At 27.6% G+C, this 144179-nt stretch overlaps 2 protein-coding genes and 1 long non-coding RNA gene across 4 annotated transcripts in view; 1 reads left to right on the top strand and 2 right to left on the bottom strand.

The window, feature by feature from the left end:
• The window catches only part of LOC136088702 (uncharacterized), a 5818-nt gene extending 3900 nt beyond the window's left edge, over window positions 1–1918 (bottom strand). Inside the window, exon 1 of the long non-coding RNA XR_010642407.1 lies at window positions 1652–1918. This is a non-coding gene — a long non-coding RNA (uncharacterized LOC136088702). The remainder of the gene's footprint in view (window positions 1–1651) is intronic.
• Window positions 1919–18310: 16392 nt separating this feature from the next.
• Window positions 18311–34724, bottom strand: LOC101236778 (nuclear receptor subfamily 2 group F member 1-A). Its single transcript, XM_065813147.1, has 4 exons — window positions 34579–34724; window positions 33668–34050; window positions 22770–23624; window positions 18311–18702 (listed from the first exon to the last, which is right to left on the bottom strand). Exons 1-4 carry the CDS (start codon window positions 34614–34616, stop codon window positions 18449–18451), a joined length of 1530 nt encoding a protein of 509 aa, XP_065669219.1. The 5' UTR covers window positions 34617–34724; the 3' UTR covers window positions 18311–18448.
• Window positions 34725–46495: 11771 nt separating this feature from the next.
• Window positions 46496–131656, top strand: LOC101235874 (S1 RNA-binding domain-containing protein 1). Of its 2 annotated transcripts, XM_065813145.1 has the most exons (18): window positions 46496–46794; window positions 64296–64407; window positions 84322–84460; window positions 84646–84745; window positions 87226–87349; window positions 88407–88530; window positions 91642–91723; window positions 91949–92106; window positions 92476–92563; window positions 92984–93085; window positions 98780–98871; window positions 100049–100131; window positions 113953–114059; window positions 114448–114649; window positions 114775–114902; window positions 115013–115110; window positions 129426–129515; window positions 131358–131656. In XM_065813145.1, the coding sequence occupies exons 1-18, from the start codon at window positions 46544–46546 to the stop codon at window positions 131636–131638; spliced, it is 2361 nt and encodes a 786-aa protein (XP_065669217.1). In that variant the 5' UTR covers window positions 46496–46543; the 3' UTR covers window positions 131639–131656. The 2 variants fall into 2 exon arrangements, with proteins under 2 accessions (XP_065669217.1, XP_065669218.1); XM_065813146.1 differs by lacking the exons at window positions 84322–84460; window positions 84646–84745; window positions 87226–87349.
• The last annotated feature ends 12523 nt before the right edge of the window (window positions 131657–144179 follow it).

Here is a 144179-nt window from a genome sequence, read left to right as displayed (position 1 = left end):
TATTATATTAACAATTCAGATATACCATCATAATACGATAACAAAAACTGACATCATTTTCAATGGGAGTTGGCAAAAAATTGACTGAGTTTAATAAAGGGTGAAGTTGTTTAATAAACCGGGTCATCATCTGACATCATTATGCATAGATGACCCTACGATTTAGGTAAAATAAGTAATCAATTTGCCATATTTCTCTTTAGAAAGTGTAAGAAAAAAGCATTGTTATGCTGAGAACCTACCTATTGAGCAAGCTTTGACCACCTATTTTATAAATTTGAGAGACAGAAGTGGAAGTGCGAATCGCAAAAGAACTAATAACAATGCTCTAAATTGATTTTAACTTTGTAGACTAACATTAATATAGTATTTAGTAATAATAAATGAAGTTTACATGATTTTTATAATTTGTATTTATTTCCACTAATTATTAGTTGTCAGTCTCCATTTTATAAAATGAATTAAAAAACTATTTATTTATAGTACAATAATAATACATAAATACTAGTTTCCTAATGCTATTATCATCACAATGTTAATGGTATTCGTTTTAAAGTGAAATTTTGTATCAATTTTATTGTTTTAATGTTATATTTATACATATATATATATATATATATATATATATATATATATATATATATATATATATATATATATATATATATATATATATATATATATATATATATAGTATATATATATATATATATATATATATATATATATATATATATATATATATATATATATATATATTATATATATATATATAAATATGTATATATATATATATATATATATATATATATATATATATATATATATATATATATATATATATATATATATATATTATTTTTACTTTATTTACAACACCATTTGAGATACAACAAACCCTTACAAAGCTTACAATAATTCAGTTAAAATTCAATCTGAGTTATTGAAACGTAATAAATTTAACATCAATAGAAAAGTAAAGCTGTCATCATTTAAAGTATAAAGGGTGTTGTCAAAATATGTTGATAGTAAAATTAAGTTACTAATAAAATCACGTTCAACAATGATAAACATTCTTACTGTAGTAAAATATAGTACTAACTGATAAATTTGAACAAATAAATATAAAATTAACAAAAACAATGAATAAATAAGAACATTAACTTGAACTTTAACTAAATCTTGAATTTGAATTAATTGGTACTAATTTGTTCAAGCATACCCTTAAAAAATAAGTTTTTATAACAAATTATATGTATAACTTGTTATACATATAGTTAACTATCAGGAGTTATATGTATAACTATATGCATTTTAAAGCATATTATTTTATTTAAACATTACTTAGATCATATTACTTTGAAAACTGAACCCAGAGGCTTTATTCTCAATAACACTGTGGTACTCCAGTGTTATTGAGAATAAAGCCTCTGGGTTCAGTTTTCTGTGGCACTGTGGGACACTGCAGTGTCCCATGCATGCAAGATTGGTTTTTGACAACATTTCAACTTGCATCAGTTAATTGTTTTGCAAATAATTTACTCAAGATCTATATTCAAATAACTATTATATTATCCTAATAATACGCCTATTTGCACAAATCTTAATCTTATTTCTATAAAGAAAGATAAAAATTATTCGTGGTACTTACATACTTGCTTGCCATTCTCTTTATTAATATAAAATATTTTCACACAATATAAACGTAACGCAATGCAATGTTGATTTAAAATTTTTTTTTTTAGTTTCCAGCTTTTAAATTAATTCCCATGCAAATCCCACAGGAAACCCACGTGGGATTTCCCATGTGTGTAAATACCATATGGTTCCCACATGTAACCCATGTGGGATTACCCACATGGGTTTAAGGTGACAAATTTCCATACGAATACCACATGGGAAAATCCGTCCCACATAAATCCCATCAATCCCACACGGAACCCACGCGGAACCCATGTGGGGCGCGGTTTTATTTTTCACTGGGTTCTTTAACTAAAGTTAATTTTTATTATTTTTACAGAGCCTTAATTGTTCCCAGGCAATCGCCTCAATTTAGGGGTTTAGATCTAAAATTTTAAAATTTTTTTTTGATATTTATAAATATAAATGAATTAGTTTACTCTGACAATTTGAAAAATCTCTTTTTTTTATCTTAAGTTAATTTTGACAGTTTTAACAGAGCTTTTTGTACTCTTGGCCCAATTTGCCCCAAAATGGGAAAACAGGTTCTGTGTATTTTTACATATTTTCCTAATATTTCTAAGTAAAAATGAATTTGTTCATTTTGACAGTTTAAAAAAGCTCATCTTTTTAAAATTAATTTTTATTGTTTTTACAGAGCTTTGATTGTTCTTGGCCTAATTGCCCTGAATGGGGGAAACAAGCCCTAAGATTTTTGCATATTTTCTTGATATTTATATATGTAAATGAATTTGATCACTCTGGCAGTTTGGAAAAGCTCTTTGTCTTTATCTAAATTTAGTTTTTACGGTTTTAACAAAGCTTTTATAGCTTTTGATCCCAAACGAGCAGTGTAATCCTTACCTAGGGGCTCCTAATATGAGAATAATAATTTGCAGAATTGAATGCTTTAATTCTTTCGTAAAAAATAAAATAATAAAAATAATTTAGCATAATAACTTCAATGAATCTCCTTCTTATAAATATATTATCAAAACTTGGCGCCATAAATCTTTAAGGAAAACTCAACAAAAGTTGCGATAGCAACAAAAGTTGCGACAGCAACAAAAGTTGCTATCGCGATATTGTCTACACTCTAGATCTTGATCATTAGATTGATGACTTTATAACGCGTGCCTCCATACGTATAAAAACATTTCACTTGAGAAAATAAAATACATTTTTATGCTTATTGAAACGATTTGTTATTTCTTATTATAGATTTTCAACATCTACCAACTAGTTTAAGCCCCGGGAAAACTACTATACCTATACAAAAATATATTTATTGTGTTTTTCTCAAAAATGTTTGCACATTTATTGGTGATGCAATACTCGAAAAATATACTTATGTATATTGAAAAGTAAGTAATTATATAAAAAGCTAGCAGTAAACAATTTTAGATAAATCAGATAATCATTTTTTTATGCTTTAAAATACTCTTTTTAATAGTTTTCTTAAAGCAATTTAAGTTTTCAAAATCAGTAGTATTTCGAATAAGTCATAAAAACTATTAACTTTTATTAGGAACACGATAAATAATTTTAAATTTCTCAAGCTTAAAAAGTTTTGAATTAAATAAATCATTTAAAATTATTACATCTTCTTTAGCTATCGTTACTAATTTTTTTTTTTTTTTGTTTCATTTTTTTGTTTATATTTATTAACCAGCCCTAAATATTTATTTATATTTGGATTATTTTTAAAAAAATGTTACGAAAATTTTTGTGATTTCATGATTATCTCACTTATCTTAATTTTTCTTAACTATTCCGCTGAAAGATTGTTAGCAAAAATTTATTTTATTGGTGAAGTTTTGTATGTGCTTATACTGTTTTATTTATCACCTGTTAGTTATGTAAATTTTTAAAAACGTTTAAAAACACCAACACGTCGGGACTAGGTGATAAGATAAATTTGTCTTCTTTTTGCTCCAGCTAGGATTTTCTATTATTGTAATTTTTTTTGTTGCAATTTTTAACAAACGGCAAAATGAAATAGAATATATATAAAAAAAGCTTACGAAAATTGTTTACGAAAGAGAGATTCTAGTTTGTCTTTATATTAGCATGCTACATTACCGTAATTTAAATAACTCTTAACAAAGCTATTATAGATTTTATTGAGTTAGTGGTTTTTCAATAAATCACGTGACTGGTATATTCCCATACTTATGGACTTTTTTACTACCTCGTTAATGTTTATTTAAATTTAGATTTTCGTCAATGATGCTGTGATGCTGAGCTCTGATCAACATCAATGTTAATGAAATTAAAAAAAAAACAAATTAAGGTTAATGTTGTAAAATCTGTTTATGATATTATCAAACCTCTTTTGTTTCTCATTTTAAATTTTTGTTTTAAAACAGGTATTGTTTGTTTAATTAAAAATTGCACGAACCACACCGGTTTTTAAGACTGGCAATGACTCCATTATTTCTAATTGTAGATCTATATCTATCTTATGTGTTTTTCAAAATAGTTCGAAAGAATAACGTATAACTGGCTATTTAATCATTTATCAGAAAACAATATGTTTACTCATATTGTGATTACGGGCCTTTATAAACTTTGTGGGTCGAAGGTCAAATTATCTTTTATACAAAATAATAATTACTGAATGTTATGAATATGTTAATGGTTTTTATACCATTATTATATTTATGTTGTTGTACAATATCTAAATAGTTGATATTGTCATCAACATAACTTTTGCTAAAATCTTGTATAAATTAGTATGAAAACATAACATAAATACATAATAATATAATCAATGTGATAAACTTGATATAACATAAAACATAATTAAACAAAATAAAAGTAATGATACTTTATGGCCTTATGCCCTTATAGGTACTTAGATAGTTAGGTACAGTTAATATAAATTGAAATATTTAATATTTTGACAACAGCTTAGACATTAACGGTGATGAATTCTTTACTATTTCAAGTATGTCTTCAAATTCAATTTCGTCTAAAATTTCTTTTTCAATTGTCATAAGGAGAAATGCTTCCAAGTGTTCATTTCCAAGAGAAGAACGTAAACGATTTTTAATTATTTTCAATTTACTAAAAACACGCTCGCAATTTACTTGACTCACGGATAGTGTTAATACAAATTCTATGGCAGTAAAAAGATTAGTGTATAAAGGAGAATGCATATAATTGCGAATAAATTAGTTTGTGAACACACAAGAGACAAGAATCACGAATATGTCCATTATCATTTTCTCTCATAGACTTGTCACATCCTAAAAAAAAAATTAATTACCTATTAAGTTTTTAGTTATACTTGTTTATACACCTAGGTTTAAGTTACAACCTACCTAAATTGTTTTTTATTTTACCTGTCCTGATATCAGTGGGAAGTTCATTTAAATTATCATTAATCCCATCATCTTCTTCATGGCTATTGTCATCAATGCTATCATATATTATACGATTGGATTTGTTCAGCGGTTGTTTAACACTACTGTAAATACTTGCAAAATGTTTTAATTCAGCAATTAACAATGGATGGTCTACTGACGCCAAAGTAGACAATTTTTGTAACGCTGACTCTGGAAGATCATCTGACTTCAAATCCTTAAAATGTTTTGGTAAAAGATATTGCATGTCAACAATTAAATTTGTATTATTTATAAATCTCTCTGACAGGCTAGTTTTTAGTTGATCAATAATACACAGGAATACTTCAACCTTAAATTTTTGTTTGGGATTTATTGGTGATTCATCGCTACATATTTCGTCAAACATTCGCTTTGTACGTCTTATTCTGTTTTGCTTAAACTCGGATTCGACAATTATATCTTCAGGTAATTTAACAGTTGTTAACTTGGTATTCATATCCGAACAAAATTTTTCTGATTCTGACATAACATCATCAAAATTAATTTTATCTATTTCTTTAATAGTTGTTTTGACCATTTCCCATGCAACAAGGAGGTCTAAATTTTTAGTTTGTAAATAAGTTGACGTAGAACCAACAGTAATAAATATTTTTAAAAATACATGAGCTGTACATATGGTTTTAAAATTGCATAAATTTTCTATTAAAGACGAAGCCTCGGATGAAGACTTTGGATTAAATTTACTTGATGTGGTAACAAAGTTAAGAGCACTAAGAACAACTGGATATAAACAGTCAGCACCACTGAAAACCCATTTTAATGCTTTTTCTCGTGACCACCATCGGGTTTCACCAATTTTTTGAAGTTTTCTTAATTTATTCTGATCAGTTCCTAGTTGTTCCTGTTGTTCTTTCCAAACATTCATTCTTTTGTAAGAGTCTGAGAAGAATGTTGATAGACGATTCAATAATCCAAATAGTTTAATAGGATCTTTATTATCACAAGTATCACAAATGCATAAATTCAAAATATGTGCATAACACCATATGTAAATACTGTTTTCATTTTCTTTTTTTATGTACGCATGAAGTCCATTGAAATCTCTTCGCATATTAGCAGCACCATCAAAAGACTCACCAACAAGGTTTTTAAAATTAATCGAATGGTCATCAAAACATTTTTTTAATAATTCATACATGCCTTTTCCAGAAGAATTTTTTACTTCTAATACAGCAAAGAGACGTTCCTTCACTTCAGATTTAAAAACATATCGTATACAAACAGCAGCTTGGTCTGTAGACCCTATATCTTGTGTGCTGTCTACCTATGAACAAAATATTTAAAATATGTATTATATACACATATAGAAAAAAAAAATAATTTTCAAATGACATACTTGTATACTAAATTGTTTATCTCCCAATTCACCTTTAATTTTTCTTCTTATATAAGATAACTTTATTAACTGTATTCTTAGAGAGCATTGTTACTAAAGATCCTCTTCCTTTAGAATTATTAGAAATATTTTCTTTGCGCTTTTCACTACTTTCAATTGCAACTGTCAAATAGTCATTTAAAATTGAATCTCGCTTGGCTGTAAACTTTAAGAGTTCTAAAAAGTTTCCTCTATTATAGTTAATATTCTCACAGTTAATATTATATAAAGATTCAGACGAACCTGAATCTCAATAAGGGAGATTTTGTTTCCCCAAAAGCTTAACAATTTCAAAAAATTGCTCTAAAACATGAATACGTTCAAGTGCTTGTTTTTTTTTTTAATTCATCATATTTATATTTACAGAATTTTCAATATTGTAATTATTGGATGCTAAAATATATGCTTCCACAGCTAAACCATGAACTTGACTATTTTCATGTGATTCAATGGTGGCATATATATTTTTATATATATAGTCTACAAGACTACAACACAAATTTATTTAAAAGTATTAGTTTTTTTAAATATCTTTGTGTACATTTTTTTTTTATTTACATTTTATATATTTTAATATGGTATATAAGATACTTTAATACTTTGTACTCACACTAGAAAATGTAGGATTTTTCGTTTCATCAGATTCTATTACTAATTCCAAACTTTTTTCATTGATGTTTAAGTTATTTTAATTATGCACAGTAGATGTACTAGTACATACAGGATCCTGTAATGATAATTCCAATATAAGTTATTTTGAATAAGAAACATAAGTTTTTTCATTCTATAGTCTACAACACAATATTAAAATAAAAGTGTATAGCTAGATTTTTTTTAAAATACCTTTGTGTAAATTTTTTCTTTATTTACATTTAATATATTTTAATGTGGTAGGCAGTCTTGTTAAGAATACTTTTCAAATGTATTTGAGTATAAATACAAATACTTTTTAAAAATATTCAAAATACTTAACAAATATTTTTTTTTAGTTCAATAAATTGCATATTATAAATGTTATTTTTATTAATAATTATTAATATATAATATATAATTAACACGATATGCAAATGTATAGATATTTAAACTTATTTATAAATGTTTCAATGACTAAATATAATTCTTGAATAAGTAGTAAGTGAATGTGTCCCGTATGCCGTGGTAGAGAGGAGCAGATGGGGGTTTCAGTCATTTTTTTATCTGCTTGTGTTTTGGGAAACCTTATTTATAAATTCTCATAAGTCAAAACTATTAACATTAAATAATAATACTTTAGAAACAAAATTTAAATTAGTATGTTACGAAAAATTGGTAATTGGAATTTCGAGTTGAACACTAGAATAAAAGTATTTAGTATTCTCGAATAAAAATACAAAACAAAGTATTTTTTAAATATTTAAAAATACACGGGTTGAAAGAATTTGAAAACTATTTAAAATACAAAAAAAGTATTTAAATACAAGTATTCGAATACTTAACAAGACTGGTGGTAGGTATATAATATACTTTAATACTTACACTTGAAAATATAGGATTATCTGTTTTTATTTCGAATTCCGATGTATCATCATTAAAGTTATCTAAAAATGTTAATGCAATATAAATTAAAATAGGTACTTAAGAATATAAGTTACTTCATGTCTTCATATATATTTATTATTTATATACATATACTATCTATAACATACCCACTCAGAATTGAATTATATAAACTTATAAACTTACCACTTCGTGTATTGATAGTTGAACAAAATTGTAACTTCTTTTGTTTTGGATGACTTCCTGCTGCTTTCAGTTCGGCAATTCGTTTATCTCTAATTTTTTCCGCTCCTCCTTCACGATTAGTTTTAACTTTATTCATTTTTATTTTTTAGAATTGACTATTAGTCCGTAGTCGTATCTTATATTATACTCGTTAGGTTAATGCACCTATTGTACTTTCCGGTAGATGTACGACGAACTGTATAGGTAATACTCAACAACAAATTATCATTAAGTTAATAATTGTTCCGGCAGTTGTAGTCAGTTTCTTCCTGATATACACCACCACGGTACCACCCACTGACCACAACCACACACACACACACACAATATATTGTTCGTATTTATTTATAGATTATTGATACGTAAATACGTTGCTACCCATGGCGTATATTGATATTGTCATATAATGCAGTAGCGGGCCAGTCCGCTACTGCATTACATTACTTTACATAGGAGTTTCCATTAATCTGTCAAAGGTTTTTGATACTAAAAACCACAATATACTAATTAAAAAAACTTGAATATTATGGAGTAAAAAATAATAACTTACTTTGGTTCAAAAAGTTATTTGAACAATAGAAAGCAATTTATACATTATGAGCAAGAACAAACAATTCCATATACTGTAACCCCTGGGCTCTATTTTAGAACCGTTATTATTCCTAGTGTATATAAATGATTTGAGTTTAGCAACAGACTTATTAAATTGTTCTCTTTCTGTAGATGACACCAATCTTTTTTATTCCCACAGAGATATTAAAACACTTTTTGAAATAACTAACGAACAGTTAGGTAAAGTTATTGAGCGTTTTACAAGTAATAAACTGTCTCTAAATGTGGATAAAACCAAATTTATTCTATTCCATAAAATAAATATATTAGAAAATATTCCAATTAAACTGTCAAACTAATAATCAATAACGCTAACGTTAAAAGAAAAACTTTTTGGGTGTAATCTTAGATAAACATTTACGTTGTAGTGAACATATAAAAAGTATTGAGAAAAAAGTCAAAAATATTGCCATGATGTAAAGGGCTAAACCTTTTCTAAACAATATTTCTTTTAAAAGTTTTTACTTTTCTTTCATTCATTGTGATTTGATTTATTGTAATATTGCATGGGCAAATACAAATCAAACAAAATTTAAAAAATTGTACAGCAAACAAAGACACGCGTACAAAATGAAAACAAAGACACGCGTACATAGTTGGACGCATTGTAAACTCTTATTTGTCTAGTTTTTTTCCTCGAACATCAGTTCTTTGGAATTCGCCTCCTTCATCTTCCTTTCCTGATTCATATAATTTGCAATCTATCAAGTTGTCTGTCAATCATTATCTTGCTTTACAATCTTTATCTTTTAAACAAATATCATTTAACCAATATCAAGAAACTGGTAATTATATAAGCAAAGCTAGAACTGGATGACCAAAGATGACTACTCAAAGGGCAAATAACTGCATTCATCGTTATGCAAAAGCACATCCGTTTGCCAGTGCTTCTGTAATTTCATCTTAGATATTCCCAAGTGTTGTGAAAATTAGAAGACATTTGTGCAAACAGTTTAACTTAAATAGTCATGCTTCGACAAAAAAAACCTTGCCTTTCTCAAAAAAATATTAGAGACCGTATTGCCTTCTGTCAAAAATACAAGTATAGGTCAGCGGAAGATTGGGAGGATGTAATATTTAGCAACAAATCACTAACCAAACAACTTGATTGTCATCCTACAAGCGTTAGACGCCCACTTTGCCAACGATAGAAACCCCAGTATTTGCTTTGTTCTGTAAAATATTGCCCTAAAATCATGATATGGGGTGCCATTACAGCAAATCAAAGAGGTGGTTCATGGTTTATGCCTTTTAACACCACAATTAACAGTCATATTTATCTTCAAATACTTAAAAACTTAAAAAAAAACTTAAAATTTTCATGAATACCATAAATACCCACAGTTTTCAGCATGATGAAGCACCTTTTCACATGGCCAACCTTCTAAGCAGTTGTTTACGTGAGAATGGGGTTGAGATCATTGACCCCCGGCCTGGTAACTCACCCAACCTCAATCTTATTCAAAAATGCTGAAATCATCTTAAAAATGTAGTTCAGAAACTAAGACCCTCATCTTCTGATGATTTACAAGAAAAAATTAGGCAGGTACGGACTCAACTTATGACTCCTAAATATTTAAATGCTAAAGGACATCATAGTAAGTATTAACTTCAATTATTCAATTCACAAACATTTACTAATGTTTCAAACATATTATTTTTGTCAATTGTAATGGTTACTAATATATTTTGATAAAATAAATTAATGATTTAATAAAAATTGTGGTTTTTTATAAATGTTCCAAACTTTTGATCGTGACTGTATAACTTAAATATTAATGAAGCAAAACAATATGAACGCCACGCAGGATAAATTTTGCTAGGTCCCAATGATTTAATATTGTGAAAAAGTCCCTTTGATTTCTTGATAAATTAAAATAAATATAAGTCTAAAATAGTAAAATAAAAGTAAATAAAAGTTTTAAAATATACTATTTAGATATGAAGGGTCTCACAATTTAATTATCCTTAGAGCCCTAGTTAGAGAACGGAACAGATCGGCACTGTATATCAGATCGGCATTGTATGCAAATATTTTTAATAATCACATGCAAAGACTGCAAAAATAAAAAATAAAAAAAACGACAGATAACAATGAAAGTTATTAAGTATAATAATTTCTGTCATATGTTAAGAAGTTCTTTAATAATGCAGGGCCGTCAAAAAAAATCTTAAGACCATAAAAAGGCAGATGCCGAAAATCATGCGGAAAAACCTTTTATGGCGAGCCCTTGTTAAATGATCAATCGTAAACCCAGAAATACAGAGGCTAACTAACAATATTTTGGATTTAAATTAAGTGGGATATCGAAAAAGGAAATTTGTAATTTTGATTATTTATTATTTATAAAAATACTAAAGAAATGAAAAAATATGTTAATATAGTAAAAATAGAGAAAACGTATACAAAAATAGTGTAAGATGAAAATAATATTATTTGTACAAACACAAACCAAATAAATCTTTCCCAACCTCTTTTCAGGCCTGGTTGTTTGTATATTATTTTTTAGATACTATGTTAGAACTAAGATTCGGCAAGTTATTTACTATTTACATTACGCATTGTTAACTTAGGCGTAATTTAATTCTAGTTACCATACATAATTACCGGACGACGTTATGAAGCTACTTTCAGTATATTATAAATTACTCTTGAGTTACTTTAAGCTGCTCTGATGTTACCGCAGATACCGGTACCGGTAACTAAAAGTAATTTTTAGTTTAATATGAAAGGAAGGAGGGAGGGGGGGGTGGGGTAGGGGGTAAATATTTTATTTCGGCTTTGAAAAAACTACATTCTATTCAACAGTCATATTTGCTTTTGTTAACAAAATAAAATTAAAAAAGATTTATAATGTTCAACCAAATAAAAAGATATTAGAAATACATGTATAAGTACTATTATTCGACTAAATCGATTAGTAGAAAATCCAAAGTCGATTAGATTGACTATTAGATTTTTCAAAGTCGACTAATTTCGACTTTCAACTTGTCGACTTTTAGTTGAAGTCAATAACAACACCAGTTTAAACACTTTTTAATTTTAAATTTGCATAACGTAAGTTTAAACTTTAGATTTAGAATTTTCATAAAAGTTCGTGCGCTTTTCCTAAATGATATAATTATGGTACTCAAAAGTTATAATAAGCAATTCCCTTAGGCCTCTAAAACACGTATTTGAAACCGTTGTTGCAACGTAAACGGCTAATTACTCTCCAGTTGTTATTTAGATGAGATTTACAACTATTTCAAACAATTATATTTATACTAATCTTTTTGTTACATAATTCTAAAATGTAACTAAAGTTATAGTAATCTCCTTAATCGCTCGGTAACCTAAGTGAAGTAACATGCGTTACAAATTTACTAATAACATAAGTTACTAACTTATTAATATTTGTTGTATGCGTACCAATAAAAAAACTACTTACATTTAGTTTGAATAAACATGTCAAAAACAAAAAAATCCGTTATTAGGAAAGGAATAAGAAAACAAAGCTTCGTTTGGACATATTTCGAAATAGACCAAAAGAATCAAACAAAATGCAGCATATGTTATAAGATTCTACCTTACAACAGTTCGACCAGTTCAATGCAATCCTATTTATCAATTGATCATTGCATTAATTCAAAAATATCTAAAAAATCAACAATTTAACTCAACGATGACGATATATCCGATATTGAGAACGGTAATGAGAATGGTTTTGAAGAGACTGGTCATAAAACAAGTTGTTGGTGAACTTGTTGGTGGTACTGATCAGCCGATTTCGATAGTATGTCATCTAGATTTTGTAAATTTAGTTACTGAGTTAAATAAAAGCTACAAAATGCCATGCATAAATACGGTGAGCCAGAAATTAATTCCATCAATTACGGACAATCTAAAATCAATTTTGAAGGGATATCATTTCATAACAATTACCTGTAATGGTTAGTCATCATTGAGTAAAATCTCGGTGTGACTTAATTTTAATGACAAAAATATGATTCTGGTTGACCGAAATCTGGATCTTAAGTTTATGTCTGAAGTGAAAACAGCTGAATATTTATTTAATACGTTAAACGAAATCTTCAGTGAATGGTTAATCAGTAATAAGATTTTGCACTAGTTACTGACTCAGGTGCAAACATTTTCTCTGTAGTAAATAAATTTGGTGATAATGTTCTTAAGATTCCATATGCTGGTCATCGTTTGAATCTTGTGGTTAACGATCTTCTAAACACGAGAGATATAAAAGTAAAAAAAAGTAAAAAATGGGTCAAAGCGTTACGTGGTAAAAGATTACGGCGGTAATGGAAAATTAATTAATAAAGAAATTACAGAAAGTGGAGCTAAAGAAATTGAAAAAATTAACGAAAGCAAATTGGAAATCGCCGAGGTAATTTCATCCTGCAGGCAAATTGTTGGTTCATTTAAGCATTCGGAGATGTTACAAAAAAAGTTAAGAGAAGTTCAAGAAACACTTCGATATGAAACTAAAAATAAAGTTAGTACAGGATATAGCTATTTGCTGGAATAGCCTATTCAATATTATTGAATATATATTAGTTAATAAAACTGCGTTGGATATGACAAGCATTGAATACCAAAATATAAAAGACTATCTTCCCACTACTAATGAATTTGAGGTGCTGGAGGATTTATGTGGTTTGTTACACCCAATTAAAGAGCTAACAAAACTTTTTAGCGGAAAGAAATATGTTACAGTAACATTTCTGTTTTCAACATTGTATTCTCTACTAAATAAAATACTTGAATCACAACTAATTTTTACAGAACTAGTTAAGACTTTTCAAAAGGAATTATAAAGGTCTCTTAAAGGGCGTTTTAAATACATTTTTGCTAATGATTTTTTCTTAGCAGCTACTTTTCTTGATTTCAAATTTCGTAAATTTGAGTTTATCAAAAATGATATCGATAGATATGAATGCATTACAAAGGCAAAAATGTTTATAAAAACATTTTGTGTAATGCATCTAGAAGAATCCGAAGAAATTGATATAACAATTGAAACAAATTGTTTAAATAACACTTAAAACTCATCAAACAGCTCAACTGATAATACCATACCAAAAACATTTCAGCAATTTTCAACGCCACCGTTTGCAAATACTACTACTTTAGTTAACAACAAAAGACGAAAGCCAATCAACTTAATAGAACTAGTAACAGATAAATCATGTTGTAATTTAATTGAAAACAATGATAAACTTGAAAAAGAATCAGAATGCTTAGTTAGTTCAACCGGTTTAATAGATACTGAGCTACGGAACCGGCTTGCGCCGAGCTTATTGAAGCAGTTAGTTTTATTAAAGAAAACAAATAATAAAAAACATTACTTTATCAAAAAAAAATTTTTAAAAGAGTTCGAATTGAACTGAAATTTGTTTTCACTTATAATTCTTAGTAACTTAAAACAATTGTATTCTTTTTTTGTTTATCTCATGAACTTTTTTACAAACAACGTAATTAATGACAAGTTGTTTTCTTTCCAGTCTTTATTTTCTTTCCAGTCTAGAAAAAACTCCAGTATTCAATTATTGAGCTGCCACAGGGCTGGCGCTAGTAGGTGTCAAGTGGTGGGATGCAATTAAAATTTTTGCTAAGTAAAAAATAAGGTCCTTGTTTTTTGAAATTCGACGACTGACTGGTCTTAAAGGTCTACATTTGCCGACTTCTTTAAAAGGGTAAATTTTCCCGACTAAATGCACAAAAAATGGATTGAGGAGGGAAGGGGTGTGAATAATTTTAAATTCAAGTAATCTTTCCCCGTCACTGAATAGTTTAGAATTTGTAACTAAAGAGACTAATTTCATAGCTTGCAATATATTGCAACAAGATTTTTAAAAAAAGGCAAATATTGCCTTTTTTTTAAAAATCTTGTTGTCCAACGAACTAATTATAAATTTGTTTTTTGTTTTTTTCCCTAATTCGTCGAGAAACTGGTTAAGTTTTTTAGATGTTTTGAATCATGGTGGTTCCTTAAATTATATTCTTTGCACACTAAAACAAATTCATTACATTCTAAACATACTGACACCGAATTAAATTTACCAAAAAAGTATTATTTTGCCATATATACATCTCTATATATATATCTCTCTCTATATATACTATATATATATATACATATATATATACATATATATATATATATATATATATATATATATATATATATATATATATATATATATATATATATATATATATATATATATATATATATATATATATATATATATATATATATATATATATATATATATATATATATATATATATATATATATATATATATATATATATATATATATATAGATATATATATATATATATATATATATATATAAATATATATATATATGTATATATGTATATATATGAAGACCTCAGTGGAAAAACCGGCGTTGTCACATTTAAAAAGTATTGAGAAAGTATTTATTGATCATTAATAAAAGTCTTTATTTAAAGCAAATGAAACTAAGCAATTTAAAAAAATTTATATTATAATTATTTTATTTAAAATTTATTCAAAAACAAAACATTTTGTAATTTTTTATACAAAAATTTTTTTTTCTTTGCTTCAAATAAAGACATTTATTAATGATCAACAAATACTTTCTTAATACTTTTTAAATGTGACAACGCCGGTTTTTCCACTGAGGTCTTCATATATATATATATATATATATATATATATATATATATATATATATATATATATATATATATATATATATATATATATATATATATATATATATATATATATATATATATATATATATATATATATATATATATATATATATATATATATATATACTGACTACAAAACGATATATATATATACACTGACTACACACTGGCTTATACACTGACTACACACTGACTAATAAATATACACTGACTACACACTGACTATATACACTGACTACACACTGACTACACGCTGACTACAAAACGATATATATATATATATATATATATATATATATATATATATATATATATATATATATATATATATATATATATATATATATATATATATAATATAGTGGCTACAATATAGTGACTACAATAAAGTGACTACAAACGATATATATATATATATATATATATATATATATATATATATATATATATATATATATATATATATATATATATATATATATATATATATATATAATAAAAGACCTACCTGCCGAAACACCAAGGTTTATTAGGTTATTTAGGCCCTCGGTTATTTTAATATTATCATGCAAATAAAATATAAGGTATTAAAATTACTTTTTGAAATAAATTTAACTCTCCAAAATTCTTTTATTTTCTTCCTGAAATTAATTAAACTTTCCGAAATCTAATTTTATTTTTGAAATTAATTTAGCTTATCAAATATTGTTTGGTTTTTTTCAAAATTAATTGCACGTTTTAAAGTTATTATTTTTCTTTCGAAATTAATTTTACTTTTCGAAATCCTTATTTTTTTTTCGAAATTAATTTAACTTTTCGAAATTCTGTTTTTTCTTTCGAAATTAATTTCACTTTTCGAAATTCTGTTTTTCCTTTCGAAATTAATTTTAATTTTTCAAAATTCACTTTTTTTTTTTCGAAGTTAATTTCACTTTTCGAAATTCTGTTTTTTCATTCGAAATTAATTTTACATTTCGAAATTCCTTTTTTATTTTCGAAATTAATTTGGCTAATTCGATTATTTTTATAAGTTTTTATAGATTTCAAAAAAAAAAGAAGTATTTCGGTACCGTTTTAATAGAAAATTTTCGAAATTTGCAACTTCGATAATGAACTGTATTATTTTTCAATAAATAAGTAGTAAAGTTTTTCAATAAATTTGTTGTAGGTTTTAGGTAGGTGATCTTTAATTATATATTTATTTTTTTCAATTTTTCTTGTTTACTTAATTATTACTCTTAACATGAATATTGTTAAGACAAAAGAATGTCTTCTTTCTGCCCCACCCATGTTTTTATTTATATACTTTTAAATTCTAAATGTTATTAAACGGCGAAAAAAACGAACAAACAAACAAACAAAAGCAAAACAAAAAAAAACACAAAAAAAAATCGTCCTTAGAAGATTATGAAGCAATATATGAATATAAGGAATCTAAACCTGATGACTACGTCTAATCCCGGACAGTCGGTTTTCATCATTTTTACAAATGAGAAGAAAACTTAAAAATACTGTCTTTATAAACCAAAAAAATATCTTCTCGCTGATGTTGACTGAATAAAAAACGCATACCAGAGCCATGGACGTTCTAAAAGACATAAAAGCGCTAGAATCAGGTAAGATGGTTGAACACGTTGTTAAATGAAAGTCTGATATACCAAAAATAAACTTTGAAGCAAAAGACTACTACTAATTGACTAGTCATCGAGCGAATTAACTCCACTACCAATAGCAAATGATGTGACTACAAACGATCTGAATTGATTGGCTTAAAACCTTGATTTGTTTAAAAGTTACCTCTGTAACAGGCAACAATTTATTATTTCGAACTATAATTAATACTTAAATTTACTTAAAATAAAATGCGGAGTTTTTATTCATCGCCATTAATCAAAGGCCTCTATGAATTTGTAAACGATGGTCTTGAAAACCTAAACACCGGGTTTAAAGTAAACAAATTATCTTTAAATACAGAAAAAAACTAAATACGTCTTGTTTCATTCCGACCAGCAGAAAAATAATATACTATGCTACCATTACTAAATATTGGTAGCATAAGTATCAAAAGAACTGAAATAATTAAATTCCTTCGGATAATTATTAAAAAAAAGATTTCTTGGAAGACCCATCTAAATACAAAAACATTGTCGTACTCGGGACAAGTGCTGCCCGTCTTTGTCAATCTTTTTATTTTTATTTTGGTTTTAAACATTTTTTGTAAATTTTGATACGACCGATTACTGAATAAATAAACTTATATATTATGTGTTAGAGATAACATTTAAAAAAATTATTATGATAGCCTTTGACGAGTATTTATGCAACTGATATAAATACTTCAGGGTTACAGAAAATGCGCTGTAGAACGTCTAAAAGACGTCCTACGGACTTGCGACTTCTATATGACGTCGTAACGACGTCGCAGGGACGTCTGTGCTCGCTGGGTCTCAAAAGCATTCAATCGATACCGCAAAAATTTATTTTACACTTTCGCTTCTTGAATAACTACTTCTTACTTTATCATAAGGTAAAAACTATTATTATTATTGAAACTATTATTTCTTGCTTTATCATAAAGAATTATTGCAAAAATTTCATATTAAATGATATTTTGTTGAGAGAAAAATAATTTCTGTTGCTATTTTTTTTTTTTAAGATCCACAATATATTTGCTATAGTATTCAAAATAAAATTTAAGTTTTATGCGCAGTTTTTTTAAATTTTGTCTACCTATTGCCCACCATTTGCTAAATTTGACGTTAGTGATAAATTTAAAAGTTCTTTCATTAAATAAAAAAAATATCTATACTTACGTAATACATGCTTACTAAAAATCGTTAGCCTTGCATACAAAAGCTAATGTTATTACTTTGTATCTGTTGATATTATAATTGCGGCTGAAAACTAACGTAATTTTTGCGCTAACAATTTTTGAATGACAAACTCAATTGTAGTTTCACGTAATATAGGTACAAAAAAAGTGTCAGTAATTTCGTTTTTTTCAACATTGTTTACGCTTTCTAAAAAGCAAATAATTTGTTCTCGTATATTTTCAACCTTTTCATTGTGCTGGAGATCATTGATTATATATTCTAATTCTTCTTGTATTTGACATCGAGTGTATGATACAGCGTTTCTGTCGTTTAGCCCAGGAGTATCTAAATTGAAAACGAAAAAAATGTTTAAAGTATGTTATGAAATTAAAACTCCACAAACAAAACGACGTTTTTGTATGATAGATGTATGTAAAAAGGAACTAAGAAAACTTAATCCCCAGTAAATCCTTAGAAGGATGCTTTTTAGTCTTTATTTATTTTAGAAACTTACATTTTTTTTTGTATTTCTTTTTTCACAATTTGCAAAGTCTCTAAATTTTGTTTTAGCATGTGCTTTGCTATGACTTTTTTTCTACTTTTTAACACCTTTAATTTCTTTGTTGTTCCAAAAATCATTTTGCTTGTTTGAAGTTTTATTGACAAGTTACACTTAATATTAGCCTCAAACTGCTTTATGGATCTTTATTCATTGTTTAAGTTTTGTGATCATTCTTGCCAAATTTAATGTTGTAATCATTTTCACATTTAAGTATGTCGTTGGCATAATTAAACGAGGCTAGATGTTGCAAAAATAACAAAGGAATAACTTCAGCCTAATCTAATCGGAATAAACATTTTTTTTCTAATGGTGCCATTTGCTTTAAATGACGTCGTGTATTGGCCACAAGTACAAATGACAGCACAAAGTATTTTTTTGACAAACTTTTTGAGGCACTTATACTTATATTTATTTTGTGACAATCAATTTAAGGCTTGCATAACTAAAGTGCAGCTGTGGTAGTTGTTTTAGCATTTACTTTTTTTCATAATCTATTAAAATTGATCTTTTAAATTAGTTCAAAACTTAATGAGGAAATTTTCGGTGACGTTTTTGAGCATCACTCCGATTTGGTATTGCTTGTGCTTCGTGTGTGTATAAGTCACGTTCTTACTTAATTAAATGTACTAAAAAAGTAGAAATATTGTGTTTTTTAGAAAGATCATGAACTGAGAAGCTTAGAATATGTTTGTGGAACATGATTTTTTAGAATATGTTTGTGGAACATGATTTTTTAGCCACTTTTTTTTTAGCCATCGTCTTTTCTACGACTGAAGCTCATGCTCTCCAAAATCTTTAGAAAACCTTATTAAATAGTTTCACGTAAAGCATTTACACACCATCACGTACACACCTGTCAATATTTGCATATGATAATTAGGAAAAAAAAACAAATTTTTTATGACTCATGTAGGGTAGAGTGTGAAGGTTGCTTTTATATATTAGTATATATAAAAAATATATATAACTTCTATTTTATTTATTACATATAAGTAACTTCTATTCAAAATTTCGCTACATCAAAACATTTAATGAAGACAAATTTCATCTGGATGTTAAATCATTCACTTCTCATCTGTAGACCATCAAGACCACCAACGCTGCATACATTGCAATGACTGCACACTACATTATTTCGGATTTTCAAACAAAACATTTTTTAATCACTGAACAACACTTTACTTGCAAATATTTATCGGAAGAAATAGCAAATAGATTGTTAGCTTCAATAAAGAACTAAACTTAAGATCAAATGTCCACACAACAATAACATACAATGGTATTTGTAAAGAGATTTGAGTGATAAAAAAGGCTGAAATGCTTCTCAGAACTTAAAGGATATAAAACAAAAACAATTATAAAACTAGTTTAACGTAGTAATAACAATTATAAAATTAGTTTTCTCTTTTAGTAGTTTAAACTACTAAAACGGAACAGTGAACTGCATCAATTACACAGGTCAACAAAAAAAAAAAAAATTTTTCTGGTGCCGAGCAAACAATTTGTTTTTTGTATAGCATTTCTCATTTTGATTTCAAATATGTAACTCTTTTTTTACCATCAGGTCAAGTTGTAAAGATATTTAGATTCAAATCTTAAGTATTTAGGGTAAAGTCCCTAATATTGTCAAAAAATTTTTTTTTCAAAAGTATGTCAACCTGGGTCTCAAAAGAAGCGTATTTTCATAGAGATTTTAGAAAACATAAATATTTTTCCTTAAAATTTATTGACAAAAATATTATGTAAAAAAATGCTAAAGACTCTTAAAAAAAAGTTAACAGAATGTTATTTACCAAAAATACACAAAATACTTATTTTTATTACAAATGAATAACATTTTTAAAATCTCTATGAAAATACGCTTGTTTTGAGACCCAGGTTGACATACTTTTGAATAACTTTTTTTTCGACAATATTAGGGACTTTACCCTAAATACTTAAGATTTGAACCTAAATATCTTTACAACTTGACCTGATTGTAAAAAAAAGTTGCATATTTGAAATCAAAATGAGAAATGCTATACAAAAAACAAATTGTTTGCTCAGCACCAGAAAAAAAAATTTTTTTTGTTGACCTGTGTTATCAATCATTGCGTCTGCCATCAAATTCGTTGCAGAAAAAATATTTTTTATATAAGTTAGACAACAAAGTACCAGAAAAAGAGGAGATTGAACAGTTAAGAAACCATTGAGTAAGGTGAACAGTTGAGAAACTATTGCGCAAAATGAACAGTTGAGAAACTATTGAGTAGAGAACAGTTGAGAAACTAGTAAGTAAGAGAACAGTTGAGAAACTATTGAGTAAGAGAACAGTTGAGAAACTATTGAGTAGGAGAACAGTTGAGAAACTATTAAGAGAACAGTTAAAAAAATATTATGAAAATTTGAAGAACTGTCCATCCCTGCAAGTGCAGAAAACGAGGTCTCGATAGTCCATGTAATTCCGAAAATCTTTGATCTGGAAGACGAAATGCAGTCAATACTACATAATCCACCCAATCTTATGATTAAAGAATTTGTTGATTAATACTTTTAGAAAATTAATGCCAGTTTCCCAAAAGTGGAGCAAAAGTTTTATAATAGGCATATGTAAACATGTTTGATCCATGCTACAAAGGATCAACATTTTATAGTATTAGGTAAAAATAAAACGTAATCAAGATATTCCTGAAAGAAGCTGTGTTCAATATGTGAAAAGTCAAATCTCGTAACACCTTCTTACCCAGCATATCACAATCCCTCGTTGATGACTCACAAGACACAATGACACAAACACAAGACAATACAGGGACTGGATACGTAAGGTCTTACAAAGTTTGAAGGTTCACACATTTAAAAAAGTGGTAACCCTGAAGGGAGGACCTCTTTGTTAACGGAGATCAAGGTGAAGTTAGAAAACTATTTAACAACAACACCAACTGTGTTTAATGGGGGTATGCGTTGTAACTGAAAAAACCAATCATTAAAGTATTAATAAACTTGCCCGCTTCACCAGGAGAATATTTGCAATTCGAACTGTTTTCTCCAGCTCTGAACAAGTGTTTCCTACAGCTAGAAATATTTTTGGTAATTGGAGAACAAATCTGTCAGCATCCAAAGTTAAAATAATTAAAATTTTCTATGTTTTTTCTGTAAATTTTCTTTGTAATTATTGTAGCACAATAGAAAATAACAATGACCAAATAAAGTTTAAAATTTGAATCGAACTATTTCTGAACTATTTTTATTCTTTCAATGCATTGTTTAATGTTGCATGTTTTGATGTACCTTTAATGATGCATTGAACACGATGCATTTACCATATTTAAGATGTACAAGACGATGTACCGCTCCCTAAAAAAAAAAGGCTTCTGCAATCCTTGTGAAGGCCTCTGGATTTAAGTTTACATTTTAAAGCTTAAAGTTAGAAAAACATATTTGAACAAAAAAAATTTTAATAATGCCAAAATTATTTTAAAATCATAGTACTACAATGAAAATAATTTGTTAAAAGTTTATTTTTATTATCTTATATTAACAGGTTCATGTAAACACACTTGTATTCTAAATGTGGGGTAACATTTTTGACTTTGGAAATAGTTTGACAAGTTTTAGAAAACTATAGTCCAATTTAACCAAGTATAACTAAATTAGACTTTTATAATTTAACTAAGTGAAGACCTAACGCCTACTTTTATCTTGGGTACAAAAAATTTTACACATGCTTTTGACAATTTTGAATATTTGGCATATATAACCTAAATGTATATAAATTGAAATGGTTGGCATTTTTTCTAATTTTTAACATTAATATCTTTAAAACGTTACCAACATAAATATTTAAGACGTTGATGAACAAAATAGTATGTACCTGAATCAAATAAAGTAATTATCTTCATGTTATCATAAATTTTTGTTGATGTCTTTATTGCTGAGTTTCCATTTAAAATTACTTCTTTTAGTTTACAAAATGTTTGCCAACTAAGCATTGGTTTAATACCATCATGGCTGTTGTTGGCTAAAAATAACAACGTTGAAATAGGAAACATTGATGAGCATTGGGCCAATCCAAGAATAAAAAGAGAATACCATTTATCAACTAGCAAATTTAACTGATCGGTTTTATTAAGTTTACGAAACGCTACTAAATGCTGAACCCAGTCAATTGTTACGAAGAGTAATCTGGTTGCCATCTCATACAAATACCCAACATCTGTTGTAGGAATAGAAGGAGGTTCAACATAAAAACTTTTATATTGTCCTGATTTAAAGATTATGGGCGGAAATTCACCTTCATTTTTAGCGTCAAGATTTTTGTAACTGTCTAATAATCGCACATTTTCAACTTTATTTGAAGACTTTTTTGGTGAAAAACGATCTGATCTATCTCCTTTATTTGTGTTTTGGTTAAGTACTTCGATTTCTTCAATACTATTATTTTTTTTTGTTTCGTTGACTTTGTTGTTAGGAGAGTTAATTCTTTTAAAAGAAACTTTAGAATCTTTCTCGATTTCTGCTTGGAAGTAGTTATTTACATCTTTCTCTTCTATACACTGAAAAATTTCATTTTTTGTTGTCTTATTTAGTTGGGTATATGTTAAAGTTTCTTCTTCGCTGTCTTCAGAACTAGTAAGATAGTCCAGACCAACAGTTTTGTTCTTCAATCCCATTCCATCTTTAAAAGATGTGATAACTAAAGCTGCAGGTTTGCGTTCACACTGGACAGCTAAAAAAGTTATAAACTAAATAAACTACTAGTAGCTAATTATAAACTGTGGTTAAAGAAGTTCAGTTATTTAAACCTAGTTTAAGGAGAAACAAAAATACTTTTGTGAATATATATCATATTCTGCTTTATCTTTTACTAATGAAGACAAATCTTGTTATTTTTCACAACAAATCATGTAACAATAAACGTGTTGTATTTATTAAACAAAATAAAAAAATACTACGAATAAACAACTAAGTTCAACATAACGGTCAGTTAAGTTGCAATGGCACTCATAGTAAGGTAAAAATGAAAGAGTTAAAAATATAAGATTTAACTGCTTCTCTACTTTTGTTATATTATTTCATTTATTTAAATTCAATTATTTTATCTAATTTCCACCACCGTGTTTGATGTTAAAGAGAACCAATAAACCAATTTTTATAGTTATGTATTGTTTTAAAGCAAATTTAAATCCAAATATAATATTCGCTTTTATATAATATTGCTTTCGAGTTACTCATAATATTTTCTCAATTAAGTGCGGACACCTTGCAATAGCTTTTGTACGATAGCTTTAATAAAATTTCATGATGCTTTACAAGATGCAATTATGTCCTTCTTACCATTAATACCATTCTTCTCAGGTCAAATGACAGTACAAATCATTATGCATTTTGATCATAAAAAAGTCTCTTTTTAAAACTTTCTTTTTCGTAAACTTCGGAGCTCATGTTTCTGTTTTGAAAACCTTACGAATTGAAGCCGTATTTTTGAAACCTTACGAATTGAAGCCGTATTTACTTCTCTCCGAGTTTCGAACCGAGTTTTGAAACCTTACGAATTGAAGCCGTATTTACTTCTCTCCGTTAAACTAAATAGTCTAGCCAAATTAGGGTCCGACCTGGACAAAATTTGGATAAAGATAAATTTGATATCATTCGAAGCGTAATTTTATCTAATTTAACATATCCAAAATCCACCAAAATCCATTTTGAGCAAAAAAAGTTATGATTATTTTAACTCACCTCACTTTTATTTAAATTTATCAAAAATACAAAAAAAACCCGTCGTGTCAACTGTCAATAAGTTGTAATAACTTATTATAAAGTTGCTTAGTCTTTATGAAATTTTGCGCAGATATAGCCTAATGTGTAAAAATTTAAAAAAATGAAATTCAAAAATGCTTCAGAAATCATGTTCTTAAATGCTGATGTCAGCAGTTTTTTTACAATATTTTTTATTTAGGCTAATACTTATTGTATATTAAAACACCTTTACTTAAAAACTTATTAGATAAATAGTTGAAATTGAGACTGAAATAAAAAAAAACTTGTTTATTAGTATAACTATTTAAAAAAACAAGCATTTTTGAAATAATTTCTTTCATAATAAATATATTTTTAACAACTTCTGAATAATTTTTCATTTAAGGTTTAAATATTAGTCAAAAGTCAAACATTTTTTCAAAAATGTTTCCATCTCCATCTTCACTACTTTCATATTCCTTTTCATTATCATCGATATTGGCGTTATTTTTTGGTGCATTTGTGCATTCCAAACCTTGGCACAGTTCACAGGCTGTCATCCAATTTATTCCATGACGTCGACTTTGGCATTGTTTTCCACATGGTGTTTTAGTATTAGTGCCGCAGCTACATCTTATGATATTCAGAATGTGAATTGGTGCAAGATCCTGAATAAAAAAATATTTAAGTTGAAAAGTTAATTAAAACTATTTTTGGGAGCTGGTTTAAACTCTTTATTGAAAAATGAGTATTATCAAGATGATCCGTTTTGAAAGTAAAATCGGCATTTGTGGTTTATTTTGCTGCTCCAGTATACGTACCTTGTCTGTCTTTATAGGTTCTAAAACATCATTTTTTTTTCTCCATCCCCACTTTGTTTTATCCATATTGACTCCCAACCATTGCTGAAATTGTAAATACACTCGAAACAAATGGTACTTGATCGCGCTTTCGGTTGTTGGTAGTCGGTCTGGCTGAATTCCTTTTTTGGAAGTTGCCACCATTCTCATATATTTTTGTTTCCTAAGTTGTACTAGCGAGACTTGTTTATTTTTTTTAGCTATAGTAATAGTTGAGCTAAATTAAACCATTGCAAAACAATATGGACATAGAGTTATAAAACAAACAATATTATAATTAAATAAAAAAAGTATGATCATTGTCTTGCATACCATACATGTTCAAAGCCACTTGTTCTCCAACATTAGCTTCCTGATCTTTTGTTGCAAAGGGATCTTGGAATACTGTACATAAAGATTGAGCGAACTCACTATTCGATTCAATAAACTTCAGTACAGCTATCTTTCCTTGACCAAAAAGCGCAGAGGTAGTATCACATCTACTCCATGCATGAATAAACAACAAACATTTTTTCACGTGATATGATAAACATGTAACATTCTTTATGCTGATTGTTTCCGTATTTTTTGTCATACTTTTTTTAGTTTTGCGGCGGAAAAAAATCTTAGACATAACTTGATCCCACATATGAACCAACATCGCAAGAATGTCTGTATCATCAGCTATGATAGTCACACATTTTCCATTTCGTACAAGCTCAATTCCTTTTGTAGAAATGGTTCTGTCAGCGTCTCCTTCGCATTCCACTACTATATAATTTACTATAGCTTTATTCCCAATGTTTTGATAAAAGCAGTTTTGTTATTGCTGTTTGACAGAAATTCAGATTGTTTGCAGTTCACTTGGTCTTTTGGTTGGAATACAATGTTGATAAACTTTCTCCCTCTCCTTTGATGTTCTTGATCTTTGATGGATGATTTGTAGCCATCAAAAATAGTTAAAGTATGATTACCATACTTTTTTGAAATATATGTACAATGTTGTTCAATAATTTCTGAATATGTAGCTGGGAGACTCCGAAAAACTCGATGCAGCAAAGCTCCGTCGTCAAGAATATAGGTTGTGTCATTATTCTCTATTAAAATTATTGAATCCTTAATTATCTACATAGCTCTGCTTTGTTTGGTTTCCTCATTAATCCATCTTTGAAGAGAGATCTGGGCTCCGGTGTTAATTCATATTCGAAGCAGTCAGTCAAATCTTCAACCCTCTCAATTTGCATGATTAGTCTTTGGAACAATACATTAGAGACTCGCCAGATTCACAATGTTGCTGATTGTTCTCAAAACGATGTTTAGTCAATGTTGACATGGAATCATGGATTGCTCCGCATTCGTGCAAAGTACTGACCCAAAGATTTCTTGTAGTCTCTGACATACCCCTTCTTCTGGTTAAGCCTCCACTGCTTTTTATTGATCTCATCATGCACTGTTCAATTACTAAATCAGGCCAAAGACCAGCCCAGTATTGATCGGTGCGTCAAATACAATGGTAACCTGATTTACAGTACTGCTCATAAAGCCAAGGATGTTCTGAATTAAGTGAGTGTATGGATTGTAGATATAACCGAGCACTTTTGGCATAGCTTATATGCCCTGTTGCGGCAAATAAATTAACCATAAGCCTGATGGCTTTCAGATGTTCGTGCCAGTTCCCAGTTCTCTCTGCTCTGATGAACATTTTGATAATGCTAATGTGTTCAAGATATTGCAACCATAGTTTTGCTGTTCTGGATGAACGGGAAAACTGTATTTTTAAATTTTTAATAAGATTTAAGAATCTTATAACTACATTGCTATTGTTTATCTTTTCCAAATTCATGTTTTATTGGACCAGATCCTGATACATATTTTCTAGAGAACTATCAGCTTCATCTTTGGGGCTTTGTTTAAAAAGTAGACTCATTAAGGCAGACTCAACTAAGAAGTGAGCTCTTAGTGTTCTAGCTACTGCTTTACCAGTCATTATATGCGTTAGAGAGTTGCTTGCATGAATAAGTTCGAGTAATCTATTCAGCTCTGATCCCTCCATGACCGCACCAATACTTCCTAGGAAGCTCATTAAGATGTGGAATCCTCCTAATCGAATAACTGTATCCAATTGCTTTGACTTTGCAATTTCGTAAGCTTTTAACCATAAAAGCTGATCAAAAGTTACACTTGGAGTAGGTAAATTGATTAATTTTGCTTGGTTTTGTATAAAAACTCGTGTAGAATAAATGCAGTTTAAGTAAATGTTAGGCGCTATGAATATCTCATTTTTTCCGGGATGACATTTACCATTATGATGAAGTTGCATAAATCCACTCCATTGTGCCTGGTTCTCACCAGCCGTTGAAGTGAACGAACTTTGCCAGAAAAGATCAATACCGAGAGACAGTGAAAAAGTCTGTGGTGACTGAAGCTCAACAATGGGCTTGAACAATATGTTTGTCAATGCTGCTGTGTCAGAAACGTCATACCACAAAATCGGAATATTTATTTTATAATTTATTTCTGCTGCCTTTAAACTATATCTTATTCTTTTAATTCGATGAAGATTATCCAAAATTTTAGAGTTCATCATTCCAGCAGCGATGATTCCCATCCCATGAAAAGTGTCTTTACCATCTAATGTGCAGATATTATGATCAACATTGTCTGCAACCCACTGAGTAAATAATCCATTCAGTACTCCTTCAACAATGTTATCGTTGTTAGCCATAACAGAGTGTTTAAAGCGTGTTATTTCTGATAGACTTATGCAAAAGCCTATTTTAAATAGCTCATTTGTTAACCATTTTGATGCTAACGTGTGATCTAGTTCTATTCCTAAATCAAAAAGCAAAGGCGGTACGTAAAACTGTGATCGAATAGCTTTTGTTATAGTTTGACGAATGGAAGATTGTTTTAGTTCGTCAGATGTCATTTGTTTCATGAAGAGGCGAAGTAATGGGCTTAAACTTTTTTCATAAAACTCAATATCGTATTTAGATGGGTGATTCTCTGTGCTGAATTTTAGATTTAAAATTTCTGCCTTTATCAACTTAGCCGCGGTTCTAATAATAACTTCACCTTCGTTTGCATCTTTGTTCTCTGTTGTTCTCAAATTGTTCCGCCATGGTTGAATTTTCTTTGCAACCAGGCTTTTCTGCTTCAATCAAATTTGACCTGTAAATATGTTAGGACTTTCTAGATTAGCAAATGAAACATAAAAATACACATAACGAATATAAAAATTCAAAACTCGGTCAGAATCGGTCAATATGTTACTTTATTATGGAAAAACTACAAATCACTTTATCATTTGCAATTTGTACTTATTATTGCATTTAACAACATTTTTGATATATTGCTATAACATGAGAAGATAAATCAATTCAAATATATTGGAATTAAAACCTATTGGTGGAAACCCTGCTGATTGAAAATAGTTTATTACATTCAAAGTGGTATATAGCATCACTTGCAACCAGATCACAACAGCAATTCAAACGAGATTTTACTTCAACTGTCCATATATCTTTTCTGTCTTCACAAACCTTAAGCATACTTTGTTTCAATTTTATTGTGCGCAACTGTTTTACGGTTTTACGATTACGATATTTAGATTTGGGTAATGCTAGGTTCCCACAAATGAAGCAGCATTGCTTCCAGTTGAATATGTTGGTCTAAGTTATAAATAAATTTGTTTACAAAAAAATACAAATGTTAAGCTAGTGTTTTGCTTTTTTTTAAGAATGTGGGATGTTAAGGACCACACAATTAATTTATAAAAAACAGCTAAAAGAACATAATTGAACAAAGTAACTCCTTCATATATAAATATAGTTAATTGTATGGATCAGTGACACAGACACAAGATTGAGTAAATACGAAAATATCTTACTGAACGCAATTTTTTAATGTTAGGGCTTTCCATTTCATATTTTAAAAGTTTTCTTTTCGGATTTGTAAAATCACGCCTGCATGCCACATGGACAGCAACCGTGTCCCTTTCCTTAAGTTCTTCTTCAAGGTTTTTATCGTTGCGTACTTGAATAATGAATTAAGGTATTAATACCTTTCCTTCCAACATTAATCGTTTGATAAACCGGGTCACTATCTTTGCAAAGCAAACAAGTTTCTTTTAATGTGTTCAACATTATATATTTTATTTTAAGATATATTTAACAATTTATCTAAAATTAAAACATGAAATTTAAAACTAATATTTAAGAACATCGGCATATGGCTCTACAGTTTACCAAGTACATAAAACATATTATTTGAAAAGAAAAATTAGTGCATTTTTAGCATACTATGCTGGTATTTTTACATTTTTATAATTTGTAAACTTTAAACTATATTTTTACAACATATTATATGAATCGCGTCATTTTTCGCTGAATTATCACAACTTATTGACAGCAAGTCGTACGGATTTAGTTTATTTTAGAGAAAAAATCTACAAAGTGAAGTCAGCAATAATATTTATAACTTTTTTTGCCCAAAATGAATTTTTTGTGGATTTTGGATATAATAAAGTAGATAAAATTACGCTTCGAATGATACTAAATTCATTTATATCCAAATTTTGTCCAGGTTTGCCCTTTTTTAGACTTATGATAGACTAGACTATAACGGAGAATTTAAGCAACTGTTAAAAAAAATGTAAACGGACATTTGTTCTCCGTTTATTAGGCGCACTGTTATTTTTTTCAGTTAAATTTCCTCTCTTAGCCAGCTCCGTTTACTAGTTTTTGTGCAGTTTTATTTATTGTATCTAAACATTTATGTTAATAATAATAATAACATAAGTTATAGTTATAATAAAAGTTAACATAATAAAACTCAATTTTTATCGATAAGTAATTAATTAAAAAAAATTATAATAACATCATGAATTAATAAATTATAATAATATTATGAATTTATCATATTATATGCTGACCTTAAACTCAAATTCATTTTTAAAACATTTTGTTAGATTATATATATATATATATATATATATATATATATATATTATATTATATATATATATTTATTTTACGTGTGTCTAGAATAAACCTTCTCCGAAAAATATCAAACCATGCTTAGTTGATAGATAAAGATTAGCAAATAATGAAAAATAATAACATTAAAAAAAACATACGAATCAAAACATTTCAATTTATTTCCAGGAATATTATGACAAGAATTTTATTTCCAGAAACTGAATTTGATTGTGACTTTTAATGAACATTTATTTGAAGCTTCTTGAGACAATGTTTATGGAAGTGAGCTTTGTACTGTATTATGCGAGTGAGCTTTCTACGGCATTATACAAGTGAGCATTCCACTGTAGTATTTAGATCAAAAATTAAAACATTTGAGTAAAATGTTGAAATTAACCCTAATCTTGTGAAGTTATTTTTTTAAGAGTCATGGTTTTGTAAGCCATCTGCATTCTTATTCAATTCCCTACGTTAAACCCTGCAACAAAAAAGGAATTTTTTAACGCTAGCGTTGAAATAAACTCGTATTCAAATTTAGTTGGAAGACAGATTATGCCAAAATCAAACCCTGCTATATCCTGCAGTTAAAACTGCCATCGAATAAATTTTCTATAATATTAAAGGTAATAAAAAATAGTATCCGAGCAAAACGAGCGTAAACATGTAAGTTTACTTTTATGCTTTTTGTTTAGTAATAATATGAAAATTGGTGACATTTACGTTCTTATAAGGCAAAATAAAGTAATTCTTAATGGTATACCATTCTCATTCATCATTATTAACTCTTCTAGTTTTTGTAGATATTAAATTTGAGGATTTTGAGTTCTTAACTTAATGAAAAATTTGAAACAGAACAAAAAAAGAAAGCTAAACAATGCTATTAACTAGTTTATTTACATTATGTTAATAAAAAAAAATTATTTTGTTTAACGTTATATTGCAACGTTATATATATATATATATAACTTTATAACGTTATATATAACTTTTTATATTTACATAACTTTAAATTTACGTTAGTTAATTACATATTTATATATAATTTTAATAAATTTTCGATACGACACTTGTATACCGAGCTGACTAAATGATATTACCAAAATAGAGTTTCAAATCTTGTGGTAAACTGTCATTTCTTTATGTAAGCGCCAATTTTTATTTTTAAAGTTTGTTCTATCAATTTTTTTTCAAAGTTTATTCTACCAGATGAGGGGTAATGACGCTGAGTTGCTATATTACTTTTGAAATTAAGTAAACTCTTCTTCAAGATTATGGTTATTTTTCTTGACATTACGTGTCAAAACCAGGATTATTGCTTTGTTCACTCATGATCCTTTCTCATTTCGACATTGCTCCTCTAACTTTTTTTAAATCAAAAGTACTCATTATGACCTGAAAATTAATTAAAAACGCAGTTAAACAATAATTGTAGTTTTTATTTCCACTTTTATTTCTTTTATTTCCATAATATAAAGAATTTTAAGTTACTAAACCTTCAGTAAACTATATCTTCCGTCAATTCCAACTCTAACAAATGTCTAAACCGTGTAGAGAGCAGATTTCTTTAACAAGTCTGGTGAGGTATTTAATATATAAAAGATCTTTCAAAACTGAGTCATCAAGTTTATCTTCCATTTTTATTTAGAAATGCCATAGTTTTGTATCTGTAAAACTTATCTAAAACATGAGACCGCTTGTTAACCGTAGCAATTGAGTATTTTTAAACACCTAGTTATAAAATCCCATACAGTTTGAGTTGTCTTAAATAGAAACTTCAGAATAATTGCGATTTGACATCTTTTTATCCTTGAAAAGAATTCTTAGAAAAAGATAATTATTTAGTAAAAAAATATTGTTGGTAATTTAGTTAACTGCCATTAAAAAAAAAGGGGAAAGTTCTGAGTTGGAAGTTTTTAAAATCAGAAAAAAACTCAGAAATTTTCTACAATTTCTTTAATGAGAGATAATTAAATTATTAATAATATTTTTTTACCAAATGATATAATCTCTTAAGTTAAAAATTTTGTGGCTGCGATTATCTGATACCATACAATTTGGACATAAGCTTTTATCATTAGTTGGAGCAATCCTATTAATATTTATAAGTAACTCTTTCCACCTTAAACGTTTACTAGTTTGTATTTTTAAAGAAATTTGTTAGAAAAACTTAATTATAATAAATATAAGTATAAATTATAATAACCTCATTTTACATAGAGAGAGTTTTTTTGACCAGTGGAAAATGCATTATTATCAAAACTGAATCCTTCCATGTACAAAGTCTTGAAATAATAAAAATGGTTTATTTTTTTAAACATTATTTTCTGGATTTCATAAAATATCAATTTTTGATGAAGCTAAAAAATTGATATTTTACGAAGGAAGCTCAGGATTTTAACAACATTTCATAAATTTATAAGAAATAGAAAATATATTTAAGATCTTGCTCAGAAGTCTATTACCAATTTTGGAAAGCAATTAAGAGAAAAAGATAAATATGTTTGCATGACTCTTTTAATTAAGTATTACTATGTATTTCTATGTATTCTCTTAGATACAAATTACGAATGTAAAGAAAACTCACAAAGTGAACTTTTATTGTTAAAATCTAATATCTTGTATTATAGATTTCAACGGTAAGTAACACGGAGCAGCTTAACTTTTAACTTGAGAGTTCTTTAAGTTATATATTTATAATATTGAGATTATATTTAATGGATATATTAGATATTTAATGGATAACGTTACGTTTTATCTTTAAAAGCTAAATACAAAAAAACAATTGGAAGTAAGTAATAGTAAAGTTGCAAGTCAAGTACAAAAAAAAAAAATGTTTTTCAATCATTATCTGAGTTTCATCTATTTTTAAACAAACCAAGATAATTAATATAAGTCAATTTAACTAATATAAGTTTATTTATAAGCGTTAAATATATATATATATATATATATATATATATATATATATATATATATATATATATATATATATATATATATATATATATATATATATATATATATATATAAATCTTTTTATTCAATCTGTTAAGCCGGCATTGTTTCCAGTCATGGTTTCCAGACGGTGTTCCCATTACAAGCAAAAATCAATTTGTTATTTTTTTTAATTTTTTTTTTATCATTTTATCGTTTTACCTTTTTAATTTAATACTTAAAGTATAATATCAAGTACACTTTGTTAATAATATAAATACCTTCTTTTCTCATTCCAACTTTTAGACATTTCTTTAAACGACATGCTTTGCATCTTGTTCTTTGATCTTTGTGCACAAGACATTTTCCATAAGCCGGACACACATACTTAACGTTTTTTCGGACACTTCTTCTAAAAAAGTTTTTGCATCCTTCACAAGAGTTTACCTTATAATGTTTCCCTGTTGATCGATCGCTGCAAACTGCGCAATAAATTATTTTGCTATCGCCATCTGCAATGTTAGTATCAGCTAGAGAATTTTTCATTGGATTTTGTAAAGTTGGGTCCATTGTTGGCCGTATGCAATCGAAAGATAGCTGAAAGTTTTTTTCTGATAAAACATTGCTTGAACTTTTATAATCGACGTTTAAGCTTCTTGCAATTCTAAAATCAAAAAGCCCATATTTCTCCTACGTTAACATAATTTTTTATGAAAACGTAAAATAAAAATTTTTTACAATATTTTCTTTTACAAGATATAAATATATAATTGTTAAAAAAACATCAGCAGAAACTAGTAAAAATATTTATATAGGTATATATATATATATATATATATATATATCTATATATATATATATATATATATATATATATATACATGTATGTATGTATATATATACATGTATGTATGTATATATATACACATATATATGTATATATACACACACACACACACTTTCACACTCACACACACGCACACGCATACACACAAATACACATATATTTATATATAAATTATATATATATATATATATAAATATATATATAAATATATATATATATATACATATATATATATATATATATATATATATATATATATATATATATATATATATATATATATATATATATATATATATATATAACGTACAATATATAAGTTATTCAACAAGCCGTAATGCTAACCTAAAGATATTCCCATCATTTGGTTGAACAGACGCCATTATTTTTTATAATTTTGTGATTTAAAATGCGAACGTTTATTCGCATTTTGTGTGATAGTTACAGAACGTGAGTGTGCACTCAACCTTTAATTTATAACTTTTCAAGTGCTTCAGATCAGAGGTGAACATAACAATTACGTTGTATCTAAAGCATTTGCGGTTTGGAAGCTTTCTGTATGATAGCGACATGGTAAATGCTTTTCTTATATCGGAAGGAAGCAGCTAATTTTTATTGAAGATTGAAGATACCTTGAACTTTATTTGCACAACTTGATTTGTTCTAAAATTAGGAAGCAAAAATATATCAAATAAAATTTACTTACTAAAAAGCTAATAAAATTAAACTCTTTTAACAATTCTTTTAAAAAAACCATTTTGAGTTTAATGTAGAATAAATAAGAAACTGTAATAATAATAAAAAAAAATGCATAATAGTAATTACATGTATTTATTTTACATATTATAAATTTGCTAATATTTTATATTTACTTTTGAGTAAATCATTATAAAGTTTGTATCTAAATATACCAAATGGCTATTTTATACATTTGAACCAAGATTTCTTTTTTCTTAAGTTATTTAGATGGTCTGTAATTACGAAAAATTGTTGATTTTCCTGCTAAATTTTTCTGTTTGTTAAAACTTATGAGTTTAATATATCTTGGATAAAAGTGATCACAATTTACTTTAAGCTAGTCGTAAATTCAGTTTCAATTCAATTCAAAAACTAAGGTTGCAAATTATTTATTTATTATCATTATTTTTATCCGATTTTATTTACTTATTTCCACGCTCTCAAAATAAATTTGGTTGAAACGATACAGAGAAGTGTTTTGATTAAATCAGGTTATAATCTTTTAATTAATTTAAAAAAAGATGGTGAACAGCCAAACAATCTATTGCTAAGAACTTATTTAATAGTAGTCAATATTTTCTCTCAAAAAACTTGTTTTTCATTATCTCTAACATTTTTTTATATTGACAATTTAAAGCTCCAATGTTGAGTGAATTTGAATAGTGCTTCGCACAAAGCAGTTAATTTATGCAACAAACAAATATCAATTATGTCACATATTTTTTACTTTATAAGACAATTTAAAACGTTTCAAATACCAAAGTAGTAACTCGGTGTAGTTGAGGCGATTTACACATTATTAAAATTCTTTTATTTGGAATTAACATGGTTTTATCAGCGTACTATGTCCAAACAAGAGCTTAAAATGGTATAATACTTTTTGCTTCAGGTTTTTTTAATATTTAAAGAAACTTTTCTTTTTTTATATAATTTTCAAAGGCTTTTTACTACCCGTAAGAGTGAATCTAAAGAACACCATTTTGGAGTCTTAAGATCAATTCCACTCATCGGAGTTAACATGAGTTTAGTTAAAATCTTTTGAAAAAGTTCCTTAATTTATTATTGATCCTAGTTCTAATCGGTTCTGACGTATATTAACTATATATAGTTGTCAAAACACAAAATCAATTTTCACAAAAATTGATGACTCCCACCAAGAAAGAGTTTATAATTAAGAAAATTGTTAAACTATAATGTTCATTTCACCTGAAAAACTTATTTATTTAAAATCTTATTAAAACGTTTATTATTTTTCATAAAATTTTACCGCCCACCCCAAGCTTATAAAGACCGCAGAGTTTATTGATTTTTACTTATAATGAACAAAAAACTGTATTTCAAAACTAAAAAAAAAACTTTCAGTGTAAATTGACCTTAAAACTTTGAAAATTGAAACTATAATATAAACTATAATATATAATATAAACTATAAAAAATAAAAAATAAATTACCACCCCCCTGTTTATTAAGATTCCCTCCTCCTCCCATCCCGTTTATGTGATCTAAACAAAAATTCCTAACCACCCTTTCGTTATCCTGGTATTAGGCGTCTGAGAGTACATAGGTCGTGAAACCATCCATGACTGGTGTTGCAGCATACCGATTTTTTTATCTTTATTCACAAGTTGCATGTTTGATGGTCGTAAATATCTTTTGAAAATGTTGTGAAAACCTGAAAACAAACAAATTCCTAATTTTAATGTGATAAGTTGATTAACTTTATTTGCTAAGCTTTAACGACTCCCTATGGAGTGTTACAGCCTCAACGCAAATAAAATGCCACGCCTAATCCTTAAAAAGGAAAAAATGTCAAAACTTTTAGCTACAAGCTGATGTCTCTCACATATACCGTACAAGATGACGAAGAGAATTATTATAGATATGATTATGAAACACTGTGTGCAATCTAATATTAAAGTCTTAACATGGATTTGTACATCACATAGGCTGCCTTACAAACCTGATTGAATCCCGTAACATTTTATCGGAAGCAGTATAACACCTGGTAGATATTTTTTACCAACTTTGCCAAGGCATTCAACACAGTGTCACACAACGGCTTTCTCATAAAATTTATGTCTACGGCTTTTGAGGTTAGCTTTTAAACTGGATCACTGGTTGACTAGATAATAGACAACAATGAGTAATAATTGGCGAATAAATGTCCGAGTGGAAAAGGGTAACGAGTGGCTTCCTTTAAAGATTAGTTCTTGCATTACTGCTATTTGTGTTCTTTATCATTGACTTACCAGACGCATCGAGAGTTTTGTATTTTGTAAATTGCTCTACTCAAATGTGTCCAACAACGCGCAATATTGTTAATTAAACATTTTAGTCACATTGTTAATTAAACATTTTAGTCACAATAAAAAACTAAAAATACTTGGTCTAACAACACTGAAAGAACGCAGTGACCTCGTACTGCAATACAAAATTGCTTATCATTTAAAATTAAAATTAGGACTGCAAAAACCGTTTCTTTAAAACTCCCATTCTTTTTGTTGAAAGATAAAGATCCGGTAAAATATAAACCTTGTGAAATAAAAGACATCTTTATGAAAGATATTCCGTATCTTAATAGTTTGAAGTAGCCTTCATTTTTCACTTCCAAAAACTTTGGGCTTACTTAAGCAAATATACTCAAAGGGTCTATGGCCTATTTTCCGATCTATTTGCATTCTATTTCAAACTTTTTAACGCAATGCCAGTACATGTCGCAGGAGGTGAACGACCTTTAAGTAAATTAAAATTAATTTAAAACACGTTGAAAAATGAATTTAATAAAACTCTATTGTAAAATGAAATAAAAATAATAAATTTTACTAGTAAAAAAGCAAAAAGTTAATGTTTTTAGTATTAATTTCAAAGAATTTGTTTATTATTCCTAATCAGTCAATGTGATGCATAAATGTTGTTAATTCAGATGCGATTCTTAAAAATATGGATGTAAATTAATAGAATTAGAAATAACAAAAAATTCTCACTAACTTATATAACTGCGCGTGTTTTTAATTGAAAAATATGCATAGGGGCGCCTAATTGCTGCTATGCCCCTGGCGTCATGAAAGCTCTTGGTGACCCTGGCTGCATGTACATGCAGTTTAGAAAAGAACTCATGCCTGATCCAAGTATGTATGACTAATGTCATGTATGACCAATGTCATAAGTATGTATGACTAATGTCATAAATGTAAGGCTAATGCATGTACATGCAATAGTGCTTTCTGTTGACTTGAAAATTTAAAAGAACTTTAAACTGGCAATGCGCAACCGACTTAGCTAAAAAACAAGTTCTATTTTTGCAGACCTTATTTCTCAATACATATAATAAAATATCTACTTTGTTTATGCGAATAAAATAAAAAAATTGCGTGAAACTTTTTGCCGTTAGAAAAACTCCCATTTAAAAAAAGATCGTTAAAAAAAAGATTAAGAAATTTTAATGGTAAAATAAATCGTTTTATGATAATTGCCCACTTACCGGTTTTTCATAATCGTGATATCGGATATACTTCATCTCATTCCATTGCCACAAGTTATTTGCTTATGACGTAAATTTAACTAATTCTCTTCTGAAGGTATGTTATACTTTATTATTAACTATTTCAATTACTATAATTTCTATTCTAAACACTTTAGTTTTTGCCTAAAATTACGCGCACTGTTTACTGTTATGCTAAATGCTAAATTCGGAAGATTCAAAATTTTACCGGAATGTTGAACGGAAACCAAACCGAACCCCTCACTTGTGCGTCCCAGAAAAGATTTCTCCATGAAAATGTATGCTTTGAATGGGAATTAGTTTAAAAAACTATTTACTTTTAATAACATTTTAATTTTAATAAATTTAATAAAAGTTTTTTTTTAAAGCATTCTTCCTTCTTTGAGAATTAATCTTGTAATAGTTTTTCACAACAGTTGAACATTTTGTATTATAATTGTAACTTCTTAATATTCATTTTAACATGATTATATCTTTACAAAACTTAGCGCCTCTCCCGTAAACATTCATTTTGTAAATATACTATAATCTTTTTTTTCAATTTCAAACCTTAGTATATGAATAGATCTTAGGTATCACATAACTTTTTTTGCATTTATAGACACATAACCTATGCTTACTTTCTTTTGGGCTATGTCTGATACTAACTATAAAAATTATCTGCAACTTTTTGCTTAGCCAACCGGATTCCTTGTGAACGAAACATTTTTGGATACTTTTTTTTCCCATCAGGTTTTCTCTATATTCTAAGTAATATAAAAAAAATCAAGCAATTTGGATGGGGTTTTCTATGTAAGTGACCCCTTATTATTTTATGTAAGAATCAGATTAAATCAGGCAGTCAGTGTAGCTACACTGACTGCCTGATTCAAACATAAAATGTCTTTTGTCAAAATTGATTAAAATCAATCAAACCAAGTAATGCGCATTTAATATTCATCTGCATCTGATTATCAGCTTCAAAGCTAAGAATAAATAAAGAAAAATTTTCCAATTGTTTTAAAATATACCTGTGGAATTTTAAATCCGCCGCGAGACCGTGAGAATCCTAATTTAACCGGGAGACTTACGGCTAAACCTGGAGAGTTGAAGGTTCTGAATTTATTCATAAAAGATTAATAATAAAAAAGAAAGCAAAGATAATAGATAGGTTACACCATTAAAAAAAAGCTTGTAGAAAAAATTCGCTTTTTTGTCTTTTCACTCTTAAAATTTTTGCTTTTAATATCCTGCAATTGTTAACATTGCACAGCAATATGACTAATTGAGATAAATAATGTAAAAAAAACTTAGCCCTATGTTGTTGCAGATGTTTAATAAATTTATAAATGGATTTAAATATTAAAAACGAGATTTGTAACTTGATTTAAGTCAAGTCACAAGTCATTAGCAACTTTAGACTTGACTTAACAAAATAAAATAAATTTAAACTATAGTTAATGATTTTATGATTTAAATCCAAGTCTTAAGTCTACAGCTCTGATAAGAAAAGTAAACCTTACAAACTAAAAGTATAATAAAGTGTGGTCCAACCAAAACGCACAATATTTATCGAAATAAAACAAAAAGTTTTAAGAAAATTTTTTAATATTTTCATAAAAAGGGATCTATGACAACTATGTGTGAAACGAAATATTGCCCAAACGCTTGCCAGGGCTTCAGTGGCGTATCTCTATCCAATGGTTCATATTTTCAATGACTCTGAGACATATTTGAGGTTCAACGCAATTAATGTGCCGAATTATCTCATCAGCTTTTGAATTTTTTTTGGCTTATTGAGATTTTTCTTTTAAATATCCCCAAAAGACAAAGTTTAATGGTGTCAAATCACATGATTGTGGCAGCCAATTAATATCACCATGACGTGAGATAACACGGCTATTGAATTTTTTGTTGGCTGTGTGGCAAGTGGCACCATCCTGTTAGAATCACATATTGTCTAGGTTCATTTCCTCAATTCTTTGTAATGTCGCCATTCACTTCTACCTGTTCAACCAACCACTTGGTGTATTGGTGACTTTTGAAAAGATCAGTAGGCTTTAGCTCTTAATTTAGTTGAACCTTGTAAGTGTGTAAATTCAAAATTTTTTTCAAAATTGTTTAATTGTTATGCACAACAACGAGTCGAAGTTGATGGCTTTTCTACCACATTATCGCAAACAAGATCATTGTTTTCTGCGGCATGCACAAGTGTTTTCTTATTTCCTAGAAAACTGGTTATCTAAAATTTTTGAATAATTCTCCCAATTGTGGACACATTTGGTCGATTATGATAAAAATCACAAAGTGCACGAAATGCATTTTAATTAGAACGCCCATTTTTGAAAAAGGCTAAAACGATCTTAACGCGCTGCTCAATTGTGTACCTCTCCATGGTTGAATTTGTCAAACACTGAAACAAAGAAATTTTAAATTAAGTTGGACAAAAAACTTGCCATTAAGGTGTGACTGACAATAAACATCGTGCGTTATGGTGGACCACCCATTATAAGAAAAAGAAAAAAATATAAACAATGAAGACAACACCCAAAATGAATAAATCATTTCTGTATCATTTACTTTTTGTAAAGAAAGCTATGTGTTATATTTTTTAATGGTTAGTTTTTGATTATAAAATTAAACTTTTCGATGTAGATCAGTGGTGGATTAAGGGGGGTAGAGGAGGGGGAGGGGGGAATGAAAGATTTTTAACTCTGAAAACTAAATTTTTTATTAACTTAAAAAAGCAAAAGTTAAATTTTATAAATTGTCTAATTGAAAACAAAAACACAAAAAAAAACAAAAAAAAACGCTGCATTAAAATTTTTTTTTCCGGTCTTGGACTAATAGAGGAGCGCTAATCACTTCTACGAAAAAAATTACACTGTGCCAATTTTTTTTCAAAACACCGGGATTGAAGTTTTTCCCATTCTAATATTAGGGTACAATGTAAAAATTTTTTTTTTTAAATTTTAACAACTTTTCTAGAGTCACCTCAACGCCCCCAAAGATATGCCGCAAATATGTGTTTTTAACAATAGCGAAATTGGATGCATTTATTACAAATCTGGTTAATAACATAATACAACTTTTAGATATTGACACGATTTATTATCTTATAACTGTTAGGATAATATACAGAATATAATGCTAAATATTATTTACTACAGTGAAATAAATTTAAAATAATGCTGACAAGAAGCGGTAAAGTTTTAGATACAGAGTGCAAGTCAACATCTTTGCCAACCAGTTCAAGTCAGTCTTCAGGTACTTCCAACTTGACTTCACCTCTATCATCCACAAGAAGAACTACTACTTGTGCATTTACGAACATTTAGCTAATTGGAAACCCATCACCATCAATTACTGGTTCCAAGCTGCCTGATTGCCAACAAGTTTTAAAATTTTTTCTTTCCCTACAACACGATGAAGAAAATGTCCAAATCCATTTAACAAATCAAGAAATCGGGCATACAGTTATTGAAAATATGGTCAGTTTTTGGAACATGACATGTATCAAAACAAAAACAAGACAAAATTGTCTGTTGGATGTTATGGCACTTAGGAATGAGTAGCACAGCTTGTCTGAAGAAGAGTGAAGGTGATCCCGATGGGAAACGCGGCAACTTCTTGACCAAGTCGGCCAAGAATTTCCTCAATGGCATCACTTGATGCCATTGAGGAAATAACGAAGTCCAGAACTCTGTCGTCACAAAGGAAAGATGATGATATTGCTTTCTATTTAGATTAAAAAAGAGACAGAAAGGCAACCATGGATGGCCATGATAAAATTTTTGAGATCAAGGCACAATTGCAAGCAGTAAGATACAATCGGAAATTAATACTAAGCGATAAAGAAAAAGAAAGAGTAGAACATGAAGGCAGAATGGATGATCAGGATAATGAAGACATGGAAGTCAACGATGAAAAAAAAATAGTGATAAGGATATTGCAATTGTTTTTACGGAAGTAGATGCAGGTATGAAGTAGGACTTAAATTATGAACCTCCAATCGATAGGCGATCAAAATTCGTTATTCTTCACATACCCAAAAGAATTATGCAATGTGAAGAAATTACATCAGCAGCCGATAGGCTGAGGCTGTCCGATAATCAGACAACTATGTTTCTGGTGTGATTAAAGCAGCTGGTGGAAACTTGGACAATTTTGAAATCTCCAGATCGACGGCAGAATGTTAAATCGACAGAAGATTGCTGAGAATGTTATAGATAGCGCCAGACTTAATCCTCCTCAATTTGGTACCCTTCACTGTGATGTAAAATTGTTAAAAGACATAGTAGGTGATAGACATAGTATCTGGAGGTCCGGAATATAGTGATAGAAAATTACTGGGAGTTCCTGCTCTTTTTGACTCAATAAAAGAAACTCAAGCCAATGCAACATTGGATCTCCACAATGGACCAACAGTGGCATCCACAATGGTGCTGCTAAACTGATCGAAGAAAACATAGGTAGAAAACTTCTTTACCTTGCTTGTCGACACCATATCTTGAAAATTTTTGTCTGAGCAGTTTGGAAAAAATTTTTTGGAATTATTTTTGGACCAAAAAATAAGTTTTTGGCTAATTTTAAAGCTTCTTGGTCAACATTGGATAAAGTTGTTAATTGAAACTTTAGAAATCGAAGGCACCTGGTTGAAAACCATCAAAGAACAGACCATAAAGTATTTGACACATCTATTTGCAAACAAAAATGTTGCAACATTTCCAAGAGACGACTATTCTGAATGTGCCGAAAACACACTCATCATATTTGAGCAAACTCTGCCACGTGGTGTACATTTTCTGAAATCAGGAACCATCCATCAAACGCGGAAGATGACTTGTAACATCTATGCTGGCAAAATGTTCATGTTTTCAAGACAAATACCATATGAAGAGAAGATGAAGATTAAACTTTTTAGAATGAATCAATTTCTTTCACTTTTCCACACACCAGCTTCGACTTTTGTCCAAGCTGGTGCGTGGAAAAGTTAGCTAGCATTGGCGCTGATGCGCCTTTCAATGATCTGCAGCTCATTCATGACATAATGAATTTCAAATAAATAGGCAAGGTAGTTGGTGATGTTATTCTTTCAAAAATGAACAATCACCGATGGTATTTGACTGAAGAGGTAGTTCCATTTGCTTTCTTCAGTAAACATGTTTCATCCTCTGTGAAACTGGAGATGGCTGCAAAACTCTTGGAAATTCCAGTGCCGAAGAGTTTTCGCCTTGGAAAACCAATTTTTCGTAAAGTCATTCGTCAAACAGGTTTGGCAAACCTTTTGGGACCTGAATCCCACACATTGTTCAGTATTCTTGATATCAACACAGACTGGCTTGCTAAACCAATTCATCAGTGGACAGAGCATCCAGGTTATCAAGAAATTGAGAAATTTGTTTATACGGTAAAGGTCGGTAACAATATTGCAGAGAGAGGAGTAAAACTGATTTCAGAATTTGCGACAATATTTACCAGTGATCCACAACAAAGAGCATGGCTGCTGCAGGGTGTTGAAAGTCACAGACAGCAATATCTTGATTCTGACAAAAAAACACTGGGACAATGAAAAAATTCATTGAGAAAACACTTAATTTCCATTTTTTCAAGATTTGTAATATCATTTAGTTCATAGCATAGAACAACACTGAGTTAGACTGACAAATAAGTGTATGAATTGCAAGCTGTGCATTGACTTGTTGATTTCATTTCAAAGTAATGACAGTAAATGACACACATGTTCATTGCCATTTTTTCGTTGCTTTTTAACTGAAAATCGCCATAGTTTTAAAACAAAGAATGGGGCTTGTCTTTGGGGGCGTTAAGACAGCTTTAGAATAGTTGTTAAAATTTTGTAAAAAATATTTTTACATAATACCCTAATAGTAGAATAGGAAAAACTTCAATCCCAGTGTTTTGAAAAATAATTTGCATAGTACAGCACCTACAGCACCTTATAGTAAAAATCTAATGTAATATTTGTAAAATTGATACAAAAACAATTCCGTATGGAAAATATCATTGACTTAAATAATTATACTGTCTTGAAAAATGTAATAACAATTGCAATTCTAAAACTCTTTTGTACTTTTGTAAAAGAATTCTTGTGTGAATGCATATAAAAGCTGTAATGCTAAACTTGCGAAAGAGAATATTCCAGAGAAAAAACGAATAGCTTAACACTTTTCAGGTAATACAGTTATTATTAATATGCTAAGAAAATATGAAAGTGGAGCTTCTAAAAAGAGATTGAAGAAAGAGAGAAAGGAAGTTGTAGCTAAACTTCCAAATATGACAATTTTTTTTTCATCAAACCAAATCAACATGCAATATGAAAACTCAAGAAAATAATAAAAACGATGAAAGAAAAGATGAATGCAATAACACGGAAAATTAGGTGGCCTGCCTCCATCCTTCAAACAAAATTCGCGAAGTTAAAAGTGTTGAATCTACAATGCTTAATAATGAACTTGACTCAGGTACTCCAATTTTCACCATCTTTAATGACACCTCTAACATCTGCTAAACAAACAATTTACTTATTAGGCATTTAATAATACTTTTTTTTATAAATTTTCACTTTTTATGACAATTATTACATACCCTTGTTATTTTTTTATTAAGCTTTATCATGATTTTTTTCCCTAGATACCATTCTACATGAAGACCCTGCTTTATGGCTATTACAATTAAAGAAAAATGAACATATTAAGTATTTAAACAAGGGTATTGTTTTTTTCAAAATATTGACTCTATTTTCGAGTCTTAGAAACGAATGTTCAAATACTAGCATAGATATTATTTCGTAAAATATTTTTAAAAAGCGATGAATAATGGCGAAATGTGTGACTGAAAATGGTTAATGTTTTCTGAATCCACTGGATGTGTATTTTGTTTTTTTGCAAATTGTTTTCAACTGATGACGACAATGTATTTGTCAAAAGTGGTTTCTACAATTGGAAAAAAGCTAAACAAACTATTTTTGACCACGAAAACAGCAAGGAACATATTCAATGTATGATTAAGCGGATAGAAATCATAAAACAAAATACTTATGTCGATGAATATATGGTAAGCCAGATTAAAGATGAGATTAATTATTGGGCTGCGATCTTAAATAGAATAGTAGCAGTTATTCGTTTTTTATCCGGGAGAGGCTTAGTATTTCGAGGCCATAATGAAGCTATAGGATCGTAAAATAAAGGAAATTACTTAGGTGTGTTAGAACTGTTGACTCAATTTGATCCAGTTTCAAAGCAACACATTGACACTTTTGCAAATAAAGGCAAAGGTATCTTATTTGTCCAAAACAGTTTGTGAAGAGCTTATTGATATTATGTCTCAAAAAGTTTTAGTGCACATTATTAGCTAAATAGCAAAATACTGGGGAACTATAGTCGATTCTACGCCCGATATTTCTCACGTGGATCAACTTTCTGTGATATTTCGTTATTATTTAAATGGCCATGTGTATGAGCGATTTTTATGTTTTCTACAAATTAATATAAAGAAATCGCTTAACTCAATTCAATAAAATAAATATAAAATCTTAACTTAAATAATTATCAGCGGTAGCTTTTTCAAGAAAGACTTTATTTTACTTATTTTCGTCCCGAAAAGTCTTAAACCCCCGGGTCCCGAAAAGATTTAATCCGCCACTGATGTAGATATGTCAACATTTAAAAGAATAACTACTTTAATAGAAAATTTTTAATTTTAAAATGTGTTAGAATCAATTATAATAATACAATTTATTTTATTACTATTTTTAAATGTTATTCACCTCTTTAAGGCCGAGAAGGCCACTACAATCGAGAAGACTACTTTATTTACTACCACAGACTGGGTGGGGATCGAACTCAGAACTTCTGAATTTATGAAGCGAGTGCTCGACCGCCGCACCACTACTGCATTAACGCAATCACATTACATTAACCATTAACATTATTAAACTTCTTTTTCTTTTCTTAATAAGTTTCTTAATAATATTAGTAAATTTATTTTTTTTATCAATTTAAAATTTTATTATTTGTATTCATCGTTAATTTTATCGACATATTAGTTTTAAAAATAATTATCGAAGAAGAAATGCCCAATATAAACTCTCTGGTTATTGATGAGTATTTAACAGATGAGCAAACAGTTTCTCTAAATTCGAAAAGTCATAATGTTTCTCCAAAATCATCAGAAGCACATAAAGTCACTCACATAAGCAATGTAATTAACTTATTAGAACAAGACTTGACCGTACCTTATATTGCTAGATATCGAAAACATGAAACTGGATGTATGGAGGCGGAAAACATTAGAAGAGTTCAAGAAATTTATGAGAAATACAAGTGAGTGACTTTTATTAAAAACAATAATAATTGTGACAATTTAATATATATTAACAGTGTCATGCAAGGTACCCTATTGTTAAATCTAATTTTTTATTATAGCTGTGAATTGTTGGTCGTACATATGAAGCCATAAATTTCTCATTAGGAGTTTTGTTTTTTACAACTTTAGCTTTTACAACACATTAAAGACTAATGTCAACATTTTAGGTTGACTATTGTTTGAATTAAATTCACTTTAAATATTTGTTCTTTTAATTCAAATAAACTTTCCTGCTCGATTTTATGTTATTGACATAAGATTTCATGTTATTGACATCAAGATAGTAAAAATAAACAAAGAAGAATGAAAACTTTCATGTCATTATTTTTTTAAAGAGTCAGTACATTTTTATTGTAAATTTAATAAATTTATTAATACGTTTAAGTCCATTAAGTTTTCATTGATTGGTATTTAAACGAGTTGTTACAATTCATCGTCATACCCAATGTTAGTTTAGATCACACAGTGTTAGTTTAGATCACACCATTTATGCAAAAAGTTTTTCTTTGCCTCTCTTATCTCCTCTGTCTTTATTGCACTATTGCGCAGCTCAAAGAAACTTATCAAATTTCATGCCTATAGAAACAAACACCTGATGGTCAGCACTGTCAAAAATGGTGCTCAATAGCCCCTGTAAGAATAAAAGTAATTTCCTTGTGTTTAAAAGTATGATTTATGTAAATTAACTAAATTACTTCAAATGTCTTCTATCCATTTTAACATGCTTTTAATTTTGACTATTGTTATAAAATAATAGTAATAACAATATTAGTGCAGTTATTATAAGTTATTATTAATTAATATTAGAGTCATTCCAGCTCAATTCAAGTTATTCTTGGCACAATGCTATCTTAGATTTTAATGATTTACAAGCTTAAAACTTACAGGTCAGGTCAGCTTTAGGATCATCATGATTGCCCTGCTACTGGTGTTATGTAACCCAGTACTATCTGCTCGATGCCCTGCAGAGCCTTTGTAGAGTTTGTTTTTTTAGGCTAAAGCTAGAAGAAATAAACTCCAAATTAAAATTCCCCTGCCTTATGGCTCTTCATTGAGTAAAGGCTAGAGATGGTGTCTTGATTAAAATACTCATCTTGGACGGATGTTAACTGTCACTAAAATTACCCTGCCTTGAGGCTCTTGGTTGAGTAAAGACTGGAGATGGTATCTCCATAAAAATATTTATCTTACAGAGATGTTAACTGTATTTAGCTGCTGTCTTGTAGAAAGCCTCCTTGTCAAAGACTTAAGGGGTAAGCAGAATAATACTTTTGACCAACTTCAAACCCCTTCTTCACCTTTTAGGCTGGCGTAGATGTAAACCTCTGTTACATTGCTTCCTACGAGGATAATGAATGCTTGATCTTCTTGACTCTACACATAAATTTTTGCTTGTGCCCAGAGTTGTTAGTCTTTGACCTTGACCTTGCCTTAAGGCCAAAAATTAAGGTCTTGACCTCAAAAATTTTGGCCTTGATTGTTTTGGCCTTGACCTTCAAAAAATAATACATAAAATTAAAGAATTAAAAGTTTTCATTCTTTATTTTTATGTATTTTTGTTTTCGGCTTTCATATATATCTACAAGTATGTTTTCTTATTGATTTTGTAGAGTTCTGCACATAACCTTGGTTTATTTTCACATCATGTGGTTTATTGTCACAGCAATTGTTACCTACAGTTTTATTAATAATTGGCCTTAATGTTAGAAAAAGTTCAAGTCTTTGGTCTTAAAAATGTTTGCGTAGGCCTTGGCCTTGAAACTCTTATTCTTGACCTTGACTTAAAACTTTTGGCCTTGTAACTTTTGGCCTTGGCCTTGTAACATGTGGGCTTGGCCTTGCTACTTTTGGCCCTGTTAACAACTCTGCTTGTATCTCTTTAATAGTAGCTAATTAACTCTTCCTGTTATCTCCAAATGAAGTTACAGCTCTAAAACTCAGTTTAATGATTCTGAGGCCGGCTAGTAATAAGGCTTCCTGAACTCTGTGGCAGGTCTCAGAGGCTGATTCTATCAACAGCTGTAAGATATCAGAGTATTAACCATGTTGTACCATGTTGCACATGGATAGTGTCCCTGTTACTTCCAGTTTACTAAATCTTGTATTTATTCTCAAATGTTAGCTCTCAAGATTTTGAAAAATCGTTAATATCATCATTAATAAGTCTAATTTTGCATCTCTCATTCATGGCGCTGATCTTATTACTCTTTCCTGAGGATAAGACATAACAATTTGCAAAGAACTTTTCTTCTAGTTCGACTCTTTAATCTTATAGCCATACTCTTCCATCAAACTGGAAGTAACAGGGACACTATCCATGTGCAACATGATACTGTTAATGCTCTGATATCTGATATCAGGAAGCCTTATTACTAGCGTTATAATGTCGTTCCAGTTAAACAGAATAACCCTATTGTTAGACATTCAAATTACTTCAGCTTCTATTGCTAAAGTCATATCTCATTTAAATTAATCTACGGCTTGTGGTCCAGCCAAAATTCCTGCCATAGACTTACAAAAGTGCTCTCCAGAACTCTAGTCAATTCCCTCTGACTTGCTAACTGCTGTGACTGAAAGATTATATTGTGCAATAGATGAAGGTGTGAGGCAAGGGCTATTGCTCTAGTTCCATCAACCAAAACTCATTCTTGCTTGACTCGTCATTTAGTGAAGTCACATCTTTTTACTGTATCTGTCCCTGCATGCGCTAAAAGCTTTTATTCGTCTAGTTTTTTTCTACATTTCAAACCTTTTAAACACTCTCCCATCTTCATGTTTTCCTGACTTATACAACCTATAACTCTCTAGTCTTCTATAAACCGTTTCTTTGCACTTTAACTTTATTTTTTATTTTCTAGTAACTCTCCAACATAATAGTGGTTGCTTGCAGCCTCGTTGGGAGTGAATTAGAATTAAAAATAATTAAATTAAAAAAAAAAAAAATTATAAAATATTTCACTTCAACTTTTAGTGTCCAACTCCTAACAGTTTTGGAGATATTGATTCTCAGTTCTAACCTCTTTTTTGACTTTTTTTTTTCAGTGCCATCGATTTTTTAAACACATCTTATCACAGTATTAGCTTTAAATTATGTAATATTTATTCAAAATTGTGATGAAATTTTGTTGCTAACTATTTTTTACAGTGAAAACTCAAAAATTCTGACTTGACGCATAACCAAAGCTTCTATATAAAAATTCTATTTCAAAATGATGCAACTCTTTTCTTAAGTTTTCTGATGCCTCATACAAAAAGAAGTATATTTTAAAATGCATAAAAGATATATTTCTGAAATTTTTTCCTATGGTTCTATGTGTATAAACTCTGTAATAATAAAAAACTGGAATGATTTCTTTTTTTAAATCCAATTTATTTGGATTGAAAGTTTTGCCCAGCTGTCTTCAATGTTCCGGTGCTCAATCTCACTGGTTATGTATTTTATTCCTGTGGCAGTTGTTGGAATATTAATCATTAACAATAAGCTAGTTAATGGAACCCAACACACATTATTTCTTGAAGGCCATTAATATGACCTTGAAGGGTAATATGGATGCATGTATCTATTTGAATGTCTTTATTTTTAACATTAATCTTCTTAACTTGTCTGATTCTTGAATTATTGTCATATATTAAACATACAAACATTCTGAGGCTTATATTCACAAACAAGCATGCCTTAATAATCTCATCAGTTTGAAAAGTAAAAACAAATGAACACTCTAGTTGCTCAGAAACAAATTTAGTTTCAATTTTTGTGTTATTTATAGGAGTGAAATTGTGATAGCTGCTTCATTACACTTGGGAATATTGTGTTTGACTCCTTAGATATGTAGTAAAAACTGATTCCTAAGATTTCATTTTGTTAAAAATCAAACATTGCAGAAATCATAAGTATATAGTTAGTTTATGTTCTATAAAGGCAATTGAAATTATTCTTTTTTCACAGTCCTATCAATATCACTACAAGAAAACTAACAATGACTTGTTTCAAAAAAGGACTGTTTACATTTTATTGCATCTTGCTTATGATGACATATACTTTTAAAGTGTTTGAATTTTTATATTGGCTAGCATACCCATCTGAAAAGTAATGAACTGTTTCTATTTACTTAGAAATATTTCTCCTAATATGTTCAATTGTTAACTTCATTACATATTAAATCACATTTGGTTAGATTTACTACTTAGTAATAAATTACTGTTGAATGCAATTAAATCACTTGTACTGAGAATGAACACAATTATTATTCTTAAATTTTTTTCTAATCTAAAATAAACAAAGTAAATAATCAAATCACAATATTCTCTGCATCCATAAAATAAATGAATTCATATTAATTAAATAAGGTTTTTCATGTATCTTCTTCTATTAACCTCAATGTTCAACAACTTACTCTTCATGTATCTTTTCCAGATGTTTGTGATAACAATGGATCAATCAGACAAGTATCATTGATAAGATTTTCTTCTTGTGAAGGTTGATAAAGGGGAGGTTCATTGAAAGTGTTTTTAGGAAAGTTATTGATAAGGCCATATTTCTTATGTGAATTTTTATGTGAAGTTTCAATATGGTTTGGAGCTATATGTCTCAAGTGGTTTCTCTTCTATCTGGATACCTTATACTGAGGGTTACTGTCTATGAGTTGAACATCTAGCAGTGATTTATACTTACACATGTTTTTTCAATAGTACAGGTCCAAGTTTGCTTAATCATGTGGGTAAAGTGTATCCAATAGCTGTTTTACGCAGGTGTTTAAGCCTTCTTTTTGAGGTGTCTCCATTGCTTTAGTATTTGTTAAGGATCTTAGAGAATGGATATCATCTGGCAAAAATTTTTCCCAAACTTTAGTAGGTAACTCAGTGACAAACCCAGAGTTTATTTGGGGACACTGTTTTTTTTTCAGCAATATAAAGGGGGGTTGATGTTCTTGAGAATACCCCCTTCCTTCTCCCCAAGTTAAAACCAATGCTGTTACAATGATTTTTAATCATCATTTTAATCATTTGTGTTTATCTTGTTTAGTTTTATCCAAAGATGAGGAGTTGATTTAAAGGCATTTCTGTGAATATAATATACATAAATAGTACATGAATTTACTGGTGGACGTAACCATATTACTTTTGTTACGATAAGAAAACTGTTTTACTTAAGAATTTAACTACAATATTTTTAAATAAATATTGAAAATTGTTTAAAGTATTTTAAACATTTGTTAACTATATTTTAGTAAATTTAATATTAGTAGTTAATAATCTTTTAAATAATTAGTAATTAAATGTTTAAATACTTTAAACAATTTTTAATCAATATTTACATTACATAATATATATTATGTAATGTACATACTAAATTGCATAATGTTTGTAAAATTAACAAAATAGTTTTGCGTCTTGTATTCAAATAACTATTCAATCAAAAAACATAAACGTATTTACTATTACATTAATTTTAAATTTTTGATTTTAATATTAGCAAATCTGTTCATTTAACTTTTACTAAAGGTTAATAATTTTTAAAGTAATTTTAAGGTGTATTTTTAATTAAAGATATTTAAAGAAGAGATATTTTCGGTAAACGTAATTTATAAAATGATTTATATTTTTGAATAAAAAACATATATTTTAAAGAAATTTGTTTTTTTATTTATTAAATATAATTTTAGTTTAAAAATAACTTAATAAAATCCTAATAAAGATCTTCATATAAATTATTATTATTGTAATTGTTATTTTTATTATTAGTTAAAAAGTATATGGAAAAGAAACAAAACTTTCTGAAAAAGTTTACATTTCAATTTTTTGTTTTCCTCATGTAAACTAAAATAGAAAGCTAAATATCAAAAGTTCATTCATTCAAAAACTAAATTTGCGTGAATACGCAAAAAAATTAAGTTTGCACGATTGTTGTTAAGACTAAAATTTTTTACTTTTGTTCATTTGTTAACAAAAGTAGTTCACTCTTAATTGCCAACAAACAAAAGTTAATTTTACTATGAATGGGTATTTAAAATTGTTCTATCTTTCGAAAAAGCACTTTTTTCAAAAAACTTTATGCACATTCCATTGTTATAAAATTTTGTAACAATTTTTTAAAATTAAGTTTTGTAACAACATTTATTTTTTTAAACCATCAGTTAGTAACCAAAGACAGTTACGTCACATAATTACACAAAAAATAAATTGCTTTTTAATTCATTTTATTGTCCTGAAGAAAAAATGAAGTAGCTAAAATAAATTTTTTTTTTTTTTCTATTTTTAATAAAAAAGCGAAAGAAAAATTAAAAGATAAAATAATTTTGGTCTGGGTTCGTCTCTAAATTAAAAAAAACATGAAAAAAAAGAAATACCTAAAAAAAAAATTTTTATGGCTAAAAAACATATACTATTCCGTATATACTATTATTATAAATAAATTCAGTACAAATATAATAAATTATCATCAAAAAATAATAATTTAAATTTTTAGAAAAGCCTGCGCAAGACTATATGGCAGGTAGCCCTATAGACTGTCAAGTTTATTTTAGACGGGCTATTTGTAGCTCCTGCACTCATTTGCTCCTGCCCAAGCCTGTATATATATATATATATATATATATATATATATATATATATATATATATATATATATATATATATATATATATATATATATATATATATATATATATATTATATAAAGAGTTTGATTATTTGAAAAAATACAACTTTGTGTTGAAACTTAAAGTTTCATGCCCTTCGGCAATCATCAGCCATATTTTATTCTTTAAATAAAGAAAAAACCGTTAAAAAATACAAAATACAGAAATTGACAGAAAAAACATAACAAAGCAATGGAATGAGTTCTGACGTCAAAACAAACAAACAAATATTAATTAGAAAATTGATCAATCACCCGTGTCGAATAGGGCGAGAAGAAATTTGTTTCGATGCCTGCACTTGGATAGCATTTCACTTTTTTTGTTTAGTAGATTTTTATTTTTGGAAAATGGAATTTCATATTTTTCGTTTGTGCATAGTTAGCAGGACTTCGTGGTTGGGTTGTAAGCATTGCATTGCCTAATTATTTTCCATTTAACAACTGGGTTTAAGTTAGCATCTTTTAATTTCCAAAGTTCTTTTGATAACTTGGTGTCATTTTGTACTTTAGAATGTTAAATGATTTTATATGGTTGGCATATCTAATTTTGAATGGTGTTTCACTTATACCGATGTAGGATTTGTTGACAGGAGTGTTGGTAGGATTGTTGGAACTTATATTGGCTTGGTATATAATGTTTTTTGTTAAGCATTGGTTTGATAAAGGGCAGGTATTTTTATTAAGGCAATTGCAGTTGGTTTTAGGTGGAATTTTTTTGTTGTTCATAATTTGTTGATTGTGTGCGTTTAAAAAAGACTTCATGTTCGGCATACAGCTATAGCTTATTTTTATTGTGTTTTTGTTAAAAATTTTGTGGAGTCTGTGATTTATTGGGAAGTGTTTGTTGATCAAGGTTAAAAAGCTTTTTCCTATATTAGTGCTAACATTTTTGCTGAAAGGAGAGTTGAACCATACGATGTTGCGTTTACGGTTTTTGGTATGAGGTAAATTTAAATTAGGGTGATATGAAAGTTTGTGATTAAAACCGGATCTTAATAGCGCGTCATTGTACATAGGAGTAGATCTTTGGAAAATTTCTTCACTTGACAAATTTTTAATAATATATATATATATATATATATATATATATATATATATATATATATATATATATATATATATATATATATATATATGTGTACAGGCTTGGGCAGTTTGGGATCCATTTAGATTAGTATGAGAGTAGCCCAATGATACTTTTCCTAGGTTTGGCATCATAAGGCAGAGGCATCTTTTTTGTTGATTGATGGTGACTGGAATCTAGTTTGAGTTTTCCATTTCTCTGTAAGATAACCAAGAATGCAAATTTTATTTTGTGATTTATCATGATTAAATACACGACAAATGATTTCAGCTGAAAATATATTAAAAACTTTTCCACATGCTCCTCTTGGGGTTTACTACATACTGTCACGTTATCTAAGTAAGCAAAAACATCTAAAAGTCCTTCTTTTTCTATAATTTCGTTTATAGCACGTTGAAAACAAGCAACACCATTTTCATTTCCAAAAGGTATTCTTTAAATTGAAACAACTTGCCATTTGCTTTAAAAGCAGTAGTTTTTCTATCATTTTTGGTAATAGAAATTTGGTAGGCCATGGTAATGGTAGGCCAATTTCAAATCGACAATACTAAATATTTTGTATTGAGCAATTTTGTTTACTAGGTTATCAATCCTTGGTAATGGGTTAACGTCTAGTTAATTATATTATTAGTGTAAAGTATAAATTATTAGTGGGGTCTTTTTACTTCAAAATTATAGGTTAAAGATTTGTTGCTTTTGAAAATCAAGACCCAAGATAACACCCATGCATAACTCGCTTAAAATGTTAAATTTCACTTGTTTGTAATGCTTTTTTTTTATTAAAATATTGATAAAATCTCTCCAAAAATTTTGGTAAATAACAAAGATAAACCATAAATACCAGTTTTTAGTTGTTACTATAAACAGCTTAGCTTTTGTATCAATCAACGGTGAATGAAGCTATCAGTGCTACCATTATCAATGAATCATTAACAAATATAATAATTTATAATAATGATTCATTTATAAATGCATTTATAAATGAATCATTAACAAATATAATAATTGTTGATTTAGTCAAAGCTGAATTGGAGGCTGCAAATTTCTTTAAATTAGTTCTATGCTCAGGGTAGTCTAGGTTGATCAACAAGATTCATCCATGCTGTTGTAAGTTTAAACTACATTGCTTGATAGAAGACCTACATAGCTTGAAAAAAGACCTACATAGCTTGAGAGAAGACCTACATAGCTTGGCAAAGTAGTCAGCTTTTCCACCTTTATAAAAAATCGACTCCCTGGCAGAACATACAATCTTTTCATGTCTTTGATTCCCTCAGTTTTAACAAATGGAAACAGAATTTAAGTATGATTGTTTCAACTTTTTGGTTATTGTAACTACTGTAGAACTTAATGTATTAAATTGGTGACAATTTTCTTAATTTTTCTGTGCGGACTCCAAGGTTCTAGCTTTTGAAAACATTTTATCTAGATTTATTGTATTGATTTTTAGTAGCTGCTGTCTGATGCCTTGTGACTTTGTCCTAGTTATAAATGTATTTTTAGTACTCTCAACATGATATTTAGTTGCAGCAGGTGTCTTTAAAATTACAGTCTTTCGCTAAAACTTTAGGGAGCTTGTAGATCATTCATCAAAACCTTCTCCTGGCTGTTGCTTATGTGTTGCTAAAAGGTGTTGTGCATAGACTTCATTTAATGGTTTGATGTAAACAGATTGTAAAACTTGTATAGCTGATTAATAATATAGGCATTCACTTATTATCTCATTAACAACATGAACCACAAAATTTGTCAGAGTTTTTAGCTTGTTCTTAAGGGAGTTCATCAAGATAATACTCAAATCAAGGTCTTAAGGGAGTTCATCAAGGTCTTAAGGGAGTTCATCAAGATAATACTCAAATGTTCTGAACCAATGTTTCAATAATTTTGTAGCAGAAGGTGAGTTAGGTATTACATCAAAGCAAGAAGGTCTTAGGGCTCTATCCATAGTAAGATTAGAAAATTGAAACACTTTTACTTAGAATGACAACAATTATTCTTATAAGTTTTTTAAATCTAAAATAAACAATGTAATAATCAAATCACAACAGCAATGTTGTTAGAGTTTTGTGTTTTGTTTCAGTGATAGCTTTAAATTTTGTCTTGTACAACAAACCCATAATTTTTTTTTAAAAATCACAGGTTACAATGACCTTAGTACTACATAAGTCATTATTTAATTTTATTAAAGAAGCAGCTTGATGTTTAGCAATGTAATAATGAACAGTTTTTGTAACTTATCTGTCAGAGTATTAATGTAGCTGCTTGTGGTTTCACTTACTAGCTTAGATTGGTCTATTTCCTTCCATTGTTTGTTGCCTATACATAAATCATCTTCTTTACCAATATCATTTTAATTATGCAACTCATTTTCAAGATAATATCTTAAAATAGCATCCTCTGGATATAAAGAGCACTGATCATGCAATTCTTGTTATCTCTACTTCAAACAAGTGTATATATAAGTTCATGATAACTTTTGATAGTTTAACTGTACTAATCATTAACTTAATATTTTGATGGTAGATGCACATGCATACTGTATGTGTATCTGATTCTATAACTGTAATGAACCATTTTGAAAAATATGAGCAAATGTTAGAAAAACAAGTCTTTACATCGGGATAACTATTTTTAAACTTAGCATACAGTGGGTGGCCAAATTTTTAGTGAGACTTTACTTTTTTACTAATTTTTAAGTTTAAACTACTTAAATGAGTAAATTTTATCTTTTAGTTATTTTTTATCATTTTTATCATTAGAGGGATTCATTTAGAATATAAAACAACATAATTACTTCCTCAAAGCTAAATATTTTTTTTATAAAAAGTTTTAAAATAACAAATAAAATAATAATCTTAATATTTTGTAATGCAACCCTTTGCTACAATAATGGCTCTCAGGCATTGATGCATACTTTCTATGCAGACTTTTGCATTGTCCTAGAGGCTGGGGTTGTTATGCCATTTTCTAATAGGGGTTTCTATGAATTGCTGCTTGGTAGTGATGATTTCTTTGGCAATTTCCCTCTTTGTGAACTCTTATAGATTTTCTATGGGGTTCATGTCAGGTGAGTTCCCCGGCAAAGGCAAAATGCGCAAATTTTTTCAGCTAGGAATGCTGTAACACTCTTAGCTTAATGGCAGAATGCCGAATCATGATTGAACAAATACTTTTCATTACCAGGGAACCATTCTTGGACCTGGGGCAGGAGCCTGTTTTACAGTACTTGCTTTTACTGGTCCTGCCTCATGGTTCCTCCACAGTGTAGAGAAACCCTAGGCTTTGATCACATTACACTCACAGGATGTTTAACCTTTTTCAAAAGGCAGTCCTGGTGGAATGTTTTCTCCTGAACAGTGTAGGGCAAAGAGCTTTTATTCACCAAGATTTTAAATGTTGACTCCAAGAAATGTTGGCATCCAAGAAATTGTATCAAAAATGAATAATTGAACTCAATTTTGAACTCCAACCACACTTTTCAAAAATTGAGTAATAAGCTAACTTTTTGACCATATTGCAGACTGAAAGTATTTTTTTATTTCTTTATTTTTTTATTTCAAAAGCAACTCTTGAGTGACTAGTCACAGTATGCATTTTTAAAAATTTATTTATAGAGGACAAAAATGAGTTGAGATTTTCTCATATATAAAACTCATTTATATTAAGTATATTAAAGTTATATCATCATCTTCATAAGTCTGGCAGCAAGTTGGTTCTCCTGGTCCTTAAATGACATTATTTTAATCTTACATGAAGGGCATATCTTTTTTCTACGAATATCATCAATACCAATGTTTCTTCAATTATCCAGCTAGTTGAAGAATAATTTTCTTACATCCTCCTAAAAACGTGAATGATAATTAAAACTTCAAATATCAAGCTTCAGTGAATATTTTACAAATATATCTCTCTACTTATAATTACAAAACTTATAGTTTCAAAACAGTTTTGTGGTTAATTAATAGTAGCTTTTAATGTTATTCTTTTCATAATATTCTTAATAGTACTCTTTTTACATAGTGTGAATTAAATGAATCATAACAAGTTACATAAACTGTGTAGTAACCCCTAAGTAAACATATACATGGTGTTGGCAAACCGTTGCATATTCATCCATTTCATTCCTTGAACGAGTACTTATCAAATTTTTTTCTACATTATTGAGACTAGAAACTTTTTTGACATCTTTAATTTAACATATATTTGTTTATGACAAGTTATTTTTTATTAACCGATTGAACAACTCTTTTTATCATTCATGTTGCAATTTTATTTTTTAGTTCTGCATCAAAAAAAGTATTAAAAAAAGATTTTTTTTTTTTTTTTTTATTCTTTAATAGCAATTTTTGTTAATTTTTAGGTATATTTTTTATAAAACTTTCACTTTTAATGCAAATAAACCAGATATAAGAAAGAAAACTCTTGCAGTTTTATTTTATTATGGAGTTTATTGAATATAGAACCATAAGAAAAACTTCATAATCATATCTTTTATGCATCTCAAGATATACTTTTTTTTTGTACGTGGTGTCAGAACTTCAAGAAAAGGATTGCATCATTTTGAAATTTTCATCACCATTGAACAACTATAACATAAGTTAAAGCTAATTGTGTGATGAAAATGTTTTATCAAATCAATGGCATTAATAAAAAAGTAAAAAAAGAGATTGGGACTGAGTATCAATATCTCCAAATATGTTAGGAGTTTTTTTTTTAATTTAATTTATAATTGTTAGTTATATATTCTTATTTTTTGTTAGTGATATAATATTACTTATTATTCTGTTGTTTTATTATTATAATGCTATAAATATAATTATTAACACTCAACATGGCTGTGTGTAAATTGTACTAAAGGTGTCTTTCCATTGACTAATGTATCTGATGATGAATTTAAACTACTCTTCTAATAAAATTATTATAACTGATGACTTTCCTTTATCAACTAAACTCTTTCCAGCATTGGGATTGAATAAAATATATACTTAATTTAAAAAGTTTATTTCATCACATGCTTCAGTTTCTGATGAGGAAAACTGTTTCTCTTCTAATGTAGATTGCCAATATTATGACATTAATAAATTTTGTTCTCATAACTTTGACATCGTAAACTCTATTTCCTTTTTCCATTCAAATAAATCCTCTTAACAAAAGTACTTTGAAGATCTGAACATATTATTATCATTAATTAGTTTTGAAATTAGCATTATTGGAATTATAGTAAAGTAAAGTTAAAAAAAGGATCTCCTTCAACACATCCAATTATTATTTAAGATTATAGTTTTGAGCACACACCAACCAAATCTTCTTGTGGTGGAACCTTGTTATATTTATCAAAAAAACTGATTTTTAAAAGAAGAGATGATTTGATCATATACACATCAAACTATTTAGAATCCACTTTTGTTAAAATAACTTTTACCAAAAAATCTTATTTTATTGTTAGTTGCATACATAGACACTCTAGCTGTAAACAGCTTCAATAATAAAATGTCTGTCCTTCCCAAAATAATATTTACTAAAATAAATCCGTCTTTCTACATGGTTATTTAAACAAGGGTCTGGTACAGTCAAACTGAAACAAGTGTTATTTATTATTTTGTTGAAATCATTGACAATATTTTCAAATGTAACCGTCTAACCAAATTATTTCAGGAAACCTAATAACTTCTATTTCTGATCACTTACCTCAATTTCTTATTTGTCCTAATTTCAACAAACTATTTATACCACACAATTATAATTTATACTGCAGGAACTTAAAAGTTATAATAAAGAATCATTTAAATCTGAATTATTAAAAGTTGACTAGAATGACGTTACCCGAAAAAATGAGGCATTTAAACAATGCTCCAGCTCTCAAGCATTTGTTTCTCAAACAACATTGCTGTTAGATTGTCATGCAGCACTCAAAAAAAATTAGTATTAAGAGCTACAAGCATCAATTCAAGCCATGGATTTTTAAAGGAATAATAAAACCAATTCTAATTTTATTCAAGGGAAAATGTTAAGAATAAAGGATCCAACAAATATAATAAAACTAAAAACTATCTTTAAATGCTATAAATATACCATAATTAATTTAATTAAACTGAGTAAGAAAATACATTTCAAAAAATTCTTTTCAGAAAATGTAAAAAATCTTTTTGAAACTTGGAAAGGCATGAAAAGTCTAATAAATGTCAAAAATGTCAATAATTTAACTTCAAATTGCTTACAAGTTAACAAAACATGCATAACTGAACTAACTCTTATCTTCAAAGAATTTATCAACTTTTCACAAATGTTACTCATAGACTTAATTCTAAAATTCACTTATCTTACATCAAAGCATCCAAATCTTCATAGTTTATTGATCTCCTACAAACCATTCTGAAATCTTATCACTTATATCTAAATTGAAACCTAGAAAGTCAATAGGTCCTGACATCCCCACAAACTTTCTTATTGATTTTAATTCAGAATTTTCTCAAATTTTCTTTATGCTATTTAATATATTCTTCTTAGATGGAATTTTTCAAGACATTTTGAAATTATCTTGTGTCATTCCAGTATATATAAATGACTCAATGCTCTCAATGTACTAACTACAGATCAATTTCAATTCTATCTAACATATCTAGCAAGCTCCTTGAAAAACTAATGTAATCTAGATTACATTAGTTTTTCAGCTCTTTTAATTGTTTAAATGAATTTCAATTAGGGTTTTGATTAAAATTCGAATTTGGATCAAAACTCTCGATTCTGGCAAGTAGACTATTTTGGATTGAAACACTCTACTTGCCACACTTTAATAAGTATAATCAAAAAAATTAAAAAACACTTGATACTGGTCATTTTGTAGGTGGTATTTTTATTGAGTTACATAAAGCTTTTGATACCATTAACCATACCATTTTAATTTCTAAGCATATATATTATTATTATTTATTATAAATATTATTATTAATATTTAAACATTTTATTATTAAACATTATGGAATCCGAAGAGTTGCCTGTAATTGGTTTCATTCTTATTTCTTAAATCAGAAGCAGTTTGTTAGAATTAATGGTTACAAATCAAGTAATATACACATAGTTTGTGGCGTTCTTCAAGGTTCTGTCTTTGGCCCTTAAATATTTTTGATATATGTTAATGATTTTGTTGTAATAAAACGTTAGCCAAAGTATGAAAATATCTAGCATATGTAAACTTCAATTTAAGTAATGTTAAAACATATTGAAACATTTATCAAGTTTTACAGTTTGACTTTCACTTGAAAGTTGCATTGCGTCAAGCTCTCGTTAATTTTGACCTATAGCATTTGTTTCCATTAAAAAAATCATATAGTTTTAAAAATTTTTGTTTATCAGTGTGCCAGCAGATAGCGCACATTAATAAACGATAAATGGATAGCGCACCAACCTTCTGAACAAATAAGCCATGGTTCGAGTCCTACCACTGGTGACTTTTTTTTTTTAATTTTTTTCAATTATTTTAAAATACATAGTACTTTTGAATTTTTATAGAGATTATATACAAACATATGTAACAATATTATACACTTTAACAAACGAAAAGATTTTTAAAAAAGCTAAAATTTCTAAACACATCAAAATACGGGCAGAAAAAATTTGTCGTGTATGTGTCATGATTGAGATACTTATGTTATTAATGTGCTCAGGTAATTAACCCTAATAAGCTGCGGATGGTATAAAAAAAAACTGTCTGAAACTTAATAAAGAAAAAACTTAATAAGACAGTCCTGCTACTTCAGAAGGTGCTGCTGTAGAGGTAAAAAAAAAAAAAAAAGTCTGTAGCTAGAAAGAACTTTAAAACTTTCTTTTGACAATTAAAAGTTTTTTTTGCTACTTTTATTTTTTCACTATAAATATATGCTGCACCCGTTTTTCAAAACGCCTTATTATGGTTATTATCTAAACTAACTTATTTTGTAAAAAAGTTAAAATTGATTTTTTTTTACCCTAAGGTGTTTTGAAAAATGGCTGCAGTATGGATGATACAATAAATATGTTGAAATGAGATAATTTGATGCAAAATTTAAAAGCTCTTAACAAAAGCAACTAAACCAAAAAAATTAAAAGTTATTGCAGTTCAGTTCACGATTCATTCAGAATCGTATGTTATATAAGTATTCTCTGCTTCTAAGACCATTAAAAATGATAAATGCTGCTTTTTTGTAAATCGTTGAAGCCACAATTTTGTTGTGTATGTGACGTCACTTAGTGGCAAAAAACTAGAAAAACAAACTAGAAATAAGATTTTATTTAAATTTTTTAGGAAAACTCCATTCTGTTAAAGATATATGGAATAGATTTTTATGGGATATATTCTAATAAAAACAAAAACTATTTATTTATTGCTATTGTAATAAATACAAACTCTTATCCATGAAATGATATATCTGTACCAGTTTTATATCTTTTTGTGCAATTGTATGCAACATAATTAAAATGAATAAAAAATCGTAAGATAAATGCGAAAGGATATTTGACGCATAAAGACTTATTTTGCCATAAACTGACATCATGGTGCATTTAGATTTTATTCATATTCATAAGAATGAACTTTTTTTTTATGACTATGTTTTAGTGGTCTAACATCTTCTTAGTTCCATTTGTATAGTGTTATGTACAAATGTCTGTAAGTTTAAACGTCTTTAGCATATGTTGAGTTTGCAGGCATTATATGGAATAATCGCATATAATATATCTATAAAATGAGAAAATTTTGAAATTTTATTTTAAATTTATGAAATCTTTTTTGCTATATTATTATTTTTTTGCTATAAATATATAAATAAGATTGAAAAAATTTCAAAATTTATAGAAATGCTAGGTTTGGTAAAGACCCATATTTTACGGATCCGGGAAGCTAGGATATATAAGGAAAAAGTATAGAAAAATTCAGTTTGGAAAAGACTTACAAAGACCCGTATTTTTATGGTTCCAATTTCAGCTAGATTTTATATTATTGTAATTATATGATTGTAAAATTTGAGGAAAATTAATATCTTGTTATTTAAAGAATATCTTTGCAGTAGTTTCTTTAATTATTTTAAGGTTTAAAGCACATGAAGTCATGTGACAGTTTATTATTTAATTAGGTTTTTTTAGTACAATTTTAGAATTTAAGACAAATACATTGAACATACTGTATTAACTATTTAGGGTTGATGTTTTTAGAAGCTAGAAGCATAAAAAATCAAATAAAATGTAAATAAAAGAGTTGTAAATAAAAATAAAGTTAATAAAAGGGTTAATGTTTTTAAAAGTATTAAGAAGCATGAAAAAAGTAAAAAAAAAAGTAGTTAAAAAGTACTAAAAATAGTTAAGACTAAAAATTAGGATAAATAAAATTTACTAAAGATTGATGATGAGTTTATAATAACTATATCTTCATATCTAGTATATATATTATGTCATGTATACATTTGATGTTTTGTTACCCAGTGCAATTCCTAATACTAACCAAAATTTGCTAGTCTAACTTTTTATTATTCTACAACATTTTGATTTTGTATGCTCTTTTTTTATTTTTATCATTTACTTTTTGTTTCTACTTCAATCTTGCTGCAACCTTATCTCTAAAAAATGTTTCTTTTTTTCCAGCTGTAAGTAACTCATTTTGTCTAGAAAAATATTTTTCTATTCAACTTTCAAAAAAAAAAGTTTAAATTAACAGATCAACCTGATTGTCTGCTATTATTTTTTACTCTTTTTATTTCTCACGACAGAAATCTTGAAATTGAAGCTGAAAAAGTGATTAAAAAAATCAAAAATGAAGCATCCGAAGATATAATCTCAAGTATAAAAGCTGCAAAATCTATAGAAGAAATTAAAGAATTGGTATTTCTTTTTTTTAATAATAATAACCTAAATTAAATGTATATGTATATACATATGGAAATTTATATATATATATATATATATATATATATATATATATATATATATATATATATATATATATATATATATATATATATATATAAATATACATATACATATTTATATATGAGCCCATGAGATGCATAGTGGTATAAGTCACTTTTTTCAATATTTTGAGTTATTGCCACCAATGGTTAGCATTTTGTTTATTCTATTACATGGCAGAGTGGTATTAGTCTAATGATATTGATAATGCTGGAACCGTTTTTTGCTATGCTCCTCACTAAACAGCTGTTTTTGTTCACAGCCATAGCGGTATTAGTCAGATTTTTCAAAACTAGATATGAGTGACTTATACCACTATGCATCTCAAGGGCTCATATATATATATATATATATATATATATATATATATATATATATATATATATATATATATATATATATATATATATATATATATATATATATATATATATATATATATATATAGATATATAGATATATATAGATATATATATATAGATATATATAGATATATAGATATATCTATATATAGATATATAGATATATCTATATATAGATATATAGATAGATATAAGTATATGTATATATATATATATATATATATATATATATATATATATATATATATATATATATAGATATATATATATAGATATATATATATATATATATATATATATATATATATATATATATATATATATATATATATATATATATATATAGATAGATAGATATAAATAGATATAAGTATATGTATATATATAGATATATATAAGCCTTTCCAGGAGATGCATGCAGTTGCGCACCTTATATGACCATACATATATTATTTTATTTTGACAACAAATGTAAACTTAAGCTATAATTAAAAATAAACTAAAAAATATTTTCTAATGTATCCAATGCAATTTTACATTAAAAAAAAAAAATTCTAGAATTTAAACCATCGACCTATACCGTTGTAACAGTCATGCCCCATAAATGACACAAATAATCAACCTAAGGGCTATGTCAACGTGACATTATATGAAAAATCAATATATATTTCATATAATAAGTTATATGAAAAATTAATATATATTTCATATAATAAATTATATGGTTTCATATAATAAATTATACGAAACCTTTAAACTATTAACTGAAACAATTATAAGTTAGTTAAGTTTGAAATATTAAGACGCTACTAAATTAAATAATAAATTGTATTCTTTTATTTTCTCTTGTTTATCCTTTATTTATTTTATCATTTGTTAAGTTTGTTTCTCTTCTCAGTTTATGGTTTGTTTATTTTTAATTTTCACTTTAAATTGGTTTGGTTTTTTCAGTGCATTTTTTTAAAACACACTAATACACTTCTTCACAGTTCCAATAATTTCATGCATGCATATTTAATAGTACGCCATTGTTTCTTAAGTGCAGAATGGCATGTAAATACACATAAATTAAGATACAGTTGTTTACTTAAAATTTTTTTTGTTTTTCCATAGAAATTGCATTGATTTAGCTTTATATAATTTTATTTTAAACATTTAAGTCTAAAATCTATACATTTTATATGTTGGTGTTATAAAGTATTTACCATATAGGGAAAAAAAAAATGTACATATAGTATAAAAGCTCTAATTAGTATTTAATATAGGAATAAAAATCAGTTTTGGGGTAAAAAGAATGCACACTGGTAATATATATATATATATATATATATATATATATATATATATATATATATATATATATATATATATATATATATATATATATATATATATATATATATATATATATATATATATATATATATATATATATATATATATATTAGCTGTCCAGACCTGTAAAGTATGGGTTTGGTTTCCTCACCTAAAAAAAGATGAGGAACTTATGGTTATAACCCTCTCCCAACTGTATTACTCCAAAACACGAACCTTGACAAACAAGGCCACAACGCAGAGAAACAAGTTGAGTGCAGTACTATGAGGGATGTGGTGGGATTCGAACTCAGAACCTCTCACTTATGAAGCAAGTGCTCTACCACTACACCACTACCGCATATTTATATATATATATGTATATTTATATTTATATGTGTATATATATATATATATATATATATATATATATATATATATATATATATATATATATATATATATATATATATATATACCTTTATATTATTTCCAAACTTAATAGTGTTGTTAGTAGTAGTAGTAGTAGTAGTAGTAGTAGTAGTTGTAGTAGTAGTAATAGTAGTAGTAGTAGTAGGAGTAGTGTTAGTGCCTCTTCGAGTGTGTTTGACACGGGTTGGAGCCATTCCAATCGAGGTAATTGCGAGAAAGAGTCATAGCACTTTTATTTATAAAAAAACATGAATGAAATTGCAAATTTCTAACTTACGTAAACTTCAAAATATGAAATTTTAAAACATACTAAAACATATATCAAGTTCCACAGTTTACTTTCACTTGAAAATTGCATTGAGGCAACATCTCCTTAATTTGGATCTATAGCATTTATTTCCATTTTATAAAGTTTTTTACTTCTTATATGGTTTTAAAAGTTTTGTGACTCATTACACTTGCATGACCAAGTTGTTAGCTTGCACAGTTTCTGAAGCAAAGTGTTGTAGTTCGAATCCTTCCACTGGTGTCTTTTTTTTTTTTTAATTTCTAAATTTTTCTAATAATTAAGTCTTTTTTGCTCATGCTGTTTTATTTTGAATTTTTATATGTGTTATTGTACTTTTAAAAATTGTAAAAATTGAAAAAAAAAAAATTGTTTTATCCAAGTGAAAAACTTCATTTATAGATGTACTTTGACTCTTCATTTGTTAAAATTACGTCATCTTAAATATACCAAATCCGGTAATTAAAACAGCTCAATTACAAGATTTAAAAATCAACTGATTTTTTGTACTATGATATGAACGCCAATTCTTAAACAACTAAAAAAATACCTTAGCGGTTTATCTAAATAAACCCACCAAATCCTGTAATAAAGACAGCTCAATTGTAAGATTTAAAATTTATTAATTTTTCTATTATGATATGAGCGCCAGCTGTACTCTTAAACAACTGAAAATATGCCATGCAATCTGCTCCTTTTTATATATCATTTATCAAGCAACTTATAATTAAGTTTCATTTCTTTTGTTTACAAGTTTACTCATTGTATTCTTCTCTATAAAGGTTTAATCTTAACTAAAGACTTTCACAAAAGCAATCTCACCAAGTAAGTTTCTTATTTAGTATTTAATATGTGACTAAATTTTGTCATGCTTTTTTAAGCTAGAAGAAGCCAACTCCGATTTAAAACAACTCCTGCCTTGGGGCTCTTGGTTGAGTAAAGACTAGAGATAATGTCTCAATAAAAAAGCTCATTTCTTTTAAAAAACTCATCCTATAAGTCATCTTTTCTTTTCCGGTAACTTCCAACACTAATAGTGGTTGCTTGCAGCCTTGTTGGAAGTGAAGATATGGAAAATATATATATATGTGTGTGTATATATATATATATATATATATATATATATATATATATATATATATATATATATATATATATATATATATATATATATATATATATATATATATATATATATGTATATATATATATATGTATATATATATATATGTATATATATATATATGTATATATATATATATGTATATATATATATATATTGTTTTTTTTTTTGTTTGTTTTTTTTTGTTTTAGGTGCCCCAAGAAGTCCTAACGGTCTTATCACAGAGCACCGCGGAAGTGCATTTAACCAGGAAGTTCACGCCTCCTTCCTTACCGTGACGCGAAAATTTATCCAGAGTTCGTTTCGAACCTGGATCTCCTGCTTTGAAAGCAAGCGCTCTAACCACTGCGCCACGGCCGCACATATATATACATACATACCATATACCGCACATATATATACATACATACCATCATAAAATGTCAGTTTGAGGGTTTTTTTTAAAGAAAAAATTATTTTAAAGACCACTTCTTTTAAAAAGTTTTTTTCTATTATTTGATAGACTATCTGCCCTAACCAAACCCTCAGTCGATGTAGCTGCACTCCATTGCGAGTCAGGCTATAAGATAGTTGATGTAGCAGTACTCCCTTGTAGCAGCAGGCTATAAGATAGTTAATGTAGCAACACTTTGCGCATGTTTTACAGTAAAAAAATAAAAGTAAAAACATTCAGACTGTTTTTATTTTTAAAAAATAAAATAAAAACATTCAGAATGTTTTTAAAAACATTCTAGTCTTTTAATTTGCGTTTTTGTGGTTTTTTAAAACAGCATTAAATTTAATTAGTTTCCTCAATTAAATTAATGTGTTTTGTTATAATCTAACCTTAATTTTGTCAGTTTAAAAACTATAGGCAAGCTACAAGCTGTTTTTGATCAAAAACTATATATTTAAGCCCTTTACTATAGGTATATATATATATATATATATATATATATATATATATATATATATATATATATATATATATATATATATATATATATATATATATATATATGTATATATATTGTGGAATAGATAAAAATACTGAGACCAGTATTTTTATGGGTTCAGTCAGCTATATGAATATATTTAGATCGTGTATAATATATATAGGTATATAGATTGTATTTAATATATCTATATTGATATTGTGTGTAATATGAGAAAACTTTAAAATTTTATTTCAACAGTAGTAAGTCTATTTTATCTATATATATTTTTTTGCTATAAACGTATATGGCAAGATTAAAAATTTATTATGCTAAAGGGTTGATTTAAACCCTCAGAAATAACACTTATGACAGTGCACTAAAGCAATGAGCAGTCAAAGATATACCTTTAAGTGAAAAATAAACCATTACAAATTCTTAAGGAAAAAGTGCAGATGTTAATTTTTTTTGCACTTAAAGCAGTTTTTTTTTTTATGAATTTTTTTTTTATGTTCAAATCAAAGATATTGAAGTAAATAAAGAATAAATATAGAAATAATTGATGAGGATATAATAATTGACAAGTATAGAAATGGTCGGTTTGGTAAAGACCCATATTTTACGCATCTGGGCGGCTTCAATAAATATATATGGAAAAATTATAAAAAAGGTCGGTGTGGAATGGTTTAACTAATAAAAATCCATATTTTTATTAGTTAAACCAGCTAGTATATAAAGATTATTATTGCTCATTTTCACAATCAATACTCTTTAAGAGCTTTCATACTCACATATATTATACAACACAAACATATAAACAGTATAAATTTTAGACTCAAAATAGTTAAAATAAACTTGTATAAATAAATCAATGTCTTTATTATGAAAAAAAGAAAAGAAATCTCACTTAAACAACTGTTTCTTTGAAGAATGCTTACTTAATTTATTTGTGTATTTACTTTTTTTGATGCAATTCTGCGCATAAGGAACGATGACGTAATATTAAGATATGTATACACATAAAATGAAAAAAACATTGGAATTATACATATAAGGTGTGCAACAATATAAATATATATATATATATATATATATATATATATATATATATATATATATATATATATATATATATATATATATATATATATATACAGGGCTCGAATTGCAAAAAACCACATTGTTTTTTTGTTTTGTTCTTTTTTTCAGCAATTTTTTTTGACATAAATTTTAAAGTATTTTTTTTATTCTAGTATATTTTTAGTATATGATCATTAATGCTCATATAATTGAAATTTCCAATTTAAGGTTAACAAAAATCCTTATCTCCAGCTAAAGTTTGCCAAATAATATACAAAGTTTCATCATAGTAATGTTAGTAAAATTAGCTAAAGTTTTCCAAATTTAATACAAAGTTTCATCATAGTAATATTAGTAAGATTACTACAAGTACAGATAGTTGTACAACTAATCAAATATTATTTGCTGCTCAAATAATATTTTTTTTAATATTCAAGTCAAATTAAATAATGATAAACAGAAAGACAAAGATTAAATTGCTCATAGGATTTTAGAAACAACAACATTTCAGTAAATCAGCAACAATGACTCTAACTGAAGCTTTTAGATTGTAACTTATCAAAGACTTCAATACATTTAAAATAATGCTTTAGAAAAATAAATTTGTTTATACCCAGCATTTAATAACGCCAGAGCTGCGAACTATGTTAGCCTTATAACATAATAGTTAGTGATTATTCAGCTAATATTCCATTACAAGATCTGGTAAACCATACTTGTAAAAGATTTGTAGAATTAAAAAGAGAAGTTATTTTGTCTTGTGACTTTGAGATAAAGCAACACTATATTACAAAGCTGAGTTTGATGGCTTAACTAGTTCAAGCATTTATAAACAAAAAACTTGAAACCATCGTCAACCATTTATTGTCCACCTCAAAGTTTTAAGTTTAAAAAAGAAACTAAATCTGTCACATACAGTGTGTAAAAGTAACCCATCAGAAAATTAGAAATGATTAACATTGAAATTGTTATTAAAAATAAGCATTCCACTCACGGTCTCCACTATGGTCTTTCAAGCTTCCATGCTTGGATAAGGTGCTTTAAATGCTTATTGCATATTGCATACAAATTAAAAATTAAATCTTTGCAAGTAAGATCATTTTAAGCCAAGAATTCAATAATGGAGCAAAGCCTAAGAACAGTTGGTAGTGGGAATGCTAACGATAATACAGCCAGGACAGAAATAGAAATGTATTTAGTGAAATTACAGGAATTGATAAAGTGCTAATTAAAAGATTGCATTTTATACTTAGTTGTGTCTCCAGTGGTTTTGAATTAGACGTTTTAAAATTTCAGAGTTATTGTTTTGAAATTGCCAGATATTTTATTAAATATTACTCCTGGTACTACATACTGGACAGGAAAGGTGTGCGATCGCACTCATTCCTGACCACGCTCGCTTTTTTTTTTTTTTTTGAAAGCTTGACCACGGGTTTTTAGTTATTTGAAAATGTGTTGAAAAAACCCGACAAAAGAAAGAAAATTATAAACAAGCTCAACTATAAAAAATGAAAGAAATCTTAAAAAGAAATTAAAAAAAAAATGCTTAACTAATCTAACTCGAAGAAAACTAAAACTCTATTAGAAAGTTATTTTTAATTATGTTTACATTTACGTTAAGTTTATGGTCTGTGTGAGTTTCGAGTTCGAGTATTTTAGTATGAAATTTTATTTAGAAAGTTTTTTAATTTTCAAATTAGTATTATATACTTAACTATTATTTTTGTTTATCAATCTTAAAAATTTATTCTTTTCTTTTTTTATAAAGTTTATTGGAATAAGCAGTGATGTAACTTTTTTTCTTGAGAAATTAACCTGTGCATTTAAGAAACAAATATGGTAAGAGTTAGGATCAGGAAATTCATAGACCGGTATAATTAGAGCAACAATAATTTCACTTTTACTTTGGAATCGGGCTATTAACTTTATGTATTCTTTTAAAAAAATTATTGAAGACACAATATTTCTTTAAAGTCGTAGTTGTTTATAAATTACTAAAATTGCATTCAAACATAGTAATAAAATACACAAACTTTTAAATAAAATATGATTTTTTTATAATAATCTTTGTTAATTAATATATAATGCTTTTTATTAATAACAATCGTTAAAATTTGTAAATTTTATAAGAAGTGCTTATAAATACAGTACTAATATTAAATTATGTTATTAATTTTATCTCAAATTTGACTTTTCTGACTCACTATGCTGAAAATTTGTATAAATCATTGAATTTTTTACACTACAGCTTTTTCTTGCGCCTTCATAACAAAATATTGATTTAAATTTTAAATATTTATAATAAAAACAACCAAATGAATGTTTTCTGATGAATCATATTTAAATTACATTAAAAAAAGAAGAAGTTTTGTAAAATTTTTATGAAGATTTTTTTTTTTTACTATTTATTTTTTTACCATTTGTCAAAAAATTGTATATAGCAAGTAGGCCCAAAATTTAAAAATTTTGAATTATTATTATGTTTTATTAGTTTTAATTGGTTATCAATTTAATTGTCAAAGGTGCTAACTAGTGTTGTGCATAATTAAAAATAAAAAGTGTAAATATTTAAGCAAAAACTCAATAATTTTGTAATATTGAATCATAAATGCATCAGCAGCTGTTCAGCAAAGTACTACTACATATAATTTTTTACAAAAAAATACAAATATTTTAATTTAAAACATCTATGCAATATTATTGCATAGTCTTAATGTATTTGTTGGAGCTTTCTTAAAAGAGCTGATTTGTTGACTGTACAATTGTTTTGTTCTGTAATAAAAACTACTGATTCTGAGTCTCCCAGATCCAGATCATCTGATGATTTATCTGATGGTTGGTTATGTTTACAATTATCTTTTTTATCTGCATTTTATAAAGACATTTTACTTTATCAGAACACTTTTAGCATTTTTTTAACATGCCTTGTCTTTTGTAGACTTAATGTTATGGCAAAAGGTACATATAACTCTTTTTATTTTGCTATCTCTGCTTTGGTTTTATTTTAAGTTTTGAGGTCAATTAAGGTTTTATATCTCCCCAATATGCCCAGCTTAATCATAATTGATTACCAACAAGAAGAACAATAAGAAATCACTCAATAATTTAAAGATATACTTTTTCTCTATATATATTAGGGCACCTTAAACCCCTCTAAAAGTAAAAATCACAACCCAGTGTTTTTCATGTGCTGCGGTTATCTTTTGTGATTAAAATTTAAGCCTAGTTTAAGCTCAGTTGTCCATTACTCATTTTTTCAAAATTTTATCACAGAAAAACTACAGTTTTTTTTAATAAAAACAGGATTTTCTTAAAATTTTTTCATATTATTATTTTTTTCTAATATATATGTATATAAACACACACACACACACACACACACACACACACACACACACACACACACACACACACACACACACACACACACACACTGCAGGCCAAAAAGTTTCCAGACACTTAATATTTTTATATAAAAAGCTAAAATCTAACCTATATCAATAAATTAATCAATAATAATAATTTATAATACTTAAACTTACTAATTTTAAGTGTTTATGTAAGTTTGAGGTCAGTAATTAGGTATTAATGACTTCAAACTTACATAAGTTTGTTTTTTTAATTGTTTATTTTAACTTGATATATAGCGTTACATTACTCTTTTGAGTTTGGTCTTGTTAAAGTTATTAATTTTTTGAAACATGAAGTAAATATTTATAATATAATGATAGCCGACTAAAGTGATTAAGAATATTTAGTTTTGTTTAGTTTTCATTTGGTATTATTGATGGTTGCATTAAAAAATCTTGACAAAATTTTTAAAATTTTATAATTCGACTATTTAATTAAAAATATGGGTAAAAAACCTTCTTTAAGGGTTGCAAAACGTTCTGAAATAATTACATAACATAAAGAAAGTTATTCAGTTCGTAAAATTTGCAAAAAATTAAAAGTTGCCAGAAGCACTGTACAAGATACCATCAAACGATGGAAAGAAACAGGCATTTTTGAAGACAAAAAAAGATCTGGTAGACCATGGAAGACAACAAAAGCAGAAGATAATAGTATAATATGAGTAAAAGAAATCGAAGACTTATGGCCCCGGAAATAACTTCAGGTTTTAATAAGAGTCATTCAAAATCTATTTCATTAATTACTACCAAATGATGTCTTAGACAAGCAGCACTTTCTAGCCATATAGCGGTCAGGAAACCGTTGCTACAAATTGGAAATAAAAAGAAAAGGTTACAATGGGCTACAGACCACCAAAATTAGACAAAAAAAGACTGGGGAAAAGTACTACGAGCCAACAAGTCCAAATTTGAATTGTTTGGGCAAAGACGTAGAATTTACATCAGAAGAATAACAAAAGAAAAAATGATCCCAGAGTGTTTAGTGCCAACAATCAAGTATGGTGGTGGGTCAGTTATGGTATGAGGATGTTTTTCTTCAGCTGGTGTAGGTGACCTAGTTAAAATTGAGGGTATTATGAAAAAAGAACAATATAAAACAATTCTACAAAACAATGCTATACCTTCTGGCTTAAGAACTATTGGTTGTGGTTTTGTTTTTATGCAGGACCCTGAATGACCCTAAACACACCTCGAAGTTATGTAAGAACTATATAAAGGAACAATAGAATAATGGTGTCCTCAAAAACATGACCTGGCCGGCCCAATCACCAGATTTGAACCCAATAGAGTTACTAAGGGAAGAATTGGACAGAAAGGTCAGACAAAAATGCCCAACATCCAAAGAGCACCTGTGGCAGATATTAGAAGAATCCTGGTTATCAATTACACCCGAAATAATAAATAGGATGCCATGAATTGCAAAAAAAGTGATAAAAACTCGTGGGTTATTTTTTGACGAAAAGACATTTTAATAATAATAGTGTTGTTAGTATTTTTTTTATTTCAGTTTTTGTCTTTTTTTTTTCTTAAATAGTAACTATATGTATCTTTTTTAAAGTAAATATGGTATTTGAATTTTTTTGAAATAATTATGAGAGTTTTAATTAAAAGTTTAAATGAAATCCAAGTGTCTGGAAACTTTTGGCCTGCAGTGTATATATATATATACATTAACAAAGAAAAAACAGCTTTTTTTCATGGTATGGTATGGTATAGTTTTATGGCTATTCAACAATTATCAGCCATTGAATACAAAATAAAGAACAAAAAACCCACTAAAAATTACTAAATACTGTGTAGTGGGATCTTTACATTGCTAAAAGAAATACTTGATGGAAACCAAAGAAAAACAAAAGATTAGCTAATCACTAGTATCAAAATGAGTAAAGAGGTATTTATTCTTGTGCCTGCATTTTGAAATCAACTCATTTCGTTTATTTAACAAGTTTTCACTTTGCAAGTTTGCAAACTTTTGACAAGGAGTTAAAGGATTGCAAACTTTTGTCAAGGAGTTATAAGAATTGCAATGTTCACAATTTTCCGCTTAATTGAGGATGTAAACATTTTGTCTTCTATTTCCCAAATTTCTTTAGATAACTCAGTATCATTTTTATCAGCTGTTTACATGTTTGGATAACTTTAGCATTTCAAAAATACGCTTAAAAAAAAAAAAAATTAAAAAAATGGTTTACACTAGTAAAGGTAACTTTAACTCAGCTTTGATATTTACATCTTTAAAAGTTAAATTGTAAAAAAGTAAAATATTTTGTTGTATTTGAAAACAAAAGAAAGCAAATCTTCAAGTAAAACCAAACTCTAACATCAACCCATGCATAATCACTGTTATCTTCAAAGGATTTTTATGTAGGTAAAAAAAAAATCAAGAAACTGATTTCCTCATAAATACATTTTATGAAAACAACTTTAACAAAAGTGATCTTATTAAAATAACCAAAATTATTTAGACTGCGGTTCAAAAAATACCACATCTAAACTAATGATATATTATATAACTTCGATCCAAAAAGTGAAGCCATTTTTTGCCCTTTTTATAAAATAAATTTGTAAACAAATCTTTTTATTTTTTATTTTCTTAAATGAAGTAAATATATTTTAAATTTAAATACTATTTACGTAAAAGTGTTAAGTTAAAATTATAATACTTGTAAAATAATAATTTATGATTCCTTAATTTATTTTTGATTAAAAAGGGATTAAAGTTTTGAATGGAAAAGTAAAACAACAGACGTTTTTGAAGCATTTTTATGAATTAAAAACTTTTTAATAAACATAAAAAAACTTTTATAAGTATTTTATAATTATTAAAATTTGTTTTTGAATTATCTTTAATTTATTGGAAACTTTTGACTTGCGTTTTTAATTTTTATTCCACACTTCGGCTTCAGCTTTTGCTTTTTTTACCAATGGTAGACTATTGTATAAACAAAAAAAAAGCAGCGTCATTTTTTGTCCAATAAAATCTTGCAAGTTAGACATCTAGTTATATAATATATAATTGATCTAAACAATTAGATAAACAACACTTTGTAAATCTTCCTATAATATACCTATAATTGATCCAAATCTCCAAAAAAAATTTAGAAAACAAAACATCAGTTATATTTACATCAGCTCCCAATTTGAATAACATAGCATGCAACAACAAATGGTGAAACTTTGCTAATGTAGGAACCATAAAAGTTGAAAAATTAAATAATCATTCCAATTTAAAACCCCAAATCATATAAAGATAAAATTTTTTAACTTTTTAACAAATCTTTAAGATTCTGTTCTTCTTATTTTACCAATCCAAAAATTTCTCCTTAACTCCAAATAAAAATAAGTTCAAAATGAGTTATGAATAAAGCGTCATTCCATATAAGATGAGCCAAACCCAACTGGGTAACCATCTCAGATTTTTCTGAAACACCCTTTATAAGTTTTATGGAAATAAAGATTTCCCTAAAATTTCAACTCATTATCTTGAAGCATTCTAAAACTATTGCAATTTGAAAAATTAATGCCTTAACCTATTTAGAGCTATTTACTGTCTTTATCAAAAAAGTCTCATTTTCAAACCCATATAAATAAAAAAAACCTATTATCTTAAATACTTAAAAATCAGTCTAATGGCTGTAATCTACCTCAACTTTCAAAAAAATAAAATTTTTTTTACTAAAATAATAAAGTAAATTTGTCCAGTAAATTTGACACTTGAAATTTTTAGAACTAAAAATTATCCAAGTGTCCAGGAAATTTAACACTTGAAACTTTTAGAACTAAAAATTTCCCGGGTGTCCAGTAAATTTAACACTTGAAACTTTTAGAAATGTATCTTCAATATAAGAAGAAGAAATACAGAAAAAATAATTTTGGGATGTCTTGTAGTTGCTGAGATATCTGAATATAAACTTTCTATCATAATAGGATTCTGGAATTCAAAATCGTCCATTTTGAATTTTTTATATAGTTAATATCTTTAAAACCAATGAACATTTTAATGTAAAAATTTATTTAATTATTCTTTTTTAAACAACAAATTTAAAAATAGCTTAAAAGTTAGTTATTGTTCAGTGGGGTTAAAAAAAATAATAGCCAAGTATTACTTTATTTTTTGATAATGCAATCTTTATTTTTAAGTTATTGAATACGTAGGATACAAATACATTTTATTAATTTTGATAAATGAAATAAAATATATTTTTATATTTAGATAAAAAAATAACAATCTTAAAGCTATGAGTTAAAATGAGTAACAAAAAATGTAATATCGGAGTTTTACTAAACCTTGATTGCCATAAAACTTTGTTTACTCAAATGGTTTGCGAAAGAGTTATTTAAAGCTTCATGGAAGAAGAAGAAAAAAATGATTGCATGGAGATGTGATATAACTTTAAATGACTGTGATTCTAAATGTTTTCAACATGAAAAAATTTTCCTTGCACGTTATGAAACTACATGAAGGTATTGTTGTGATATAAAGTTTATAAAACTAAAGCATTTAGTAAGTAATAGTTGAAAACCTTTAAAAAAAAATTTTTTGTGCAAATAGTTTTAAAATTTATTTTGTTATTTTTTTGTCATTGCTTTATTTTAATGACAAAAAAAAATTGCGATGGATGTGTTTAACAAGTTTTATGTTTATACAAGATATGATGATACCTTGCGAAAGTTGAGGTAGATTGATTTTAAAGTATTTAAGATAATTGGTTTTTTATTTGTATGGATTTGAAAATAAGACTTTTTTAAAAAAAACAATAAATTGCTCAAAATAGCCTTTAATTTTTCAAATTGCCATAGTTTTGAATGCTTCAAGATAATGAGTTGAAATTTTAGGAAAATCTTTATTTCCATAAAACCTATTAGAGATGTAAATTTAAAGAAAATCTAAGATGGTCACCCCGGAAATTTTTGAAAAATTGGCTCATCTTATATGGAATGACCCTGAGGTGCTTTATTTGTATTTCATTAAGGTGTCAATTATGCTTATTTCGAGAACTCATTAAAAAAAATTTTCATTTAATGATGATTTGTTTTTTTAAAACAGCAATTGTAATTTTAAAAAGTAAACTAAAATAAATCACACACATAGTGGGTGACTTATTTTTTACCATATTATGTCAATTTATTAGTGATCATAGTAGGTCAAAGGGTGTTAACCAACTAAAATACTCATACGGAAGTAAATATATTGGTGAGACCAAAAAGAAAATTATTTTAAGAAGTGTGTAACACCAAAGAGCTTGTAAAAATGAAAAATGGACAAATTTAGGACCCACTGAACATTATATATCTTTTTTCTTTTTTTTTCAGTCTTGTTGGAAGTAAAGCTTTCAATAAAGCTTTTGGAAAAGATCAGAATGCCAAACTTTATCAAAAGTTTTAGAAATGTTGAGAAGGATAACCTTAACCTCACCACATTTAATGGACGATAAAACCTATCAGTTATTACCATTAACAAATCAGCAGTAGAACAAAAAGACCGAAATCCATATTGATGATCCAAAAGTAAGTTATTGGGTTCAAAATGAGAGATTAAGTTTTAGTTAATTAAAGACTCAAAAACCTTGCTTATAATAGTAAGAAGACTAATGGGACAGTAGACAAGTCAGATCGCTCTCCAGAAATTTTAAAAATAGGGAAACAAATGCTGCTTTCCAACAGGCTAGAAAACAAGACTCTGATAAGCACTTGTTAAATAGTTTTGAAAATTTAGACAACAGCTCCTGATAATACTTCTGCAAGACTCACACAGTATGTGGTCACAGATCACAGGTATGTGGCCCAGACCATAAGCTGTAAAAGAGTATAAGCAGGAAATCACTTTAGATACAAAAGCTGGAGTGGTGCAAATGTCAAGCAATGGATCAACTTGTTTGGCTGCTATATCAGAAAGAATGCAACTAGCGGAATCAAGAGATGATATTAATGAGAAGTTCTTAGCAAATAATTCAGCTTTGTCTTTAGGTAAGGTGACAAAATCTGAACCATACAAGAGGGGTGGAATAACCGATTTGCCCTTATTGTAGATACTGTTAAAGATTCTCCAGAGGTCACAAGATTAATTTTTGAGATGATATACGAGATTTCGTGGCCTGGCAATTGCAGGCTTTGGGGTTTTTTTTTTGTTTGTTTTTTTTTAAAGATCTTTGCTTCCAACAAAGCTGCAAGCAACCACTAATTAGAGTTGGAAGTTACTGAAAGAGAAAAAAAGAAGATTGTAGAGCAAAATAACGATTGACAAACGACTTAAAGGATTGCAAATTATATGAATCAGGAAAGCAAGATGAAGAAAGCGAACTCCAAAGTACTGATGTTCAAGAAAAAAAACTAGAGGAATAAGAGTTTTTAGAGCACTTAGGAACAGTCACAGAAGAATGATGAGACTTAATTGAATGACGAGTAACATGAGAATGAATTTTAGTAGATGGTACAAGAGACGCTAGTTCTTTAGATAAAACCTTTTTACAATGGTTTCTAGCAATAGTAAACAGACACTTGTTTGCTGGAGAATAGTTTTTCTGATAGATATGAAAGTAATGGTTATGATTAGAAGTTCATGCGTAATGAGAGGAAAGTATGAAAGTAATGGTTGGAATTGGAAATCAGCAGCACAATGAGAGGAAAACCATGTAGAAGAGTTAGGCTTGACTTGGAATTATTGAGAGGGAATAAAAGATTCCATGCCAGCTTGATATCAGCAGGAAGATGAAAGATTTCTACCAAGGAGCCATTAAAAAGAAAATCACAGAAAGATTCCCAGTCAGCTTTAAGGTAGTTGTAAAAGGTGCGATGATGGTGGAATTTTGATGATGAAGAAAAATGAGTAGTTTTAGAGAGATCAAACTGTGATCAGAAATACCCAAGGGTGTATATGGGGAAACAAGCACTGACTAAGATCAGAAACAAGACATAAGTCGATTAGAGAAGGTAAATGATTCGGATTGTCTGGAAAGCCAATTGGAAAGTTGACTAATTGTGTTAGAGATTGGGAAAGACAAAAGTTGTGGGCCTTAATGGCTGTAGCATCACTGAGCCAAGCCATTCAGTGTGATGAGCATTAAAGTCACCAACAACGATATTGGCTGAAGGATAAAGAGAGGGCTTGGTCAATTTGATCAGAAATAACATCAAAAAGAGTGCAATCTTGAGGTGAAGGAGAGCGATATAGAACAAAGAGAAAGGCAACAGAGTGATGTGGTGCTAAACGAAAGCACATAAAAGAATATTTTGTGGATTTAAACCTAGTTTCCCAACAAATAGGTGAATTCTTACAAATGTAGTTGCCCAGGCCAAGCATTTGACTATTGAAGTCTTTACGAATTAAAAAAAGATAACCATCAACACTAAGGTCAAAAGATGAAATAGCTGAACTCAAATTAGTCTCACAATGAGCAAGTAGGGCTGGTGAACTTTGCAAGACTCAACAAGGAAAGTTTCTTGGAAGACCACAAATATTAAAATGATAGATTTAGAAAACTTGGTGACGATGGTTTTTTTGTGTTTTATAGTTTTTGGAACTTTAGTCATTTTTAACTTTGTTAAAGAACTTGTACTCAGCACACTATTTAATAGTCGAAGCAATTGCCTCATTACTATTATAAAACCCAAGCCGATATAAAGGGTTCCAAATGTGGCCTCGACAATGCACACCCAAAAAATTTCATTTTATTTAACCATATGATGCACTTGATGTATGATGCACTTAAATATGCATCGTTTATGTATGATGCACTTTGATATGATTTTATCAATGAGCACTAAATATTCCATGTTTTAAGCAATGAACACTAATATTCCATGTTTTAAGCAATGAACACTATATGTTCCATGTTTTAAGCAATGAACAGGCATTTTACAAAACATTAGTAATGATGTTTCCAAGTTCTGTGTTATCAAAAGCGGCTCTAATATTTTCAGCAGCAACTTTGAAAACATTTACTGGACTATCATCTCTGACGACATTATAAAATACTATTGCGTCATTAATAAGAGCTTCTATTTGAACAATTTTTTGTGTTGTTAATCTTATTATAGTTGCTCCTATACCATCACATGGTTCTGTGAGAGGTAGCAAACTAGCAAATTTTTACTTTGTGTTTGCTTTCAAGCCATGGAATTGAATCTACTAAATAAATGAGAATTGTTATAAGATATATCAAGGAGCAATATATCGCTGTAATGTAATGCATTGAGAATCAAGTTAATGTTTTTGATATAAACAAATATTTCTTTTTTAAATATTTTATATGTGTAACTTAAATTTATTGTTAACTTTCTTTTTTGCATTTTTTTTTTACTTTATTACTTCTTAAAACAATGGTATCTTTTTCTGGGTGTCTGAAGGTATATATCGTCTTGTTAAAAAAAACTTGTGACGCATACCTTTGTTTCATTATTAAGAGCATTAGGTGCATGATTTAGGTGCATACCTAGAAAATCTTTATTAAGCTGAACTGTTTTTTTATAAGGATAAGTTTGGAGAAAAACGCATTGATTTTTTAACAGCTTTACCAAGTGTATAAGACGATTTGTAAACAGGAGAGATGTTAAATAATAATATTTTAGATGAAGTTTTTTTTTTTTTCTTTATTTGCCCTTTAACTGTGTTAAATTTAACCTTTAAATTTGTAAGCAGGAGAGATTTTAGTAAATAATGTTTTAGATGAAGAAATTCTACTCTTTTTTGTTCTTACCTTGTCCTTTAAATGTGCTAATTTAATGAGTCTTTTCCCTTTATAAAATATACACCAAATTTTTGAATTTGTCTTTCTCTATATTTTCTCTGGTGTTCAACATGTGTCAGAGGCATTTTCTTTACTTTTAATAAAGAGACAAACAATTTTTTTGTAAAAGTGTATTTTCTATAAGAATTATTTTAGCAATAAACATTCAGCAATGATGCAACATAATTTAAGAAAAACTAAATAACACAGGTGTTAGTAAATTATCTTTGTATTTCTAAGTACACCTACAAGTTTAATAAAAAAATACAACCTTAGTTATATTAAAGGTTAAACTTACCCAAAAATAAAAAACAATAAAAATACTCAAATGTGTAAAACTAACTTGTTTTTAGTGTAACATTTTAATAAAAATTAGTTTTTAAACTTTTAATTTTAAAAAATGTCAGACCGTGTTGTCGCAACATGATATTAAGTTAAGCCTTATATAACATGATATAAAAAAAGCCTGTTTTTTTTTTTTTTTTTTTTTTTTCATGTTAAAGACTTTTATAGTTGGTACTGCACCAACCAATAATTTCAGAATATTGATAAAAACAATTGTGATACGTACCACCCTGTATTGATTTAAAAACTTACCTGATATTAGTTTGATAATCTGAAAAGAAAAAGCCTGCATAATTTTGTTTATTTTATAATTCAAACTTGTAATGTCAGGCTTGCTTTTACATTAAGTGAAATAGCTGTGGTTTATCTTTGTTCTCATAGCAAATTGTTGATCAGGAAGTTGTGAATTATTTGCCTTGCAATATATTTGATTGACTTCAATTATGCACAATTGATATAAGCATGTGAAGTCTTGAACTTTTTTGCTAGATCTCTCTGCGGTTTAGATTTCTTGCTATTGAACTGTGAATCAACTTTACCTTTGTCAATTTATGGAAAGTTTTCTTTTTTTTCCACTTAAGAGTTTTCTTTCAAAGCTTTGAGTTGTCTTATTTATTATAACTATGACCCAAAATTTAGGCACTTTTATATGTTCAACGATCATGCAATATAAAGTTGATTGGTTTTTGCAAAAAAGTTTCACTACTTTTTTATGAACCTCTAGTGGACCTGTTCTAACTCTAGCTTAAGGTTGCATCTCTTTTATATAAATACCAACATAGTTGCTGCTCAAGCAAGGTATCATAACTTATTCAATTGTTCAAAATTTAATCTCAGTTGATTGGTCATTTAATTCATACAATTTACAGTTTTAAAAGTCTTCTGCCATTTTCTTACACTTTGACTCTCTTCTTTACTTTGTGTCCCAAATTAAATAGAAGTTGCTTGCAGCTTTGTTAGAAATAATTTTGTTCAAAAAAATTTTTATTTGATTTAATGTAATGGTAACTAGGTCTTTAAAACAACTTATTATCTGCAGGATTCAAATTGTAGAGAGAAGGGGCAGGGGAAGTTGTGTGTGTGTGTGTGTTTGTGTGTGCGTGTGTGTGTGTTATAAGATACCACAATAACCAAAAAATATTTATTAATGTTTTTGGTGGAAAGGTATTGTTCCTGAGATTGTTGTATACTACTTTATTGCTATAATCAGGCCTCGGCAGGAATAATTAAGCGCGAGAGCAGAGAAAAACTCTCCTAAAACCAACATAGCGAGCCATGCTCCTCTAAACTGTTTTTATGAGAGCTTTTGGTTTTTGCACAAGCTATCTGTTTATTTATATAAAAATTGCTCATTAAATACAAAATTTGGTTTTATACTTGTTACTAGCTTATGTTAGTAACGTTTATGTTACAATAATATACACATAACAATCATCATTTATTGCGCCGTGAAAAAATTCTGCAGACGTAAAAATTTTTTGACATAGCAAAAACTGTTCCTGTTTAGTATCCAATGAATTAAATTTTTTTGACTTAGCGTTTTTCATTTTAGTTACAATGATAATTAAACATTTGAGAGAAAAAATATATATTTTGAAAGAGCTATAAATTGCTCCCGTAAACTGTTTTAGGGGAGTGTAGGCTAGAGGGAGAGCTAAAGCTCTCACATCCCGCCTAGGCCTGTATAGTTGTTGTATATATTATATTTATTGTTATATTTGTTGAGTAAGAATGTATCATAATTTTGAATTAATTTTTTTTTTTTTTTTGCTTAGTTTTATTTTTGCTTTAAAAATTTTTAACATATTTTTTTATCAAATTTAACCTTTTAGTATGCACCCTTTAAAAAAAAACGAAAAGGTACTCTAGCTGAAAGAGCACAGAGTTTGGGTTTAAATGCTGCTGCAATAGAAATTTTTAGAAATCCTGAAAAAACAATCTGTTTTCAGAACTATCTAGATTATTCAAATGGTATTTAATTTCTTTGTTTTTAGTTGATGTTGTTATTTTTTTGTTGTTGCATTCATTAACATTATAGTAGACTTGTTGTACACTTTAATGTTGTTGTGAACATATTGTATTAATTTATTTAATGGTTTTATTTCTTCTTTAAGATTTAAACAACTTTTAAATCATTGTTTATTTTTTCTCCTAAGAGTTAACATTAGAAACACAAGTAAAGACTGGAATTATGCACATTCTTGCTCACCAGATCTCAGTAAATATTATAGTAAAGGCAATACTAGACAGAGAAATGTAATTTATTTTTATTTTTATTTATGTTCAACCCAAAAGAATTGAGAGGAGGGGGGGGGGTGTTTTGCTCACAATTATTTATACCTTTTTCACTATGCTATATTTTTTAATATACATATCTATAATGATTTTTCTTTTCTTTTTATTTACTTTTAGTAGAAGTCCAAAATCTTAAAACAATCAGTGTGTTTCAAATTAATGAATGAATTTAAAATTTTATAAACATGGGGTTATTTGTCATTTGTATAATGCTCATTTATTGTTGTTATAGAATATCTGAAGGTTTCTCCAATAAAGCTGGGATTATAGTTACCCAAAAAAGCTTATAGAAAACATTAGATTTAATTATGTGGATCTTTTATTGTTTTTAGTTGTTATTTATTTATTGGTTGTAACAGCTAATAGGTTAAGGTTGATGTTATTATGCCACCACCTTAATTGTACTTTTGTAGTATCTCTTTTTTACAACCCAAATAGATTAACTTTACCATATAAAAATAATGAATCAATAGTTTTCCTATGCATTGAAACTGGATTTTGGCTATAATAACCCCTAGTTGATGGATTCCTTGAGTTTTTTTTTTTTTTTTTTTGGGGGGGGGGGGGGGGCCATAGCACAGATGAAAGAGCATTACTTTTTGCATGTTAAATCTATGCTTTTTTAACCATTTATGAGAAAGTCTTATTCTTTTGTGAATTCAAATTAACTTCCATGAATTTAAAATACAGCATTATTTGTCATAATTTTATAAATTCTTTTATAAACTCAAATTAAGCTTAGCCTAGTTAAGCCTAGTCTAGTGTAATTTTTTCTTCAAGTATAGTTGTATAATTTTTTCTTCAAATCCTAAATTGTACTAACACTACCATTTTGACTACTAAATATAAGCATGAAAGTCTTTTTAAAACTTTAAATTCTGAAATATTGAGCAGGCTATTTTTGCTTATTGTAATGGTAACATTAAACTCAACGCTGTATGTGTAAAATATAGAGTTGCTAAACCAACATTGAAAGTACATATGATAATCAAAATATAAGTGCAAATGAATCAAATAAACAATTAGGTAAGTGCAGTAACATGCCTTCTGATGCTGAGAAAGAGTTAATTGAAAACATCAATTGAAATGGAATTGAAACTGGAATCCTGTATATTTGGAATAAATAAATGGATTTTAGAAGATTAGTATTTGAAATTGCAGAAAAAAATCTCATCAGTTCAACAAAGATGTTGGTATGGCTGGAAAGAAATGGTATTATCAGTTCAAGAAATGCTATCCCAGCTATAGTTTGAGATACCTGAACTAACTTCTATGTCAAGAGCCACCGGTTTCTGTAAGTAATAGGTTTTATTTTTTTTCAATAAGTGTTAGCTCTAAGTGAACACCAGATAGTAGGTATAACATGTGGTGAAAGGAGTGTTATTACCACTGCTATGTGTTGTATGAATGTTGTTGGATCTTTTATACTTCCTACGATATTTTTTTAATTTTCTTGATGACAACATATTCTTAATTGATTCAGGATTGCTGTTAAATCTTTTCTTAATTCAATGTCTTCTTCATCAACATCAGGTAGCAATAACTTAGCATCTGCTTTAATAACATGGGAACAATTTTTCATTGATATAACATAATTAGCAAGGGATGACAACAATGAGCAGCATAAATCTAAAGTTATTTTTGGATCTTGTTTATTACTACATTCATTCTATTTAATATTATGTTCTAAAACATAAATCTGCTGTACTTTTATTTCAAAAAAGAAAAAAATCGAGTTTGATTTCCCTTGATTCTTTCTCTTAAATGTTTTGTAAGAATCCTATCATAAATAATTTATCTCAAATTGGAAAACATTATTCAGCAACAACAATGCTAATCACTGCTATTAGTTGGATGGATACCAACCCAGTTGATCCAATAAATACCATAAAAGCTTTCCAAGTTATTCCCCTCAGTTTCCTAATATTTGTGCTAAACTTAAAATTTGTGGAGTGAAAATAATTTATCTTAATTTTACTAAAAATAAAAAAAGTTCTTTTTATTAACCAAAACTTTATGTGAAAAAAGAATCAAAGTAACATTCTTGTTAGTTATTAGTGTTACATGTAATCAATTTTATTAGACATAAATCTTCAATAAATAAACTTCGTCCAAAACACTTGTTTGCCCATATCAACACAATTTTTTAATCAAGTATGTTATATGGAGACTCTACTAGACTGATTATAAATGATAGAACTGGTATTGCTTACATTATAAACAATATCTATTGGTCTTTTCTGATAAGAAAATTGCTTTAAGAAACATTATTCTACATTTGTTTCTTATATGCTCTTTGATTATGAATCTATTCTTTAGGATTATAAGTTTTAATCCCAACAAATCAATGAACAAAAAATAAGCAAGTTTATGGTTTAATATAGAATGTTTATGAATAAAAAATATTTATGATTTATGAACATAAAATATTTATGATTTAGAGGGTATTCTAGAATTTCCATTACCACAAAGGCATCAACAAAAGGTATAGAAAATGACAAAAAAAGACTATATGAAAACTACTACAAGTTCAGCAGCTTACTCTCACAGATTTATTCTCATCAAGTAAAGTGTTACTTGTATATATATATTTATATATATGTTTGACAAAGCATTATTGTGACCTTTTATAATACTTTCCATTTTTTTATCCAACTGTAGCTAACTTTAATTGTATTTTGCTTAAATATTTTATGTAATTTATTAGAGGGCAGAAAGTTTTAGTCCACTAATTAAAAAACAATTTTCTAATGTTAGTGCCAGCATTTTTGCTATGTGGGTGGTGTTGAACCAACCATGTTTCAACTAGGGGTTGAACCAAATTATGTTTCTAGTTCTATTTGGCTTTTTTGCATTTTTTTATTCTGTCTGGTCTGTAATCAATTTTCTATTGACTCTGCAATTGATACAGTAAGTTTTCTATTGAGCCTGTAATATAGTCAGTAGTCTGTACCCACTGTTTATATATATATATATATATATATATATATATATATATATATATATATATATATATATATATATATAAACATAACTGTTTAGATATATATATATATCTAAACATAACTGTTTAGATATATATATATATATATCTAAACAGGGCTTGGCAGGAGTAATGCGTGCATAAGCGGTGAATTGCTTGTCTAAAATGAACATGCCAGGCAATGCAAGCGATAAGCATTTTTAGGCTTTTTGATATTTAGATAAAAAAGCTCATGGATACAATAAAACTAATTACGGTTTAGTAATAGTTTTTTTAGTTCTACACTGCTCTCTACAATACACCACTACTGCAATAAATAATTAAAACTTGAATGAATGTGTTTGATACTGTTTAACTTGTTTTTGTGTTAAGTATTTCAAATTTAAACAAACAAATTTTAATAACTGTTTGTTAATAAAAATTTAATTCAAGTTTTAAATAATTTTTTTTAAATGATTGTGTATTTCATTAATGATCAAGTAGTATTTTAGATACTAAGTTAAAAATGCAACTACAAAAACATTTTGTATCATTAGAAAAGAGGAGTAATGTAGTTTATATTAATTCTTGTCAGTGGACTTTAGAAACAGCTCCTCTTAATATATTTATATGATTTTTAAAAGAAACATATTTTAAAAGGTTTTGGCAATTAATCGTGCAGAGCATCAAAAAGTGCTTTCTGTGAAGCTTGATATCAAAGAAGATAGTAGACGCGCTGTAATTAATCAATTAATTCAACTACATATTCCAAATAAGTGCTCAGGTATTAAATAATTTTATTATTATAAATATTATTATTATTTGATCACATTTTTTTCATAAAACATGTATCGCTTACAATCAATTTTTTTTATATACTCACATGCTTTTTAACTCACACTGGTTATTAATATAAAATGTGTTTTATATAAAATGTGTTTTATATTTTCACTTATGTAAATCGTTGTTAAAATTGAAAAGTAATAAAACATTCCTTAAATTCAAGATTTCTAAGAATTTTTATCTATTTGTCTGGTGTTGATGTAAAAATTACATTGTTTCTTTCAATTTTTCTAAGGTTGATGTAAAAATTACATTGTTTCTTTCTAAGGATTTTGAACACTTTTACAATTTTTTGTTGAATTTTTGTTGAAAGATGAGAGGGTTTAAAGAACATTAGAAAAAAAAATAATCCACTTTATTAAAGTGTCCCTTTGAATTTAGAGAAAGGATTATGTAATTTTTTGAAATGGTTACAAGCACCCCCAAACAGTTCTGTAACACTTTCTGTATCTTCCAATGAGGTACAGTAAAAAAAAGCTTTGAAAAGTTTTTAAATAGCTTTCTTGTTATTTATTTATAAAAAAGTAATTAAAGTTATTAAAAGTTATAATTTTTTTTTTTTTTTTAATTTTGGCATATAAATTTTCTAAATGATCACAGACAAGCAGTGAGTACTTTATGAAACAATGAAGTTTACATAGATTAAAAGAATTTGTTTTCAGAATTAGTTCTAGCAGAAAAAAATAGTCAAGACTAAACTCATAAATAAAATTAATTAAGAGTGTCTACATTGGTCTCATCATAAAGTACTGTGAGAACATAGTTAAGAGAGATATTTTTAAAAGAAATATATTCTTGCATTATTAAATTTGTTATTATTTACAAAATAAAATAAACAGAAACATTTTTAAGTGATATCCACTAGTATTGTAAAATAAATAAATTTTTTAATTAGATTACTTTTTATTTTGTCTACTCTCATTATTAGTTAAACTGAGTGTGTTATAAGATTTTTTTTTTCTGTTTTAAAAAGTTAATAAATCTATAGTTTTTGAAAATTAATGATTTGATTGATTTTGAACTTTCAATTTTCGGTAAGAAAATTTTTTTAACTTTATTTTTCATTTTTTCAAATTAATTATTTTATTTTAGTATTCTTATAAGATTCGTTATTTAAAATGGCAAAAAGAGGGCAGATAAATTTAGAAAAACATATAGAAATTTGGACCCTTCCTAATTTAGACTTTTCTAATCGAGAAATCAGTCGGCGCCTCAGGATTTTAAGAGAGTTGTGTCTTTACGAAATCGTAGACGCACAGCGCCAGATTTAGCAGCTAATTTTAATGAACATCATACCACAAAAATAAGTACAATGATGGTAAAAAGGCGACTTCTTGAAGTAGGGCTTAAAGGTTGTGTGGCTGTTAAAAAACCACGTCTTACAACCGTCCACAAACAAAAAAGATTAGTCTGGGCCAAAAGAACACAAGAATTGGACGGTAGAAGAGTGGAATAGAGTACTTTTGTCAGACAAATCAAAGTTTGAGACTTTTGGGAATAAATGCCTGTCATTTGTTTGTCGTCCGGTAGGAGAAAGAATGCTGGGACAATGTACTATGCAAACAATTAAGCATGGAGGTGGGAATATAATGGTTTGGGTTGTTTTGGTGGTGGTCAAGTGAGATCAATTGCCAAAATTGACGGAAAAATAACAAAAGAAGTCTATTTAAAGATTTTGAAAGAACATGTTTTAGTCTGTGGACCCGAATTAATTAGCGAACAATTTGTGTTCCAACAAGATAACGATCCTAAACACACTGCTAAAGTGGTTAAGCAATATTTAAATGAAAAACAAGAGGAAGGATTGTTGAAGGTCATGACTTAGCCACCGCAGAGTCCTGATTGTAACCCAATTGAGTTATTGTGGGATCATTTAGATCGAGAAGTCCGAAAAACTTCACCAAGGGGTAAAAATGATCTTTGGGAGGCAATCCGAATCATATGGAAAAATATTGATGAGGAATATTTTAAAAAATTGATTGATCACATGCAATGTATCTGCCAAGCGATAGTCAAAGCTAAAGGTGGCCACTTTTTTATTAAAGTCACAAATCAAAATTATTCTGACACATTTCTGGCAAAAACGAAAATTTAATTGACCAGAATGTTTTTAAAAACATTCTGAATGCTTTTAGTAATATAAACAATGTTTTTATTTATTTATTTTTTTTACTTTAAATCATGCGCGGAGTGTTGCTACATCGACTATCTTATAGCTTGACTCGCAACGGAGTGCTGCTATATCGACTGACAAATAGTCTGACTCACAATGGAGTGCTGCTACATTGACTATCTTATAGCCTGACTTGCAAGGGAGTGGTGCTACATCGACAGAGGATTTTCTGTTGGGGCAGGCAGTCTATCAAGTAATAAAAAAAAAATTTTGGTCTTGCATGTTAATTTTTTTTTTGTGTCAACAAAATACGGAAAAACTTTCTGACAATCAGTTAGGAGTTATAAACACATGTATATATATATATATATATATATATATATATATATATATATATATATATATATATATATATATATATATATATATATATATATATAAATATATATATATATATATATATATATATATGTTTATATATGTGTGTATATATGTCTATAGTAAAGGTGTTAAATATACCATTTGTGGTAAAAAACAGCTCCTTGCTACTTTATGGTATATCAACAAAATTAAGGGTAGATAATAATAAAGCGCATTAATTTAATCGAGGAAATTAATTAAGTTTTTTTTAAAAACCACATAAATGCAAATTAAAAGACTAGAATGTTTATAAAAACATTCTGTTTCTGAATGTTTTTATTCTATTTGGTAGCTATTTGGGACATTTATTTGGGTATTTTGAGGCTTGAGCAAAAGGTAAATGTCAATATTCTGTGAAATTTTTTTGTAATTGTATTTTTTTTTAATATTTGCCCCAAATTTTGCTTCTTTTGCATTCACGTTATAAAATTTTTATATAGCTGCATAAAATAAGACAAGACATTAATTAAACATATTTATACACATTTTATTTTAATGACTAATGTGTGGAACTTTTAGATAGCTATCGACATTTTATGATTGAAGTTGTAAACGATGCATTTGCTAGATTGATTGAAAAATCATTTCTTATTCGCATCAGGTAGGTTTAGTTTTAGGTTTATGAAACTATAAGTTACTTATATAACATTTCATTTTAATATTTGTTTGTAAAAAAATTTTTTTGAAGTTACAAATCTTTGTAACTAAAATTTGTATTTATACAAACAGATCTTGATGTCATATCAAAATATTATGATATTATCAATGTTTTTTTTTAATTAAAACAAATGGTTGTAATAGCAGTTGTTACATTTTTAATTTTAAGGAAAAAATTAAACAAATTAGCAGAAAAAGAAGCATTGGATGTGTTTATTAAAAACCTTAAACATCTTTATCTCGCTGCACCAGTTAAAAATAGAGTTATCCTCAGTATTGATCCTGGTTTTAAAAATGGCTGTAAAATTGCACTTCTTGATAAAAATGGTTATTTTGTTTTTGTTTTATTTTTTTTTACTATTATTTAAAGTGCAGGGTGTTCGCCAGGAATATTTTTTACCGCGTTTTTGTTATATTGCAAATATTTATTGTTATTGCTCTACAAAATATTAGGAAGTATTATTGATATTGTCCTTTTACTTTTTTTTTAAATAAAAAAAGGTCATAGAATTTTGGCAATTATAAACCCATTAAGAATTCCGTGGTATACACGGTACTGAGCTGGCTAACACCCTGAAGTACAACTTTACTTAACTAAAAATATCAAAATAAATAAAAATAAAAAAAACCCGAGCATGTATAGATAATTATCAATGATGATAATGGTTTATAGAAAAATAAATTCTCTTTTTTTAGGTTTTGTTCTTGAAACTTGTGTTATTTTTCCATTCAAAAATAAACTGGATTCTTTTCGAATACTAGCAGGTTTAATAAAAAAATACCAGTAAGCATTCCTAAAGTAAATTTTCTAATAAGAAAAAGTATTTATATTATTTGAAAATTTAATTATTGCATTAACATTAAAAAATTATTTTGGACATATATTTTGAATATTTTTTATAAAGTATATTTTAGACATCCCCAAACCCTTCATGATTTTTTTATGATCAGCAGTCAGATTACTCCACACATTTTTCACAATTTATTTTTTGTTTCAAGTATACAGATTATAAATGTCAAATATTACAGTATGACAATTTGATTGACAGTTTTACTATCATAGTTTCTAAGCAAATAAAAAACATCTTTTGCTACCCACCCAACCCATTACCATTTCACCCACCTAAATGTTAAGTCAGAATTTTTATAATGGAAAGTTTATGAAATATTTTTTCTCTTTATTTATAAAATTTTTGAATTGTAGAGTTGAAATTGTGGCTTTGGGCAATGGGACAGCTTGTCGGGAAACAGAGCAATTTATTAGCCAGCTGATCAAAGAAGAAAAATTAGACAACTTGCGATACTGGTATTTTAAGATTGATTTGTTAAAGTTTTCAAACTTATCAAATGTGTATGAGTATTTCAACATTCATGCTTTTTAACTCACTAAAGTTGACAGCTTACAATAAATGTGAATATTCAATGAGTTAAAATTGTAAAAAATATACAAGTTTTAATAAAGTAAAAAAAAATTTAGAAACTATTAAAAGTTGTAAACAGAATGCCAGGTTAAACAATAGGTTTAATATAATTGTTGCTAGGTAATATTGTTGGCAATATTGCTTAAATAATCATGATTTTCTGCATTTTTTATTTTTCCTGTTCACTTATTATTACTAGACTTTTTATCACCACCCAATACTAGGTTAAGGATATTCAAAATACTAGGTGAATGAAACTTATTTTTTTTAAAAAGAAGCTATTTGCATTCAATTTCATCTCAATGTTATCAAATTGATTTTTTTTTTGTCTATAGTTCCACTAATACCCTCCTTCAAAACACACTTTTATCTGTTTTTTTTTATTTGCTTTAGAATAAATTCAAGTTGATTTTAAAGTAATTAAAGAAAATTAAAGTGTGTTTGGAGTAAAGGATAAATAAGATATAGAAAAGTCTTTTAACCCTAGAGTGAAACCAATGAGCAAATCAAGATGCAACTTTTTAAGAGATGTCATAGACATAAAATGTAAACATTTAGTGGAAGCAGTTAAGTGGTATTGAATAAACTTAGTTGGCAAAGTAGTTGGTTTAGTAATTAGAGATTTTAGAACAAGTAACTAACAACTTTATGGTGTCATTGGAACTGGAATAGAGAAGGTGTATTGTTCAATTTTTACTAATTCTTATATTGATGAATGGCAACCCTCTCACCGAGTCTTCTTTACACCTTTTTGGACGTAAAGAAGAGAACTCATTATCGTTTACTACTGACTTTTCATGGAAACTAAATATACAATCATTATCGTGTTTGCCGTTTTCTTACTCCTGATTCAATACTATACCTCTGCAAATCTCATTTGTTCCTGTATGGAATACTATTGTCATGTTTGGGCTGTTTCTTCTAATGATTCTCTTTCTCTTCTAGACAAATTCCAAAAATGAATTGTAAACGTAATTTGACCCACTCTATATGTTAAGCTTGAGCCTTTCTCCCATCGTCATAAAGTTGCATCTCTTTCTTTTTTTTATTTTACCATCTTTTTTATTTTCTACATATTTCTATATATATTTTATCATGGTTGCATTATCTCTTGTTCTATCAACTAAAACTCATTTTTGCTTGATTTAACTGTCATTCAGCAAAGTCTCATTTGTTTACTGTATCTGTCCCTGCATGCTCAAAAGACTTATTTGTTTATGTTTTCCTTACTCATACATTCTACAACTTTTCAAGTTTTCTGTCAACCATTTCCTTGCTCTATAACTCTATTCTTTTTGTTCTAGTAACTGCCAACTTAATACAAATAAAGTACAGAATAACATCTGCTTTTTATAATTATTGCGTTTAGAAAACTTTACTTATATTGTTTATATTTCTTCTATTGTAGTTTCAATCATTTATTTAGATGACTCCAAATCGGAGTTGACAAGAACAATGTTAAATGTTTTAGAAGTATAGAAGTAAGCCTGTAGAAACTTCTGTGAATTTCATATCAGTAATCTATCACTAAAGGCTCAGCATTTTAAAGAAAAAAAGCAAATCTTTTTAGAAGCATTGGGATGCAAAATATCAAAAGTACATAACCAAAAACAGACAGGTAACTGTATCTATATATAGTGCCTTTAAATGTACAAAAGAAATGGCATGTAATCATCCTAATGATTTTCATTGATGCAAATCAATTAAAAGCAGGTGTATGATAGGGGGATCTTGATACCTTTAGAGTCATGATGAAACCTTTACAGTCATGATGAAACCCCTAGTTTGACCTGACAGAACTGGCGTTACCCAGCTTCTTGGTCAAATTAATCATAAAGTCATTCTGTTTACAGAAATATTAAAATTTGCATTTTATTCTCTGTTTATGAAGGGAGGATAAAGTGCGAAGGTTTTATGAATATACTAGCAGATTTACGGCCAGAGTTGGCATCAAAACAAACAATCATAAAGTTATGTTAAAAAAAATGGCATTTCAAGTGGAGGACTCAGTATTGAGTGGATGTAGGAAGATAAGTTTTTTGCAAGCTGAATTGTGTATTAATGAAAATACAAAAAAAACAACAGTTTATATTGTTGCAATTGATAAGTTACTTTAAAATCATACATCTAAACAATCTTAATGATTGGTCAGCTGAAATTTTATTTTTCCAATCTTAATGATTAGTCTGTGGAATTTTTTTTTTCCCATAACATAATTAGTTTTAACATTTTTAATTTGTTGAAACATTTTTTAAATTGATTAAACATATGAATTTTGCTCTTAATAAAATCAGGAAAAAGTTTTTTTTTATTAATCTAATTTTCATTATTTTTATTTTCTTATTCATAAATATTTTACATACAAAAAAATGTTCAATTTTACTCTAAATAACAGTTTTTACTTTGCTAAAAAACACATAGTTTTAAAGATTGTGAAGTTATGAATTAAACTGCATAAACTGCAGTTATTAATTCAAATGTTTAGCTTATAGTTTAAGACTTTTATAATTAAATGTGTTAGTAAACTGATAGTAGAACACTTGGCTCTCAATCAAGAAGTTTGAGATTCAAATGCACCCTCTTCTCTGGAAGTGCTGTGACTCAACTTATTTCAGAGTTGAGATAGAGAGTTGCAAATAAAAGAAATAAAAATTTTTGATGATTATCCTCTTCAACTATAATGGCCCCCCTAGGGCCTTGAAGAGATACAGTTGTATTAAAAAAAAAATGTCAGATTTTTTTGTAGTTCATAAAGAAACAAATTTTATTAATTTTACAATTTTAAAACTTCTTGAAAAAAAACATCAAAATACTTTTATTAAAAGTCAACTGAAGTGTTGACCTTAAATAAAAGATATTTAAAGTTACTGTCAATTTAATTTTTAAATAAAAGATTTTTAAAGTTACTGTTAATTTAATTAATTTGCTGTTGGTAGGATTTTACTTGCTTTTAAAAACCTTTTTTTTTGTAATCGTAGTTAAATAATCAGCCATCATCTTTAAAACTACTGTAAAATCATAAAAATAATAGCTATTTATTTTTATTTCTATAATATATCTATTTCTATAGCTTATACATTAAATTTTTATATAATATTGTTTTAAAAACAACCATAAGTTGATATTTCTTTTTTCTTGAATTGAATTTTATAAATGTTCTAAAATTTTATAAACTGTTTAAATTTTATAAAATACGGATATTAAAAGTTGTTACATTTTTCATTAAATAACTTTAAGCTAATTTCTCTGACCCAGCCAGAAAACCAGAACTTTGTAGAACGTTATTGAACTGTCCAAAAGTAGTCATAATAAAACAAAAGCACAGGTGACTCTAACCAACGTGTTATTGGGGAATAAAGGAATTACTTAATTCTGTAAAAGAGAAGTAATAAGTAAAGTAAGCAAGAACAATGTGAAGCGGGAGTTGCTGATAGAGCCTCAGAAAGTGCTTATGCGACCATTGCATGTAAATTTAAATGTTTCAAGATGATCAATATATCTTGATGAAAAGGCTCATTCTCAGTATTTTCATCAAAATATATTGGTCTGCATTTTGGAGTTACTTAGTGAAAGTGATATGCAGTACACTCACAAATCTAGAAAATATACTTATTTCAAATGTTTTTTGAATAATCCCTTAGTGTCTATTTAAAACCCATTGTTGTTTCTTATCAGACTGAATGAAATTATGAAATTTTTCTTGTTCTTTCTCAATAAAATGAGCTTTCTTTCTATGAAAAGAGTGCTCAATGTTCTTAAAGAACAGAACAATAATAAATTAGTAAAAAAAACATTTATCTAACTTAAGCTTCTACTGTCAGTTTCTCCAATAAAAAATTTTATAGAACAAAATTTTCACATTGAATTTTTTTTAATCTGTATTTTTCTGTAAACAGGAAATTATATTAAATACAGTATTTTTCTGTAAACAGGAAATTGTATTAAATACAGTATTTTTCTGTAAACAGGAAATTATATTAAATACAGTATTTTTTTAAAATGAGTTATAAAAAGAATTCTTTAGAAAATGGATATTTTTTCTTTTAAATCCTAAATAACTGTATATATATGTGTATATATATATATATATATATATATATATATATATATATATATATATATATATATATATATATATATATATATATATATATATATATATATATGGGCAATTTCACCTTCAACTTATGTTACAGGTGCAGCAACTTTATCAAATATTTGCCTATTTAAACTGTAAATTAAACTTTTAGCTATTTTGTACAAAAGCTGTTAGTCTAAAGAATAAAGAAAGCTAAAAAGTTTTGAGTCTGGCCAAAAGAGGGCAAACTTATAACTGAAAATGCCACTTAACATACGTTACATGAAAAACAAGGTTAAAAAATTGCTTCAACTTTTAGGTCAGATTTTTATGAATCAGTAAAGCGGTTTGTATTAGAAACTTTCACAAGATGTTAAGAATACTATAATAATTTTAAAAGTATATCAAAATTTATCAGAGGTGACCAGCTAAGGAAAATAAACTAGTTTTTCTGAAACTATATATTTATCTTATGTTACATCACTTACATTATCAAGCAATTATTATCGTGGATTTTTATATCTATTATTAAGAGTTAGAGTTATGTAACAAAAGAATTGAAAAAGTGTTGAACTCATTAAAAATAATTAGCAAAAGAAGTTTTAAAAAACTGGTAGAACTCTTCCTGAGTGATTTTTCATAACATTTATAAAAGTTATCAAATCGAAAGTAGTTTTTCCGCAAGACCAAGAGCAACTTTAGAAAATTATTTTAGTATTACAACTTTATTAATACTTATTTGAGTCATTTAAATAAGAAAATCTTTGGTTTGTTGAAGTTTTTACTTACACTTCTTACATTTATGCTGATAGGTTGAATTTTTGAAATCTGCAAAGTATTTACATTTAAATCTTTTAACATAAAATTCAGTTAGAACCTTGTCAAACCAATGCGACGAAATAAGAATTAATGATGTAATTCATTTTGTTAACAAAAAAGCGCCAGAACTTTAGTAAATGCATGTAGTTTTAACTTACGTTACACAAATTTAAAATACAAATGTGCCTAACTAAGCATCAATATTCAAAACTTTAAATGCAAAAACATAGCATTTAATATTCTTTTGCATATATTATTAAAAAACTTAAGTTTTTTAACTAAATTTTAGAGAAAACAAAAATTTTATAAAGTATAAAATCTGACTAAAAACAATTTGAACATGTTAGCTCCATTTTCAAGCTAATTTAATTCCAATTATTAAAAAAATATTAATAAATTAATTTTAGTACTAAAGGTATATTTTAAATAAACTTTCGTGTGTCAACATCAATATTCATTTGCTAAAAATGGATGAAATTTTTTTAGTTAAGTTGACAGAAAAAGTAATAATAAAAGGTATTTCTTGTATTTTATAAATAAAACATAAATTTTTGATTACTTTAAAAATCGATAAAAATAAGCCTACTTTTAAATCACATTGTTGCATAATTTATAACCAATAACTCTGTAGGAACCATTTTTTGCATTGACAATTATTATTTTTGTGTGTTTTAACTTTTAGTATTGTTTGTGAAAGTGGTGCTTCAGTGTACAGTGTCACAGAAGAAGCTAAACTGGAGTTTGGAAACATGGATCCTAATTTAATAAGTGCTGGTTTGTATATTTTAATAAAATATGTGCATATATATATATATATATATATATATATATTTATATATATATTTATATATATATATATATATATATATCTATATATATATTTATATATATATATATATATATATATATATATATATATATATATATATATATATATATATATATATATATATATATATTTCGACAGCGCCAACCGTATTACCAAATTCAAAATTGACTTCTTTTTTTTACGTTTTTTAGGCAAATATTGAACATTTTAAAGGAAATATCTTTACAGCGAATGCCAGTCTGGGGGTACTGCCCCCCAAATTTTTTTCCTAGAAATAGCCCCTGATATATATATATATATATATATATATATATATATATATATATATATATATATATATATATATATATATATATATATATATATATATATATATATATATATATATATATATGTGCTTGTGATGAATAAAAAATGCTTAACAAAACAGAGTTTTTAACATCATAAAATTCTTTTTATTTGTTTTTCATATTAATTGATATTTATTAACTTTTTTTGAACTATTTGAATATACTAAATTTAAAGCAAAACTAGTTTAATTTAAAAATTAATTCAAAACAATGTAGTATTGTTATTATTTAATAATTTTATTGAATATTTACTTAGATTCTTGTTTTTTAAAATATAAAGATGTTTGTTTAATTTCTCGACATTAGACACAATCATGTTTTGTCTATAACTAGACAAATATTAAAAAAATTTGTTTTATTTCTTGAATATGTATTTTTCAAGGCTGTTAGTCTTGAAAATAACAATTTGTTTTTTGTTTTTAAAAAGTCAGCTAGTTATAAACTAAAAACTTTAAATTGGAATTTTAATTGTAAGAAAAAAAATGAGCAATAGTCTTTTTACCAGCAATTTTACGTAAAATTACCTTTTATTTTTACAAAATGGTTGATATACGCATTGTTATTCAAAAATATTTGTAAAATATTATAAAATTGCTCTTCGCTTATGTAAAATGCTTTATGCCTGACAATTTATTACATAGCATGATATATATATAAACTTTTTTATAAAGTGGTCACTGAAAGTAATTAACTCATCCTAATATATTTAGTAGATAATCTTTTAGTGTTCATTATTAATAAAACAAATTAATGTTTGTTCACTATTTTTAAGTGTCAATTGGTCGTCGACTGCAAGATCCATTGTTAGAACTTGTTAAAATTGATGCTAAACATGCAGGCGTGGGAATGTATCAGGTATATATGTATGTGTATACTTATATATAAAACCTTATTTTTTGTCTATTGTTATGTTAAAGGACTAAATATATATACACATATATATACATATATATATATATATATATATATATATATATATATATATATATATACATATATATATATACATACAGTACTGTGAATAAGTTTTAGACCACTTACATTTTTTCAAAAAATTCCGGAGAATTCTCCTCTAATATTTAAGTTTGTAGTTCTAAATTATAAACTTATTAAAACACATGTATTTCACACAAAATATCGAACAATTACAAACTTTTTAATGTCAATCTTCATAAAAAACTCTCAATATTTACTATGTTCTCCTTTTGCCTCAATCCCAGCTAATATTCGCCGGGGAATAGATTCATACAAGTTAGTTATAAAATCCTGGGGTATGTTGTTCCATTCTCTTTGAAGTACTTCAAACATTCTTCAGCATTTTGGAGAGCATGTTTGACTTTCTTTCTGTCCAGGTTATCCCAAATATGCTCAATTATGTTCAAAACTTGACTCTGGGGAGGCCAGGTCATCAATTCCAGTACTCCTTCCTCTGCCATTTCATTTAAATAAATTTTTGCCACTCGGGAACAATGTTTTGGGTAATTGTCCTGCAGAATAAAATTATGACCTATTAGTCTCATTCCAGATAATACAGCATGGTGCCTTAGGATATCCACATAACGTTCCCCGGTGAGTCGCCCTCCTATTTTGATCAAATCACCTACTCCAGATGAAGATAAACAGCCCCAAACTTGTAAAGAGCCTCCTCTGTGTTTAACAGTAGGGTTTAAACACTCAGGCTGATAGGCTTCTTCAATTCTTCTTCAAGCATATTGGCGCCCTTTCGTTCCAAAAATTTCGAATTTGGACTCATCGATGTACAGAACCCGATTAAACATTTCCTAGGCCCAATCTTTGTGTTGTTTTGCATATTTAAGTCATTTTTCTTTATTGCCACACCGTAATAATGGTTTTGGAATTGCAACACACTCTCTTAATCCCGATTTAATTAGGTGCTGTCGAATAAAAGCAGAGCTGACATTTTTCCCAGTTGCTGTGTTAATGTCTTTTGCCAGCTCAGTTGATGCTTTTTTTGTATTTCTTAAAGATAGGGTTTTTAAATATTTGTTGTCATCTTTTGTTAGCTTAGGAGGTCTACCACTTTTCTTTCTATATTCAAGGGAGCCAGTTTCTCTGATTTTTGTAACAGCATTCTTCGAATATCTTGTTTTGGATGTAGTTGTTATGACACATCATTTTAATAAATAAACAAACAAATCCCTCATGTTTCCTCATCAATTTTGTTTATTTATTCAAAATAATATATTCTTTCAACTTTTCTTATATATTATTAAACTTAAGTACGCTTTAAAAAAATTATTCACAGTAAAACTTATTCACAGTACTGCATATGTATGTATATATATATATATATATATATATATATATATATATATATATATATATATATATATATATATATATATATATATATATATATATGCACAGGTAGAATTCCCTAAAAAACTACGCAAATTTTCAAAATAGAGTACATTCGTTACAGGTCAACTATTTGAACTTTTTTTTTGTGATTTGAAAATACCTATTATAGGGTTTTTCTTTCCTGGAAGCCGTTATTCTTGCTTTGCCATATTTAGTGAGAATTAGCAGAGTGAATTTTCTGATTTTTTTAAAGATGCCCTCTAAAAACTACTAGGAACATAATTGTGTTTATATGGATGAAAAATTACTGAAATTTCAAAAAAATTTTATTGTATCAGAAATCAGTGTAGTATGATATATAAGGAGGCTTGCTAACTAAGTCCAACAAAAAAAAGCATTTTAGCTAGTAAAGTCCCTTAAAAACTACACGATTTCCCCCTTAAATACTACATTACATTAGGTAAAATATGCCTCCAAAAGCTCACTTAGAATAGCCAAGAATTGAGAGAATGTTTATACTGATCTTCTTTAACTAAGAAATAGTAAAATGGTTATAACTGGTACCTTTCTGTTCATTTTGTGCTCATAATCTCTAATCAAGTATATATATTCTTTATTTTTATTGTTTAAATAAAATAATAGTATGGGAAAACCGCAATTTAATTTTAATATTTCTGCTGGTAGAAAAAAAGAAGTAGAACAAAAACAAAGCCAGAAACTCGAGCTGAAGCAACAGTTTACAGAAAGGACATAAGAGCTAAAGAAAATCAAATATCAGAGGCAGTAGATTGGTGCACAGAAAATAAAAAACAAGGACAGGCAGCATTAAAAACAGGAAAGTTTCCTTTAATTAAAGAACTTGGTACAATAGACAGAAGATTAGATGGCAAAGTTAAGAATTTAAAAAAGGAACATTTGAGAGTGTTACATCCAGATGATGAAAAGGAAATAGTTTGTTTTATCAGAAACAAAAACAGAGCCCACCAGGGACTTTCTAAGAAAGAAGTTTCTGAAATTATTTTGGATGTGCTGAAAATCAGAGATCATTTGAACAAAAATGGAAAAGGTGGAAGAACCAAGTGCAAAAACAGCCCTACAAAATGGAAGGTAAGTAAGTTTTTTCTTTAAATTATTTTATCAACATCCCAACAGGTACAAGGGTACAGTAGATATTAAATAGATGTAAAGTACTGAACCTTATTATCCAAACTATATAGACTCGGGAAATCATTTTGGAGGAGATGGCATGCTGAATATGATGATATTGTGATTAAGAGGCAAAGTTGAGTTAAAATAAACAGAGCCCTAAATTGTACTAGGGAGATGGCTATAACTCATCTAGGTACACATATTGTGTTTTTAGTTTAGTCAAAATATAAAAAGATCTATTTTCAATTTCATTCTCAAGTGTTCTACTACTTAGTTGTTATTCTTGAATAAGTTTATATGTTTTGTACGTTGATAATTTATGTAACTTGATTATATCAATAATTTTACAACTTTTTTTATCCCAGATGCCTTAGCTGATGAACTAATTGCTTGTAGTATAATGAAGAACTATAAAAAAACAAAAAATGGTGTATGGGTTGGTGATATTGCAACAGAAAGAGTTTTCAATCATGATGAAGCATCACAGTTTGTCAACTACGTTATAGATGGTACTGCCACTGGGTTAGTTTATGCTGGGAAAGGAGAGACATATAAAATAATGATTTGTGAAAACAGAGAGTGCATAACTATAAACCCATTTGTTTTATTATCAGGTCAACAAATTATCAGGTGAGCCAACTAAACAACTTTTCACAACTAAAGTTGTGGCTTTTATAGTTTTAATTTTTAAAAAGTGAAATATAATTTTATACTTTTAGGAGAGGTTGTGTCAGGTAATATTTGCTGGCAAAAGGCATAACAAGCCAGATGGCACCACAAAAAGCTGTCAGTAACATCAAATATTTGATCATCTCCACGACATAGAGTGGTTCACAACATAACTGTTGATTATTGGCTGTGTACAAGAAACTTGATAAACATCTCACTGAACAAGGTATAGAGCGACCAGTTGTGCTTCTATCAGATGGTCATTCGTCACGGTTTGACTTTAAAGTTCTAAATTTTTTGTGTGAAAAGCAAAACAATTTATTTGTGTCTCCACCTGATACTACTGGAGTCACACAGCTTCTAGACCAAGCACCAAATCAACAGCTCCATCGATATTATAATAACACAAAAGGTGAGCTCTTTTCCTCTTTCCAGACAATAAATCGAGAAAGATTCATGAATATCCTAGGAACAATGTGGAACAATTGGGCATCCGCTGCCAATATCGTAGCAGCTGCTAAGAGAGTTGGTATAAGTAAGAATGGTCTTAATGTTGATGATATGCAACAGGATAAATTTGAACAATCAGCTCTTTTTATTGGTAAAACTGATGATGTTTCTCTACAATCTTCTACTCCTGAGAAAACAAGAAGTGTGACCTCAAAAGATGGATCCTTTGCAACAACTCTGAGATCACAATCCGAAGTCGCCCAAACAAAAGGAAGGTATTGTTCAGCCGAATATTGGAAATCAATGTATAAAATGTTACAATCATTCATTGAGGAATCATATGAGAAAAGCCTCAATTTAGCAGAAGTGCCTGGTTTACTTTCAGTAAACCAGGTTAAACCCAAGGAAGTTAATCAAAAAAAAACAACAATGGTCACTAATGTGCATGGATCTATGGAGGCTCAAGATGTGCTTTCAAAAGTGGCTTCTCTCAAAGGAGAAAAACAGAAAGAAAAAATCGCAATTCAGAGGAGAAAAAGAAACATAAGCTCCAAGAAAAAGAACTGTTTTATCGTTGCAAACTGCAATGTTCTTGTGAAGAAGAATTTCTTGCAAAATATTTAAAAGAGTGTTCACAATCTCATTCCATTCTTTAATCTGTATGCACTAAAATAGCTTGTCACATTGATAACAAAAAGCTGACAATTATTCTCCCTGCATCTGCAGCGTCATCCTCTGATTCTTAAAAAAAAAACTCTATTTTGGTTCTGATTTAAATATTTTAAATCATAATGACTCAGAGATGTTTTTTTAAATGAAATGTTTGTTTATTGTATGTCTCTTTTTTAGAATATTTTATGCTATTCATATTTTTTTAGTCACTTTATGTTATTCAAAAAATAGTTATTGCTGTTATTAAAGCTGTTATTGTATTAAATCTAACTTTTCTTATCATTTTTCATATTTCCTATTATTCAAAATATACATTGTTATTGTATTAAAATCTAGATTTCCTATTTTAAAGCTAGTGACCCCTTAAAAACTACATCCATAGCACTGCAAAAAAAATATAAAATAAACATCTTTAAGAGTTTGTAAAATAGTTAATATAAACATTGGTGGATTAGAACAAGTGTAACATTATCTAGAAATAAGATAATTGCAAACTTAAATTTAAATTATTAAACAGTAGGAGTTCATAATGCATAAGTTGAACCATTTTTAAAACTAAAAATTTGATTTGCATTCTCTTTTTGAGGATTTTAAAATTGTAAAAGAGGTAAATTTTTAATGATTTGTCATTTAGGATGTTTAGAGATACTGATTCAATCATTGTTTAATAATTTCATTGACATTAGTGGAACCCAGAGCTGAAAGTTTATATGTGTAGTGTTTAAGGGGGTATATATATATATATATATATATATATATATATATATATATATATATATATATATATATATATATATATATATATATATTTATTAGGCCTACCAGATAGTTCTGTCCGTTTCATTAAAAACAATTTTCAACGCATTAGTACATGTTTATTTAGCTCATGTTCAGCTCATTATTTTTCTAGTTTAAAATATTCATACAGAAGTAGCAAATTAACTCCAATAAATTTATTTTACGTTTGTCTTGATTATAAAGTGATATTGTAAACATGGCTACTGATAAATTTCATTTACTTCACTGTATTTTATACGAATTTCAACAAGGAAAAAATGCTACAGAAAGTAGAAGTTTATTGAAAGGGTTTGATGAAATTACTGTTTCTGATAGGACATGTCAAAGATGGTTCCAAAAATTTCTAATTGATGATTTTGATCTTTCTGATCAGCCTTAACAATATTATCAAATCATTGTTTCGATTATGTTGTTAAGAACATGTTGGAAAAAAAGATTCTTTTCTGACAACATCCGAGATTGCAGAAACACTTAAATCAGCTCAGCAAACTGTTTCGGACCATATTCAAAAGATAGGATTAGTATGGAAATATTTAAGCTTGGTGCCACATATATTTAAATCAGAATAGTATGGATGATTGAGTTGTCATATGCATATCTCTACTTGGTTGGAATAAAACCAAACCATTTCTGAGCAGGATGATAACTGGGAATGAGAAATGAATTGCTTAGCCTATCCACACCTAAACCACATTTGAATAAGAGATGTTGGTTTGGGGACTCGACAAAAAATTGTAGAGCTCGGCCGGGAAATTTTATTGCATCCACTATATTCCCCAGACTTAACACCCTCCAACTATCACTTGTTTTTGTCTTTACATAATTTCTTGAATGGCAAGAAATTCAAAAATAAAGAAGATATCAAACAAGCACTGGTTCAATTTTTTGAATCAAAGAATAAAACATTTTTCAAAAATGGAATATCTTGCTGGCAAGATGTCATTGAAATTAATGGCAATTATATTTCTTAATACAATTTATAGATGATATCTAAATTTTTTTTTTTTTTTGTTCAAAGTTCTGTCCGTTTTCAGAATAAAAAAAAACACAAACTTTTGATATCATCTATAAATAAATCATGTATGTGCGTATATATATATATATATATATATATATATATATATATATATATATATATATATATATATATATATATATATATATATGTATATGTATATGTACATATATATATATATATATATATATATATATATATATATATATATATATATATATATAGGGATATGACTTTTTAATTTTTTTTCAAATAAAATGTTTCCTGTATCATAAATCGATGAACTTTTACCTAAAATCATGAAAAAAGGCCCAAATAGCTTTTTGCAACAAAAAAAGGTCACCCCAAAATAAAAATTTGATTTACCATTTTTATACATTCATTTTTGACCGATGTTTTAATCTTAAGCTTAATTCTCAGCTTAATTCTATTTATTTCATTATTTTGTTATGAATTTATAAATATAACGCCACACGTTACCATGGCAACGAAACGGCCGTGTGCCGGCAAATACTTGGAATTGTTATGTGATGACGTCATTGTGTTACCACGGTGATATAGACGACTGTAACAGACTGTAGAAGATTATAGAACTTAGTAGAACATTCTGGAAGCTCTAAATAATTATATAAGCGAGCTGCTGTCAGAGCTCAGTGTTGATAATGTGAATATTTCTATGAAGTACTCTGCGTGTAACTGAGCTAATAAGGAACTACTGTAGCGAACTAAAGACGCTGTAAGTGTACGAAGTATAAGTAGTTGTAGCATTATCAATAGGATACGGACTGGATTATCGAACTGTTATCAACATTGACTGGATTATCGAACTATAATTGGATTACTATACAGTTAAAGTATTTTATTAATTAAACGACTTTATTAAACGGATATTTACGCTCAGCTATCCGTAAAGTCGTAACAATATTATATGATGTCTCACAAGAAAAGTCATACCACAGTAACAAAGAACAAGAAGACTTGGACTAAAAATTTGGTGAGATTTCAAGAGTCACACAGAAGAAGAGGAAGCGTGGCTGTAGAAGAACATTCACTCGATGAAAAATCCAGAATACCACTTCAATTGCAGATCGTAGGAAGATACCAGTTTCTCGGAGCATATGTTAAAGGAAGAAAAGAACGAATAGACCAAATTTCTAAGGAAATTACAAAATTGTGGGACAATAAACTGAATTTTCCACGTGTGTCTGATCAAGTGATAAGAGCAAAGCTTATGAAGGTGCTGAAGGTCTATGATGAATGTGTCAAGCGTGGAAAATATGATGTTCTCAATGCATTATTTGACATCACGAAAGTGAATGGCCAGTGGTTATCCTCGGAAGATAAACGTCTATACCACCTACAAAAAGAAAGTAAAGGCTAGGTGGGGTACTCAACAGGACAAGTGGCAAGTAAAGAAACCATTCACCCTTCCAAGAGAAGGAAAGTCCAGTCTGGAACAGCAATACCTTCCATATCACAAGTCCTGTCTACCACAGACAATGGTACTGAATCTGAAAACTGCAAAAGTAAGAGTGAAGATGATGAAGACGACGACGGTGATAAAGACGATGATGAGGACACTCAGAAAAAAACTAGAAAGCACTACAAAAGTAAATTTGCTGTAAGTATGGTTACATCAAGTGGAGTTTCCACAAAGAAAGCTGCTAAAATATGCAATGTATTATCACTGTATCAATGTATTGATATTCCAACTCCAAGTCAATCAGCAATTTACAAGTCCATATTCAAAGAGGCAGGTAAATTAAAAAAAGAAATGATACAACAACTTAAAATGGAACAGTGGTCCTTACACTTTGACGGCAAACGAATAGATGATAAGGAATATCAGGTAGTTGTACTTCAGAATGAAAGAACTGACGTGAAACTTGATGCACTGCGTTTAAAAGATGGCAAAGCTGAAACTGTTGCTGAAAAAATTGCCAAACTTATTGATGAATACAATTTGTGGAATTCAATTAAGATGATCATTACTGATACAACAAACGTCAATACTGGAAAGAGAAATGGAGTTGTTGTGAAGTTGCAACGTATGTTTAAATTAAAGGGTGTCACAATACCACAATTTATCGGTTGTCAGCATCACGTACTAGACAGGATTCTCCGTCTGGTGATGGACAAAGAACTTGGGGGTGATACCAAATCTCCAAACATTGAATACCCATTTGTGTCTGAACTGTTGAATAAGTATGATGAACTGAAGGATAAGTTTGTGAATGGAACTGTAGAAATTCTTGATAAATCAGGGTGGAGAGACGATATGAAGTTTTTGTACCATTTAACAAGAGTGTTTAGGTTCTATGAAGAACAAAGAAACTTCCCTCTGGTTCACTTTCAGAACATTCCTAATATGAGCAATGCCAGATGGAACTCAAGAGCCATTCTCGCCATTCTGGCGTTCATTCTTATGCCTGAAGCGAGAAAGAATTTGGAGAAGGTTTGCAGGTTCATTTCATATGAGTGGGCAGAACATTGGTTTAATAGTCAAAAGTACAATGACAATGACTTCAAGAATTTATCTGATGTATTGAAGCCTTACAAAAAGGCATTGCAGTCATTCAAAAATCACTGGAAGAAAGAGCCATCCGTCATCGATATACCACGAAGTAATCAGATAGCTGAACGTGCAATCAAGGTGATGCAAGACCTGTATGCTTCCTGCAGAAAGAAAGACAAACTGCAACTTCGATTCATTCTAAGTAATAAGCGCTAGACTCTTTATGAGACGTGAGCATCATGTGACCCATGTACTAAACACAGTAGGCCTATAGACACAGACAGTTATGTATATTGTTGTACTAGACGCTTTGATACTGTTAATTTTGTAATACTTGTATAATTATATATCACATAATGTTTTTTGTTATATCACAGTACATGTTGCATAAATAAATAAAATAACAACAGGAGTATGACTCTTACAACATCTTCAGCCTTTAATATTCATTTACTGTACAAAAGTGTACCTATTGAAAATTCGATTTTTTGGTTTTGGGGTGACCTCTTTCAAAATATGTCAAAATGAAACATCTATTCGTTCTTTTTACATAAAAGTTCATTGAATTACGATACAGGCCTAGTAGGTTGCAAAAAAGTCATATCCCTAATATATATATATATATATATATATATATATATATATATATATATATATATATATATATATATATAGCTTTTTAATGTGGGAATCAAAATAAATATGTATCTAGATGTTTTATCATTGCATTTAATGGCTTTTTTTTGTCAACTGTGAATTCAAATATTAAATAATTTTTAATACAAAAATATTTATATTAAAAATAAATTATTTAAATTTTAAATTAGTATTGTTTTAGATGTTTCACTGAAAAACATTTTATATAGTTTTTCGTTATCTTTTCGAAGTTAATGTGACTCAAAATTTTCTAACTTAAAGAAATAATATATCTAAATTTTTACATTATTTTTGTTGCTTTAGGGTCAATCTAACTATACAGTTTCATGCAAAAAAAATAGGTGTGTGTTAAAAAAAATAATTTATTTATTAGTTTATAATAATGCATAAAGAAAATATAGGTTTCAGTCAAGGTCAAAAAAATAGATACCTAGCATGAGTTACTTGTTATAATCTAGTTTTGTTTTTGGGATTTTTTTCTTATTTTGTTTTCTATTTTTAATATTTACTCTAAAGTTTTATTGAAAGAGATTTAATTTTGCAATAAAATGTTGGAGTAAATATTAAAAACAGAAGACTTTAGAGAGAAAACTCCATTTTAAATATTCCAAAATAACTACTCTAATTATACTAAAATGAAAATTAAAAAAGTTGTTAATAAATTTTAAAGATGTTCTTATAAAATTAATATTTACCACTAATAAAACACTAAATATTTTTTGTTTAAAAGATCTTTTTTTCTAAGTTTACTTAAATCTTGTGTTGTTTACAAATTCTCATGTGCTGGCTGTAATGCCAGTTATATTGGAAAAACCTCCAATATTTGACAACTAGGATAAATAAGCACCTTAAAACTTATAATTCCAAGTATGTATAACATTTAAATATATGATTAAAGCATATATAAACATTTAAATACATCAATTAATTGTAAAAGTCTGTCTAAATGTAATTCTTTTGAGATTTTGGATACTGGTTCAACAAAACATAAATTAAAAGTAAAAGAAATGCTCCACATTAAATGCGAAAATCTCTTAGTTAACAAAAACACTTTAAATTATTAACAAAAATATTAACTCTTTTATGCTACTAAGACATTATAAAAATACAAAATTGACATCAGATATAGTTGCAATGCTACGACATTACTACAACATAAAAATTAAAAGTTGACATCAGATGTAGTTGCAATGTTAAATTTTAATAACGGTTTTTAATTTTTACATTTGAATATGGCTGATTAATTGCTACAATGCACAGTGGTCTGAAAAACTTGATTTTTGGCTAAAATTAAAATTTTAATGTTTATATACTAAATCAATAATGCTGAATCCAAATGGGCTGCTGCAATGGAGGGGGTCAAGGGCAATACCCTCAATATGTACATGATATGAAAAAAAAATTTCATATCATGTACATATCGAGCCAAAGCTAAATATTTTAGTTAAAAATTGTAGGTGATGATTTTCGTTTATTTTTCACAAGTTTTTCATCTTTGCATTTCGATTTTAAGTTAACCAAAATATTCATTTTTTTAAGTATTTTCATCTATTTATATTATAATATTTATATTTATTTTATTATATTTTATAAAAATAAAATAAAAATGAGTATTTGAATTATTTTTAATAATTTAGGTAGCAAATACGATTGTATAAAGGAAAAAAAAATGTTTTTGAACATGTGTTTATAAAAATAAAACAAAAATAGAGACAAATATTTTTGATAACATAAAATAGGTATTTTTGGGAGCTTTAAAATTGGTTTAAATACTTATATATGCAGCTGATTTTTTTTTAAAGTAATATTTGTATATTAGGATTTAATAAAATCATATCAATCAAATCCTTAGGAAGAAGACTTTAGGAAGACTTTAGGAAGAAGTTGAAATTGAAAAAAAAACTTTTATTTTAAGCTGATTTCTAACATAAATAACTTATGCAAACATACAATAATAAAAAACTAATATAATATTACAAGTTAAACTCTATACATTTGTTTAAAAAAAAATCTATACATATGTGCATATAGTTATAAATTTATATACAAATAAAAAAATATTGTATTTTTGCAAGAAATTATTCATCAATTTTTAATCGTTCTTGGATTGACTTATTGACTTTTCTTTCAAGAAAAAATATGAAACCTATATATTTTTGAATAGCCTGGATAGTGTTGCGTTTAAAAATAATATTTAAAATGGAAACTTTTTTTCTACGTAAATAACCAGTCAGGTATAAATGAAATTAATAACACATCAAAAGCATTAAATTTATATAAATGATCAAGTATTAATGTAAATACAATAAGTTGTTAAGGAACGCTACACTAAAAAAAACTTGATAATAAAAAACCAAGCTAAGATTAAGTAAACATATTTTATACCTAAGAAATATTTTTCAAATAACTAGTAGAATAACACACAAAATGTAATAAATTGGTTCGTGTTTATAAAAGTTATAATTTTTGACAATGTTGACTTTTACCCTTCTATTAGCAAAAAGCTTCTTATCAACTTCATTCGCTTCGCAGAACAATATGTTACTATTGTTACAGACCATAAATCTTTAATTTATCACCTTCAATAATATTTATTAGCAATGTTCGAGTTTGGATCAAAAGTTTAGTGGTTTGTTTAATGTCACTATGGGAGCATTTGATAGTGCAGAGGTGTGCGAGCTACTTGGTATTTTCCTTCTTTTTAGGGTTTTTAAATTTTAAAGCAAGTGTGATTTTATATCATATAGAAATGATGGCTTAGGCATGTTCAGAAATCCAAGTTGTCTAAAAATGGAAAAAAATTAAGAAATTTTTTACTTAGATATTTAAACAAAAAAGCCCCAATATTTCCATTCAATCTTATATGAAATTGGGTAATAACCTTGATGTTATATTATACCTTCATGGTTTTACATTATACCTTAAAATTTCCACTGCTAGTGTTTCAAACTGCAACTATATTATAAAAACCATATGACATTGAATAACAAATGTCTTTTTAAAAATGTTGTATATAAAGCCACTTAAAATTAGCTAATCCCAGTCTTTTATTTTTAATTATAATTGCCTTAATAGGGCTGAGGGTGCCTTTACAGTCCAGGAGGTTACTACTTCAGGAGGTTCTAACTCCAAAACACAAACCTTGACAAATAAGGCCGCTGTGCAGAGAAACAAGTTAATTGCAGTACTACTAGAAATGTAGGTTTTTTTATGGAAAAATCTTATATGGTATTAGTGAAAATGCATTCAAGCTTAGATTTGAAAACCTATTAAAATCTTTTAATGCAACCAGATATTAAAAAGATATGAAACTTTCTAATGAAGTCAGGAAACATAAAGATAGGCATTTCCAAAAAATCACACACTTCTTTATATATATATATATATATATATATATATATATATATATATATATATGTATGTATTATATATATATATATATATATATATATATATATATATATATATATATATATATATGTATATTACCTGTAGTGGCCTTCTGGGCCTTGGGGAGGTGAAATAACAAAAAAAAAAAAATATATATATATATATATATATATATATGTGTGTGTATATATATATATGTGTGTGTGTATATATATATATATATATATATTTTTTTTTTTTTTTTTTATTTAACATCCCCAAGGCCCAGAAGGCCACTACAGGTAAGGAGGCTACTTAATTGTGGTTATAACCCTCTCTCAACTCTATAACTCCGAAACACGAACCTTGACGAACAAGGCCGCTGCGCGGAGAAACAAGTTGAGCGCGGTACTACCAGGGACATGGTGGGGATCGAACTCGGAACCTCTCGCTTATGAAGCGAGCGCACTACCACTACACCACTACCGCATATATATATATATATATATATATATATATATATATATATATATATATATACATATGTATAGATCTCTTCTTTGCCTTATGTTATCTTCCAACAGTAGTTATGGTTATTATTTATTTTCAACTAGGTTGCTTGCAACCTTGTTGAAAATACATATTGAAAAATATTTTATTTATATATATGAAAATGATGAAAATATATAATATATATATATATATATATATGTGTGTGTGTATATATATGTATATATATATGTGTGTGTGTGTATATATATATATATGTGTGTGTGTGTGTATATATATATATATATATATATATATGTATATATATATATATATATATATATATATATATATATATATATATATATATATATATATATATATATATATATATGTATATATATATATATATATATATATATATATATATATATATATATGTATATATATATATATATATATATATATATGTATATATATATATATATATATATATATATATATATATATATATATATATATATATATATATTGGAAAATAGATTAATATGTAATAATACTTATTTAATAGCATGATTTGAATAGTGGGGTTCTTCAGAAAGCTGTGGATGCAGTTATTGAAGATTGTGTCAGTTTCATAGGTGTTGATATAAATGCATGCTCAGCTCAAATATTGAGGTATGTTTTAGAAATTTCAAAAATTAAAAAAGTTTATAAAAAAATAGACCCTGGTACTTGTAAAATGTTTTGTTTTTTTTTCTAATAAATTTTTTAAAAAGTATAATAGTTGTAGGTGGTTGGTTGGAATAAAATCCTAAGATTAGTTTATTTTTCAAAAAATTACGCATTTTTTATTTTTGATTCTATGTTGTTGTTTTTTTTAATTATTCTAATATTAATAAGTGTATTATTGTTTTCTAGCCAATCAGAATGGTTTTAGATGTTTACATTTTTACTATAAACAATTGTTTATTTTTTGTTTTTTTGTTTGTTGTTTTTTGTTTGTGTGTGTTAGGATAGAGTTTGCATGGGTTTTTAAAAAATCAAAAATCTGGTGAAATTTTAGATGTGTAACCGGCATTAATAAAAAGCATGCTGATGCAATTATTGAGTATAGAAACAAACATGGTGGGTTTGTCAATCGTGAAGAACTGAAATCTGTCAAAGGGATTGGTCCTGTTACATTTCGTAATTGTGCAGGGTTTATCAGAGTAAACATAGCCAATAACAGTGAAGTAAATACTACTACAACAGAAGATGTTGAAACTGTATGTTGCAATTGTTTGTTTTTGTTTTATTCTGAGTTATTTTCTTTGTATCTTGTTACTTGGTAATTATTTGTATTTAAAATATTATTATTAGTTTGTAAATGATACAAATAATTGTTTCTAAGAATAGTTCTTTAATTACACGTAAAAGAAAACTAAAGAAAGATGAAATTAGCAACAAAAAAGCCAAATACACTGTTGAACCTCTAGATAAGACATGGATTCACCCAGAACAGTATCCTTTGGCATACAAGTAAATATTTAATAATTTAATCTTTTTTTTTTAGTTATTAAGTATTGAAATATTTCTGATATAATCAAACTTCAGAAAACTTTTTATAATTTAAATCTTTTACATTCTAGATTGCTCAGCCACTTAGGGGTTTCATCTTTACTTATTGGGTCAAAAGATATGAAAAATACTTTAGGCACACTCGTTAACACTGATGAACAATTTAATCGTAAGTCACATTTTGAATTTATTATTTATTTTATATATATATATGTGTATATATATATATATATATATATATATATATATATATATATATATATATATATATATATATATATATATATATATATATATATATATATATATGTATGTATATATATATATATATATCTGCGTGTGTTTTCTGTTTCCAAAATTTTCTTTTTGTTATAATTTTTGGTTTAATTCAATTTATTTTAAATAATATTAAAAATAAATCAATTTTTTTTTTTTTGCATATGGTTAATCAGAATTAAAATTTGCATAAAATAATAATTTTTTATTCTGAACTTTAGAAAAGAAAGTTTTTTTGGTTTATTTTTTGTTCATTTTATGATAGATCTCAAATTGAAATTGAAATTGGTTGCAATAAAGTACTATGCCAACAGTGCCAAAATATACGTTGAAGTTTATCATTTCTATATTAATGTATATTTCATTTTGATGGTTAGACCTTGTTTGAGCTAAACCATGGAAAAATATTTAAAAAGGGATAGAACGGCTGTTTTAGTTAACATTAATAGAGAGACTTATGTACTTGAAGTACCTCCGCTAGCTTTATCCACTGGTGAAGATCAATTCTTGGGTGTAATGTTTTAATTAAGGAGTATCAACATTTTTCAAAACTAGAGGAATTCACTTTGATACAACGTCATCTAATACTGGGACAAATAATGGATTAGTTTTCGAAATCTCCTCCAAAAAGCTTGTAAATTAGTGACCAATGACAAAACTAATTGACCTGAAAAATATTTTTGAAGGTTCTACTTTTAATTATAATTTAACTGTTACGATTTAATTGAAATATGGTTAAAAGCAGTCTTTAAAAAAAAAGCAACTAATAAGTCATTAACATTTTGCAGAGTTTATGTTGGTAAACCACGTATTATAAGAAATTATAAAAATGAGTATACAGAATTAGTTGTCACTTATTCATCCCCTATTACATATAAAGTAAGAAAAGCTGTTGCTATTTATTATGCAAGATTTTTAGGAAATGCAATTTATTATCTAAAGCTTCACTTTTAGATAATAAATCCATCAACTATTCAATCAACTTATGTTTGTTCAGGAAAATGATAAATTTAAAACTGAAATTAAGCTTATAAATGAATTAATTGTTTGCTTCTATGCAAAATAGTATCTACAATCTGAGAATGTCATCAATGCTACTTTTCATGACATTACAGCCATACATCAAATGCATCTGCACAAGAATGTATGTACAAACCTAATAGCTGTTGATGCTGTATTTGAAATCAACAATGGTACCTCCAGCTTTGCTATTTGATGAGTTAACATTAGAAGAGAAGGTGAGAATTGCATCAGCAATTCTGCCATTTGATATGCCTAGCTCTGTTATAAGCCTGAGAACTAAGTAAATCTTGATATTAAGGAAATTTATAAAATAAATAAAAATATCGGTAAAAACCACCATCATTATGAGTCTTGGTTAATGTCTTTTCTTACCTGATTTTTAACATGATTGGGCTTTATAAGCAATGATTTAAAGACTAGCTCTTACATCCACCTAACTATTGGCATAGTGTGCTTTAAAAGTTTTCAAAATTATACTGAAAGTTTGATTTTTTTTAATTCAGAACCATCTATAGGTATGATGAGACAGTTCATAGATTTTTTTTTATTTTTTTATTCTGATTCACTCCCAACAATGCTACAAGCAACCACTATTAAGTTGGGAGTTACTAGAAAAAAAGAATAGAGTTACAGATATAGCAAGCATGGTAAAGAGAAGCAACCTTAGCAGATACTCTATGAACACTGTCACATCATACCTATAAACTGAAAAATGCAACAGATTGCTCACAGTAGACAATATTTGATCTTTATTCAGGTCACTACAACAACTACTATAGCAAAATTCTAGTACAATTTCAAAAAGTAATTTTAATGATAAACTTGGTGTGATGCATTTGATTAGATTGTCAAATGTTTTTTTTTTGTTTTTTCCGTTATAAAGTTTTAAATATATATTTATTTATTCTTACTCATTTTGATTTTTCATCATAGATAAATAGCGGGGTTTTAAATATAGGTAACTTTGCAGTGGTCAAGGGGCCATGAAGTTGGTTGCCCCCTGAGGCATGTTTTGGGAATAGTCAAAGGGTCTGTGTGTTTATGTGTACATACAGGGCTTATTTATTTCATATATATATATGTATATATATATATATATGTATATATATATATATATGTATATATATATATATATATACATATATATATATATATATATATATATATATATATATATATATATATATATATATATATATATATATATATATATATATATATATATACATGTATATATACAAAAAATGCCAATTTTTATGATTTTCAATACCACCAAACATAGGTTTTTAAGGGGTTGAAAGGAAACTATATATTTTTAAACAAAAATATAGGCCTATATATAGTAAAAAATGGAGGAGGGTCAAAAGTGATTTGATAGCGCTCGAACCATTTGAGGCTCATTTTTTATATGTATTGCCCCAAATTTAGATGCGTATGGTTTTTTAGATTTAAAAGCTTACTTTTTTTGACTATGCCTAGTATATATTTATTATTATTATTTATTTAACCATAAAGAAAAAAACAAAATTATTTATCATAAAATGCAAATATATGGCTAGCGCAAGAAGAAGACAAACTCAGTCTTATCGCTGAGCTTCTTATATATATACATATTTGTGTATATATATGTATATATATATATATATATATATATATATATATATATATATATATATATATATATATATATATATATATATATATATATATATATACATATATATATATAGAACTCTTAACTGGTTGTCAGAAAGTTTTTCCGTATTTTGTTGACAAAAAGTAAAAATTAAAATGAAAGACCGGAATTTTTTTTCTTATTAATTGATAGACTGCTTGCCCCAACCAAACCCTCAGTCGATGTAGCAGCACTCTCTTGCGAGTCAGGCTAAAAGATAGTAGATGTAGCAGCACTCCATTGTGAGTCAGGCTATTTGTCAGTTGATATAGCAGCACTCCGTTGCGAGTCAGACTATCTGTCAGTCGATGTAGCAGCACTTTGTTGCAAGTCAGGCTATAAGATAGTCATTGTAGCAACACTCCGCGCATGATTTACAGTAAGAAAAATAAAAATAAAAACATTTTATTAAAAAAAATAAAAATAAAAATATTTTATTAAAAAAAATAAAATTAAAAACATTGTTTATAATGTTAAAAATATTCAGAATGTTTCAAAAACATTCAGAATGTTTTTAAAAACATTCAGAATGTTTTTAAAAACATTCTGGTCAATTAAATTTGCGTTTTTGTAGTTTTTTTAAAAAATGATTAATTTGTAATTAAATTAATGGTTTTTACTTTCTGACAACACGCAAATGTTGGATGAAAGTCAAAAGTAATTAAATGTGACGTATTGGTTGGCAAAAGAATCGTTTTTTCCTTCCGTACTCTCAAATGCAACAAACTATAGAACTATATATATATATATATGGGTCATTCCATATAGTCGCGGTTGTGACATTACTACTGCAAAATGTGAAAATATAAGCAAGGAACTTAATAAACCTTTTTTTTTTGGTATTGTGTACATTTGGTCACATACTATTATCTGAAAAATTTACAGTAAATTTTATGCTATATTTGCATCGCTGTCAGAATGAAATCAGTCACAGTTGTTTCAGCTACAAAAACAGAAACAGAACTTGTTTAAGTAATTTCGTTTTTTGTAGAAAACTTTTAACAAATTAAAAATTTAATCTTAATTATTTTTTAAAGGATGTTATATTAACTATAATACAATTTTTTTATTTATTTTTTGTTCATGTTTTACATAAAATGGTAGCTAGAAAAAAATCGCGGTCGTGACAAAATATTGTACTATCAGATAACATTACATTTTAGGTATTTTTGAGGTATATTTTAGCGTTGTCAAGGTTTTTAAAGATATTTAAACAATGGTATTTAAAGATTTAATTTGAAGATATTTGAACAATTTAAACAATATTTTTTAAAAAGTTTTAAAATAATTTAAAAAAGTTATTAAAAATATATAAACAATTTAAACAATGTTTATAGTTATCCTTAGAAAAATAAAAGAAACATCAACAAGTTTTTAATAAAAAAATGTAACAAATTACTTTATTAAATTGCTATATTAAAGTCATATTTAAATAGACTAAACAAATGAATTTACCAAATAATGATTTTTTGTTTGCTGTGTTATTTGTCTGATGGTGGTGATATTTTTTGTCATGCTAAAAATTTCATTTTTAACTTTCAAGTAATGGTAAAGTTGTACATCTTCAACTTTTTCTGCTAGCAGTAAAGTATCGCTTAGCTGACTAAATGTTGATTGATTTCATCTTCAGTCAAATATATTAAATTTACAATTGAATCTTTGCATATAGCTTTATAAAACTGCCACGCATTTTGAATAATAACTTTTCTTGCTTTAACCTTTTGCCATGCTATTCTTATTAAAGTTCCTCCTATCCTATCATTGGCTCCTTTTCTGTTGGCAGTAGCAAAAAAATTCCACTCGAAAGTTGGAATATTAAATGTCACTTGACACAACTTCAGGAATTTTACCATGAAGGGGTTTTTAAATTGAGAAAATGGACCATCACTTCACAATGTTACTTTGTGTATAATTAAATTGGTTGTGTAAGCCTTTAAAAAATATATTACAAATCCTATACATCCCTCAAAGATAAAAATAAAAGATATAAAAATTGAACTGCTTTCAAGGAGAACACTGATGTATGTTTTGCTGTGATCATTTTTATCTGTTAAATAAGCAACCATATTTTTCAAATCTTTACCATAAACAGCAACAGTGAAGATTGATATTTGAGATTGACTCCAATAAGCACTTTGAACTTGTTCTTGATGAGTACAGCAGTAGTTTTGACTAAAATTAAAGCGTATTAATAATTCACCATCCATAATGTTATCTATTTTGTGGCAATAAATAGACGCTTGGTGGCGTTTAATTAAATGGTGAGTTGAGGTTTCAAAAACTCTGTATATGTTGCATACAAAGACTGTTTGATCAATCCCTGCTTAGACGATTTGTAACCTTGTCTTTGTACCAATTTATGTAACTGACTTCTATGCATTCTTCGTTTTGCTCTTTGGGTGGTGGTAGTGTTCGGTTGTTAGGACAGTTAGCACAAAAACACATAACAGTAAGGGGCAATCTGGAGTGAGAAGCTGCAAAGAATCCATTTGTTTACCCAGTTTGTGTTATAAGGTTCAAAATTAAGGTTCGAGGGTAAAGCGTTGCATATATTAATAAAATTTTCATGAATTAAACAACAGCAGGTTTCAAGAGGCGTCTCTGAATATGTGAGTATTTGAGTTAGACAAAGTGCACAAAATTTAAAAAATTTTATTTTGCTACCAAATTCTTCTGCATACACGGCATAACATTCCTTTAATTTAAGTAACAAGTAACATTTTTGAAATTTTTCACCATCAATTTTTATAAAGTCTTTCATACCTGGAGTCCATTGAGGGGTTTCTTTGTGGTTGTAAAACTCTCGTCCATGATTAAATACACTAGAAGATAAACGGATGCGCTTTTTTATCTTTGATATATCTAGTAAAGAGATGTTCGTTTCTATTGCTAACTGTTTGATGACATAATCTGCTTTTCGTGGCAACTTTGGTAAAGCCAATTTAATGCAGTTAACAGCATGCTTTTCTGACAAACTCGAATGATAGACGTGTTTTTTCATTTGATTAGAAGAAGAACAAGGAATATCAATGATACCTTGAGCTTTTGGAAGATTTCTGTGTTTACGCTGTTGTAATTTAGCAAGCTCCTTATTTTTCAATTCTTGCTCTAGCGTTGATTGTTGGCAACAAATATTGCTTGGTTCTTTTTCTATTTCTTTTAATTCAATTTTTTTTCTTGCTCTATAATCTTTACAAACTTGTTTGTGCAATTTGGGACTTTAATATTTATGTTTCTTGTATTTTTATGTAGAATATGTCAAATAAGTTATATTTTAAATTAGTTTATAACCTTTCAATAAACAGTTATATCAATTGCTTAAATTACTTTTTATAACACGTGTTTTAATTAAGATTTTTTATTTTTTTATTGTAATAGAATGCAGACATTTTAACAATTATTACAACAATTAAAAATTTAATAATAAAAGTGAAAAATACATTGAAAGTAATTAATATATAAAATATATTACTAGTTAAATAAAAAAATAAACTTAGAGTGTAATAACTTTGTTTTTTTTATCAGTTAAATAATTTTATATTTCATCAATGTATTTTAGAGTGTAATATTTTTATATTTAATTATTAGTCCGTGTAATTATTTTTTTTTTTTTGCCTTTTAAAAAGCATTGCAGTTTGTTATGCAATTAATTTTTATAAAAATGACTGTGTTTTTTATTTTAGTTACATTTATAATTATATTTTTGAGAGAAAAAATTACACTTTTTTTCTTCCTTGTTATTAAATCTTCTTCCTTAACGCATTTGAACACCTATACAATGCATTTAAACATCGAAACATCTGTCGTGACAAAAAAGAAACTGCATTTTACTTTTTTCCAGACAAGGAAAAAAGTAAATTTTTGTTAATTTTTTTTTACATACATATCCATTTTCAACTAAAATGCTTTTGCTAAATATTTTCTAATTAAAATTTGTTATAAAAGTCACAGTCGTGACGATGAAAAACAGCTACTTTTTTTTAGTAACATACCAACTAATAATTGAGATAATAATAATATCACTTATTAAAAAACTCAATTAATCACTAATGTTTATTCTGAGAATTAAAAATTAAAAAAAAAAAAAAAAAATGTTTAACACAACTCCATGTTAAAAAATTCATGTTTTTATATCATAAAATATTAAAAATTGCTACCAAATTTTAAACATCTCCTACACATGCATAAAAATAAATGACAAAGTGAAGATATTTTTTTTAGATGCACTAAAGTGTCTATTAGTTTATTTTAAAAAAAATCTATTTCTAATTTAAAAACTAAAATTCAGTTTAAATATTTTTGAATTATGGCAATCTTATATGGAATGATCCGTATATATATATATATATATATATATATATATATATATATATATATATATATATATATATATATATATATATATATATATATATATATATATATATATATATATATATATATATATATATATATATATATATATATATATATATATATATATTAGGGTGACCCAAAAATGCAAAAAAAAAAAAGGTTTCCTATCCATTATACACCATATAAAGGGTCCCTCCCAAAACTATTTCCTTTCAAATATGTTGGGAACAGCTTCAAGTAAAAATTGAGTTTTAATTCCAAACATGAATTTTGGTAAAAATGAAACATTTTTAACTTGATTATGAAAAAAATTAAATTTGAAACTGTTTTTTGAGATAATAAACTGATTAAAGAAATATCACTACAATTATTTTTTATCATCATTTATTTAACATAAGTTGAGACGGTGGTATTTTTTTTGGGAAAAGCTTTCTATGCCTTTGGAAAACCAACAATATATTCTGGCATTGATCTACATTGTGGGATGTATCAATATATTCTTGGATAAGACCAATGTTTCTTTCAGCACAATCATTAGTGACACTTAAACCACATATAAAGCTACAAAAGTCTTTATAAGATTTAAGTTCCTGCAAGTCTCTCTCAGTCCGATACCACTCCCTTACAACACTAGTGGTAATAATAAACAGAAGTCAACTTTCTTCTGCAATTAAGTCTTCTAGTTTAGCAGACTCTGAGATGGATACCCTCCCTGGAGCCTCTAAACTTAAATCTTTCTTGTTAGATACAGGGAATGCAAGTAGCTTTCCTATGAAAGACATTATGTTAGATCTGTCAAGATCAGGATCAGCCAACGCCATAGTAACACACTTTGAGGAAAGATACCAAGTATGGTTTTGAAGGCTTTTTAATAAAGCACTACCAACATCATAATCCCAATCCTTTTAGATGATTTTAGCAGCTTTGTATGCCTCTAGGTCATCTATTACTGCATGTTCAGATTTGTTGGATTTAAGTATTAAAGGAGCAAAGTATAGGGCAACAATAAAGTTAGCCTTAAAGACTCAAATCTTCTGATCATCACTCAGGAAGTTAATAATAGGAGATGTAAAATCCAGAAGCTCCAAGTTGATGCTCTCACACATAAATCTGGCATTATGGTTAGCACCTGGTTAATACAAACTAGTTTTTTCAAGCTTGGGTAAATTGACATTCATATAGAATGCAAGGTATTTTACCAAGTGTTTATAATCATTCCTAGGAAAAATATTATGCTCAAGGGAATAAGCAATGAATTTCTTAGACTTGAGATTTAAACTGTAAAGATCACTTCCAACAACCAGCTCACTTTCAGGAAACTTCTTGAATTTTTTCTCAGCTCATGCTTTCCTGCTTTACTCCTGCTTTAGGTTAATAACTGTTCATCCAAGCGTGCTTTAAATTTTTATACATCTGTTTAGATGGTCCAACAGTTTGCTCTTTAAAAATAGCTTTAATGCCCCATTTTATATGGATCTCTGCAATAAGAAGTAAATCATTGTTTCCAAGAATCTGATCCAAGAAGTAAATCATTGTTGACACAAGTGCCGACACAAGAGCCAGAGAATCGATTGTCTTAAAACTCTGACTAAAGTTACAATTGCTCCTGATTTCTTTCTTTTGTTTAAAACTTTTGCGTCAGTAAACACAGCAATGGTATTATCTGATATTTTGAAATATTCTACCAGGTTCTGGAGTATAATAGCCATATCATTAGCTTTTCCATTGTCAGCAGAAACAACTCCAAGAAGTAAATCACTGTTTGACAAAAATTCAGGACTTGTAACTGATTCTGCTAGTCTATCAATAAGAACTCTTTTCCCCGATTCTACTTTAATGTGCTTTACTTCATTGTTTCCATATACTCATTACGAATTTTACAACCTAAAGATATTTTTATCTTTAAATTTAATAACTTTATCAATCAGCTATCTAAAATAGATTATTATATTATCACAATCTAAAAACTAAAATATTAAAACAGTATAATTTATTACCTTCAAAATGGATTAGTTTATCTCTGGTTATCCTTAACACTGTGATATCTCCTTCAAGATAATTTAAAATTCTGGAGATGAACAGAGTTTGATCTCTTATACTGATACCAGCTCTCATACACATTGGTGTGGTTGCTGCAATCAAATCCTCCCTAGTGATCTCTTTGTTTACTAGTAAAGCTGAGGGACCAGATCTGTGTCTTGATTTAGGTCTATCAGGTTTATCAGCCAAAGTTGGTTTATTTTTAAAGTCAGGCTGATAATCTTCTTTATTAGGGTACAGCTAGGCGGAACCTATCAAAGAAGTTTTTTAGTATGAAGAAATTAAAATTTTTTATCTCTTGCATGAAATGATATTAAAAAGGATGGGGGAAGAGAGAAATGACTAAGAAATAATTAAAAGATACTAAAAAACATTATACCTGATGCTGATTTTCTTTTACATTTTTTAAAAGCCGGTTCATCTTCTTCACTGGTATAGTCCTGATCTTAACTCTCTGGATCATTAGGAACCAACCAATCTGTTGCAGCTTTTTTCAATAGCTCTTCGTGTCTAGTGTATCTGTCAATTCTTCTCTTGATCTAAATAAATAAAAACTTTTGAAATTTAGTATATAAAATATTTATATATTTGACAAATCATTTTTAGTTTCATTAAATGTTTAATACCCTGGTTTCTAACTCTTCATCAATGCAAGTACTGATAAACATTTTTTTGTCTTGTCTTTGATCTTGAAGAAAGTCTAGGTCTTCTTTTATTGTAGCCCTGTTTCTTGGAATGTAAATATCCTGACATATGGTGTACTCAAACTATTGAGAACTGATGTCAAACAGGTTATCTGTCATTATCATGAACTTTTCTTGCTGCTTTTGAGATGCATTTGGTTTCATTTTAAGTGTTTTTTCATTACAAACAGCTTTATATTGCTTGTAAATTTCTAAAAACTTGTTTAGTATGCCTAATTCTGAAAGAACATAGTTCAGAAAACCACAAGAGGCCCAAATATTTACAATACTCCAGAGCAAACAGTATTCTCCAGTTACAACATTGCAAGGTCCATCAGTTCCTTTGCACTTTATATATCCAGAAGATGTCTTTTGTGTACAAGCAAAGTTTGTTCACAAAGTTTGTGCACAAGCAAAGATTGGTCTGAATCTTTTAACCCTGGGAGAAATAACGTACAAAAAGTATATAATGACATGACCATTAGTAGGCAATTGCCTTCTAAGTAAAGAGCTCACTGGAGTTTTAAGGAGATAGGCAGGTCTTCTTGGGTTTTAATTGATTGGCTTTACAGCTCCTTTTTTAGCTTTAGCTCTTCCCATTTTTATGAAATATTTAGATGTTTGAACAAAGAATTGATTTAAACATTTATAAAGTTAAATATAAAAATTAATAAACTGTGCTTTTAACTTGATGGCAGACAGTAGTAGCGATGGGTTCTAGGATATAGGGCAAGGATAAGGGGGAGAGGAGTTGGTAAGCATTGTCAATATGATTATGAATAGAATATTATGAATAAAAACAAACAAAAGTATTTTTATTGTGCATCAGCATTATTCTACTATTTCCTCTGTTTCGTAAGCTTGAACAGGAAAATGCTGTCTGCTGAAATTCGTTAAATAAATCGATTTTTAACATTATAATACAAGTATTTTTTATAATGTCTGAAATAATCATATCAAATATCTTATACATTGTACAAGACAACGTTTATTGTAAAAACGTGTAAAATATACCTGTTTATAAAATAAAAATGCTAATTCCTTGTAAAAAGAGATTTTTACTTGTAGCTGTTACAAGCATCCAGCATACTTAGAATTTTGCCTGTGAACTCATACTAGGTAGCAAAATTCATAGGACACCTTGGCTAAATTTTTGTTTGCATTTTTGGGTCACCCTAATATGAATATATATATATATATATATATATATATATATATATATATATATATATATATATATATATATATATATATATATATATATATATATATATATGTATATGTATATATATGTATATATATGATATGATTATTTATATATATATATATATACATACATATATATGTATGTATATATATATATATATATATATATATATATATATATATATATATATATATATATATATATATATATATATATATACATACAGTGTGCAGAAAAAGTTCCCGTACAAAAATATAAACAGAAAAAACAGAAAAAGTTCCTGTATAAGACGAGAAACAAATTACACTTTAATTTAAAACAAAATAATACTAAAAGAATAAAAAAATACTAAAAGAATACAAAAGAAAACACACTATATATTGAAAGAAAACACCATACAGATAATTTTTTTAAATCATACTTTTGAACGGGAACTTTTTCTACACTTTGTATAAATATATATGTAAATATGTCAATTATGTCAGTGTATTTTACAAATAGATAAATAGATATAATATTGCTCAATGTTCTTAAAGAACAGAGCAATAATAAATAAGTAAAAAACACTTATCTAACTTTTTTCTTCTACTTGAAGTTTCACCATTGCTGGATCATCAGGAAGAGTCTTTCTCTTGTACTCTTCCTAATGATCCAGCAATGATGAAACTTCAAGTAGAAGAAAAAAGTTAGATATGTGTTTTTTACTAATTTATATATATATATATTATATATATATATATATATATATATATATATATATATATATATATATATATATATATATATATATATATATATATATATATATATATATATATATATATATACACACACACACCTCTAAAACAGTTTGTTTATTTATGATATGTCTACTAAATCCCTCTGTATCTCAAAACTAGATATGAGTAACTTATACCACTATGCATCTCAGGGGCTCATATATATGTATATATATATATATATATACACATACAGTGTGCGGAAAAAGTTCCCGTACGATTTGTATAATGATATAATATACTTAGATTTGATGTGTAGAGCATTTTATTATATAACTATATTTAATTTTTTTTTGAGTATAATGGAAGGTCTTTTTGATATTGGCAAAGCAAACATAAAAGAACAAATCCGTCAGAGTATCGCTATGCCTAGAAGCAAAAAGACTATAATGGAAGATCTTTCATTTATTGAAGATAAGAGTAATGAAAGAGTTCAGTTCATTAGTCACATTAGAGATAAGGAATGAAAAGCTAGAGTTGAAAGGAGACTGGGGAGAAATACAAGGTATGAAGAATACAGGAAGAAAATGGCAGTAGATGGTGCTTGTGAACACATAATTGAAAATTAAGAAGATATCACTGTATGCCTTGAAGTTGGTAAATGCCTTTATGTTACAAGCCCAGAATTTGAGCATAAAGATGATCTTCTTTTAGTAGTTGTGCAACACTGTAAAAGCACTGATCAGGTTTTAGTTATACAAAATCTGTTGGAGTACTTTGAAGTACTCGACCAAGTTTTTGCAGTTTGTACTGACATTACTACCACAAATACAGGCAGATTAGATGGAACAATTTTGATTTTAACAAAAATTTTAAAAAAACCACTGCTTTGGTTAATGTGTACACATCATATTTACGAACTTCACATTAAACATGTTTACAAGGCTGAGATTAAAAGTAAAGATCCAAATAATAATAACTTTATTCCAACTTTAGGAAGCAATGGGAAGAATTTTTGCCATTAATTTCTGCTTCTTATGCTAAATATAAATTTTAAGAGAACTCACTAATATTTGGTTGAGGCATATACAGTTTGTATTTTGAAGCAAAGAGTTTTATAGAGTTTTCTTTGAATGACACAACTTTTCCAAAAGACAATTACAAGCATCTTGTAGAATATCTTGCTTTTTATTTTAACATCAACTCTGATGAGTAGTTTAATAATAAATTTTAAAACTTATCAGCCTGGCGCCTGTCATGCAGCTTGTTTTATGGCAGATTCCATATATTACCTAGTTTTTAAAATTTCATCACCAGTAATTGATTATCTACATGAACAACAACAAAAAAATATTTTTAAAATGTGTCTTATAATCAGAATTTTTCATCCACCCATGTCTTTGAAGTCTAGTCTTGCTAAGCATTCTGTTTTAAATAACTTAAGTGCTTTCAATAAGGCACAAGTTTTACAAAAAAAAAGGAACTTAAAGGCAGGTAATGTGCTGTTGAAGAGTATGCAAGCTCATTCTTGGCACTTGTCTCCTAAAACAGTTATTATGGTTTTAGCTGATTCACGTCTTGATTTGCAAACCAAATCAGACATTTTATAAACTTTGCTTTAGTATAAAGTGCCTGAAATTGAACTTATAAACTTTGATAAGCCTTCGGTTGTTGTTCTTAATAACACTCAATTGAAAGATTTGATTACAGAAGAAAGTAGGTTTATTTTTATAAAACTGGATTTAGTTAGTAAGATTTTTATAAAACTGGATTTAGTGAGATTAGGTTTGGTTACATACCATTCATACTAAAGCCAACTTAAAGGATCTTGAATCTTACAAAAACTTTCTTCTTTTTTTTATCAAAAACTTAAGTGTCACAAATGATTGTGCCGAAAGAAATATTGAAACAATCCAGTAATTTGTTTTGGCTCATCTCAAAATGAAGAACAACGACAAAATATTTTATTGGTAATTAGACAACATCACAAAATAATATCTACAAATATGCCCTAGAAAGACTTAAGCCATTTTTAATAAATATATATTCAGAAAATGAATTTATGCAGTTTTCTTTATTTTTATATACCATTGTTTTTGAAATTATAACGCAAAAACTGGTATAAATGTCTTATTGGCATGAAACCTTAGTTTTACATAAAGCTTTTCCTCTTAGACTTTCGAGCTAAAATTTTTATGAACTTCTAAGTGAACATAGAACAGCTTTTCACATAGTGGCATTTTAAATTCTAAAAAAATGTTAAAAAAAAATTGTAAAAAAAATATATATATATATTGCCCATTTACAAATGTAAGGACTATTTTGTTTTTTTTATTATTACCTAATGGAAAAATTTTTAAGATTTGAGGGCCCTAATGATAGATTTTGAGGGGACCCAGTAGCTACAGCATTAATATATATATATATATATATATATATATATATATATATATATATATATATATATATATATATATATATATATATATACACACACATATATAGGGTTGCTTGATTATTTGAAAACAGATAAAGAAGTTTTGAAATTGATATTAGATGGATTAAGCCAACCTTTTGATTTTGATCCGAGAGAAGGTTAGTTTTATTATAGAATATTTAGTGTAACTTTATGTGTCACTGTTGTAAAAAATGAAATATTGCTTGATGTCATGACCCAGAAAAATCCATTGCGGAAATTATTGTACTATCATTGGTGGTTACTGGATGTAAGTCACTAAATCTGATTACACCGTCCATGGAAGAAAATCCATTTTCAAATTAGCATAAAATTGCATTAAAAAATCTGCAATATATTTAACTCTAAAGCAATAAAACTTAATTTTTTATAACTTTCATCCACTTCATAAATATTAATAGGTGGTGTTAAATAAGTTGTCTTAGGAAGAAAATAAAAAAAAGGTTGCATTTTTTTAGTTTAAAAAAGAATACTTCATATTCAACAGCAGCCATTTCATGGTAAACAACTGGCTGGAAATGAGTGCAGGGAGTTTTTGGAGAGATTGGTCCAGCAGCACTCCTTACCAGCTGTTTCCATTATTGACACACTAAAAAATTCCGGACTACTGAATGAGTGCGAATTTCATAAGTGCGAACTGGCATAACTGCATAATGGCGTAAGTGCAAACTGGCATAAGAGTGAACTTGCATAAGTGTGAATTAGTTGAAAAATCTCGCACAAGTGCAAACTGGCATAAGTGCGCCGAAAGAATTTGCAAACATTGGCATAAGTGCGAACTGGCATAAGTGCAAAGCAGTTGTAAAAACTGGCATAGGTGCAAATCGGCATAAATGCAAATTGGCATAAGTGCGCCAAAAGAACTTGTTAACATTGGCATAAATGCGAACTGGCATAAGTGCAAATTGGCAATTTTATTCGGTGCACCTATGCCAGTTTTTGTCACACTTTTATGTCAGTTTTTGCAGCTGTTCTGCACTTATGCCAGTTTGCACTTGTGCCAAAGTTCGCAAATTCTTTTGGCGCTCTCATGCCAATTTAAACATATGCCAGTTAGCACCTATACCAGTTTTTGTAACACTTCGCACTTATGCTATTTTGCTTTTCTTCAGCCTCCCGGAAAATTTAATGATGTTGTCCATGCTTGTTTTGGCAATGCCCTTAATAAAAGTTTTTTTGAAAAAATTGAGCAATTCAGAGTCTCGTATTTACAATTTGAACCACCAACACTCTATTTACAACCATTTACAACTTGGGCGCCACCAACACTCCCAAGGTTCATGCTGTCATTCACCATGTTCTACAATTCATCCAACGCCACAATAGCTCTTTGGGAATTTTTTTAGAGCAATGACTGAATCAAAACTGAAGCGCTTTATCTTTTCAGTTCACATTGACAAAGGTACAAGAAACCAAGCAACCACCCAGAGTATGAAGATAGACTGCAAAGATGCATCACAGACTTCAACAGCAAAAAAATTGATTAGGAACATTACAAATCAGTTTAGACATTTTTCTCAAGAAAAAAAAATTGGAATTGAAACTTTGTCAGAATTGAAGAAAATTGTTATCTACCAGTGAATTTACTGCATAAATATTTTTGTTTTGTTTTTTGGATGAATAAAAATTCTTGAAACTAACTTTGTTAGTTTCTTATCAACTATGTATTTAATGCGATTTTATGCAAAATTTGATAATGGATTTTCTTCCACCGACGGTGCAACCAGATTTAGTGACTTATATTCCAGTAAACACCAGTAGTACAATAATACTCCCAAAGGATTTTTCTGGCTCATGACATCAAGCAATATTTCATTTTTTTACAACAGTGGTACGTATGTATGCGTGTAAATGTGTTTAGTTAATTTATTACTTATTTTCTGGTACAAATTTATTTTATTTAAACAAGATTAAGGATTTATGACTTTTTTTGTTATTATTTTGCTTCTTTTTTTTTTCAGGTTTTGAAACGCCGTTATTTAAAACTGGATTAACATCTATGACGATGTTAACGATAGGCTGTATGGTTTCAGGCGCTGTTAGGAACTGCACATCATTTGGAGTATTTGTCGACATAGGAGTTGAAACTGATGGTTTAATTCCAAATCGTTATATGTTGCCAAATGTTTTAGTTGGTCCTGGTGATCGAGTTGAATGTAAAGTTTTAGGTATCGATACCGAGAGGAAAAGAGTTTCTCTTTCTTTAATAAAAAAACTTTCTCTGGAATTACGTTTGCAATAGAATAAATGTTGTGATTTTGACGAATGTATTTTAGTCGTAAAATAATGTGTGGTATGTATCTTTAAAAAAAAAACTTCTTGAATTTTTTTATTTAAAACTTTGGGCTTGTAGTTCTTTTAAACCATTTGTAAAATAATAATTCAGTTTAATAACTTTTTTTATATATAAAAAATCTTATGGTTCATTAGTTTTTTTAAGGTAACCTAAACTACGGACTTATCTATATTAACGGACCAGTGACGGATTCAGGGGAAGGGATGGGGGATAGATTTTCGGAAACGCAAATTTGGTACAAAATACAAAAACATTTCAAATTTCCCTCCACACCAAAAATTCTTGGATCCGTCACTGTGACGGACTGCAATGTTTGCTTAAGATTAGAGTAACTTTGTAAGCTTTTTAATAAGTTAAGAAAATGCTTTTAAATTATTTTTAAATTTCCATTTGTTTTCTTAACAATGTTATTCTAGATTATGTAAAAGTTTTTCTTTAAAAAAACTGGTTTCACTTTGAGGGAAATTGTCAATGTTTATTTGACGATTTCCAATCATTAATTATTTTTGAAAATTGTCTTGATTCTTTTTTAATCGTTTTTAGTTGAAGTTATTTTTACTTCAAGTTTTTTTAATCCACTCTGCCCCAATGATATATTATATAAACAATATGTCTAAACTTGCGGGATTTTTTATTCGGCAAAAAATGAAGCCAAAATTTTTGTTGTTGATGACAATTGTCCGCCATTTGTCAAAAGTTTCCAATAAATTAAAGATAATTTAAAAACAAATTTTAATAATTATAAAATACTTATAAAAGTTTTTTTATGTTTATTAAAAAGTTTTTAATTCATAAAAATGCGTCAAAAGCGTCTGTTGTTTTACTTTTACTAAAAAGTTTTTAATTCATAAAAATGCGTCAAAAGCGTCTGTCTTTTTACTTTTCTATTCAAAACTTTAATCCTTTTTTTAATCGAAAATAAATAAAGGAATAATAATATAAGGGATTTTTTTAATCGAAAATAAATAAAGGAATTATAATATTATAATAATAATAAAAAGGAATAATAAATTATTATATTATAAGTATTCTAGTTTCCGCTTAACATTTTTACAATAATAGTATTTAAATTTAAAGTATATTTACTTCATTTAAGTAAAGAAAAGTTAAAAACATTTGTTTATAAATTTAATCCGCCATTTGGAAAATGGGCAAAAAGCGGCTTTACTTTTTCGATTAAAGTTAGACATCTAGTTATATAATATATCATTGCTCTGCCCATTGAGTTGACATAAAATAAAAACCGTTGAAAACAAACAAAAATATCTTTCTTTATTTTTTGATCCTTTTACTAACAAGTAAAATTAAAAACGTATTTTTAAAACCCAATCCTTTTATATATTATTAAAACGCAAATTTTGTAATCAATTTTTTCTAATATTACTATTTTGTTTTATTAAAATTCGGCTGTATGAGTACAAAAATAATTTAGTAAGTGGCGGGTCACGAACCATAGACATTCCGCCTCCGAAGTTAACGCTTAGTTAACCAAATGAGCTAAACGTATGTATATGTATACAAAGCGTATGTATAACAAATAATATATTTATTTTAAAAATTATTCTTGTTTCCATATAAGAAATAAACTTAGTTAACATTAACGAAATTAATTGACTTATTGCAAAATTAATTATTGAATATTGTATTGTTATCAAGCAAGAGTATGTATGCAAAATTTAAAGAAAATCTATTATCAGGAAGTGACTCAAAAGTTAATTGCAAGATTTGATGCTTACAGACAAACAGAGACAAGGAGTTAATAAAATCATTGAGAAAAAATGTAAAACGTTAAAAAAAAATGAGGGGGCTCTAAACTTTTTTTCATTTGCGATCTATATATATACAGCGGTGGCCAAAAATTAAAGACCACTCTTTTTTTTTTCAAAATTTATTTTTAACCTTAGTATAATTTTATTTTGGAAAAAAGTATTAAAAATAGAAAAACATTTTTAGAAAGAATTTTTATTGTATTTTATATTTTTTATAAAAGAATTTATAATTTTTTTACAAAATAATGTTAAAAAATTAAAAAACTGACTAGTAAAAAATATAAATGGGAAAAAAAATTGGACAAAATTTTAAGACCAGTTTCAAAAATATTTCAAAAAGCAATAAAAAAAATAATTTAGAAACGTGTTGTTCCTCCATTTGTTTTCAAGCACTCTTGTACTCGTTCTGGCATTGAATTCATTAAAGTTTTGATTACTTCATCAGGCACATTTTTCAAATGATGAGAGATAGAAGATTTCAAATCTTCCAAATTGTAAAGTTATTCTTTACTAAGCTTGTGATTAAGCCACGACCATAAATTCTCTATTGGATTCAAGTCTGGACTATTGGCAGGCCATGGAAGCACTTGAATTTTATTAGACTTGAACCAATCGCTAAGAACATGCGCTTTATGACACGGCGCATTATCTTGCTGGAAAATAAATCCATCTTGCAACTGCCATAAATCAATGCTAGGAATAAGCGAGTTTTCCAAAATTTCTATGTACCTTTCTTTGTTGAGTCTACCATCGAATAAATGAAAAATGCTAACTCCACAGGCACTCATACAGGCCCAAATGCCTATTGAACCACTGCCTTGTTTTGTTCGTTTCAAAATGCATGATTCATCGAACCGTTCGCTTGGAAGTCTACGCAACATTACGCGACCTTTTCTGTTGTCTACCTCGACGTTCATTTCATCACTAAAGACCACACGGCTCCACTGATCTGTTGACCAATTTTTATGTAGTTTGCACCACTCTTTCCTGGCAAACTTTTGTTTTTTATTTAAGCGTGGTTTTTTTGCAGCAGCACGCCATAAATAATTTAAATTGTGGAGGACCCTTTGCACAGTTCTAAGGCTTGCTTTCAGACCATTTGACAGTGTCCATTTCGTAGACAAGTCTGTAGATGATGCTTGTCTGTTTTCTTTCATTAATCTCACTAACGAGCGAACATCACGGTCATTTGAAATTTTATTGCGTCCAGTCCTATGACGATCATTAATTGACCGGGTCTCTTTGTATCGTTGAATTACGTTAATAATGCAATATTTTTGCAATATTTTTGTATCCTTATTGCAATTCAAAAAATTAATGTTTATTTGATATCAAAACTCAGGTTTCGACATTTTATTTTATAGCCAACGTAATAAGCAATTAAGACAGTTAAAAATAATAAAGGATTATTATTTTTAATAAGCGCAAATTAAAGATTTGAAAGTGGTCGTTAAATTTTGTCCAATTTATTTAAAGAAGATTTATAAGTACTCATCAGTTTTTGAATAAGTTAAACGCTATTTAATTAGAATTAGATTAAAAAAATTATACCACTTTAATCCGTATGTTTTAATTAACAAGATATTAAAAAAAAAATTTAATATGTCAATTAGAATCTTCTTAATTTTAATTTAAAGATTAAGAAACCAACTAAAAAATGAGTGGTCTTTAATTTTTGGCCACCGCTTTATATTATGAATATATATTTTTTGAAGAGTAAATGGAAAATGGGAACAATATGCTACGGCCCTGCTATAGTTTAATAATTTTTTTTTTTTTTTTTTATTATTTATTTATTTCGTCATTAAAAAGAAATAAGCTTTTACAATGTTTTTACAACATAAAAATATAACATTAAAGTTTCGACCGGAGCCGGCAGAAGACATGGTCTTATCATCCAGCCCCGTTAATATAACTAAAAAATTCAGCCGATAAAAATGAAAAAGGAAAGTAGAAACTAAAGAGAAAACTGATTTAACAATCAATTTACTATTTGCAGAAAAAAAAGAAGAAGAAAAAAAAAAATTTTTAATTATTTTTTAAAATTATTATTATTTTTAATTCTCTATTTTATTCTACTTTTATTTTTATTATACACGCACACACACACACACACACATACATGCAAATATAAGTCCGTTCATGTATACATACAAAACCAAATAAATTCTGTTTTATATTCCATCTACAAATGGCGTAAGTTATAATAAATATTGCATTTACAAATTGCGTTATTATTATAATATAGAATAATATCAAACATGTTTTTAAGTACCATACAATATAATTAACATGTTGCGTCAATTTATTAGATATTAATTAAATAACATTATCAAAATTTTTAATAAAAAGATAGTAATTGCTTTGTATCAAAATCAAATAAGTGTTGTTTTGTTGCACGTTTAAATTGTTGAGTTGAGGTTAAAGTTTTTATATTACTCGTTAAAACCAAGTTCCATAACCGCGGCCCTCGGCAAGATATCGAAAAATCAGCTTGTTTTAATAATGTTTTAGGTATACAAAAGTTATTTATTGAGTATTTAGTTTCGTATTTGTGGTTTAAAGAAAAAAAGTAAGTTTGGAAAATGCTTGGTAGCATACCATTTTTAAACTTGAACATAAAAATAAGTATATTAAGAATATTTATTTCATAGACATTAGGCACTCCAATTTCTCTTAGTAGTGGTCTGGCACTAGCGTATTTATTTGCATTTAATATCAAGCGACTTGCTCGTTTTTGTATTTTGTAGATTGTATTTAACTTTGAAGGATAAGTACTTGCCCAGATAACGTTGCAGTAGCTGATGTAGCTATGAATAAATGCAAAATAAATATTTTTTAAACAATTTGCGTTCAGGAGATGTTTTGTTTTATACATAATACCAATAATTTTAGATATTTTATTTTCTATTACTTTGATATGATTACTCCAGCTAATATGTTCATTAAGAATTACGCCTAAAAACTTGATTGAGTATTCTCGTTTAAGTTTTGTTTTATCAATTAGTAAATCAGGTAGTTTTAAGGGGAGGGTTTCAGATTTTGATAATTTTGTAAAAAGAATATATTTACTTTTTTCGACATTTAAAGAGAGTTTGTTAGCCTTAAACCATTCGTTCAGGTTCTCAAGTTCTTGATTAACAGTGTTAAATAATAGGCTAATGTTTGTGTGGCTAAAGAATACTTGCGTATCATCAGCAAAAAGGACAAAGTTAAGTATGTTAGAAGATAAGTAGATATCGTTAATGTAAACGAGGAATAACAATGGACCAAGAATTGATCCTTGTGGGACCCCACAAGTAATGTTTTTAAGTCGTGTTACAGTGTTGTCATATGATAAAGCTTGTTTCCGATTATTAAGGTAAGAGCGAAACCATTTTAAATTGTTATTTCTTATTCCATAATTATACAGTTTATAAAGAAGAATCTCATGGTCAACTGTGTCAAACGCTTTTGAAAGATCGAGAAAAACCCCAAGAGTGTATTTATTGTTGTCAAACCCATTTAAAATTTCGTTGACAAGTTTGGCTATAGCGTGTTCTGTTGAATGGTGTTTTTGAAAACCATATTGGTTATTATTAAGCAGGTGGTGGTTTAACAGGTAGTTGTAAAGCCTATTGTGCATTATGCGCTCTAATATTTTTGAAATGCATGATAAAATAGAAATAGGCCTGTAGTTAGAAGCTATAGAATCATCTCCGCTTTTAAATATAGGAACAACTTTTGCTAGCTTTAGCTGATCAGGGAATACCCCATTTTTTAAAGACAGATTACAGATATGCAGAAGGGGATATTCAATAATATCGTAGACATTTTTTACAACGTTCACGCTAATGTCATCTAGACCTGGACTTTTGTTTTGTTGTAAGGTATTAAATGCTTTTTTAAGCTCATCCGGAATTATATCAAGCTCGTTCATAACTGACGTTTTTTTTTCTAAATACGATTTATAACATTTTTTTCCAGGAGTTATTTTATTAGCTAGTTTTTCCCCAATTTTTATGAAATAATTATTAAATTTCTCTGCAATATCTATTGCCTTATTGGCTACTGTATCATTCTCATCTGTTTTTAAGTATTGCGGGAATACTTTTGTGGCATCTTTTTTTTTCCCTGTTACCTCTTTAATTACGCCCCATGTTTTTTTTGTGTTACCGCTATAGTTTTCTAATAAATTGCAATAATAGTTTTTTTTTGAATGCTTTTTTAATTTTTCAAATAGATTTTTGTATTGTTTATATATTTTTTCGTTTTTATAAGTCTTTTTTTTCAAAAACTTTTCATAAAGCTTTTGTTTTTTTTTTTGAAGATTTGATAAGACCTTTTGTCATCCAAGGACTTTTAAGGTTTTTGAGTTTAGTTAACTGTTCAAGCTTCGGAAACGCTTTTTCGTACAAACTTGCAAAAGTGAGTTTAAAAATATTATAAGCTGTGTTAGTATCTTTGCAATTAACAACCTGATCCCAGTTTTCCATTGCTAAGTTGCTGCGGAACTTTGTTAAATTTGTTTGATTTATTTGCCTTTTTGTTATAATCATTGTTTTGTTTTCTTTTTTGTTGTTGAAATTGTTAAGTAGAAAAAATATTGGAAAATGGTCACTTATGTCAGATTTTATTATTCCGCTTTGAATGTTAAATTTTATAGTATTATTTGTAAACATGTTATCGATGAGGGTAGCGGTTTGGAGAGTTACTCGAGTCGGCTTATTTATTAAGGGTACTACGCCGTGCTGTAAGAGATTATTTAAAAAGCATTTGACATTGCTATTAGTTTTTATTTTTAAAAGATCCAAATTAGTATCTCCCATTATATATAAGCGCTTATTTTTAGCCAGTTTTAGGTACAGATTTATATGTTTTTTAAAAGATTTTATATTGCCATCTGGCGGCCTATATAAGCCACTTATATACGCATTTGCTTTATTTTGGTTTGTTAATTCAACCGTGAAAAGTTCACAGTTTGCGTTCAGTATGCTGAGGCTTTCTACTTTTTTAAAGTGTATTGTATTATGTATGTAGAAACATATTCCTCCGCCAGTACCTCTACTACGAGTTTGATGGAGAGCTTTATATCCTTGTAATTGAAAATTTGAGTTTATGGTATTTTCGTCTTTGCACCATGTTTCTAAAAGGCATATTACCGTAAATTCGTGACTTATGTCTTTTAGCATATCTTTAAAGTTTTCAAAGTTTTTACTCATGCTGCGTATATTTAATGTCAGCGCTGAAAATGTATTTTGTGACGCATTTATAAAACAAGATAATTCTTCGATGCTGTAGTAATTAGACTTAAATGAGTTGTTTTCAAAAAAATTTTTGTCCGGGTCGTTGTTATTGTTCAGAAGAAGAGTGTTTTCTTTATCAAAAATTTCAAAATATTTTGTTTCCGTCATTGCCATAATAAAAAATTTAACAGTTTAAAAACCTACACGCATACATATACATACACACACATATATACATATATATACACACATACACATATACACACATATATATATATACATATACATATATACACATACATATATACATATATACACACACACACATACCCATACACATATACATATATATATATATATATATATATATATATATATATATATATATATATATATATATATATATATATATATATATATATATATATATATATATATATATACGCTAAGATATAAATATCAGAAATAAGTGTTATTTTTTTTGGATATTATTTAATTTAATAATTTTGTCATACCTTAAACCAACATTTTCACCATTATTGCGTCTTTCTTTTACTTCAGCCAGGAGTCTTTTCCTAATATTGACAGTCTCATGGGAAAAATCTTCGTTTATATAAGTCTTTGTACCTTTTAGTCTATATGACTCTTTTAGAATTTTCGTTTTATCATTGTATCTTAACAACTTCATTATAACTGTTCTAGAGGATCCTTCTTTTCTGACTCCGTTTCGATGAGCTCGTTTTTAGTCAGTGTAAATATAATTTAGTCAGTGTAAATATAATTTAAAATGTCAAAACATATAAGAAAAGAAAAAGTAAGGAAAATTTAAAAAAAAACTGGTAAGAAACGGCGAAAGAAAATATTCTCATTTTTTAATTTTGAATATACTCATTATTAAACTATCAAATCATTTTAATTTTAAAGGTGCAAATTTTTTGAAGCGTATTGAAAAAACAATCATTTATGATTGTAATTATTTTTATTTTAAGTGTAAGAACTTTTATTTTATACCCCATTATATACTGACAATAAAACGGGTCTTAGTTAGCAGTAAAACAACATGGCGAAGATGTTTTATATTAGCGCAAGCTTTCTATATTACAGCTATAATGCAGCTTTTGACAATAACAATTTAATATGAACGAGGTATTAGACTTTCTTTTTTATGTGAGATTTTTTATAAACTGTTTTTTTCCACATTATAAAACTTGTATAAATATTTAGATAAAGTCAAAAATATTTAATATTTTTGATATTTTAGCTTTAAATAAAATTAAACGTAAGAGTATAGAGTGGCGTTTGTTTTTATTTAGTGTGATTTTAATGTAATAGGTATTATAGCCACGCATATAATATATAATGCCAATAATAATTAAATCATTAAAACCACAATAAATAAGAACAAATAACGCATTATATTTACATGTGACCCATAAATTTACCTCTTGATATCTATAAATTTTTGAAGAAATTTATGTACATAACAACGCTCAAAAGTACATTACAAAGTCCGCTTAAAATGACCAAGAAGGTTTAATAGACTATTATACCTCCTCGGTTAAACGCGACTTAACTAATTACCTAAGCACAATAATAACTTAAGTATCTCTTTAGAGATATAGTTAATTAAGTAGTTGTTGCACAAATTGGTATTTATCAGTAATTTGGATATTAGCACCCGAAGTGGGTATTCTAAATACAATTTAGAGTCTAAATATTATTTAGAATACCCACTTCGGGTGCTAATACTTAAATTACTGATTAATACCAATTTGTGCAACAACAACCATGTATTTTAAAGTTTTATCATTCTATATATTTTTAAGTTATATTTCAAATACTTTTTCAACTTTTTATACCAATTGTAATTAATCGACAAGTTTTAAGCGTGTACTCTAAATTAGAGTAATCGCTTGAAATTTGTTAGATTAATTACAATTGGTACAAAAAGTTTAAAAAACATTCAAAATAAGACTTAAAAATATATAAAATAACAAAACTACTATGACCCGTATAGATGGGACAAGTTGTATGTCTAAATATAGGTAATTGATATCAGGAAAATCAAATCTGGCCTTGTTTGATCTTCAGTAGTGGTTATGATTTCACAAGTAGGTGTGGTCATGGGTTGTCAAATTATTTTCCTGATTTTTATTTATTTTGTGTTCTTAATTTCTTTGATATTGTGAATATAAACAAATAACGTTCAATAAAGTTGAACTTTATTAACATATATACATATATATATATATATATATATATATATATATATATATATATATATATATATATATATATATATATATACACATATATATATGTATATACATATATATATATATATACATATATATATGTATATACATATATATATATACATATATATATGTATATATATATATATATATAATATATATATACATATATAAATGTATTTATATATATATATATATATATATATATATATATATATATATATATATATATATATATATATATATATATATATATATAAGAATCTAGATGATGACATATATTATACATTAGCACATCAAGAGCCCCTTGGCCCCCTCAGGTTGATTGGAGTCTTTGACTTTTCCCTGACTCTTTCTTGTTCTGGATACCTTAGTAACGAAGCTGCAAAGCATTTTTATCATAAGGTTATAATTTGTTTGAGGCTTGGAGAATTTCATTGTGTAGTGCTGTTGTTTTAGTCTAAAAAATTATTATTAGGATGTATGAAATGACTATTTTTCATAATTAAAATACTGCTTTTCCATTTTATGGTCGTTATTTAAATAAACAAAACACATTTGACACATTTAAAGTACAATTTTATAGATGAAAACAGTATTAGGCTAGTAAACACCCTCCCCAAACGTGAGGGCAATAAGTTATTAAAATATTTTTTGTATTATTTACAAAACTACACTTATATTCATCAATAAACTTTAAGTTTTATAGTATTATCTCTCAGCGTTCAAAAATTATGACGGTATAAAGTTTAAACCCCCCTCAATTTGAGGGGGTTACATATTTTATATGGTCATAATTTTTGAACGCTGAGAGATAATACTATGAAACTTAAAATTTATGGATGAATATAAGTCTAGCTAAGAAATGTAAAAAAAATATTTTTTCAACTTAATCCTTCACGTTTGGGGTGAAGGAGGGATCAAATTTTGGGGGTTGTTTGTTCCTAGCCTCCAAATCCTTATTTGCTCTCTCTTCTTTCATGAAATGTTCCATTAATTTTCATAATAATATTAAAAGTGCTATTTAGAAAAGATTTAAGTGATTTAAACAAGATTTAAATGATTAAAACTGTTCTTTATGCATCTTTTTCAGTTTTTAAAGTAAAATATACAATTGGATATCATTTATAACAAAAAGCCTAGCACCTACTGCGCTCAGCTGAGCTTAAAAAATTTGGTTGTAAAAATTTATCTATATATGAGAGTGTAACTTAAAGTAGATTACATAGGCGGCCTAGTGCAGTCTAGTGTTATTGTAGTGAAATTAATATACTGAGCTCAAAAATTGCAGAAAAAAATATATCAGTTTTAGAGCGCTGGGGGTCTCTAGATAACATTTACAAAAAGAAATTACTCCAATATAAAGGTTGGTTTTGAAGGGTTTCGCTCACCTCTGGCCCACTGTGCGGTGTTTTGATGTTTAATAAAATTTTTAGGCTTTTTTAAACGTTCTCTCCCTTTTGTTTGTTATAGTATATAATATATGTTATGTATATAACATTAATAGAACTATAAAAATGTTTTATTTTGTACTTTAGAAAATTAGAAAAAATTTTAAAAAAATAACGTGCAAGCGACAGGATTTGAACCATCACACAATGGTGCAAAACCTCAAAAAATTGACCATAATTCAAAATTTTTCAAAACATTATAAAATTATTTTTTTATTTTTTTTAAATGAACTATACTGCTTATATTATCTTAAAATAAATATAAGACATTTTTTCATGATTTTTATCTATTTTAACAGATGGCGCATTTGGTTGTTTTTGATCCTTTTTTCAAAAAGTTCACGATAAAAATAAGAACGTATGAAATTATTTAAAACATAAAAGTAAATTTTCTTTACCTAACAAGATGACTTAGTTATTGGTATTTATAAAAAAATTTAAATTTTTTGCATTTATTTATATTTTATACGAATCATAAACAATGAGAATATTAGAGCAAAAATAAAGGTTGCGTGTTAGTAGCTAAAAATTTATCATAATGCATGAATATATACGGCTGAAATTTTTTATGAGGTATTACCATAACCAGAACTTGATAAAGATTGAGTTAGATTAGCTTGAGGAGGATGTCTTTTAAACGAACAGCGAATTTTAAAATTACAAAAAGCTGCATTTTTTTTTGCATTATTTTATAGTAATTTTTAGATTTTTTTTCACTTTAAGTAAGTGAAATCTTTTTGACGTAGAAGTTAAGATATGTTAAACATGACAAAAAAAATTAATTTTATGAATAATTAAAAAAAAAAATTGAAGTGATAACTTCTGTACCTTTTTAATGAAAATTTATCACAAAAATGACGTCTTTTAAATCCGTAGCGGTCCTGTTAATAAACATTAACAAAAAACCTATATATTTGAAGATAATATAAGCAGTATAGTTCATTTAAAAAAATTAAAAAAATAATTTTATAATGTTTTGAAAAATTTTGAATTATGGTCAATTTTTTGAGGTTTTACTACGTTTGATGCCGCAAACGTATATTCAGCTTTATTAGGAATCCTTCAGCTATTTTTTTGTTTCTAAGAAGTTTAACAATGTTTTTTAGGTTTTAATGATTTTTAAAAAGGGCTACAATGATTTTAAAAAAGTGATGGGTATCTGTCGATTTCAGACATAGTTTTGTTATAATCCTCTCCAATTGAATTTTTGAAAATTGTTTAAATCTTTATTACGGTAGACAATAATCAGTTTTTGAAATAATTTTTTTCGTAAAACTGCGCGTTTATGCCAGGTGGTGCGTAAATGTTAGTATTTAAATAGTTTGCATTATTAATGTTTAAAGCCACATAATTTTCACTTTCATTTTCGCTGTTACCAGAAAAAATTACTTTTTCGAATCGCTTTTTGCATAATATAGCAGTTCCGCGTGTTTTATTTGTTCCTGGTAAGAAATAAATATCTCCTTGTCACTCGCTTTTAAAAATATTCAAAATATCATTAGTTTAATGAGTATTAGAAAAAGTTATATGGTTTATTTTTATATGATTGATAATTGTCCTCCGCTTTTCCGCATTTCGTAGACCATTAACATTTGATGCTAAAAAACTTAAACTTTCGATTTTTATTTTTTTTAGTAATTTTTTATAAAAATGAAAATAAGTGCCTTATCTAATAAACTCTCCATGATCAGGAGAATGCTTTAATTGAGAGTAGCATTTGTATTATTGAAACTAAAAAGGCCATGCGCCAAAAAAAAGGATAAAGCGTAATTAACTCGTGAAAAATA

Source organism: Hydra vulgaris, chromosome 12 (assembly GCF_038396675.1).
Source record: "Hydra vulgaris chromosome 12, alternate assembly HydraT2T_AEP".
In the NCBI taxonomy this organism is placed as follows: domain Eukaryota; kingdom Metazoa; phylum Cnidaria; class Hydrozoa; order Anthoathecata; family Hydridae; genus Hydra; species Hydra vulgaris.
The sequence above is the reverse complement of the archived record's forward strand: the minus strand, read 5'-3'. Positions and strand labels throughout refer to the sequence as shown.

Excerpts from the sequence above, each read along its gene's own strand:
- LOC101236778 (XM_065813147.1), bottom strand. The coding sequence starts at position 34,616 with ATGGCGTCTGTTCAACCAAATGATGGGAATATCTTTAG. Across the intron at positions 34,051-34,578 it reads AATGATGGGAATATCTTTAG|AATTGCAAGAAGCTTAAACG; the intron begins GTTAGCATTACG and ends TTTTGATTTTAG. Across the intron at positions 18,703-22,769 it reads AATTACTTTATTTGATTCAG|ATACTCCTGGGCTAAACGAC; the intron begins GTACATACTATT and ends TTTTCAATTTAG.
- LOC101235874 (XM_065813145.1), top strand. The coding sequence starts at position 46,544 with ATGCCCAATATAAACTCTCTGGTTATTGATGAGTATTTAACAGATGAG. Across the intron at positions 87,350-88,406 it reads CACAGATTTATTCTCATCAA|GTTTTGGCAATTAATCGTGC; the intron begins GTAAAGTGTTAC and ends ATATTTTAAAAG. Across the intron at positions 91,724-91,948 it reads TCATTTCTTATTCGCATCAG|GAAAAAATTAAACAAATTAG; the intron begins GTAGGTTTAGTT and ends TTTAATTTTAAG.